Source organism: Bos taurus, chromosome 16 (assembly GCF_002263795.3).
Source record: "Bos taurus isolate L1 Dominette 01449 registration number 42190680 breed Hereford chromosome 16, ARS-UCD2.0, whole genome shotgun sequence".
Classification (NCBI taxonomy): Eukaryota; Metazoa; Chordata; class Mammalia; order Artiodactyla; family Bovidae; genus Bos; species Bos taurus.
The window spans coordinates 28,831,702-28,962,735 of NC_037343.1; the positions used below are offsets into that span (position 1 = coordinate 28,831,702).

The 131,034-nt window shown below is 49.7% G+C and overlaps 4 protein-coding genes and 2 long non-coding RNA genes across 12 annotated transcripts; 2 read left to right on the forward strand and 4 right to left on the reverse strand.

The window, feature by feature from the left end:
• The first annotated feature begins 1,718 nt into the window (after nucleotides 1-1,718).
• Nucleotides 1,719-39,260, forward strand: EPHX1 (epoxide hydrolase 1). 5 transcript variants are annotated; one of them, XM_005216831.5, is made up of 10 exons: nucleotides 1,926-18,337; nucleotides 19,129-19,272; nucleotides 21,115-21,302; nucleotides 23,636-23,816; nucleotides 30,004-30,231; nucleotides 30,735-30,864; nucleotides 31,388-31,593; nucleotides 34,011-34,119; nucleotides 38,028-38,144; nucleotides 38,759-39,260. In XM_005216831.5, the coding sequence occupies exons 3-10, from the start codon at nucleotides 21,120-21,122 to the stop codon at nucleotides 38,958-38,960; spliced, it is 1,356 nt and encodes a 451-aa protein (XP_005216888.1). In that variant the 5' UTR covers nucleotides 1,926-18,337; nucleotides 19,129-19,272; nucleotides 21,115-21,119; the 3' UTR covers nucleotides 38,961-39,260.
• A 529-nt stretch (nucleotides 39,261-39,789) lies between these two features.
• Nucleotides 39,790-75,812, reverse strand: TMEM63A (transmembrane protein 63A). Of its 2 annotated transcripts, XM_005216822.5 has the most exons (24): nucleotides 75,754-75,812; nucleotides 72,297-72,465; nucleotides 70,273-70,472; nucleotides 67,812-67,891; nucleotides 65,661-65,724; nucleotides 64,657-64,694; nucleotides 59,614-59,756; nucleotides 58,606-58,657; nucleotides 58,092-58,200; nucleotides 57,064-57,134; nucleotides 54,427-54,507; nucleotides 54,060-54,183; nucleotides 53,833-53,966; nucleotides 52,169-52,306; nucleotides 50,626-50,779; nucleotides 47,824-47,930; nucleotides 47,596-47,682; nucleotides 47,044-47,106; nucleotides 45,927-46,089; nucleotides 44,902-45,007; nucleotides 43,408-43,575; nucleotides 42,587-42,702; nucleotides 42,169-42,231; nucleotides 39,790-40,736 (listed from the first exon to the last, which is right to left on the reverse strand). In XM_005216822.5, exons 3-24 carry the CDS (start codon nucleotides 70,456-70,458, stop codon nucleotides 40,572-40,574), a joined length of 2,412 nt encoding a protein of 803 aa, XP_005216879.1. In that variant the 5' UTR covers nucleotides 70,459-70,472; nucleotides 72,297-72,465; nucleotides 75,754-75,812; the 3' UTR covers nucleotides 39,790-40,571.
• A 2,991-nt stretch (nucleotides 75,813-78,803) lies between these two features.
• LEFTY2 (left-right determination factor 2) lies at nucleotides 78,804-81,653 on the reverse strand. The gene is made up of 4 exons (NM_001206043.2): nucleotides 81,404-81,653; nucleotides 79,907-80,153; nucleotides 79,467-79,709; nucleotides 78,804-79,167 (listed from the first exon to the last, which is right to left on the reverse strand). Exons 1-4 carry the CDS (start codon nucleotides 81,651-81,653, stop codon nucleotides 78,804-78,806), a joined length of 1,104 nt encoding a protein of 367 aa, NP_001192972.2.
• Nucleotides 81,654-102,321: 20,668 nt separating this feature from the next.
• LOC112441822 (uncharacterized) lies at nucleotides 102,322-105,268 on the reverse strand. Its single transcript, XR_003029712.2, has 2 exons — nucleotides 105,157-105,268; nucleotides 102,322-102,643 (listed from the first exon to the last, which is right to left on the reverse strand). It is a non-coding gene; the product is annotated as an uncharacterized lncRNA (long non-coding RNA).
• A 17-nt stretch (nucleotides 105,269-105,285) lies between these two features.
• On the forward strand, nucleotides 105,286-114,000 carry LOC112441823 (uncharacterized). Of its 2 annotated transcripts, XR_009490831.1 has the most exons (4): nucleotides 105,286-105,462; nucleotides 105,838-105,882; nucleotides 113,156-113,344; nucleotides 113,620-114,000. It is a non-coding gene; the product is annotated as an uncharacterized lncRNA (long non-coding RNA). The 2 variants fall into 2 exon arrangements; XR_003029713.2 differs by lacking the exon at nucleotides 105,838-105,882 and having other exon boundaries at nucleotides 105,289-105,462.
• PYCR2 (pyrroline-5-carboxylate reductase 2) lies at nucleotides 113,711-117,674 on the reverse strand. The gene is made up of 7 exons (NM_001075181.1): nucleotides 117,516-117,674; nucleotides 117,165-117,235; nucleotides 115,926-116,105; nucleotides 115,610-115,831; nucleotides 115,313-115,405; nucleotides 114,963-115,126; nucleotides 113,711-114,396 (listed from the first exon to the last, which is right to left on the reverse strand). The coding sequence occupies exons 1-7, from the start codon at nucleotides 117,580-117,582 to the stop codon at nucleotides 114,231-114,233; spliced, it is 963 nt and encodes a 320-aa protein (NP_001068649.1). The 5' UTR covers nucleotides 117,583-117,674; the 3' UTR covers nucleotides 113,711-114,230.
• Between the last annotated feature and the right edge of the window lie 13,360 nt (nucleotides 117,675-131,034).

Here is a 131,034-nt window from a genome sequence, read left to right on the forward strand (position 1 = left end):
ATTTATAGTAAAGTTGTTGCAAGAATAGTACAAGGAACTCCCATAAACTCTCTACCCAGAGTTACTAATTGCTAATATTTCACTGCATTTGCTTTGTAATTCTCTCTCTCCATTTATATATATTATATATACATGTATACATATACATATACAAATATGAGATGTATATATAGTGTACAAAATGGAATGAACATTTCAGACATGACTCCTCAAATCCTTCAGTGTATATTTTCTAGGATCAAAGATAGTCACTCAGAAAAAAATTCACTCTCAAAATATTTAGCATTAATATAGTGGTATCATTTATAGACTTTCTTCAAATATCCCCAATCATTTCAATAATATTCTTCATAGAAACGGTTTCTAGTCCAGGATCTAGTCTAAAAGCATCATATGTGTTTTCATGACTCTTCAGTCTCCTTTCACCATGAACGTTTTTACCTGCCTTTCCTTGCCTTTCATGACCCTGACATTTTTGAAAAGTATAGGCCAGTTATTTTGCAGAATATTACTTAATTGGGTTTTTTTCCTGAGGTTTCCTCATGATTAGATTCATATTATGCATTTTTGGCATAAAAGATGTTGTTTCCTTCCAGTGACTCAGGAATTGATCTACAGTTTTCATCCAAAACTGTCCCCCCACACACATTATTTTTATTCTCCCTGATGTACCTGGAAACTCTCCAGACGTTTGTACAGAAGAACAGCCTTTGTTTTGACTTTTAAAAAGCACATAATTTATTCTAGAGATCACATTATACCCATTCTTTCAGTCCATAAACCTTTCCATAGCTTTGGACTGAAAGCTGAGATCTGAAATCTGACTGTCTAAATTTTGCCCTGCTGAGTTGGACTTAGTGCCTTATTTATTTACTGTATCTAGGTAGATTGTACTTTGAAATATCTAGCACTAGCTTAGATTTCATAGTCTCACGCTGGGTGAATGATCTAACCAAGGACGAGGGTATTAGGACACAGGAATGAGGAGTGGGGTTACAACCTCAGTGCAGTTTTTTTATACAAAAATGACAGTTTTACTGAGATATAATTCACATACTATAAAATCCATCCTTTTAAAGTGTACAATTCAGTAGTTTTAGTGTATTGACAGAGTTATGGTGATACAGTCATCACCAATATCTAATTTTAGGATGTTTTCATCATCACTGAGTTTGAAGGGTAACAAATTTGAGTCCCTTGGTAAAATGGCCAGAGGCAGAGCTTCTGTTTGAAAGATTTGGTGAGGGATGGAGGAATCTCACAGACTGCAAGTTTTGAAGGAGTACAGAGATGTCAGAGACTGCAGGGATGAGATCAGGCTTCACTAGGAAGGTGTGGGATTAAAGAACAGTAGGATTTCATATTTGGATGCAGGAGAGCATCCTTTCCAGGAATACTACATAAGCAAAGGTTTGGAGAGGAAACTGAGTTGAGTGTTTTTATTAGCCAGGAACGAGCTACTCTCCAAGCGTCGAGCTCCACTTTGTAGATCGCAGTCCTCACCATGAAGACCTCTTTGTGCGGGTTCAAATTTCACTCAGACCAGTGTTTCTCAGACTGTGTGTTGAAAGACAGGTTTGTTTGCTTTAAAATTTCCCAATCTGTCCTGGACACAACACACGTGTAAAATACAATAACAATGAACTGGTAAAAATATGAAACAAGTTACACAAGGCTGAAGCTTGAGTTTGTTGATTGATTGATTCAGTTGAGTTCCTAAGAACTTCGGCACCATTTCTGACCGCGGGCCGCACTTTGAGAGCCCTCTTCCAAAGCAGAGGCGGGCTTAGGAAGGTGCAGAGTCAACCGGGTGGCCCAGGTAACAGGGGCGGAGCGGGACTGAACCCCGGTGGCCCGGCCCGCCCGCTGAGGGGCCGAGCCCGGGCGGGGTCAGCGCAGGGTAGTCAGGGGACACGCGAATCGGGAGCAGAGGAACCCGGAGAGCCGGAGCCAGAGGGACGGCCAAGCCCAGGAGCCAGGGAACCGACGACCGTAAGCGCTCCGGGGCGTCGTGCGCAGTTTCCCCGGGCCCGGGCGCTCCCAGGGTGCAGGGGCACAACGCGATCCCGAGGGCTGGGGGACAATGGCGGCGGGCGCCGTACAGCCAGGGCTGCGGGGAGACTTTCACACAGGCCTCCGCCGCCGCCCCTGCCCCGCCGCCCGCAGCTGGATCCCGACCGAGGCCTCGCCGCGTGCGGTCCTCAGGCGCTCGGGATTCCGGGAGGAGGCCCGCACGCGCTCTGCCAACCGACTCGGGAGTTGGGGACGGGGGAGCGCAGAGGCGGCCCCCTTGCCTGGCTGTCCCGGGGAGTACAGCTTCCAGGGGGCGTCTGGCTCATGCAGTGAAACTGCACTTTTTTGTCACCAGAGTCCTAAACAGACCTCAAGTCTTTTGGCTGAGATGTCCTCTCTCACCATCTCTAACCGCGGTCCCACTTTTTCTCTCCCACTCCTGGCTCTAATCTCTGGAGAGAGGGCCAACCCCGCCCAGCTCAGCGCCCAGGAGAGGAAACTTGGGTCCGGGAAAAAGTTCACCATGCAGTAGGAGCCTAGGGATGTGACCAGCCTAGGGGCAGCAGAGACCCGATCCTCCTGCAAGCCTCCCTCTCCGGAGGGATGCTGGGGAACTTAGCCTATGGCCCCTCACCTGCCCGGCCCTTCTGAAGCTTTCGGGGTGCCGGCGCGGGCTCTGACGATGTTGTGACTCTGATTTTGATTTCTATTAAAGCGGCGCTCACACCCCGTTCACTCTCCTCTACTATATAAACTTCCGGCTCCACAAAGCCGGGGGATTTGGGCCCCTGACGCAGGGACGGGCAGACTGCCCTCTCTTAGCCCTGTCCCCGCCCCGCGAGCTCTGTACAGAGAATAGGGGTGAAAGGTAAGGGGGGACCTCTGCATTCGGCACCCTCAGCACCCAGTACATCGGATGTATGAGCTGTTGCGGGAAATTGTTGAGAACATTGAGATTTATGCCTGTTTTAGTGCCACTCTGCAGACTCCTCTGAATTTAGTGTTAAAAGTGTTAAAAGTTAACACTTGAAAGAAGTGGCCGAAGTCTGGAAAGTAACACTGTCTTCTGGTGTGGTGGTTGCGTCCTTCTGGGAGTAGGGGCTTGAGGACCTTGTGGTGGTCTTTCACTAGCCCTAGTAGGTCTGATTTAGCAAGAAACTCTGGGCTTCCCCAGTGGGTCAGGGGTAAAGAATCTGCCTGCAGTGCAGGGGACACAGGAGATGTATGTTGTATCCCTGGGTCGGAATATCCCCTGGAGAAGGGCATGGCAACTCCCTCTACTATTCTTGCCTGGAGAATTCCATGGATAGAGGAGCCTGGTGGGCTATAGTCCATAGGATCTCAAAGAGTTGAAACGATGGAAGTGACTTAGCACAGCACGGAGAGGGTTCAGCAGTTTCTCTTTCCCAAATGTCCGCACCTAGAAGGGCTTTGTGTTGGCTTCTTCATGTTTCCCGAGCAAATCCAGAGGACTGACCATGTGTGCAGGCTCTGCCCTGGGCACAGGGGCTCAGTAGGGAACATGTCTTCATAGAGTCTATAGTTTTGTTGGGGGAAAGATGGACAATATACAAAATAAATTTGTAAAATATAAAGTATGTTAGAAAGCCATGTGTGCCAGGGAGAAAAACAAAGCAGTGAAGAAAGAAGTGGGGGGTGGGGTGGGGGAAGGTGGAATGAGGGAGTGGCAGGTCGCTCTCTGGAGTGATGGCACACCAGGTCAAGCAAGTGCAAAAGCCCCATAACAGGCATGTGCCTGGCATGGGTGAACTTTATGTCTGTTTGCTGAGTGTGGGCCAAGCTGCCACCCGTGTCCTTTGGTGTGAGTAATCTACTGGATAAACTGAACTGGCCCAGCCTGAGAACAAGAGGCTCTCCCCCGTCCAGTTCCAAGAAAAAGAAAGTCTTCCATGGAAAATAACTGTTCAGCAAGGCAGCCAGGATGAACTTCAACACCATCTGCTCCAACCCACATGCTCCCTGTATGATCCCACCTGCCTCCCAGCTATGCCTTAAGCACCCTGGCTGGTACAGACTTACGGGAGTGGGAGGTCTGTGGGAAATGACGTATTAGGGTATCTTTGGGCCGAGGGACCCTTAGCGAAAGGGCATCGGATCATTGGAGGAAATGGAATGCCTCCCCTAGCCCCCTCCTGTGGTGTCATTGTTCGTGTCTGAGGTCTAAATCAGCACTAGCTGGAGGTCACAAGGAGCCCCCGTGTTATCACTGCACGGTGACCCACCCATGGACATAACCCAGTATGTCCAGACTTGGTCTTTGCTGACTTGAACCTTGACTTTGTTCCCAGCATTCTATCCTGGCCCAGACATGAGAAGGGAGGGGATGCCCAGGTTCTAGTTCTCTATCCTTGAGCTGAGATATTCAAAGATATGAGACACAACTGGGCTTAAAAAAACAAGGCAGGGCTCAGTATGTGCTGCTCACTGCTGCCGAAGAAAGAGCTCAGTGCAGACCCACTTGGGCTGGAGTGGGCAAAGAGCAAGCCTGTGGTGACTTGAGGGGCCTCTAGGATCCCATGCTCAAACCCCACCTCTGATCAAACCCTACATCCCATCATGAGTGATTCATTCCTTTGAGAGGTAATACAGTGATGTGGAAGAGAACTGGCTAGAAAGAAGATCCGGCTGGTGTCCCAACTCTGCCAGTTGGGTCCCCTCTGTGGACCTCATCCATGAAATGAGGTTGGACTTTATAATGTGCAAAGCTTACAGCTCTATTATGTGATGATTTTGTGCATAAGAATCCAAAGGGATCTTCAGAAAAGGAAATAGGTTAGTGGGGAATGGTCAGCTTTGAGGGGCTGGGGTGCACCTGCAGCCCATGCCAGGCCCACTGAGGGCAATGTGAAATGGAGTGAAGGGCCATGCCTTGGGTGTGGGCCCAGGACAAAACCCCAGGCAGAGGTTGAGGGCCAAGGGTTAAGGCAGAAGGATCACTTCCCAGCCCAGCTGGCCCCGTGGATTACCTGTGGGCTGCCTATGGGGGGCTCTTGGCCCGGACTCTAGGAGCAGAGGATCCAGGGGCTGTGTGGTCAGGTAGGGAGGTTGCAGCAGGGAGAAGGCACCCCAGAAGTTCACCCTAAAGGGAACTGAAACTTTGCCAAGGAGCCAGCCGCCTCCACCTCCCTCCCTGACGGGGGAGTGCTGGACACTGCCTTGTCAAGGGGACAGCTGTGCACTCCTGCCCTTCCTTGCACACTGTATTACTGAACAGGCGATTATACAAACCAAGTTCAAACTGAAACAGTCTCTTCTGCCATCAAGGGTATATAGCTGGCCCTCCGTAACCCTGGGTTTTGAGGCCATGGATGTGGAATCTGCCAAGACAGTGGGCTGACTGTATGCCACCATTTTATATAAGGGACCTGAGCATCCATGGATTTTGGTATTTGGAGGTCCTGGAACCCGTCCCCCATGGACACTGAAGAAAAACTATGTTTACATTCCTGAGGGAGGCTTATCCTTTGTCACCAGAGAGCAGCTATTTTCACTCTCTAAAGTCTAGCCTGAGAGCATATCTCCAGGCAGGCTCCAGGACCTGCAGGGGAGTCTTCCTGTCCACTGGACCCCATTGTCTGTGTCTTGACTTTGCCGCCAGATAGCGGACACTGTTGTCACAAGGAGCCAGTTGAGGGCACAGTCCAGCTACTACAAAGCCACGTCTGCTAAACTCTCCATCGCCCGACTGAAAGTGATTGCATTATGGGGGGAAAAAATACTCCTCTGTTTGGGGAGTTTAAGGACTTTCCGGAGGATTCCATAGCTAACCCACAAACGGAGACCATGGGGCTTGTCCCAAGTCAGGAGCAGGAGTTTTGGCTGCCTTTAACATTTGGGAAGATTCATAAACAGACTGCATTAAAATGCAGTTTTGGCACTTACAAGCTGGGTTAACTTGTGCAAACTATTTAACTTGTTGAAGCTTCATTTTTAAATCTCTTTAAAACAGAAAAACAAAACTATTAACATGCCTTACTTCTCGGGGTTATTGTAGAACATGAGATGTTGTGCTTAGAGTCTTCCCACCCCCATGGCCCAGTCCAGGGCTTCGTCCAGGGAGGTGGTGGCACCCAGACACATAGCGATATTCTGGAAGGGTTCTGAGCGCCCCTATCCCCTGTGGGCCCATCGGGCTGGCTCTAGCTGGGCTGTGGTCTGCAGTGTGAGCCTTGAGGGCAGTGGGAAGCTGATCAGGAGCAAACGGGAGGCCAGCTGCCTCGGGCTCAGAGACCCCTACTGTGCTCCTCACTGGCTGGGCCTGGGACTCCACCCTTCCCCGAGGACCACCACCTCGGGATGTCCACCAGCAGCTCAACCTGGGGCTTGGCTTTTCCTGCGGAATGAGTGACCTTGGCGATCCTGGGTGCAGCTTTCCGGTTGTATCACTCTTGTCGGGACTGGAGAGACTTGGACCTTTTGGAAAGTAAGAGAAGCACAGGTCCCAGCGCCACGCTCCATGATTAACACCATGCGTGCCAAGGGCTCAGGGAAGTCTGACTCTCTTACCAGCTTTTTGGGGGAGAATGGACGGCCTTTTCCGCTTTCCAGTTTTCTCCCTGTGAACCAAGTTGTCCCTGTGAGAAGGCAGGAGCAGGCAGCCTGGTTGCCAGCTGCAGGGAACAGCTGCCCTCACCCTGCCCCCTTCCCACAGGCAGGTCTCAGGGTCACGGTGATACTGTCAAGACGGAACATCTTAATTTCTTTGGTTGAACGCCATTTTTAGCTTTTGTATTTCTTTTTGCAACCTAGACACTTCCACAAGCAGACTGACCCCACCAAGACAGCAGCAACGCAGAATATTCCTCTAAACTCCAACCTGAGTCCTTAGGGCTGCAGTACGTGAGCACAGGGACGCCTTTCCGTGCATTTTAGACAAGGGAGCCAGCTCAGGTGACCGTGCTGTGGCCCAGCCTGCGGTGCTATCCTGTTACACACTATTGAGGAAGCACCCAGAGCCGGAGCACACTGCTGAGAAAAGCCACTCTGGGGATGGGAGGGAGGGGAGAGAGTGTGGTTAATGGTGGGAAGGAAATCCAACAGGTGTATTATATGGCCCACGCCTATTATCTCCTGAATAGGAGTATTTCTCTCCTCAAACAGAAAATGCCACGTATTGAAATGCCAGGAAGGTAATGCTTTTGCCTCATAGGCAATGAACTGTGTTCCACTTGGGTTTTTCCTTTGGTGATTTAGAACCAATGGACAACTTGACAGGTCTTATTTTAATTGGCAAACTTGAGATGGAAAGGGTTCAAATAAAACTCCCCGAGCGTGAGCATGTGCACCCTGTAGGGTAGAGAGAGGGTCTACTCCCCACTTGTGTTGCTTAACTAAAAGTCTGGGCTGAAGGTTGAGCGAGTGAGTTTGTGGCCACGCCTGCTCCAGGGGTGTTTAAAATCTGTGGAGGTCGCTGTCTCCTCCCTGGAGGTGCTCTGAGCCAGCCAGCTCACGGCATGGCCCCCCTTCACCGTTCCAGACTCTTCCTGTCAGATGCTGAGGCTGCCCCTTCCTTATCCCAGGCTGAATCCTCCTGCCAATGCAGGAGACGCAGCTTCAATCCCTGGTCCAGGAATATCCCCTGGAGAAGGAAATGGCAGCCCACTCTGGTATTCTTGCTGGGACAGTTCCAAGGACCGAAGAGCCGGGTGGTCTACAGTCCACGGGGTCGCAAAGAGTCGAACACAATTGAGCGATTAAACAACAACAACAACATATCCACCACTGCTCTTCCCTCTTACAAAGAAACCTCCTTAACTTCCCACCTTTGTTCAGGTAGCACTTCCTCAGAGAAGGTTCCCTCAGCTTCAGGCTAGGTCTGTCTCCCCCACCTTCGTGTTCCCAGGATCTAAAAACAAAAAGTGAATGCCCTTTTTGTTTTCAGTCAAAAATTCCCTCTGTGGCCACTTTACCTTTGTTCGCTCAGTAGGAGATGTACTTTATTCTGCCCACCTTGCAGACAGGGAGACTGAGGCATGGAGGAATGAAGTCACTGGCCTAAGGTTACCTGGCCTATGGCTGGCAAGTGGTAGAGCCAGGATTCAAAGCAGGCCGTTAGTACCTGACCACCAGCCGAGCTGGCACCCTACTCCACGATTTTCATCAGATCAGTGGTCACTAATTGTATTCTTCCTGTTATCTATTCAGGTGTGTGTATGCGTATATAGCTGGGGGCAGAGGGCAGGGTGACTCTCAAGGGCAGACAGGGATGTCTTCCTTCCCTCAGGACCCAGAACAGGGGCTGCCCCATCAGAAGGCTGCCCCCCACACTGTTTACACTTTTTTATGTCCCTTTGTTTTTGCCTACAAACTACTTTTTCCTTTCTCCCGGATTCCGGCTCCAGGCTGCTCTCCCAGTTTTGGCTCCAGGTCTTTCAGGGAGATAAACACAGCCCTCACCCTACTGCAGAAGATTCTAATCAGCCCAACCCAGATGACCTTACCCTTGGACACCATCCACCTGGGGCCTTGCCGGCCACTGGGGTTCAGGGAGAGGGCTGTGAGTGGAGAGGCTGGTCACGTGCTGGGCTGTGCAGAGTCGGGGAGGCGCCCGCACCCAGGGTTTTCCTCCACCTACCCTGGGCCTGAGTGCTCTCTGCCACATCGAGTGTCATGGTTGGGGAGCCCCAGGAGCCCCAGATGTGGCCGTCTGTTGGCCTGCGTTTGAGGAAGAACGTTCAAGGTTTGTGTTGGCAGGCCAGCCTGAAGTGGAGGGGAGGCTATCTGTTTTCCCCATTCTGCAGGCTGTGGCTACCCCCAGAGGAGCAGCAAGTCTGGGTAGGGCGGGGAGGGGCCAAGCCTGCCGAAGCACACAGATCCCCAGCCCCACCTTTCTCTGGCCCGGAGTCTGGGGGCCCACAGCGTACCCCTCTGCCACGCCATTGTTGGCCAGTGGCTGGCTTCTCCCAGAAGGAGCGTGAGGTTCTCATGTCTGAATCCCTATCAGGAAGACTTCGGATGACAGGGTGGACGGAGGAATTCCCAGATGGAGGCCAGAGCTGGGCCTTCTCCACAGGCTCAGGGCTGTGGCCACCTTCTCGGCCTCTTCTGGCCAAAGGGCAGGTACATGGTGAGCGCTGATTTGGAGTTAGCTGGTAGCTTTCTATACTTTAGGGAGCATTTTCCAATTGTGAGGTTCTCACCACCTGCCTGGGTTTGAGGAAGGAGAGTCTCCAGTTCAGGCTGTGCCCCTCCCCACTGTGTTCCCCACTGTGATCCTCAGGCTGATCCTCACCCTCTAGATCTCAATCTGGATTCCAGCTTGTGCTGCATCCAGCCTGGCATTTCTCACCATGTATGCTGCATAGAAGTTAATAAGCAGGGTGACAACATATAGCCTTGACATACTCCTTTCCCAATTTGGAACCAGTCCATTGTTCCATGTCCAGTTCTAACTGTTGCTTCTTGACCTGCATACAGGTTTCTCAGGAGGCAGATAAGGTGGTCTGGTAGGCCCATCTCTTTCAGAATTTTCCACAATTTGATATGATCCATACTGTCCAAAGCTTTAGCGTAGTCAATGAAGCAGAAGTAGATGTTTTTCTAGAATTCTCTTGCTTTTTCCATGATCCACTGGATGTTGGCAATTAGATCTCTGGTTCCTCTGCCTTTTCTAAACCCAGCTTGTACGTCTGGAAGCTCTTGGTTAATGTACTGTTGAAGCCTGAAAGCGAAAAGTCGCTCATTCTTGTCAACTCTTTTGAGACCCCATGGACTATATAGTCCATGGGATTCTCCAGGCCAGAATACTGGATTAGGTAGCCTTTCCCTTCTCCAGGTGATCTTCCCAACCTAGGGATCAAACCCAGGTCTCCTGCATTGCAGACAAATTCTTTACCAGCTGAGCCACCAGGGAAGCCCAGTTGAAGCCTAGCTTGAAAGATTTTGAGCATGACCTTGCTAGCATGTGAAACGAGTGCAATTGTGCAGTAGTTTGAACATTCTTCGGCATTGCCCTTCTTTGGGTTTGGAATGATAAGTGACCTTTTCCAGTTTTGTCCCCAGAGTAGCAGAAAGCTATTTAGGAGTTTTAACAGGGGCATGGTAGAGTCAGATTTGAGTTTCCGGAAGATCGCTCTGGCTGCAGAGCACTCTGGAGGAGGCAGAGCAGGGGTGAGTGGACCCAGCTGTAGTCCAGGGAGAGAGGGGCACCACCTGGGCACGCGGGCGGGCTGGCGGTGGTGAAGGTGGGTTTGTGATATAATTGGGAGGTGGAGCTTCCGGAACTCGCCTATAGATGGGATGTGGATGAAATGGAGGATGGGGGGTTTCAAGGCCATCGCCTGGGTTTTTGGCAGTTAGAAGTGGATACTTCCAGCTACAGGGAGAGGGAACCACAGAAGAAGACAAAGTTTCAGGAGACAAGTGCAACCTCAGATGCATTGGAGGAGGTTTTGAGACATTGGAGAACTGTCAAGTTGGCAGGTGGGTGCCTGAGTCTGTTGCCCAGGGTAGGTCTGGGTTAGAGATTCACGTGTGTGTCTTCTCTCCAGAGGAGGCAGTGGGAACTACATGCCCAGAAAGGACAGCCCCATTTGGACACCAGTTCTCCCACAGCCCAGTCAGATTTCTTTACCCCATTTCATGTTTGCCAGGCCCCCAGCTCTCAGATGCCCGTGGGTTTCCAGGTTTCCAGACTCACCTTTGTCTCAAGGGCTTCCTGGCCACTGGGAAGTCACACCAGCCAGTTTGTGCAGCTCTGGTGCTGTGAGGTGTCTGACTCACTCTTGGAGCAGGATCACAGGGAAGAGTCACTCTTGCGGTCTTCTATACTTTAGAAAATGTATGATTATTTTATTTGGGGGCAGATAGTTCATGTGTATGGTAAAAAAAGTTTTTCTAGACACACAGAAGTTTATTCAGTGCAAGTGTTTCCTCCTTGCCCGAGGCCACTGTCACCAGCGTCTGCGTGAATCTGGCAGTCTCCACATTTTACTGTGTGTGTCCTTTGGTCCACACCAATGTCACCCGGTAATCGTACACACTTTTTTGTACCCTACTTTTTTCACATAGCCATCATGGAGATCTTTTCGTATTAGCATATAGATTTACCTTCTGCACATATTCGCTGTATGAATGTCACAGAGTATTTCACGGTCCCGGAAGATGAATATTTATATTGTTTCGGTCTTCTGCTTTTACAAAAAAAAAAAAAAAAAGCTGTAGTGAATATTTTTGTACATATGGCATTTTACTTAAACATAAACTCAGTATTTTGGAGGCAGAAATTCCTAGAACTAGAATTGCTGAGTCAAAGGTCATTTGTATCTTACATCCTGATAGGTATTACAAAATTGCTTCTCACCGAGGTTTTTATTTAAAGAAGGGTCTGAATAGTTGGAGTCAAGTGGGATAATATCCTTTCCTGTTCTCAAGAATGATGGCCCCATTCTTGACAACACCTCTTCGAGGAGCCACCTACTGTGTTATGTCTATCTTTTGAGAACATACCTTTCTGTGACTGGGGCAGCAGGGACATGTTTTTTATCATGTTCTATAGCATGGAAATTGTATATAGCACTGAAAATTTTGAAAACTGAGCATTTGTTCCTAAGAGTGTGTGCCCTGGAGGACTTGATATATTTTCTTTTCCCCCTGACTTTCTCAATAAGTTAGGATTACTTTAGGCTTTATATAATAGAAAACTCAAAATAACAACAGCTCAAACAATATAGAAGTTTATTTTTCTGTTATACAAAGGAAGTTTGGGAGTAAGGAGTCCAGTGTTGGGCTGGTGGTTCCATGATGACTTCCGTCTTTCCCCATCATCTCTGATTTCCATCCTCAAGATCACTTCATGGTCCAAAATGGCTACCGGAGTCCAGCCATCGTGTCTGTGTCCCAGGGAGCGTGAAAAAGAAGGGGAAGGGCAGAATGTGCAGCTTTCCAGCTGAGTCAGAGCTCTCTACATAGTCTTCACACACATACAAGACCAGTGTACCCTCGCACAGGTTGTTCACTGGACAAGGAAACCATTCATATCATCGTCATCATGGATCTGTATTTTTATTTCCAAGTGCTTTCTAGCAGATGGCAGTGAGGTGTCCTGTAACAAAAGCAGTATATGGGGTTCATTTTCTGACAGTATTTTGAGGAATGGATGTCTTTCCCTAATTCACATGAAGGTTCTGTCTGGATCACAGATGGCTCTGCCTCGAACACACTTCCAGCTCTTTGTTAGCACCTAATCACCCTGTCATACTGAAAGCCAAGAAATGTAGTGTTTAGCCGGGCTTCTCTGACTAAAATAAAAATTTCAGTGCTGAGAAGGAAGAGGAAAACATAGCTGGCAGTCTGCCACAATATCTCAATCTGGGAGCATGTCTGCTGGAGCAGCCAAATCACTAAGGGCAACTGGGGTGGAATGCTGGGTTTGAATAATCTCCTGCCCTGGCCACCTTTTTCTCACACAACCATGAAAGACTCACCTCCCAAGTATATTTCCTTCCCTTGATCCCCTTGAGATCTAATTCACAGAAGGGTCCTCTGAATTGCAAACACGATTTCTAAGTTAAAACTCCTGAGTCAGCTTCATCATGATGAAGTAACAATTTATAAAAGAGATAAAATAGGGACTCCTTTCAGTTAATACAGGAAGAAGTTAAATGACTGCCCTCCAAAGCTTGTAATCAACTCTTACACTGAACATGGATGTAGATTATTGTGGATCTTTGCTTATACCATGCACTTTCTTACTTTCATGTCTTTGCACGTGCTCTCTCTCTGTTTTTACTTGTGGATTTTTAAATGCCCAATGAATTTATTTATTTATTTATCCTCACTGGATCTTAGTTGCAGTACGCAGGATCTTGAGTTGTGGTATGTGGGATTTAGTTCCCTGACCAGGGAATGAACCTGGGCCCCCTACATTAAAAATGCAGAGTCTTAGTCACTGGACCACCAGGGAAGTCCTTGTACCGCTCTCTTTTCTCCCTGGATGCATCTCTATTCCGCCATTATTTTCTGTCTGGTAAACTCCTATTCATCCCTAAAAACCCTACTCCATGAAGCCTTTGTGGCCGGCTTACCACTCTTAGCTTTGTATACTTCTCTTCCATCTGTGTAGACATTATTGTATCTATCATTCGAGGGATGTCATTTGCTCATTCGTTTGTCCTTCTAGGGCATGAACTTCAGCAGGCACAAGACTGTGTCTTGTTCCTTGTGCCTGCAAAGAAGCCAGCTCATCATCACAGGCAGTGTTTGCTAAACCGCCCTTTGATCCAAAAGCAAGTTTATACTTGCTTTTCCAAGGCACCAATCCAGCTCTCTTATTTTCTTCAAAAGAGCAAAATGACTTCTTGATACTTTATACATTCCAACTGCAAACAGAGTTTTCTTTTGAACTTTTAGCATCAATCTCATAGTGAACTTGTTTGTTTTAAAAGTGGTGTTTCTGCCCCAAGCATAACAGAAATACTTTACATTCAGTAAAATTCTTAGCTCGAGTTTCCTTTTAACAATGCTAAAGAGAACTAAGCACTGCTTTTACTTAATCTCCTATATTTAAAATTGTCCTTTGCAAGTCAAACCCAGAAAAACAAAAGAAAAGTGAAATAATAAATTGCTCTGTTTGTATCTTTTAGGGGTAAAGATCACTATATTGTGCAGTTGACTGTTTCAGCTTGAACTAATTCCTGATTTTTTTCCCAAGTTTCATAAGCACATGCTCAAACCTTCGATATAGAATTTGGAGACTTAAGTTGCATACAATCCCATTTCTTATCAGAGTAGTCAATTGTTGTTCAGATTTCCTTCTAAGTTCAATATCTTAGAAATAAATGACCACCATCTTCCAGTTATTGTGTCTTTAAAAATATCTGGCTGCTTTGCAACAAAAACTACCTTTTCCTTCTGAGGCCAACTAATCATTTTTTAAGGAAGGGTACCGTGGCTCCAAGGGGAAAAAATGTTTTCATTCTGAAAGGCTCCTCACTTGCCCAATTCTTTCAGCAAAGTATTTTGCCAGTATTCTGGAAAAGTGCATTACAAACAAAACAAAACAACAACCTAGTTAGATTAAATATATATTTGGAAGCTTTGGAGTAAATGAATTAACCTCCAATTTCAGATGCTAGCATAATAAAGCAGAGACTCTCGTTTCATGGTGTATTACTTCTGAATTTTTCATAGTGTCTCCTAAATATTGATGTTTTTATGTGGATAGAATATTTTCTACACCAGCAGGAGCTGACCACACAGATGAGATAAATATAGCTTTCCTTGGAAACAGGAAGCCTTAGTAAACAGAATTCTGCACCCTAATGTAACTTCTCAGAACAGAAAAGAATGGGGCCTATCCCCCAGAGACATCTATTGCAAAACACTAGTAGCCAAGATGTATATAACCTTGTACTTTCCTTAACCTTCAAGTTTGTCTTCGGTGAGAGGAGGCCAGTAGATGAACACGCCATGCACTCTCCTGCTCCCAGTCTCCTCATGCAAGTCTTTGGCAGGGTCCTAGGCCTGTCATCTAATAGGGATAGGGACAGTGGTCCTCTGGGGTCTCTTGAGGCATGAAAATTCCACATAGTGATAAGAGCACATATTTGTGGAGTACCTGCTTTGAGCCTGTGAAGTTGGCACGATCCTCATTTTACAGACGAGACCACAGACGCTCCCTGGTGACTCAGTTGGTAAAGAATCTACCTGTAATGCAGAAGACCACCTGCAATATATATGAGACCTGGGTTCGATCCCTGGATCGGGAAGATTCCTTGGAGAAGGAAACAGCAACCCCACCAGTATTCTTGCCTGGGAAATCCTTTGGACAGAGGAGCCTGGTGGGCTATAGTCCATGAGGTCCCAAAGTTGGACACGACTTTGCAACTAAACCACCACCCCAACCACAGACACTCAGGGCGGTTTGGTAAGTTGGCCAAAGCCCTTCAGTTGGTAAATGGCAGAGCTGGACTTTGAATTACTTAAACAAGGAAGCACGCCAGAAGATCCCTTATTGTAAACTCCAAAATGTTCCAGTTCTTAAAGGTAGTCCGGGTTGCTGTTGGAGGCAAGGGGGTTCCCATGGAATGAAGGTTCTGCAAGAAAGCCAGGCTGGCTCCTCACATGGGAACACCATAGTGGGCCACTGGGCCTCCCTAAACTCGCAAGGTGTTTGCATTTTCCTTGATGTTATGGTAGGACTGGGCGACACTTTGTTCCCAGGGACCCAGTGACTAGGTCTGCCCTCTAATGTCCCACCTTCTTCCAGGAATCAAGCTACCAGTGGCTGATTTCTGAGTCAGTAAGTCTTACTGAGTAAAGAAAGCTCGGGTTGGGGTGCCACAGTTGAGGGGTGGCATATAGGCTATGGGGAGGCCTGTGACCATGGCCACCCCAGACTCATTAGAGGGCATCCTGAGGGTGACTCCTCAGTGTACTGCTGAACTGCATCAATGAAGTTGCCCAAGTCTTGCTCTTCAAGCCTTTCTTTTCTAGACCTGTCTATACACTGCACTCACTGGAGAGTTTACCATATAATGCTTGAGTCCAAAGAAAAGCACCTTGCTAAAGTCTCTTATTATAGATCAGTTTTGCTTGTCTTTGTTCTCTATACAAACGGAGTCACATGGTGAGTTCTCTTTTGTGTCTGGCATCTTTGGCCCAGCGCTGCTTGTGGGACAGATCCATGTCACTGTGTGTAATGATAGATTATTTGTTCTCCTTGTAGGGTGTTCCATTGTATCAATAGACCATTAACTGCAGTGGGAGGACATTTGGATTATTTCTAGTTTTGGCTTATACACGTCAGATCTGGATCATGTGGCCATGAACATTCTAGGTTGTGATTTTTGTCAAGCACGTGAACACATGTGGACACATTTTGGTTGGATCTATGCTTAGGAGTGAATTGCTGAGTCATAGAGTTGGTATCTGCCCAGTTTTAGTAGATTCTGCTAAACAGTCTTCCAGAGTGACTGTATGAGTCTCTTGTTACATGTTTTTACAGTGATGAACAATTCTTCTTATTTATTTTTTTACATTTATTTATCTGGCTGCATCAGGTCTTAGTTGCAGCACTCAGGATCTTTTGTTGCTGTGCACCAATTCTCTAGTTGTGTGGTGTGGCTCCAGAACACATGGGCTCAGTAACTATGGCTTAGTTGCTCCGAGGCATGTAGGATCTTAGTTCCACAACCAAGGATTGAACCTTTGTTTCCTGCATTGCAAGATGGATTCTTAACCACTGGACCACCAGGGAATTCCCTCCTGTTACATTTTAATTCATCCTAGTTTCTCTCCTAGGACTGTTACCTCAATTCCAATTTTGATGGGACCCTCCACCTACCCTTCCATCTTAAAGGTCAATGTCTTATCTGTGTCCAGTCATCGGACTGAGGCCCACCAGCCAGAAGTGGGCCTGAAACCCCAAACCTCCCAGCTTCAAGTGTGTGTTTGCACTGACTTGGAGGGGACAGAAGAAAAAAAAGCTGGAGGCTAAGGGAAGATAGGAAAGATTCCTGCAAGGAAGGTGACTTGGTCGGTATGGCAGCATTGCCCCAGCTTCTTTCCAAGCTTTCTGAGGTCCCACTGCCCCCAAAGTTGCAGACTGTAAGAAGGAGAGGTTATGGAATTTCTCCCCACCAGGAAAAGAAAATTGGTAAAACATGAGAGTTTGGCTGCTGAGACTTTCACTGGCCTGGCTGGGGGGCGGCAGGGTCCTCTGGAGCTGTTACATTTAGTTCAAATTTCTGCTGGGATCTTGGGCTCTGTGGATGTGGAGTCATGGTTCCACCCTTCCCCATAACCAGGAGGGTACTTGGATCCAGCTTTCTGCATGGGACTAGTTTACCAGTCTGTGCACAGAGAGAGGCTCTGCGATGCTCACCTGTTACCTTCGAGATGATATTTTCTCTTTGCCTCTTGATTCTGTAGAAGGGTCACAGTCCTTCCTACCTTGGTCAGACCCAAGTGTTTATTCAGTAACTGTTGGGATTCCTGCATCTGCCAGAACTGGGCTCAGTGTTCACTGGGATACCTTGGGGAGCAAGACAGACGGCCAGCCTTCTTCGAGTTTATAATCCAGTCTAGAGCAGGGGTTCTCAAAGTGTGGTCCATGGACCATGAGCAGCAGCACTGCTTGGGAATTAGTTAGAAATGTAGATTCTCTGGCCATACCCGAGATCCCTTGAATTGTTCAACAAGCTCCTCAGATGATCCAACAAATACTGAAGTTGAATCACTGACACGTAGCGTGGGTTCTCTACTCTATTGAAGGCAATTTCTCCTCCAGGGAACCCTTGGCAGTATCTGGAGACATGTAATGTCATCCCACATTGGGGAGGAGGTGGTATTACTGGCTAGAGGCCAGGGATGCTGTTACAATGCACAGGCCTACTAAGAATTATCTGGTCCAAAATGTCAGTTGTGCCAAGGTTGAGAAACCTTGCCCTAGACCAGTTACAATAGATGGCAGGAGTACAGTGGTCCTTTTCTCCTGTTTTTTTCCCCCCAGATGTGTTGCTCCCTGGCTACGTGGCTTTGGGTGAGTTATGGCCACCCCTGGATTCAGTTTCCCCAGCTATGAAGGGAAGGGGTTGGACTCAGGTTGCTGAGTTCCTCTTCAGCTTGTCTGTTCAATTGCTCCAAACTAGCGACTGGCCGGCCCAGGGAAGTTGGAGTGATGCAGCCCTTCTCTTCCCCTGGAGGTGGAGGTTGGGGGATGGGATGGGAAGCTGTGTCACCTGCCTGGAGCCATCCCCTCCCCCAACCTAGGCTGCGACAGCCAGAGTGCAGTTGGCCTTGCATTTCCTGGTGAACAGTGCTTCTCCCCCTTGTGAGCGATGTTTCTTCAACCAGCCCCACCCCAAAGAGCCCGCTCTGGGGAGGAGAGCCATCAGCTGGCTCCACGCCATAGCCTGCTTTGTACAAGGAGCTGGGCAGGCAGAGTGGCGCCGTCTCTCCTGAGCCTCAGACTTCCACTTTCCTCATACTCTAAATAAAGCAGCAGCCCTGACTGGGGAGATCCGGAGGTCTGAGGGCAGCCGCAGCACTCCGAGACCCTCCACGCCCCTGGCAGTGAGCATCTGTCTAGGGTTTCACTCACTGGCCTGGGAGCGTGGGGGTGGAGTTAAACCTAAGGATGGAGGGGCTGAACTCTGATTGGTCGGACTCATAGGCCCCGCCTCTTCTCGGAGTTCGCGGACCAACCACCTCCTTCCTTATGGACCCGCAGCTCCAGTGCGCGGGGAAGGGGAAGGTCTTGTTTATTATTATTTAATTTTTTGGGAAAAAAATATTCTGACCTGAGAGAGGCCTCCCGTGCAGTCGTGGCTCGCCTGTACTCTGACTGGGACCCAAAGGGCAGGTATGAAGGCTTGAGGCTGGAAACAGATGCTGAGAGGAAATAAGATGGGGTGGGTAGGTCGGGGTGGCAGGAGAAACATACCCAGCGACAGACCGGGAATGAATGCTTTGGCTACAGATTCTAATCCTCGAAAGTGCGATGTGATTTGGGGCAAGTGCCTGGTTCTTACCTTAAGTGATAAAGAAAGTTCAGTGAAATTTGGCTCCTTAGTGGGTGGATTTTCACGGGCCATGGTTTATCACATCCCTTGAAAACCTACCAGCAGACAGTCAATGCCTGTTACACTGGGCTAACCTAGAGCGCCTTGCTTCATGTGCATTTAATACCTGCTAATAAATAAAGGGTAGTTAATAGGTGGCAAATTAACATACTGCAGTTAAAACTTGCTTTTTAATCTGAGATCAATAGCACTAAAGCACTGTCCTTGAACCAAGAACTAATATTCTTATTATCTTAATTAAGGTGCAAGAGAAAGGGCTTTAAACTTTCTCCTTGAATCTGTCACTTTGCCCTGGGCTGTGCCAGCATGGCCCATCATGGTGCCCCTTGTCCAGGTCCCCAGAGTTTAGATGCAGTGCTTGAATACTGATCATTTCAACACTCTAGCTCATGGTTCTGTTTGTTGTCGAAGTCCAGGGGAATTAAGTATCTGCACACATATCAGGTCTGCTGGGTTGGTAGCACCCAGCAATTGTTACAAGGTGGTAGAGGGTGAAGGTGGCACCTGCAGTCTCCTAACATGGAGCTGGGTGCAGTATTTCACAATTCTGTTTCCCTGGCTGCTTCCCAAGGAGCTGATCAAAGGGTGAGAACTCAGAATTCACATGGACAAGTGAAAGCCCTGGGATGATTCAACACAGAAAAGGGAAAGTAGGGCATTTATAACCCAGCGGAAAGTGACAACCGTGCTCTTGACCTCTCTGTGCTGAAGTCAGGTAAGGAAGGTGATGTGTATCATTCACTTGGGAGATTAAAGTCAGCTCCTCTTGTTCATCATGATTGCAGCTCCCTTGACAACATCCTGCAACATCTTATTTGCATCCACTGTATATGTTGATCGCACACTTATTGGCAAAATGCCTTTCTGTGCCAGACATTATGCTGGGCACTGTGGTCAGGGCAGGGACTAGGATAGACACAGTTTTTGTCTTCCCAGCTCCAGATTCTTACGTTGTGACCCACCCAACAGGTGAACCACATCTGTCTCTTCCTGCTGCCAAGGGAAGCTCTGCTCTCTGCCTTCCGTCTTTTCCCACACGCTCCCCAGCACCTCACAGTCCCTGCCTTCGAATACCACAAAGACTAGCAGCTGGCTCTTCTCAAAGGGGAGGGGTTTCCCTGGCAGAGACAAAGCATCTCTTTGTGGGAAGTGGGAGAAGCCTGTGCGTATTTTCTTGGCAGAGCAAACCGCAGGGCCTTGGCAAGCCCCCAGCAGTGGATAGAGGGCACACTGGGGTGGGTTTGCTAGCGGGATCCTCCCCTTGCCCCAGGTTTCCAGGGGAGAGTTGGGCTGGGCCTGGGAGGTGGCTCTGCAAAGGTCTCTGGCCTGAGGATGGCGCCCATATTCACACATTTCTCTGACTGTGAACCTTCAGGGGAAGGGGGGTTACTTCCTTGGAAACATGCAAAACAAATAGCTAGATAATAATGCCGAGCCATTGTCGGCCTGGTACTGGTTTGCAGGAACTAAGCTCTTCTTTCTTCCCCTTTTGCGAAAAAAGTAGGGGAGTCAGACAAATGATTAAAACATCTGAGTTTATGTGAAATGTAATAAGCAAGTCTGTAGACAGAAGGTAGATTAGTGGCTGCTTAGGGCCAGGGTGGTGTGGGGGACAAGTGCCAGTAATAGTTAAAGGGTACAGGGTTCCTTTTTGTAGTGATGAAAATGTTCTAGAATTGTGAATATGGTTGCACGTATCTGTGAATATACTGAAAACCACTAGATTACATGGTATGTGAATTAAATCTCAATAAAACTGTTGACAACCAGCTGAGATATATGGCCACATTTGGGCCACTGAACACTCCCCCCAACCCCAGATGCACGTAACCTCCCAGCTCTTCAGACCCGCCCCCGCCTTGCCCTGTATGTACACCCTGAGGAGAGGCCCCTCTCAGGGAGAGACAGCAAAGAGCAAGTGTGACTCCATCTCCTCTCCTGAGCCCACTGCTCAGAGACGTCCCTGCTCCTCCTGTGGGGGAGGGATGTCACAACAGTGGAGAGAAGCTTCTCAGAAGTGTCTGGAGGAAGAGACCCCCTCAGAGAACCATGAGGCCTCAGACATGCAGAGCCCACCACCCAAGGCTATGCAGAAGCCAACCCAGCTTCATCTTTTCTAAATCTGATAAATGAATTCCATAGCTTGGTAGGATTATGGTGATTTTTGTGGCTTTCTCTATTGTTTTCCAATTTTTCCATACTATGCTTATGTTGGCTTCCCTGGTGGCTCACCAGTAAAGAATCCGCCTGCCAGTGCAGGAGATGTAGGTTTGATCCCTGAGTCGGGACCCCTGGAGAAGGAAAAGGCAACCCTCTCCAGTATTCTTGTCTGGAAACTCCCATGGACAGAGGGGCCTGGTGGGCTGCAGTCCATGGGGTGGCAGGAATTGGACAGGACTCAGCAACTAAACAACAACAAATGTTGATGTTATTTTTCATGTCAAAAGTACACAAAATCGAGGATTGGGTGGGAAAGAAGTCAGGATTCTGGCGTTTCCAGCCAGAGGTCAAGGGCTATCTGGCGGACTCTGTTGTTGATGGGCTGTTACTTTTGCAGGAGTCATGTGGCTGGAAATACTCCTTGCCTCAGTGCTGGGCTTTGTCATCTACTGGTTCGTCTCCAAGGACAAGGAGGAGACTTTGCCCCTTGAAGATGGATGGTGGGGGCCTGGGGTGAGGCCCACAGCTGGGGAGGATAAGAGCATCCGCCCATTCAAGGTGGAAACATCAGATGAGGAGATCAATGTAAGGCACCTCTTTCCAGATGGCTGAGCAGAGGGGAGGGCGGGGAGGCCCCATCTGGGGTTGGGCCTCAGGCTGGGCCTGGCACCAAGGAGGGTCTTCCAAAGTGGTCCCTCTAGGGCTATTTTCTGCCTGCTTTTCTCCTACTGGACTCACCTACTCTGCCCACCCCATCCCTTCTGCTCCTTCCCCCTCCTCTGTCTCCATGTTCCTGGTTCCCAAGGCCCAGTAGTGCCTGCGCGAGGAAAGAAGTGCCAGCTGAATCCAGCTACCTGCATTAAGGGTCACAGAGAGCAGCTGTTTCTGCCTCCTCTGTGCCCCACCTGAAACCCTGGGGATGAGCTTGAAGGCAGAAGTGAGGCCCTTCTTGGAGCCTGGGTGGAGATCATGAGTGAAAACAAGGCTGTGGTGACATAAAATGCTGCAGAGCAGAGAACCTGGCCTGGGGCCAGCTGTGGCCAGGCACATGCTGTGTATTTAGACCCTCGTGATCACGTGCAGTGACTGCGGTCATGTAGAAACTGAAGCTCAGAGAGGCAAAGCCGTTAATGCACAGTGACCGAGATAATAAGCTGGCGGATTTAGACTCAGATCTGTCTAATGCCAAAGCCTGGGCCCCGTCCTCCGCACACGGCTGGAATCACCAAGGATAGGTGTGACCCTGGAGTAGGCTAAGCTGAGAGCCAGGCTTGAGCAGGACTGGGAGGGTGGGTGGGACCTGGGACATCCCTACCCATCATTTCTTCCATTCTGTGGGTATGGGAGCACCTTCTGTGTGCAGACCTAGTGCCAAGTACTTGGAAGAAGAGAGAGAGCCTTCTCTCAAAGAGCTTCTCGTCTAGCAGTTGAGAAGAGGAGCAGATAATGAAGAATCCCCTGCAGTGCAGGAGACCCGGGTTTGATCCCTGGGAAGATCCCCTGGAGAAGGAATGGCAACCCACTCCAGTATTCTTGCCTGGAGAAGTCCTTAGACAGAGGAGCCTGGTGGGCTACAGTCCATGGGGTCGCAAAGAGTTGGACATGACTAAGTGACTACCACACACATACTCACATATAGTGTATCACTTAACACTGTTATCAGAGTCGGCAAATCTATTCTGCTACCTTCTTTTTTTTAATTTAATTTTGATTTTACGTTGGAGTATAGTTGATTTACAATGCTGTATTAGTTTCAGGTGTACAGCAAAGTGAATCAATTATAAATATTACATATATCCATTCTTTTTCAGATTGGAACCCACCTGCCATGTGGGAGACCTGGGTTTGATGCCTGGGTTGGGAAGATCCCCTGGAGAATGGAAAGGCTACCCACTCCAGTATTTTGGCCTAGAAAATTCCATTGACTATATAGTCCATGGGGTTGCAAAGAGTCAGACACGACTGAGCAATTTTCACTTTCCCACACAGGTTATTACAGAGTATTGAGAAGAGTTCCCTCTGCTGTAGTATAGGTTATCTATTTTATGTATAATAGTCTGCCACCTGCTTTTGTACAGCTCCCATGCTAAGAATAGTTTTTACACCTTTAAATTGTTGGAAAAAATCAAAAGAAGAATACTTTGTAACATGAAAATTAACCTGGCATTCAAATTTCAGTGCCCATAAGTAAAGTTTTATTGGAACACAGTCACTCCCATCTGTCCATGTACCATCTATGACTTTTTCCATCCTACAAGAACAGAGTAGGTTAGCTGTGGCTCAGAAAACCTAAGCTGCTTATGATCTGGCCCTTTTGAAAAAAGTTGGCCCCCAAAAATAAAAAAGTTGGCCACCCTCTGCTGTCTATGTGCTGTGTGCTTAGTCGCTCAGTTGTGTCCAACTCTTTGTGACCCCACGGACTGTAGCTGACCAGGCTCCTCTGTCCACAGGATTTTCTAGGCAATAATCCTGGAGTGGGTTGCTATTTCTTCCTCCAGGAGATCTCCCCAACCCAGGGATCTCCTGTGTCTCCTGCATTAGCAGGCAGATTCTTTACCACTGAGCTACCTGGGAAGCCCCCCTTGCTGTATATAAGCCTTGATAAATTAAAAACACATTTTGTTCATACATTTAAAAACAAAAATGAGAAGTAACCTGAAGTTGAAAGTGAAAAACGTATGTTTGGGGAACAGCCACCATTGGGAAGCCAGGAGCTTTCTTCTGGGATAAACCTGACGACCCAGAGCACATGTCTAGAGGCCAGGAGCCTCCTCATCCCATCTGGTGAAATTTTGCTTTGCCTTTACTGTAGCATGGGGTCTGGTGGCTGCAGGGTTTTCTCTGTCTTCTGGAAACAAACTTTCTCTTGTGCTCTGCCCCACTCACCTTCTCTCCTTGGGGTCTCACATTTTCTCCAGGACTTACATCAGAGGATTGACAGGGTCCGTTTAACTCCACCTTTGGAGGACAGTCGTTTCCACTATGGTTTCAACTCCAACTATTTGAAGAAAATCATCTCCTACTGGAGGAATGAATTTGACTGGAGGAAGCAGGTGGAGATTCTCAACAAATACCCTCACTTCAAGACTAAGATTGAAGGTATGTTTCCAAAACACCAGCTGGAGGGGGATGTGTATGACAGAAACAACCTTCATAGACACTTAAATAACACTGGGACTTAAATAAAGCCCGGAGACCCAGAATTCGATTATTGGTCAGTGAGATGTATTTGGAAGGTATAACCCCACTCAGATGCAAAAATAATGCAAAATCCCAACAAGTCCAATGGTCTTTTGAGCTAAATGGGAAAACATACAAATAAATTAAAAACCAAAGAATTGTACAATCCAGTTCAATGATGGAACAATCTTTGGGAGGATGGAGATGAGACCTAGATCTGGGCATGGCCTCAGTCAACTCAGCCCCTCCTTGAGGCTTTGGAGTCTATGATATTGTGACTGTTCAAGGGTGCTCAAGCTGTCAGTCAAGGTTCGAATAAAAACTGTCCTGTCTCTGAAGCTTTAGACCTCCTGTCCCAACAGTATCATAGGTTGTCACCCAACTTCACCTGGAAGGAAAGCTATCTTCAAAATGTTCTTGGAAAGGTGAAAGTGAAAATGAAGTCACTCAGTCGTGTCTGACTCTTTGTGACCCCATGGACTGGAGTGGGTTCCCATTTTCCTTCTCCAGGGGATCTTCCCGACCCAGGGATCGAACCCAGGTCTCCTGCATTGCAGGCAGATGCTTTAACCTCTGAGCCACCAGGGAAGCCCAACCTAAGTTAATTTGGGATAATAGTTTCCATAGTGGAAAAGTATTTTTTTAGCCCAACACAGATTTAGAATCAGATATAGAAATGTTTAAGAAAATCAAACTCATGCTGTTAATTTGTACAAATTTATCTATTTGTTTTTAATTATAGTAAATATTCCCCTGGAATGGAAAATGGCAACCCACTCTGGTATTCTTGCCTGGAAAATCCCATGGACAGAGGAACCTGGCGGGCTATTGCCCCTAGGGTCACAAAGAGCCAGACTTGACTGAGCACACCCACATTGTAAAATACATATACCATAAAGCTGACCATTGAAAGCATAGAGTATACCTTGTTACCTGTAATGTCACAGTGGATTAAATACTTTTATATTGTTATCCAGCCAGCACCTCCATCTATCTTCAAAACTTTTTTTATTTTGCAAAAACGGAAACTGTGTCATTCAGCTCTAACTCCTGTTTCTCTCCGTCTCCCTGCTGCTGCTGCTGCTAAGTCGCTTCAGTCGTGTCTGACTCTTTGCAACCCCATAGACGGCAGCCCACCAGGCTCCCCCGTCCCTGGGATTCTCCAGGCAAGAACACTGGAGTGGGTTGCCATTTCCTTCTCCACCTAGCTTCTGGAAACTACCATTCTGCTTTCTGTCTCTGTAAACATAAATATGAATTCTGAATCTAAGGACCTTGTATGAGTAGAATCATACAATATGTATCCTTTTGACTGGCTTACTGCACTTAGCATGCTGTCCTCAAGGTTCATCCATATTGTAGCATGGGTCAGAATTTCCTAAGGCTGAATAATGGTACATTTTGAATAATGGCACATGTTGTCATCCGTCAATGGACACTTCGGTTGCTTCTGCTTTTAGCTATTGTGAAAAATATTGCTGTGATTATGAACGTACAAATATCTGTTTATGTTCCTGTTTTCTGTTCTTTGGGTATATACTCAGAAGTGAAGTTGCTGAGTCAACTAGTAATTCTATGCTTAATTTTAGAGGGAACTATAACACTGTTTTCCATAGCAGTTGTACCATATACGTTTATCTTAAAATATTCAGAGAAGTTAAATTTACCTTCCCAAGGGTGAAAAGGGTCGAAATTGCCCACGTTCCTAATTTTCCACCCAAGGAGTACGTATAAATTGAAAATTATAACCGTTTACACACATACTGTATGTGTGTGTGTGTGTGTGTCAGTGTGTCTCTTTTCCTGACTCCCTGGCCTGAAATTCGCCCAAGAGGACCTCCCTTCTCACTCTCTCTGCTGCCATCCTCCTCCCTCACGTTTAGGCCTTTTCAGGGTCCTTTCTGCTTCCGCACTGACCCCTGTGCTCCCCTGCTCATGGCTCAATCTGTGACCTCTCCTCGACGTTTTCTCCTCATCCCCACTAGCCTCCTTATTCGGCCTTCTTGTCCCCGCCACTTCCCTGTTCTGTGATGAGCTTCTGGCTCCAGGCCATGTCCTGGACGTCCTGCTGCAGATCAGTCTCTGTTCTCAGAGAGTCTGAGACATGCAGGGGTTTCAGGGGCTTCCCAGGTGGCGCTAGTGGTAAAGAATCCACCTGCCAATGCAGGAGGCATAAGAGACTTGGGTTTGATCCCTGGGTCAGGAAGATCCCCTGGAGGAGGGCACGGCAACCCACTCCAGTATTCTTGCCTGGAGAATCTCATGGACAGAGAAGCCTGACAGGCTACAGCCTATAGAGTTGCAAAGTCAGACATGAACAAAGCGACACACACACACACACACATACACACGCGTGCGCGCGCGCGCGGTGGCCTCTGGGGAGCCCAGCACCTCCCAGCGGGGGCAGGGAGTCGCCTGAGTCACAGGGAAGTGGAGGTTCAGGGCTGGAACCCAGCTCTCTGGTGTCCCAGCCTGTCCCCTCCTCCTTCACCTGTGGCCACTATTTCAGCACTGGCCCTTGGCTGTGACCAACCACTCCCCACTGCCCTCTCCCCTCACCAAGCCCGTGGATGCCCTCTGAGCCCAGTTTGTCTCCTCAATTCTGACCCATTAGCCTGGGCACAGAGATCCTATAGGCACCACAGATCCATAGGGCGACCAGGAGAGCATTTTCACCCTAAAGGGAAGGAGGACCCATAGGGCAAATTTTAACTTTTTTTTTTTTAGTTTTTAAGTTTTCAGTATTTAAAATTCAAAATGTACAGAAGGAGACAGAGTCTCCCTCTCGTCCCTCCCCAGGGACAGCATCTGCTTCTGTTAAATAACATGCTTCCAGGGATCTCCTGCGTATACGCTGCTATATAGAATGGACGTATATGTGTGTTTTTTCTAATTTTAAACTCAGATGATAATGTGATAGAATTTGAATCAAAAATAATCTCACACCACGCTGTGTGTTCCAAAGGAGTTAACATTAACTACTAAATTCAACTTTAGGAGTAAATTTAGCAGCATAGAAGGACACCCAGGATATATTGTTAAGTGGAAAAAAAAAATCAGGTTCCAAAATAGAATGTATGTAGGCTTCTATTTTTGTTAAAGGCAAGTTATGTTCTCTGTTTTTAAAAACATATGAAACTGTCACAGCTGAGGAGGAGCCTAAGGAGACTTGACAGCTAAATGTGACGTGGTGTCCTGGATAGGATCCTGGAAAAGGAAAAGGACACTGGGTAAAAACTAAGGCAATCTGAGTAATATTCCATTGTATGTGTGTATGTACCAGTATTAATTCAGTCTTTAAAAGGAAAGAAGTCTTATAAGATGTGATGACATGGACGAACCTCGAGGATATTACGAGAAGTGAAATAAGCCAATCACAGAAGGGGCAAAGGTTGCACGACTCCACTTATATGAGGTACCTAAAATTGTCACGCTCATAGAAGCAGAGAGTAGGATGGTGGCTGCCAAGGGCTGGGAGGTGGGGAACTATAGAGTTACTAATTACCGGGTATGAAGTTTCAGTTATCCAAGTCGAGTAAGTTCTAAGTATGGCGAAGAAAATGGCAACCCATGGACAGAGGAACCTGGCAGGCTACAGTCCGTGGGGTCTCAAAAGAGGTGGACACAACTCAGTGACTGGATACGCACACACAACACACACACACGTTCTGAGGAGCCACTGAGTGACACTGTACCTGTAGACAGCAGTACTGTGCACTGTGCAACACACTTAAAACTTTGTGGGGAAAAAGGCAAAAAAAAAAACCTTTGTGAAGACAATAGGTCTCGTGTTAAGTGTTCCTACCACCACTTAAAACTTAAAAAAAAAACCTAAGGAAAATCTGAATCCATAAAGTATGACTTTTAGTTATTAATGTATCAGTGCTGGTTCATGCATTATAATAAATGTACATCCTAACACGAGATGTTAATAGTAGGGAGACTGAGTATGGGTATCTGGGAACCTCCAGTACTAGCTCCCTGTTTTTCTATACATCTAAAATTGTCCCCAAATAGAAGTAAGGCTTGTGATTTTTGTCTATTTCATTCTTCTCAAGTTCAAGAAGTAAACTTGAGGTGCTCAACTTGAAATTACTGGAAAAGTGACTTCTTGATACAGATTTGCTCTGGAGGCAGCTTTGTCCATTTTTGTTTCAGAGTGAAGTCTGCTTATTGCATGTGCTTTTTGAATGCTTAAATCAAGAGGTATTTCTAAATAGTTCTTTTAGGAAATGATTGCTTCAGCTTTGGGGGAAGATAGCATGAAAGAAACCTGTGGTTTCTCTCAATAGTCTGACAGTTTTGAAATGTATGTTTGCATTAAACAATGTAGGCTGATAGTATTGGATTAGGATGAGGCTAATTTCTGGTGAAATCTTTGCTTCTTCCTTTTTGTTTTCTACACTCCAGTCTTCACTGTGTGTTTTTCTGGCTGCTGCAGATTCTGTTTGAAATGAGGCAGGTCATAAAAATAAAATAAAATAAAATAAAATTGTCCCCAAATAAAAAAAATTATTTTAAAAAGTTGGACGGGTAACACAGTGTTCTCTTAAGATCATGAGATTATATGTGATTCCTCCCCCACCCCGCTTTTGATTTATCTTTGTTTTCTGTTTCCTACAGAAAGCATGTATTATTTGTATAGTGAATAAACCACAGACCTTCCTGTCATAGTGAATAAACCACAGACCTTGCTGTCAATGCCAGCCCTCGTGGTGGAGGTGTAACAGCCTCCCTGGCCGTATTTGCTATGAACGCCCACTTGCTTGGGAAGAGAGACTGTTCTCAAAGTGACTCCAGCAGGGAGGGGGGCCTGGAATCCATTCATCCATCTTTGGCTAGGGTGCTGTTTCAATGCCCAGCACTCTACCTTAAAATAATTTTCTCCACTTTAAAAAAAAGTTAGGCATATGTCCATCGTAGAAAAATTTTAAAGTTCATACAACCACAAAAAAGACTATAATTTGCTTGAAATTCTATTGCTCAGAAAGGACTACTTTTTACATTTTTGTAGTTTATCTTTTCAGACTTTAAAATTCCTATACACACCATATAGATATATGCATACATGTAACTATTTACAGAAATGGGGTCATTCAATGGATCTGGCTTCATAGTTTGCTTTTACCACTTAGCAACATATACAGGTCTGATTTCCATATTCAGTGCACATGGACGCTGTCATTTTAGATGACTATCGGGCTTCCCTGGTGGCTCAGAGGGTAAAGCGTCTGCCTACAGTGTGGGAGACCTGGGTTCGATTCCTGGGTCGGGAAGATCCCCTGGAGAAGGAAATGGCAACCCACTCCAGTACTCTTGCCTGGAAAATCCCATGGTCTGAGAAGCCTGGGAGGCTACAGTCCATGGGGTCACAAAGAGTCGGACATGACTGAGCGACTTCACGTCATAATGTCATTGTATTACAGTGACTCTGCTGTATTACGGTGTACTGTGTGATCATAGCTCAGTCATGTCTGACTCTCTGCAACCCACCAGGCTCCTCTGTCCATGGGATTTTTCCAGGCAAGAGTACTGGAGTAGGGTGCCCTTTCCTCCTCCAGGGGATCTTCCCAACCTGTGTCTCTTGCATCTCCTGTGTTGGCAGGCAGATTCTTTACCACTAGCGTCACCTGGGAAGTCCCTTACTGTGTACTGTTAAACTATAATTTGTTTCATTCTCTACTGCTGGATATATAAGGCTACCTGCACCCCACACACAATTTGTAAATTATTAAACAATGAATACGTTGAGCATTGGCACGAGCCAGGGCCGGTTTTGGGCTCTGGGAATACAGCAGTTTGAGAGCAGCCTGGCCCGGCCTCACAGACAGCTCACGTTCTCACCTGCAGGGACGCAGCAGTCTGCTGCTTGCAGGTGGCTATGAAGGCCGAGTAAGTCGCCAGGGGGGTCTGGAGCTCAGTGTAAGCGCTCAACCAGCGCCGCTGGTGGTGACTGTGGCCAGTACCATGGGGCACCCGGAGTGGCAGCACCATGGTCCTGCTTAGGCGGGCGCAAAGCCTGACTGGCTACCCCGAGAGCGGTGATGGCAGCCTCCCCCACCACAGGGCCCTCTCCCCTAGCCCTGACTGTGTTCTGTCCCCCCAGGGCTGGACATCCACTTCATCCACGTGAAGCCCCCCAACCTCCCCTCCGGCCAAACCCCAAAGCCCTTGCTGATGGTGCACGGCTGGCCTGGCTCCTTCTACGAGTTTTATAAGATCATCCCGTTCCTGACTGACCCCAAGAACCACGGCCTGAGTGATGAGCATGTTTTTGAAGTCATCTGTCCATCCATTCCTGGCTACAGCTTCTCGGAGGCATCCTCCAAGAAGGGTATGGGGCTGCTGCGGGCCAGGCATCTGCCCCAGGGTGGGGAGCCGGCTTCCTTCAGAGCCTGAGGGAGCTGGGGGAGGGGAGCGTCTGAGACCTGAGGAAAGAGAAGCAATGGGGATGATTTGATTGCCAAAGGGCCAGTGTGTCTTCTCAGGATTTGAGGGGCATGGTGGGCCAGGGACCAGGCAGAGTCATGACTGTCCAGAGTGGGCTCAGGGCCTAGATTCTCGTGTCCTTGGGAGCTGCCCCCTCTGGGCGGGTCCGTGTCTGGACTCCGTGTTATTCCGGGCCAGCAAGGCTGACTAAGCGCTGCACGCAGTGTGGACCCACGGACCCTCAGCAGGGCTGGCTTCACCATCTCCTGCACCAAGGCTAGCACCAGGAGCACTTCCTCTGGGCACTGGGCACCCCACCCTTGGGCCCCAGGATTCCTTCTCACCCACTCTGAGCTGCGGAACCAAAGGCGTGACCTCCCATGATTCTTCTCTCCCCTTAACAACCAGGCTTCAACTCAGTGGCCACTGCCAGGATCTTTTATAAGCTGATGCTGCGGCTGGGCTTCCAGAAATTCTATATTCAAGGCGGGGACTGGGGGGCCCTGATCTGCACCAACATGGCCCAGCTGGTGCCCAGGTGAGGGTGGCTGTCAGGCGTTGTGTGTATGTGTGCAGGTGTGTGTGCACAGCCCGTGCGAGGTGAATGCATAGGGAGGAAGGTTGGGCATAGTGTCTGAGGCTTGGCACAGCGGCCACGCGCGCAGGATGTTTGTGGGCCCAGGGGAGATAAGGGAGGGTCCCCATCACTCAGCTTTGCCTGGGGAAGTTCGACACGAATCTTCCCTCCCTTTGGTGTCACAGAGGACTGGTGACTCTGGGCCAGTTGCTCAGGCCTGGAGAGCCAGCTAGAGGAGGGGGATGGTCAGGGAGTAGACCTTTCTGATGGACCAAGTCCTGGGAGAGAGCTGACCAGAACTTTGTAGAACCTGTATTTTCTCCCCAGCCTGCTCCCTCACCTCTTGTGGTCACCCAAGGGGGCAGATGTTGATGGGGGCTGGCCCTGTGCTCCCCAGCTCTGTGGTCTCTTCCTCCTCCATCTCCCTCCCCACTTCCCCATCCTGGATGGCACCCAGGCTCACCTGACCCTTCTCTGCCCCCAGCCACATCAAGGGCCTGCACTTGAACATGGCTTTGATTTTAAGAAATTTCTACACCCTGACCCTTCCTCTGGGACGGTGTTTCGGGGGGCTTTTCGGTTATACCGAGAGAGACATGGAGCTGATATACCCCTTTAAGAAGATCTTCTTCAGCTTACTGAGGGAGAGCGGCTACTTGCACATCCAGAGCACCAAGCCGGACACCGTGGGTGAGTGCGCAGGCGCAAGGCACCTGGCTCAGCTGTGGGGGATGGGGGTGAGGTTACATCCAATCCATTCAGCAAGGCTCCCAACCAGCGGGGGAAGCCTCACCTATGCTGGGAACACTGCTCATGGGGTGAAAACCTCTTGTGAGGGACTCAGCTCTGTCCACTCTTACGCTGCCTGGCCAAATTCCCAAACAGCTCCACTGAGCAGAATCAGTGTTCCTAGTGACTTTGACCTCCAGTCCCTCCACCCATGAGTCCTACAGGGAGAAGCATAGAGATGGACCGAGGAGCAGGTAAGGCAAAGCCTAGTGTTTATCAGTTCTGGGACTGTGGAAAGAAGGGGGTTCCCCAGGGCTGGAGGAGCTCCCCAGTTCAGTGAGGGAAGACAGCATGGATGGAGCTACTGCCATCAGGGCCCTGTTAAGGGATAATATTTTTTTTAAGGTATCAATCATATAGCTATACTAATTTTGAGGGGCATACTATGTATCTTTGTCAATAAAGTAATTTCCAAATTCTGAAAAAAAAAACATTTTTAAAGATAAAATCATAAAAATAAAAAATGAACACATGTCAAAATTTTATTTAACTCATTAACTAAAAGCAACTAGTAAAATGTAAAATAAAACAGTTCAAAGGCATTTAGGAACACTAAATTTGTTAATAAATACAAAACTTGTCAAAATCTACAGGGTAATAATCAAGTAAATCTCCACTGGACTTTTTTTTTTTAATTATTCAGGTTTATTGAGATATAATTGACATATAGCACTGTATACATTTAGGGTGTACAGCATAATGATTTGACTTACATCTTCTGTAAAATGATTGCCACAATAAGTTAATATCCAACATCTCATATAGATTAAAAAACAAAAATTTTTTTAACCTTGTGAAGAGAATCTGTAGGATCTACTCTCTGGACAAAATTCATTTGCTTCTCTATGAACTAGACTCACTTGCATTACTATTAGTTTTCAACAATTTGCAGACCTGTAAAATATCTGTAAGACAAGGGAAGAAAGGCCCCCTTTACAATCATATGATATCAGAAGGGTCCACTAGAACCTCCTTGAACCCCACTCAGAGGACACCCAGGAGTTGTTTTGCCCGTGGTCTTTTAGAGTTTCCATGACAGTCCATACTCACACCTTGGGCAGCTCACGGTAATAAGAACAGTGTTTTATAGAACCAGTTTTCTCCCTCTTATTATAAAAGTAACCCATGTTCAATGTCAAAAAATCAAAAGATGCAAAAAAGCACAAAACAGAAAAGACAATCACCTATAACCTCTTGTTCCCTACCTCTCCTCTCCCAGGCCTTCAGAAGAACTGGCTAACATTTTGATTGATGAATTTTCACAAATGGAATCTGTCCATACAACCAGCATTCATTTAAGTAACAGAGCGTGACCCACCAGCCCAAAAGCTCCCTGCACCCTCTTCTGGGTACTTCCCCCCACGCCCAGGGCAGCCACCCTCCTGACCTGACAGATAGATTGCTTTTGCTGGTTTTTATACTTTATATGCATTGGAATCCTCCAATAGGTGCTCTTTTGAGTCTGGCTTCTTTAGCTGAATATTTTTCTTGTGAGATCCATCCATGCCTTTTTAAAAAAGGATTTCTTTTTTAAAAAACAGTTTTATTTATTTTTGGCTGTGCTGGGTCCTCGTTGCTCTGCGGACTTGTCTCTAGTTGTGGCCAGCGGGGGCTACTCTCTAGTTGCGGCGTGCAGGCTCGTGCCGGTGGCTTCTCTTATTACAGCGCACCGGCTCTAGGACCTGCGGGCTTCAGGAGCTGTGGCCCGTGGGCTCCAGAGTTGCAGCTTCCAGGCTCTAGAGCACAGGCTCAGTAGTTGTGGCGCGCAGGCCTAGCTGCTCCTTGGCATCTGGGATTTTCTTGGACCAAGGATGGAACCCGTGTCTCCTGCATCGGCAGGCGGATTCTTCACCATTCAGGGAAGCCCCCATCCATCCCATTTTTAATGCTTGCTTTATCGTTGGGCCTATGAGTGGATCGATATTTATTTAAAACTGATTCCCTATTTTGGGCTTTTAGGTGGTTTCTAATTTTTCTCTAATCACAGAATAGAAACAAAAAGAAAAAAACACTTTTTAAAAACAGCATTTATATATATTTCTTATTTGGATCCTACAAAACCTGGAGTTGTAGCCTCTTTGGTTTGAAGGAAGCTGCCCATATAGCATATGGATGTCAATGAAGTAGTGGGCGAGGTGTTATCCCTTTTTGTCAGATAAGGATTCCAAGGCCCAGTGTTAAGGAAGTGAGGTGCAGGAGCACCCCAGAGTCAGGGCAGAGCTGTGCTCTGACACAGGCTTCCTGTTCACACTGCTGTTCTGTGGGGCCAGCTCCCTGGTCCCAGGCCTGAGTTGCTCCCTTGCTTCTTCCCACACCAGGCTGTGCTCTGAATGACTCTCCCGTGGGACTGGCTGCCTATATTCTAGAGAAGTTTTCTACCTGGACCAATTCGGAATTCCGAGACTTGGAGGATGGAGGCCTAGAGAGGTAAGACCCCATCCACCCCTGCCTGCTGTTGGCTCACCTTCCTCACCCACCTCCCTTCTCACCGATTTCATCTCTGGTTGCTCTGAATGGGATGGTCAGCAAGTTCCATCTGTTGTCGGATGTCCCACAGATCCTCAGCCTGTGACCAACCCAGCCCCAATATTTGGATGAGGAAGCTGAGGCCCAGATAGGTCTAGCCACGCAGTGGAGATATAAAAAATAGGATGCAGGGCTCAAGACGGTTCCGTTTGCTAAACAGCCTCCTTCTGGGATCAAGGAGTCCAGAGGGGCAGCAGGAGCCTCTTTGTCACTAAGACATGAGAGCAGCCCATGGACTGTCCCTCCTGAATCCTGGAAGCGCCTGACATCATGGCTGTATGCCTGCCTCATTTTTGGAAGCTGGTCCTACAGGGTGGCTACAGAAAGTGTGGGGAGGCCGTCCTGTCTCCTGGAACCTTAAAGGCTGCAGCCTGTACGGCACATGATTCCCAGGTCCCTGGCCTGATTCGAGCTTCCTCAAGGTTGGCCCTGACCCACCTGCTCCAGGGCCCAGCCATTTTTTCACTCCTTCAGAGACACTCAGAGCACCAGTGTCTAATATGTGAGAAGGAGTGTATGGATCTGGCCCAGAAGTAGGGACTTGGTCTAAGCCATGTCCAGCACCTAAAACAGCACTGAGCACGTACCAAGTGAAGTGAAGTGAAAGTCACCCAGTTGTGTCCAACTCTTTGAGACCCCGTGGGCTGTAGCCTCCCAGGCTCCTCTGTCCATGGAATTTTCCAGGCAAGAATACTAGAGTGGGTTGCCATTTCTTTCTCCAGGGGGCTCTTGCCGACCCAGGGATCGAACCCGGGTCTCCTGCATTGCAGGCAGGTTCTTTACCATTTCAGCCACCAGCTGGTAAAGGTGGGCATATAGTAGATGCTCCACAAATAGTTGTCTGATGAACTCTGAAGATACATGCAAAGGACTGTTGGGTGCAGAGAAAGGGGGATTTGCTTTGTTTAAGAGACAGGGAGGGGAAATGACTGGGAGAATCTGTTTGACCTGGGCCTTAAAGGATGAATAGGAGTTTGCCAGGTGGAAAGGGTGGAAGAAGGGAGTATAGGCAAAGAGAAAAGCAGAAGCAGAGGTTGGACTGATTAAAATGCATGGTGTACTTGGAAGGGGTAATTTGTCCCCAGGTTGGAGCAAATACAATGGGGCCAGACCTACAGATGGGTCCTCGAAGAGCCTCTCTTGGGATCTGTTTCCCCAGTCCCACACTGGGCAGCACCCAAGGGTTTATTGGATGCCACTAAGAGCACCTTGGCAAGGGGTCTGGCCCTGCTCCTTGCGCACGAATACCTGGAACCAGGTATGAGGCCAACCAGACCACCCGGAGGCTGCCCGCTGTAGCTTCTGCCCACCTGCATGCCTGGAGAACCAAAGCTTTGAGTAGCAGACAGACGTGATCAGATCTGTGTTCTAGAAAGATCTCTAGCTGCAGGAGGGTAGAAATGGTTGCTGTGGTAGTTTTCAAGCTGTGCTTGGAGCTGCAGGGGAGGTGAAAGCGCTTGGCCAACTCGCTAAAAGACAGTTCCCAAATGTAAGTGCCTCTTGTAACTGTTCAGCTTTCACTGACTGGTTTTAATTTTGTTATCAAAACTGCGTTTTGAAAATGTTCATTTTATCTCTATCCCTGCTCCATGCTGCCGTGGCTAGAGATCTAGCATTTCAGAGATGAGGGACTGAGGGCTAAGGGAAATATGACCCCTGAATACGAAGGTGTCTTATGAAGATGTTCTTTATCTCTGAGAAGCCTCTTTTCTTACAGTATTTTCATATTTAACATTAATACCTTCTTCTGTCCCCCTCCTGTGCCCCTCAGATTCTCCTTTCTCTGCTCCTGTCTCAGGCTGTAGTAGTTGGGAGCAGGGCAGAGGTGAATTGAACATTCCTTAGAGTGCAGTTCTGAGAATAAAAATATGACTGACCAACTGTATCTAAATGGCTGAAGCAAACAAGTACATTTAGCCAACTGACCTTTGACCATTTTTGGCAAATTGGCTTCTGCCGAATCAACTCAGCTCATTGCCTGGAGCTGAGGATCCTTGCAGGCGGAGCAGCAAATGTTCTTTAGTCCAGACATTGAGGATGGGGTGGATATGCAGGAGCAAAGGCAGTGGGCTTGGAAGGGATGACTGAGGCTGAGCTGGTTTCTGTCACGGACAGGCTGAGTGGGAGATGCTGGCAGGATGCCCGGGCAGGGGTGTCCACTTGGTAGCTGGGCTCACAGTTCTGAAGCTTTAGGTGAGGGGTCAAATTGGAGCAGTTCTTCCCACTGTGTTCTCAGTGAGTTAGTAGTTGGAGTCACGGGGCGGATCTCAAGACAGAGCACAGCACAGCAGCGTCCAGGGGTACTGAGAGGAGCCTTAGTGGCTCCAGAAGAGAGAGTCTGGGAGGACAGACCTAGGGAGAAGACCCTCCCCACGAGGCCTGGGCAGCAAGGATAATTCGGTGTGCAGAGTGAGGAGGTGTGGGAGAGAGAGCAGAGCAGGGCAGGGAGGGAGGGAAGGCCTGGGGACAATATGGGAGGTGACTGAAGAGGCAGATGGAGGTATTTAGGACTCAGGACAAGGGAGCAAGAGCTCCCCCTGAGCCCCGAATCAGGAATCAACCAGGGAACGGCCTGGGGCGGGGGGTGGGGAGGGGAGGGACGGCTGCTCCATGAACTTAGACTTCCTCACAGAGGAAGGTGGGTGGGCGGGAGGCTGTGGGTGGGCACACGGCTGTCGGGACCCTCTGAGGACGTGGCAACTGAGGTTGGTGAGCACGGCTGTCAGGAGTGCTGGAGTCCCCTTGGGTCTGTGGGCTGTAGGGGGGCTCAAGGTGGCAGAGGGTCCCCAGGATGAAGGCCCTGAAGGGGTGAGTGCGTGTCAGGGAAGCTAGAGGGGCTGTGGGGTGGTGGGCAGTTATTCCAGGAGACAAGGACGGAGGCTGGCGAGTGGAAGCTGAGTTGGGGAGAGCAGTGAGGAAATGGAGGCCCAGGAGGCACCGCCCATGGGTGGCAGCCGCTGATGTGGGCAGAGGGGGAGGTCACGGAGAGTTCTGGGCTCTGGACTCAGGCTGGGCTGAGAGTGCCCCGCACCGACTGGACAGGGCAAGGGCCCAAGGGGCGGGCGGGCTGGAGAGGGTGTGGAGCTTTCCAGAGTCCACAGGCCACATGCTCCAACAACAGGTACCAAATGATTATTTCCTCCTGGAGTGTGGGGCCCTGCAGTCTGGGTGGGCTTCACCTGCTCAGCAGTTCCTAGGCTGGAGAAGCAAAGGGGTATCCTGTGCTGAGCATGTGGAGGAGGGTCTCTGCAGGGCCCACGGCTCCTTCCTGGGGTGACACAGGTTTGGCAGGAGGTAAGCTGGGGTCAGGTGAATACAAATGCCCCAGCAGCTGCTGACCCTGCCTGCTTCTCCTGGTGCCAGGGTCCCAAAGGCTGCCTGGAGACCAGGTTCTGCTCAGGACCGGTCAGGGGTGGGCCTGCACCAAGGGGTGGGCTGAGCAGAGGCTGCAGCACCCTCCCCACAGACCACCCAGCAGTGACCAGCCAAGCTCCTGGTTCAGTTGACCACACCTGCTTCTTCCCATCCGGCCTGAACCTTTGCAGGCAGGTCAGGGAGGGGGTTGGCTGACACCACCCAGGATGACAGCCTGCCTTGTACGTGCTCATCATTCTACATTACCTGTCTTCATGGTAACTGGTGACCTTGGACCAGGCCTGCCTGTAGCACAGGGAGAAATAAGATCACTGAGCGGGCAGTGAGGCCCAAGGAGGGTTGCCAGGTGGGCACAGCACCTGACACATAGCTTGAAAGTGGCACCTCTCAGGCGCACCTGGCCCTGAGCATGGCCTTCCGGTCTGCTTTCCCAGGAAGTTCTCCCTGGACGACCTGCTGACGGGCATCATGCTCTACTGGACAACAGGCACCATCACCTCCTCCCAGCGCTTCTACAAGGAGAACCTGGGGCAAGTCAATAAGCATGAGATGTAAGTCCAGCTGAGCCCAGAAAAGGGCTTCTGGGGAGGATGCCTGTGAGACAGAGAGAGGGAGGTGGCCCGCTTGGACTCAAAGGACATTTGATATGGAAAAGTGCAGCCAAGCCTTGGGTGCACACCAGGTGTGTAGAATAGGACACAATTTAAAGGAGGTCAGGGGTGCTGGGCCTCTCTTTAGAATTAGCTCACAGAAGCTAATGAAGAGAGACAGCAGCTCCCTTTGCTGCCAGGCCTGGTCCCCAAACATCCCCAGGGGCTCCCCCAGGGCCAAGGCTAGCCTTAGGTGGCACAATGGTTCTGGAACTTCCCTGGACCCCTTGCCAGATCTCATAGGGAGACCCTCAGGCAGCAGCAAAGGGAAAAGGGAGCAAAGGTGGGAGTTGGAGACTGTTCCCACCTCGGCCACACTTTCCAGCTGGGGCAGCCCTTCCAGAAAAGAGGGCCCTTATGGGGTTGGAGCTGAGGTGGGTGCTTAAAACCTAGGTCTGTCCTTTTATGGATCCATGTGGCTGAGCGAATTTGACCTCCCCCCCAGCTCCCTGAACCCCGGTTGTGCGGGAGAGCCAGCCCGGCCTGCCCCTCAATGAAATATCCGTCTCTTCCAGGTTGAAGGTGTATGTGCCCACGGGCTTTGCTGCCTTCCCCTGTGAGCTGATGCACTTGCCAGAAAAGTGGGTGAAGACCAAGTACCCGAATCTCATCTCTTATTCCTACATGCCCCGTGGGGGCCACTTTGCTGCCTTTGAGGAGCCAGAGCTGCTTGCCCAGGACATCCGCAAGTTCGTGGGGCTGCAGGAGCGGCAGTGACCCCGGCAGGGCCTGTCACCTCCCCAGCAGCCCCTGCCCTAGCACAGCAGGCTCCCTCCTGACACCCGCCCTTTCACAGAGAAGTCCCTGGTCTCGCAGCCCAGCTCCCAGTAGCAGTGGGGCTGGCGGGGAGCCCACTCCCCATCTCTGGTCCTCTATGGGGAGAGATGCCCCTTTCCCCAGGAATGTGTTTGCTGCCGTCCCCTGCCCGTGCTGGGACCCCAGGCTCACCCTTCCACGCGAACGCCCCACGCACTTGCTAAGCAACATGGCTTTGATGATAAATGATTTTTCTTCTAAGAGTGGCTGGAACAAGTGACTTGCTGAGCCCCGATCCCACGTAGGGTGCCCCTTCCTGCTGAGCTGGCAAGCCTGCGGGCTGTGTTGGGACGGTGTCCCATTCCATTCTTGGGGGCACCAAGAGGCCACTCTGCCCATCTGGGTCCCCGCCAGGGGCAGCTCAGAGCAGAGGCAGCGAGGCCAAGTGACTACTGGGGACCCTCACTGCCTGCTTCAGCGATTGGAGGCAGCCTCCCAGCTCTGCCCACCCACACCCATCATGCAGGCTTGTGCCTCGGGCGCCCCCTGGAGGCAGTTGGGAGGCGGCTTCTCCAGCAAGTGCCCAAAGAAGCATTGCAGCCATGGGGTCTGGTTGGGAGAGAAAAGGCAAGAGGCTGAGCCCCTCCTTCTGTGGCTATAGTTCTCGCTTGGCTTCAAGGAGGCCCTGAGCACTCTTCCTTCTGGAGGGAACAGACAGATGGAATCGAGGGCTTCAGATGGAGCCCCATGCACTGGATGGGAAGAGGCAGGGAAGGCTGGATCTCTGCAGTCTGGCTGAGTGGGCACTTTATTAGTGGTCTTCATGGTCCCTGCCGTGCAGGTGACCCCGACCCAGCCACCATGTCACTGGCAACATGAAAGAAAAAAAAAAAACCCTGGTGGGGATATGGAGAAGCCTGCTGCAGCCTGGCGCTGGCCCACAACCCCTCCTGCTTCCTGCAACTGACTCCCAGGGTGGGGCAGGGGTGGGAAGGGTCCGGTACCCGTGAGGGGAAGGTGGGATGGACCTGGACCACCATCAGGAACCCATCTCAGGCCTGTGGCTGCTGCAGCCTCTTTGGTTATCGGTGGTATGTGTGTGTGCCTGGAGAGGGGTGGGCAGTGTCTGGATGCTCAGAGGGAGAAGGTCTTCCACACGGTGCAGCCCCCTCTTCCTTGATTCTGTCACCATGCTCATGGGTTGGAGGGACACAGTTTCAACACATGATCCTGCTAAAAATCACCAGGGCCATCATCCCAGCCACAGAGCTGGGCACTTGTGCAGGAGGAGGGGGACCTGGAAAGAAATAGAGCCTCAGGCGAGCAAGTGAGAGTCCAGGGCTGCACCTGTGCACAAAAGAACCCCACCTGATGGCGGTCCCGCCCTCCCTGCTCAGCCAAGGGCCAGAGCCCCTTTCTGCTTTCTTCTCTTTAGAGTGGCTGTGCTTAAAACAGGTGGAAAGAAGTCCTGAACTTGGTTGAGCTCGAGGACCAGCCGCCTCTCCACCTGTCTCTTCACCTCCTGACTCCCCAGGGCCCCGAGCCTGGACGAGCCCTGCAGTTCCCCAGCCCTCAGTCCCCCTGGTCAGCGGCTGCCACACGGTCCTCCGGGCTCTGTGCCAGACACTGCCCCGCAACAGTCCCGCTGATGTTGTTGATGGCGCCGTAGGTCTGCTGCTGCGGAGACAGGGCTGTTTTCTCTGAGGACGAGCTGTTCAGAATCCGGGGCACGTAGGGCTGCCAGCAAATGGGGGTGTTAGTGCTTGGGAGGGCTGGGCACGAGATTCCAGACCCCATTCTCCCCCTACTGTCCCAACTCCCTCCAGCAGGAAGACACAACAGAATTCTCATAAAGGACACATAAAGAAACAACATCAGCTTAGGACATGAAGACCTAAAAGATAGCAACTGGCACATTCTCCCAGTAGCCAGAGCAGATCAGAAAGCACAGCCACGTAGTTCTCATGGTGCTAGAGAAGAAAGCACACCTCTTTTTCAGAGGAGACAAAATATCCTCAACTCTAGAGGAACTTTTTATAGGAATCAGGTCTATCAACACAGGACAGGTTTAGAATGCTGTCAGTGGGACTTCTGAGGAGCTGAGCGAATCTGTGCAGGCTGTGCTTCCTCTCAATCCCAGACTCCGGCTGCCAACCCCAAACCAGGCTGAGAATGAGGCGTTTATATCCGCCACCTGCCGTCTCTGGCAGGCACACTCAGAGTTGTGCCTCTGGGCGATGAATCTTCCTGAAACCTCCAGGGCTGGTCCAAGGACAGACACTGATAAGAGTGCCTGACACGTGGGAGGGAGCCAGCGGAAAGCACACTGCTACTGACCCAGATCGGCACTGTCCCAGCCCTGTCGGTCAGTCCCAGCCCGATCTGCCAGGCCGGTGGTCACAGCTCTGGGAGCCTGGGGCTCCATTCTCCTTTCCCAAGCCCACCACAGGAGGAGGACCCTGGAAGCAGAAGCAGGGAGAACCAGGAAGGAAAGGAGTCCTGGTATCTTTCTAACTCGGTGTCCTCCTCCAAAGCAGGTGCCATGCTCATCTACTGAATTCAGAGAGGAGTTAGTGTGACACCCTCTTAACGCCTCGTGAAGCACCTCACACAGGCAGGTGCTGATGAAATGCTCTGATAAACCTTCATCAAACCACAGGGCCTTGAGAAATGGCTTCAGTAAAGATCGAAACTCATCAAGCATTAAACATGCAGAGAAGGAAAGAGATGAGGGGTGGGAGGGAGGCTCAAGAGGGAGGGGGTATAAGTATACTTATAGCTGATGCACACTGTTGTCCAGCAGAAACTAACCCAACATTGTAAAGTAATGATCCTCCAACTGAAAAAACAACAGCAGCAGCAGCAACAAAAACTCACCAAGCATGAAATATGCAGAGAAGGAAAGTGAGCAGGGAACTGAAACCAAGGGGGATCGGTATGTATCGTGGTAAAACTAATTATCTTCTGGGTGATGGATGTGGCTTCACACATGCAAGAGAAAACATCCGGAGGGACCAGGGATTCCTTCTCAAATGACATTAATTCAGAAACCCTCCTGCCACATGATCAGGGGACTTCTGTCTTAAGAGAGAAGATCAAAGCGTGTTTGCAAGGCCCATCTGGCTGGGCCTGTGCAGGTGCTCCGAGCTCAGGTAAGAAACACACTTACTGTGAACGGTGGAGGTACGTGGGCCCCCGCCTCATTGCCTTTGTCACTCGCCGATTCTTCTGTCTGCAGATAACAGCAAAAACTTGCAATGATAAACATAACTGATCTTTCTGAACTAACACCCTCTAAACAAACAGACTATTAACACCCAGAATAATAGTACCAGCTGGCACAAAGCTACCAGCAGCAGCCCAAGAGAGGATGGGGTGGTGGGGGGAAGGCAGCGTACGGAGCAGGGAAGGGGAGGGCGGGGAAGCTACACATCACAGCCAACTACCCACGCCTTCCCTGTGGATAAATAAAATCTGGAGAGGGCTGCTGATCTGTTGATATGGGAAGGCGTATCCTTCCCATAGGAGGGCTGGAGGATGAACCCAACCATCTTCTGCCAGACTCTGGCGGGGCAGGGGCCCTTTACCTTGTAGTTGAGAGGGCTGAGGTGCTTGAAGCATCCAAAGCAGGTATATGCCAAGCAGACCAGGATGGTGAGCAGCAGCACCAGGAAGGTGAACAGGGTGAGGGGAGCCTTCAGACCTGGGGACAGAGGATGCCAGCCTTGATGGAGGGAGGTCACACCTGCTGCACAAACTGTTGTGTGGCTTCTCCCTCAGGCCACAAATAAAAGAGAAGACATCATTCCCTCCCCCTTCCCACCATCTCCAGCAGCTGGGACGCTGTCTTCACCCCCAGGGGCACACAGAGTGACGCACTGAATAGCTGTCGTTATCCCGGGTCAATTTTGGACACTGGGGCACTGAGTCAATGGCAAGAGGCCAACCTCCTTGCTGGGTTGGTTCCCTCCAGTCTCCAGTGCCCTGGGCAGAGTCAGGCATCTCTTCTGCATTTTCCTTTTTCCCAAGAGTAGCAGTTTTCCCTGCTGCCTGCCCCTACCTCCTCCACACTGTGCCATGTGAGGACCTGGGCCCATCCACACCCTAAAAGAATCACGCGGACAAACTTCCCTCTCTCCTCTGGTCCAGTCCCTTCATCTTCCCTGAAGGCTATCTGGGGCAATGGACCTGGCCTTCCCCAGCTTACAGCTGACCTCAGGAGCTTGGAAACAGGTTGTCAGTGCTGCACCCAATCAGCCCTCACCCTGGGGTACCACCTTCTGATTGGACACCGAGTTGATGCTCTTAAAGCAGTGAGAGATTTGACTGGCTGGTGTTGATGTGGGAATGGGAGGTTGGGGGTGGCCTCCTGCCCTCCACCCCTGCCCTAGTTGGCAGGGCTGCTTACCCAGGCGCAGGAAGGAGAAGAAGTAGAGCCAGAAGAGGCACAGGATGGGAGCGGCCAGGGCCTGGTTCACAGCCGCGAAGTGGATCCTCTTCTCCAGCTTGGCCGGGAGGTAGGCGAAGTAGAGGTTGTGCCGGTCCACCATGTGCTTGAGCAGGATGTAGATGAGGCCTGCAGAGCCAGGGCTGTGAGCTGGACCTCGGCTGGGACCAGGGGCTGCTCTGCCCCCTGCCTCCTGGAGGCATGTTTTGTGCCAGAGCTGGAGCCAAGGCAGCTGCTGGGCTCCATGTGTACCTGCATCTCCTGGCTCTCGCTCTCCCCAACCCCGCTCTCCCCTTCTCTCCTCTCTTCTTCCCCTTTCCTAGCCTCTTTCTGACCCCAGGGAGTAGAGGTTTCTGTGTATCCTCTTGGATCACTGCAGTTCTAGGACCATTTTGGGGAAAGAGGAGATTTTACACCCAGATGCCTGGCCTCAACTTCCTCCCACACTGAGCACCCCCCAGCAGGCTGAGCCCCTCCCCTTGCCCCTCAGTGCTCCCACTCTCCTCTCCTTTCCCACCCAAGCTGACCCCCTGCACCGTCCCTGTCAACAGAGGCCCAAGGGTCTAAACCCAGGGATAGCACAGAAGGTACGCAGGTGCAGCCTTTTCTATTATGTCAGGTTCTTAAAAAAAAAAAAAAAAATTTGTTGTTGCTTTGAAAGAGTAACACTACTGTAGATCTTTAAAACAGTACAAGAGATTATATAGAGAAAATGAAAACTTCCTCCTAAACCTCAGCCAACAGTCTCCCAGATGTTCTCTTTCCTTCCAGAGTCTTCCATTTGTTGCCAGCTCCTAAGGATGTATTTTATTTGCAAGACCTTGGCCTTTTAAGTCAAGGAGACCTTGGCCTTCAAAGTCCTAAGTTCAAATCCTGCCTCCACTCCTCACTAACACAGCGTTAAGTGCTTCATCTGTGAAAAGGGGACAGAAACAAGACCTGCTTTGAAGGATTGTAAGAGAGTGAAGTGGAGAAGGAAATGGCAACCCACTCCAGTGTTCTTGCCTGGAGAATCCCAGGGACGGGGGAGCCTGGTGGGCTGTTGTCTCTGGGGTCGCACAGAGTCGGACACGACTGAAGCAACTTAGCAGCAGTAGCAGCAGCAAGAGAGTGAAGTGTGGTAATCCACATGGAGGGCGACAGTGGCGGCCACAGCGACAAACTCAAGGGCCTCCCCCAGTGCTGCTGGCTGAGAACCAGCTGAGAATGAAGCACTCGGCCAGCAGAGGCCATCAGACCGGAGGAGGACTCAGAGAGGTCTCAGTTTGGAAGGCCAGTGGTGGCAATCCACGAGAAGTGAAATTAAATTTGGTGTGGCTGTGGCTATGAGCCACAGCTTGTGGTTCTCGGGGTTACAAGAGGCCCTCTGTCTGGGGCGCTCCATGACGTCCTGGTGCTGGCTGTCCTGGGGAACCCTGCGGAACCAGCCACCCACCTACCCTGGGGCCCACTCACCAAACGGCACAATGATGGGGCAGGTGATGCTGTAGGCCATGATGACGGTGAAGACGCACAGCATCCACGCGTACATGGCTCCAAACTCGTACTCGAAGGCCTGGTTCTGGGAGCGCGAGATGGTGAGGAACTTAGGGCTTTGGTCCACTCCAGCCCACCTCCGTGCTCTCTGAGGTGGTCGAGGAGAACACGTCGGGGAGGACTTTGGAAATGGGAGACTCACAGTGACCCCCACCTCTCAAGCAAGGCCCTTTCTGCCCCTCCACAAGCCTCCTCCAGCTTCACTTAGCTCACATCCAGACCTCTCGAGGCATGATGACTCATGTTTTCATAGTGTTTTCCTTGTTCTAATCGTGTCTACCCAACGGGCCTGTGAGCCTCTAAAGGACAGAGGGGATACGTCTGACTGTAGAACGATCCTCCGCAGACTCGGGCGTCAGACCCAAGGTCAGCTCCGCCCCTTCGAGCCGTGGGTCTCAGCCAAGCATTTGACCTCCCTGTGGCTCAGTCTGTGCGTCTGCAAGGCGGGCTCCAGTAGGGCCCATCTCACGGGGGCTCTGAAGATTTCAGTGACAGGATTCAGGGCCTCTCTGCTCATGGTTCCCACAACAGCAAAGGAGAGTAAAAGAGAACCCCACACACCCAATTTAGAATCTTGAAACAAATGCCATCAGTCCCAAATGCCTTTGACCTCTCGGGCTATCTAACAATTTATGCAAATAGAGGGCTATGGGAAAGGAATGTATGGATCTTAGTTGTGTGAGAGTGTGTGTGTGTGTGTGTGTGTGTGAGATCAGGCCAGTTAAAATGCAAAAATCCCCACTCTCTCCTCTGCCCAAGACAGAGTGGATAGAGGACGATGTAGCCAGGCCACCTTCACACAGGTGCCTCACACCTCCATTCCCCGCAGTGGGGCCCTGGGCCGAACTAGGAGGCCCTGAGCATGGTGCCTGGCACTCCGCTAGGTAAACGTGGTTGGTGGGGAGGCTCTAGGACGAAGGCAGCACCCACGTCCACCCTTGTACCTGCTTGACGTTCTTGCGGTCGGCCGCGGTCTTGGCCATGACCATGCGGAAGGTGTAGAGAATGAGGCCGGGCAGCCGCAGGAGCTCCATGCCGTTGCCGATGAAGGCCGAGGCGATGACGTAGTTCACAAAGAAGGCGCCCTGGTCGGGCAGGAAGACGCACCTGGGGAGCCGCCGGGTATGTGAGCTGAGCACCCAGGGAGGGAGAGGAGCCCGCAGCTGGGCAGAGGAGGGACTGAGAACTAACCATGGATTTGGCCATCTGGCTATCACTGTCAACCTAGACCTGAGCTAGTTGGGTTCAGTGTGTCTGTGGCTGCCAGCTCCCAAGTCCTCAGGTTACCCAGCGAGAACTTAAGAAAATTCGCTCTCTCCTTTCAGATAGGCACGCGCAGGCCTCCCTGTGAACACTCCCTTAGAAAAGTTTATCTTGAACCTTAGGGTCTACATCAGGACCTACAGTGTAGTACCAGAGGGCTGGGCTGTATCCCAGCTCTGTCTCTTAACTGGCTGGGTAGCTTTGGGCAAGTTCTTCAACACCTCTGGGCCTCAGTCTCCTCATCCGTAAAATGGAAATAGTCATCATTTCTGCCTCATAGCTTGTTGTGAAGATTCGATGAGAAACAGAAGAAAGCATTTAGCAGAGCATCTTCTTAAATAACAGGTATTGTTATTAAAAGGGTGTGGTATAAGCTGAAAATACTAACAAGGACACACATTTAGAAATTAATTTAACTCCACTCTCATAGCAAAAATAACCCGGGGCCAGACAGTTATTCTGGTTGCAGTGTTAATCACTATTTCCCTTTCCCTTCCCTGGCACCCCTGAGACCTAGCAGTTCCCTCTCCCCAAGCGGTTCTGTTTTCAGTAAGTTTCAAAGGATGAAGGAGACTGTCACTAATTGAGTTTTAACCTAAAAGATTAACCACATTTCTGCACACGTGGCACAAAGTGGGTCAGTTCCCAGGGTGCAGCCCAGCCAGGAAGCTGGAGGGGTGAAGCGGAGGCTACAGGCGCTGAAGCACAGACTTCCCTCCCCCTCTGTCGTCCGAGGCCCAGCCCCAGGGGACATTCATCCCGGATCTAGAGCCAGAACTCAATGTGGCCGATACTTACTCCAACCTGATAGAGGCCTCTGAGGATGTTTTATCAAAGAGCCACCGGAAGAAAAAATCCAAACTGAAAGAAAAATAAATCCTGTAAGAATTTATTTCCAATACTCCATGTGATCATACCTATATTTTCTTTCTTTTTTTTTGCTTTCTGCTTTTTTTGATTGTTGTTTGTTTTGTAAAAGGCCTAATCTCAAGATCTACATTGGTTTTCTACATTGCATGTACACTGGTTACTTATTTCAACATAACTTATCAGGGCCTGCTTTCACAAAAGCTTCCTTCCTCAGAATAACCAAAGCCACAATTAGACTCGCTCCCTAAGTGGAAGGTCCATGATAAGTTTCATTTTTAAGCATTTTTGTTTTCAAGGCAGAAAGAACCTATCTCTGAAAGTATCAGTGGGCCGGCACAACGGCACTCCAAGGGGGTATGACAGGTTTAAATGTTGTTAACAATTTGGATCCACTTCCAAACCATTTGCATTTTCTTGGAGACAGCGTTCTCTGGATGTGACCTTGGTTCTGAACTTAGAGCAGGAGGTGGTAATGTGTACCTGGTGAGGCCAAGGGAGGGCAGGATCAGCACCATGAAGATCAAGAATATGTAGACCTTGGTCATCATGATCCAGTTCTCTCCTGACCTGCAGGAAGTCAGACGTGAGCCCTCGAAGTCCCTCAGATGCCCCAGGTATTCCCAGGAAGGCCCCTGCTGTGTGCCCATCACGCTGGTAGGCTGCAGGGCCAGAGACCCCTCCCTCAGGGGTGAGTCTCAGAAAACTCACTTGGTCCAGTGAGATTCCAGCAGTGTAGAGTAGTAGACGATGGTGGGGAGCAGGGCAGAGAAGGACCACAGGAGGAGGGTTGGGAAGAACTGGCTGATGACGGGGTTCTAGAAAACAGTCCATAGCAGAGAGAGCTGTGAGCCTGGGCGATCTGGGTCGTGACCTGTTGGCACGGCGACTCAGTGAACTCGGGGGTTTTGGTCATATTTGTCCCCTAGAACCAATGCTGTACCTGGTACAGAGTAGATATTCCATAATGCTGGCTGAATAGATGGTAACAGCACCTGACATTTGCACAGCTCTTTTTTTTTTTTTTGGCCATGCCACACAGCATGTGGGATCTTAGTTCCCTGACCAGGGATTGAACCCACGCCCCTACAGTGAAAGCGCCAAGTCTTAACCACTGGATCTCCAGGCAAGTCCCTGTGCAGCGCTTTAGAGGGACGAAAGCAACTTCACATACAACTGAACTCCACTCATCTTCCTGGCCAGATAGAGAAGCTCTTCTGTTCCCTATAAAAAGCCAACAGCAGACACCACAGGAAGATGTAGTACTGATGGCCAGGGCCCCTCTCCAGCCTCCGGCCCACTCAGCTCCCACTGGCCCACTCTCAGCTCCCCAGAACTGTGCCATGTTAGTTCCCAATCCGGGCTCTGCCTGTTGTACTTGTTATTGCAGTTTCATGATTTGATTAACTTATTACCTTCTTTGAAAAAATGAGCCTTGTAACAATAGAAGTTTTCTTTGAAAACTAGGTTGGACACTTTGGAAAGACTTGATAAAGGTGAATTTCTGAAAAATGCTGTTGAATTTGACCGTAAATTAACTGGAAAAGAGCAAGGGAAATGAAATCTAGGATTCTGTACTTTTTGCAAGTATCTTTAAGATCTTGCTTTACTGTAAGAAACTAAAAGTAGAATCACAAACAATGAAATAAGGGTATGTTCTCTGTAAAATGGACAAAAGGGAATTCTAATCAGCAGATCCTTCCTCAAAAGAATAGGCCTTGATGGTACACTGTTGTTGTTAAGTTATTAAGTCATGTGCAACTCTTTTGGGACCCCATGGACTATAGCCCATTAGGTTCCTCTGTCCATGGTATTTCCCAGGCAAGAATATTAGAGTGGGTTGCCATTTCCTCCTCCAGGGGATCTTCCCAACTGAGGGATCGAACCTGCATCTCCTGCATTAGTAGGCAGATTCCTTACCACTGAGCCACCTGGGAAGCCCAACCACACAGTCAGTTCAGTCACTAAGTCATTTCCAACTCTTTGTGACCCCATGGACTGCAGCACATCCGGCTTCCCTGTCTATCACCAACTTCCAGAGCTTGCTCAAACTCATGTCCATTGAGTCAGTGATGCTATCCAACCACCTCATTCTCTGTCATCCCCTTCTCCTGCCCTCAATCTTTCCCAGCATCAGGGTCTTTTCTAATGAGTCAGTTCTTCAGCTTCAGCTTCAGCATCAGTCCTTCCAATGAAAATTCAGGACTGATTTCCTTTAGGACTGACTGGTCTGATCTCCTTGCTGTCCAAGGAATTCTCAAGAGTCTCCTCGAACACCACAGTTCAAAAAGCATCAATTCTTCAATGACATGCTGAAAATCTCAACAAAACTTATGCATTTTTAAAATTATCTATTGAGCCATTTATCACAACAGCCCCATGAGTATAACACGGCAGAGTGTTATAGAGAAAAACCAGTCTTTAGAGGAAAAAGCAAGGCTCAGAATTCATCAGCTAGGGAATGGCAGAGTTAGGACCAGGCCCTCAGGCCCTCTGTCCACTGTGTGTTTTCCAGGGTATGATTAACCAAATGCCAAGTGGAACTGAAAAAAACAAGACTGAGGATGATATTTCAGCAAAGCCAATTATGGGAAACCAAGTAGATGCCATTTTAGGGAGTGTTTAGTTGTTATCAATTCATGTAAGATTTTTTAAAAAATCATTCATTAGCTATCTAGAGTAAATAACTTTACAACAAGATTACCAGAAACTGAAATTTAAAAAAAAAACAACAATAATAATTGATTCATGATCCTGCTACCCCAGAGAGCAAAAGACGTTTTTTCATTCTTTGCTAGCCACTCCCCATAGCAGCACACTTCACTGGCACATTACTGTGACCACTGCTGAGAGATAATTTTATATGCTGATCTTATCATAAGCCCCCTATGTCTGCCACAAAGTCTATGTAATTTTTTAATGAAAGCTTAGTGGTCTATCAGACTGAATACACCTCATTCAACTCAAATCTCCCCTACTGTTGAGCATTTAGATTGATTCCATTAGAGTTGTATCTATATCTTTATAGTAACACATACACACATACATGGACTTCCCTGGTGGCTCAGAGGGTAAAGCGTCTGCCTGCAATGCGGGAGACCCGGGTTTGATCCCTGGGTTGGGATGATCCCTGGAGAAGGAAATGGCAACCCACTCCAGTATTCTTGCCTGGAGAATCCCATGGATGGAGGAGCCTGGTAGGCTACAGTCCACAGGGTCGCAGAGAGTCAGACACAACTGAGCGGCTTCACTATACACATTCATATACATGCATGCACACACACACATATATATGCACGTAACATTACTATAAACACATTGTAATAAATGCTGCCATATATGTCCAGGGCTTAAAAACATAGACATGAGTCGAGTGGTTCAGTTTGAAACTAAACTCCGGTTTAGTTTGACCCCCACCCTGCCACCCCAGCCCTTGGCCTCATCCCTCCACCTCCCACTCCACCCTCTTATCGCCAGCCCCGCCAGGAGGGGTCTTGCAGAACGGTCACTCACATTCAGTGCATGGATGGGTTTGGTGACATTGAACTTGTCCATGGTGGACAGGATGATGGAGGGTGTGGTCAGGAAAAATAGCACCACGAAGAGGATGAAGTTGATGCCCAGCCATTGGAACCACCAGCGGAAGCCCTGAATGGAGAGGTTCTTCCTGCAGAGAGGAGGACACGGGCCCTGGAGGCTTATCTCTCAGGCTCTGGTCACCTAAGACACCAACAGTGCACTTGGCTAAGGTGGGTCAGAAGGTCAGGTTCAGGCAAGGCAAGCGACTAGACCGAGGGCTCCAGCTGAGGGCTCATTCTGACCTCAGGAGCACAGGTAAGTGTCCTGCACTGACCTTCAGCTCCAAGAAGGTCAACCTTGGGGTCCCTGTGAGCTCAATGGGGAGACAAGTTATTTGTTGCTAACATGGCTCCTCAGCTAGAGTCTGGGGCCAGAACCTACCTGAAGAGACACCAGGAGCCTCCAAGCAGACCAAACAAGGCTCCACGTGGCATTTCTCAGACACACTAGAGACACATGACCCCCGAGGGGCCCATGAGCTGGGGTGTGAGGAGGAGGGAGGCAGGGGACAAAGGCAAAAGGCCCAGCTGGGAACTCCCTGGCTTCTTGCCCCCACCAAGAGCAGAGTGATAACCAGTCCCAAGTTTAGAAAGGTCAGCAAACCAAAGAGCAGAGCCGCCAGGGGCTGACAAAGCCGGCAGAGGCGAGGGCCCAAAGCTCACTCTGGACAAGGAACTGAGGCCAGGCTGGACGGTGAGCCGAGCTGAGGCCTCTGCCGGGCCATCCTTGCCCTGGGCATCATGCTTCAGGCTCCCGCGGACACAGCTCAGGTCACCAGCTTGTGCCCCAGGCCAGAGGCAGCTGGCACTAAATGCAAGCCTGCCCTGTCTGATACAGCAGCCTCAAGTCACAGGTGGCTGCTGAGTGCTGATATGTGGCTGGTCTGGACAGAGATGGGCCAGAAATGCCAAATACATGCTGGATTTCAAAGACCACAACATAGGAAAAGGAGACTGTAAAACTTTTCAATTTTTAAAAATTGATTACATGTTGACCTGATAACATTATATATATAGAGAGAGAATTCTTATGAGAGTTAATTTTAATATTTTTTTTAGACCTGTTCTTTATTTTTAATTTTTGGGTTTTTGTGGCCACACCACATGGCTTGCAGGCTCTCAGTTCCCCGACAAGGGACTGAAGCCAGGCCACGGTAGTGAAAGCCTGGAATCCTAACCATTAGGCCAGCAGAGAACTCCTCGGTTTCTTTTACTTTTTTAAATGTGGCTAAAAGGAAACTTAAAATTACACACACAGCTCCTATTATAACCCTACTGGACACTGCTGATGCCAGGGAGAAACATTGGAGTGAAGCCCTGGATGTAGACAGGCCCCCCCATGATGCCCCTTACCCGCAGCCCAGAGGCGTGCAGGAGAGTGTGTGTCTCCCTGAGTCAAACCTGTGCTTCCAGGTGACTCGGGCTGCCCCACAGGACACCCTGGCCTCTTTCTCACCCCTTCCTGGCTGTGGGCTCACCAGCAGATGTCCTCGGGGTAAGCAGCGAAGGTGACCGACCACCTGGAGATGCGGAGCTCTCTGCCGTGGGACGAAGGCTGTGGCTCACCTTTGCACTGAAGGCCCTGACACTTGCAGGCGTTGAAGTCCTTCAGGACGCTGCCAGGAAATGCAGAAATGGCCAGGGTCTACACCCCTCAGGGTACCATATACACATGTGGCAAATAGGACCGTGTGAGAGTGGAAGCCCCATGGCGCAGGACTTCTACTTTATCATTGCTGCTGCTGCTAAGTCACTTCAGTCGTGTCTGACTCTGTGTGACCCCATATTCAGCAGCCCACCAGGCTCTCCCGTCCCTGGGATTCTCCAGGCAAGAACACTGGAGTGGGTTGCCATTTCCTTCTCCAATGCATGAAAGTGAAAAGTGAAAGAGAAGTCTCTCAGTCGTGCCTGACTCTTAGCGACCCCATGGACTGCAGCCGACCAGGCTCCTCCGTCTATGGGATTTGCCAGGCAAGAGTACTGGAGTGGGGTGCTACTTTATCATTAGCTTATTATAATTAACGCTATGAAAGAGATGCCATTCTTAGCACACTATGAGCAGAACTTTGTTCAGTCCTGAGAACAAGCCTGCCAGTCAGGGATTACCGTTACTATTTTACAGATGAAGAAATGCAGGCTCTCAGAGTGAGGTTTGCATCCCAGCTGTCTGACAAAAGCTCCTGTACTGTTCCCGTCACCCCAACACAGGGGGCTCCTCCTTGCATGCTGCCCCCCTGCTACACGCTGCCTGTTAAGCTGGGCTCTGGTTGCATCCCCCTGCCGGGGCCACGGCCTCACCTTTTCACTCCCCCACCTCCCCGCAGACTCCCTAGCAGCATTAGACTGCATTACTTATGACCCCAAGATACCCCTCCCTAGGACTCCCACATCCACCTTCACCACTCTTTCCCCCCTTAGTCTCCCACAAAGAACCCACCAGCCCCCCATTCCCATCTCAGAACACCCTTCCCCTTCTCACTGGCCTTCCCCCGACCCCGCCTCACTTCAGGATCTGCGGGGCACATCCAGGGGGTCTGTTCCCAGGGTTCATGAAGCCCAAGGCAGGGAAGGCAGGCAGTGGGGCATTTGCTGGGTCACCTCCCTTCCGCCTCCCCCTCCTGCCCTCATCCCCTGCTGCCCCCAGCACAAGGTGACATGGAGATCCCAGGCATGAGAGTGCTTTAGGAGCTAGAGCCAAGGTGAAAACCCACTCCCCTGGGCGAGGCTCCTATCAGCAGTGAGCATTCCGCCTCCAGTGGTGCCTCTGTAGGGAGATGGGAAGGACACACATGGAAGGAGAATCTGATTCCAGAGTGGGTATATGAAGGAGGGTGTGTACATCCCACCTGGGAAAATGCTGGGCCACAGAGGCAAGAGGATCCCTGGGCAGCTGGTGAGAGCCCGGCAGTAGGGTAAGGCTATGACAACCAGCTGCAATCACCCAAGCCCAGTCGCCACACAGACACAGGCTGGGCTCACCGAGGGAGTGAGTGGAGTGGGTGGCTGCCCCCCACGCCAGCCACAGCCAGAGAAGGAGATGCAGATGCCACAAACAAACCCCAGAGATGGCGGTCCAGCAGGACCATCTCAACCCAAGAGGAACAGCAAGTTGTCTGGAGGCACAGAACACACCCACACTCACTAGGTGGCCATGGACTTCTCCTGGAAGGTGACAAAGGCCATTCCCAGGGGCTGGTCCTGGACCCTGCATTCCTCCTCTGTGATCCTCTCCATCAGCCCGTCCTTCATGCGCGTGTAGTAGGAGATGGCGTCCTCCTATCAGAGGACACAACCCCTTGTGATGACGCGGCCTTGTGCGGGTGTCAGGGGGCCCAGCACCCATGCCCCCGGTGGGGTGTGGGCCCTCACCCACTCACAACCCCGCACTTCACAGCAGCAGAACTGGCCACAAGGCTTGGGGTTGATGAAGGTGCGCTGGCCTGTCTTCACCTGCAGGTTTGTGTAGTAGGTCAGGCTCTTCTCAGTCTTTTTTCTGTAGTGGGAGGGACAAACGTCAGACTGGCAATCCTGTGGTGTGACTCACAGCCTGCACCCGTCATCACCCACTGGTCACCACCAGCTTTCTAAGCAAGAAAAGGGCAGAGCCACCCTCCTCCCATCCTCGCTGGGGAAGCCGAGGCCAGCAAGGAAGGAAGGTGGGCATCTCAGAGGGAAGGGGTCAGAAAGCTGCAGGCCAGCTTTGCCCATGCCCACCACCCTGCCAGGCCTCCCTTACCTCTCCTTGCACAGGTAAATCAGCTTGGCCACATCGTAGCACAGCTGGACCTCCACCACTTCACACGTGGGATACGCGTCCCTGTGCCCCGGAAGCAAAAGAAGACCACTGGGAAAGAGAACCCCTGGCAGGGGAGACCCCAAAGACTCCAAGGCTGGCAGAGCAATTACATTTTCATTTCTGCACCAGTGGAGACCTCTTTCCTCTTTGTCTTTTACCAAAGGGGGAAATTTTGAAGTATAATACAAAGAGGTCCTTTTTAATAACAAGAAAGTAACTGCCTGACACTGACAAGTTTACATCTACTTGGCTTTAAATCAGCACTTCTTTTGGAGAAAAAAATAACAGTATCCATTACCTCCTCTACCCACTCAAGGGAATAAATTTGTTGTTTGCTCCAGGTCATTATCTACCTTAGACCATCACTGTAATCCTATTCAGTTTGTGACCCTTTTGAAAAATCACAGGTCTAATGAAAGCAAAGGACCCTCAGCCCAGTAAATGCATTCACAGATCATAGTAAAATACTGCATGTATACTTATTCTTGGCTGGGCAGTGTAAGAACATTAATTTATCTGATCCTTACCATGACCTGTGAGGTTTCTGTGCCCACTTTACAGATGAAGAAAACAAATGCTAGAGAGGTAAAATGACTTGTGATCAAGATCACACGGCGAGTGCATGTCTGAGCCAGGAAGGGAACCCAGGTGGCCAGGTCCAGGACCCACACCTGAACCCACCATATGATGCTCCCTCACCATACGCACATAATCATATGTATAACTCCTGGGCATTCCTGAACCAGGTAAATGCCTATCTACTTCATGCCAGGCACCAGGTACTGGGTGTGGAGCCTGGAAAAGTGTACATCTTAGTGAGAGACAGACAGCCTGAAATTGTCACAATTTCAGGTCCCAATAGGAGGTTTGAAGAAGAGAACAACATCCTTGCTACAAGGCTGATTCACACATCAATCCCCATGGATTGCAGCAGTGTTCACTAGAAGGGCTTCCTAAAATAGGAGAAAGTGTGATTCAGTGTTCATAATGGGAATGCAAAGACTTTTCTTTTTCTAAGAAATACATTAAGTGGAGCTACTGTTTCCAAAGGGCTTCCCTGGTGGCTCAGTGGTAAAGAACCTGACTGCTGATGTAGGACACGTGAGTTAGATCCCTAGGTTGAGAAGATCCCCCCGAGGAGGAAATGGCAACTCACTCCAGTATTCTTGCCTGGGAAATCCCACGGACAGAGGAGCCTGGCAGGCTACAGTCCGTGGGTCACAAAGAGTCGGACACAGCTGGGCACGTACACATGCACTGTTTCCAGATGTTGCCTAACAGGACACTTGGGAGAGCTGTTTCAAGGAATCAAGGAAAATGATTCCAGTATCCGGTGTTTACACACAGAAAAATATTTCTAAAATGCTTTGAGTTTCTGAAAGAGAGGTTAGTCAATAAATTTTAAACATTTCATTTTACAATTCTGTTTATACTAGTAATTTGAGGCCTGGCATGCTGTGGTTCATGGGGTCGCAAAGAGTCGGACACGACTGAGCGACTGAACTTGAACTTGAATAATTTGTTTAGAAAGTGTTCTTCATAAATAAGGCAAAGCTAAGCCATGCTGTTGCTTAGTTGCTTCAGTTGTGTTCTGTGTGACACAATGGACTGTAGCCTGTCAGGCTCCTCTGTCCATGGAATTCTCCAGAATACTGGAGTGGCAAGAATACTGGAGTGGGTTGCCATGCCCTCCTCCTGGGGATCTTCCTAGCCAAGGGATCTTCCCAAACCAGGGATCAAACCTGGGTCTCCTGCATTGCAGGCAGATTCTTTACCACTGAGCCACCAGGGAAGCCCAAGCTAAGCCACAGCCAACCCTTAACCCAAACTACAAATTATTGACTGCTGATGAGGGAGGAACAGAGACTGAAACCTCAGCTCCCTGGCTGGGGTTCCAGCCCTCCAGCCCAGGATCCTGGGAGTCTCTGGCCTGCTCCCCCCGTACCACCCCCTTTCCTGATGTGCCATATGATGCTCTGCATTCATGGCACTGTACACACATAATTTCCTTCTCACAGGAAAGCCCTTTCTCCAGCCTCCCCCTGCAGGATCCCTGTGCAGGTGCTCAGAGGAGGCTGCTGGGAAAGGAGGTGCTGCTCTGAGGACAGAGCTCTGGACACAGAGTGCTCACTCAGGAAACACACACTGATCAGAAGAATGGACCATGAAATGCAGGCCCAGGTCCCTCCCCTCCGAGACCACTCTTTCTCAGGTATCTCTTCTTCTGCAAAGTTGACACGGAGAAGCCCAGGGTGAATCCTTTTTTTTTTTGGTGGGGAGGGAGGGTTTCCTGTGAATCCTTTTCTTTCCCCACTAGCTCTCGAGATGTTTCTCTGTTCCCACATGCTGGCCTGTACTCTGGCTACTGCAGTCACGTGGCTTTTGGCAGAGGACGCAACACCCCAGCCCAGGCCCTTGCAGCCCCAGCAGAGCCTGCCCACAGTAGTATCCAAGGCTCTGTGGCTGGGCCAGGCCCTCTGGGGGTCTCTGTGGGTGCCCAAGCTCATCTAAGGTGCCCGTCCCACCAGGAGGGTGGCCGTACTCCCCTTCCCTCCCAGCGGAAGTGGCCCTGCTCACCGGAAGTGGCTCTCCACCGTCTCCTTCTTGGCATGTCTGGGGAGTCCCGTGACAAACAGGGTCCTCCTCACCTGCCAGAGAAACACCCAAGCGAGAAAAGTCACCAGGGCAAGCCAGTCTGCAGAAGGACACCCTATTCAAGCTGTTCACCCTGTTTTCCTCCCCAAGGAAAACACTGGGGGCTCAGGGGCTTAGAGGCTCATCTTCCAAGCCTGACAGAGCCTTGAAGTCTGTTATTTACATAGCATCTTTTCTAAGCAATCAAAAATACACTTCCAGGGGATTCCCTGGCAGTACAGCGGTTAGGGCTCTGTGTTTCCACTGCAGGGGCATGAGTTCAATCCCTGGTTAAGGAACTAAGACCCCACATGTCACACAGTGGCACAGCCAAGAAAAAAATACATTTCCAAAGCAATTTCTATGAGCCTCCTTTGCATGACAAGAGACTGAGAAAGAACCCAGAGAGGGGAGGTGACTCAAAAGAGGTCACACAGCAGATCAGAGTCAGACCCAAGAACCAACTCATTGGAAAAGACCCTGATGCTTGGAAAGACTGAGGGTAGAAGAAGGGGCCAACAGAGGATGAGATGGTTGGATGGCAACATCAACTCAGTGGACATGAGCTTAAGCAAACTCCGGGAGATGGTGAAGGACAGGGAAGCCTGGTATGCTGTAGTCTGCAGTTCATGGGGTCACAAAGAGTCAGACATGACTGAGTGACTCAGTAACAAGAGAAACCTCCCCTACCCCCGTCAAGTTGTGGGCTGCAGAGAGAGAAGGAGCTGCTGTCAAGTCAAACTTCTTGGAAGTTACTTAGAATCAGTAACTACAAGCCCAAACCCCACAAATCTAAAGGCTAGTTGGCAAAACGGCGGGTAATAGCCAAATCCTAAAACAATCTAGCAAACAAAAAAAGTTCTAAATGCCAATTTTGAGCACACACATGGAAGTCTGAGGCCCCCTTGCACTCCTTTCTGGCTCCCACCTGAGACCTTCCCCAGCACATGCCCAGACCACCCCCTACTCACCAGGCTCTCCTCCTTGTACTTGATGGACTGGGTGTGGTGTCGCATGAAGACCACGGTGAGGATGAGGTAAAGGATAGCAAAGACGGTGTGCAGCCAGAGGAGGTTGTTGCTGTGGGGAGAAGGGAACAGCACCTGCCATCAAGGCTGGGCCCCCAGGCAGGGGCTGGAGGGCAGGGGCTGGGCTTGGTTACCTTCATGGCCCTGAGCTGAAGGCCAAAGGCTTCATCAAAACAGATTCCTCCGACAGACGTGGCATGGCCAGTGCCCCTTTATAGAGGGCACTGTGCTGACAAATGCACCCCAGCCCCACGTGACACCCCCAGGTCTCCTAAGATCCACTGCAAAACAGCAGCAGCCCGGGGCGTGTCCACGCCCATAGCCCAGTGACAGGTGCTAGCGGCAAAGAAGCTTTGGGATGCTAACCCTCTCGCTTTGGCATATCCTGGGCTCCAGAGTCCACCCTCTCCTCGGTCTCACCCATCAGCACCCTCATGCCTGGCCACCTTGTACTCACTCAGTCTGCAGGTTTGCGATTGTTGTCCTCCCAAAGCTGTAAGGGTCTTTGTCTGCAGAGAAGCACAGATACTCAGGGTCACACTAGAGACGTGCGGGGGGTAAGGGGAGCAGCCTTGGTTTGTGGAGCTCTGAGGAGGGGAAGGATATGATATCCAAACCAGTCCGAGGATGGTGACGCTTGTCCAGTCTCCAGAGCTACACCACCCAAGGCCTTTGTTTTACTCCAATATGCTCCTGACAACTTCTTCTCAACCTACCTGAAGTCAAAATTTGACTTCATCTTGCTTTGATATTCTTGTGGCATCCCTTTGGAAATCTAGAAACATCCTAAGCTGTTCCCAAAACCAAATCTGGGAATCACTGGGTATAAGAAGTGGATTAATGGGACTTCCCTGGTGGTTCAGTGGTTAGGAATCCACCTTCCAATGCATGGGGTACAGATTTGATCCCTTGTCCGGGAATTATTAATAAGATCCCTCATGCCTCACAACCAAAAAAACCCCGAAACATAAAGCAGAAGAAATACTATAACAAATTCAATAAAGATTTTTTTTTAAATGGTCCACATCAAAAACCCTTAAAAAAAAAAAAAAGAAGTAGATTTACGATGGTGTTTTGGATGTTGGATTCCTACGGGTACTTGGAAATAGAATTTCACACTCGGATTTTTACTGAGCATCACAACCATCTTCCAGATCCACTAACTGTGGCCACCTGATTTGGGTGGCGACAGGAAGCTATAAAACACACTCTGAAAGCTCCGATCTTGCAAATCTTGAGGTCTTTCTCCTACTTAGATATTAGCGTCCCCAACTCTTGGTCCAGGTTTGGGGTGGATTCTCCACCAGATCTTTAATCAAATGGGCCAGTTCAGAAAGTCACCCTGAGACCTTCTCACATCTGAGTTCAGCAGGAATGCCAGGGCTCTGACCCAGCTCCATGAGCCCTTTCCCCAGGGCTGATGCCTTGCCTGGGGCCCAACGCAGCCAAGACGAGGAGTCCTTACCCAGCAAGTCCCCTGAGAGGTTGACGGGCAGGATGACGCACAGTGACAAGCAGCTGACCACCACCAGCAGGAAGATGATGTGTCTCTGGAAGGACAGGTAGTGAATGGCGTCCTCCCCACACCACTCCAGGATCTGGTCGTCGCTGGCCAAGACACACACAGAATCCTAATGAGCAGTGGTACCGGGCCAGGCCCCTGAGGCCTCTCGCAGATTATCTCATTTAAAACTCATGACTGTTCAGGTCGGTCCCAATCTGACTACCATATTACATGTGAGGAAACAGGAACAGAAAAATCACATTAACGTCTACAGTCTGGGACGTCCCTGGTGGTCCAGTGGCTAAGACTCCATGCTCCCGATGTGCGGGGCCCGGGTTTGATCCCTGGTCAGGGAACTAGATCCTACGTGCCACAGCTAAGGCCTAGCACAGTCAAATAAACAATAAACATTAAAAAAAAAAATAAACCTTTTACAATCACCCAGCCTGTAACAGCAGAGCTACGACGTGAACTCCAGAGCCTGCCTCTCAGCCTCCACCCTATTCTCCTGGATGAAAGAACCTGCCATCACTCAACTTACTGTCTCTAGAAACATCTGTGCCTACATCTGTATGGGGGTGAGGCGTGTAAGTACAATTATCCCCTCTGCATCCATGAACAAGCAGAGCCACTGACAAGAGGGCTGCTGGGAATCTTCTGAGCAAAGCTGTGTGTGTCAGGCTCACAGCCCCACCCTTCCTCCCGTCTCCCTCAGACAAACTAGGAGAGAGAGGTGAGGTCACTGCTTTAAACACTGCAAGGCTCTGTCCACCCGACCAGCCTTGCTTCCTCCCTGTGTCCCTGCTGTGGCCCCAGAGGTGGGTGGGGGGCAACTTGCTCCACCCCTTCCCACCCTCAGTGCTATATCTGGAGGCTCTGAGTCATCTGGGCACTCAGAAAACTAAAATTCTGGTTTCTGACAGCCAGACTTTCCTGCTACGGAGGGAGAAGGCATGGGGGGTATCTCTTGTTTCTGACATGAAGGTACCCTGAGGGTCTTGGTCTCAGAAGTCCAGGAAAGCACCGCACTGGGAAGAAAGAACTCCAGGAGGGACTAACCTGGTGCTCCAGAGGTTAACAATCTGCCTTCCGATGCAGGGGACTGTGAGTGAGATCCCTGGTAGGGGAATGAAGATCCCACAGGCTGTGGAACAACTAAGCCCACACGCTACAACTAGAGAAGCCCATACACTGAAACAAGAGAAGCCTGGGTGCCACGGGAAGATCCAGTGCAGCCAAAAGAAAAGAAAGAAAGAGCTCAAGTAAGAAAGGGCTACAGCAAATTGCCAACATCCGTTGGATCATAGAAAAAGCAAGAGAGTTCCAGAAAAACATCTATTCTGCTTTATTGACTACACCAAAGCCTTTGACTGAGTGGATCACAACAAACTGTGGAAAATTCTTCAAGAGTTGGGAATACCAGACCACCTTACCTGTCTCCTAAGAAACCTACATGCAAGTCAAGAAGCCATAGTTAGAACTGGACACGGAACAACAGACTGGTTCCAAATTGGGAAAGGAGTGCGTCAAGGCTGTATATTGTCACACTGCTTATTTAACTTATAGGCAAAGTATACCATGCAAAATGCCAGGCTGGATGAAGCACAAGCTAGAATCAAGATTGCTGGGAGAAATATCAATAACCTCAGATATGTAGATGACACCACCCTTATGCAGAAAGCAAAGAGGAACTAAAGAGCCTCTTGATGAAAGTGAAAGAGGAGAGTGAAAAAACTGGCTTAAAACGAAGATCATGGCATCTGGTCCCAACACTTCATAGCAAATAGATGGTGAAACAATGGAAACAGTGACAGACTTTATTTTCTTGGGCTACAAAATCACTGCAGATGGTAACTGCAGCCATGAAATTAAAAGACACTTATCCTTGGCAGAAAAGCTATAAATAACCTAGACAGCATATTCGGAGAAGGCAATGGCACCCCACTCCAGTACTCTTGCCTGGAAAGTCCCATGGACAGAGGAGCCTGATAGGCTGCAGTCCATGGGGTCACTAAGAGTCAGACACAACTGAGCGACTTCACTTTATCTTTTCACCTTCATGCATTGGAGAAGGAAATGGCAACCCACTCCAGTGTTCTTGCCTGGAGAATCCCAGGGATGGGGGAGCCTGGTGGGCTGCCGTCTATGGGGTCTCACAGAGTCGGACACAATTGAAGTGACTTAGCACCAGCAGCAGCAGCAGCAGTAACAGACAGCATATTAAAAAGCAGAGACATTACTTTGCCAACAAAAGTCCATCTAGTCAAAGCTATGGTTTTTCCAGTAGTGATGCATGGATGTGAGAGTTGGACCATAAAGAAACCTGAGTGCCGAAGAATTGATGCTTTTGAACTGTGGTGTGGGAGAAGACTCTTGAGAGTCCCTTGGACTGCAAAGAGATCAAACCAGGCAATCTTAGAGGAAATCAGTCCTGAATATTCATTGGAAGGACTGATGCTAAAACTGAAGCTCCAATACTTTGACCACCTGATGCAAAGAACTGACTCATTAGAAAAGACCCTGATGCTGGGAAAGATTGAAGGTAGGAGGAGAAGGGGACAACAGAGGATGAGATGGCTGGATGGCATCATCAACTCGATGGACATGAATTTGAGCAAGCTCTGGAGATGGTGATGGACAGGGAAGTCTGACGTGCTGCAGTCCATGGGTTCACAAAGAGTTAGACATGACTGAGCAATTGAACTGAACTGAACAGCATAAAAAGGCAGGTCTGAAAGGTGTGGTGAATGGTATGGCGAGTGGGCTCTTCAGCTACACAGACAGACCACAGTTGAATCCAGATAAGCTGCCTCCAGAGAGGGTCACGGGAACCACAGGAGGCTAGGACCTAAAGTGGAGAGGCTGCTGCCTGCTGGCTATCTGGCCACTCAGCAGGCATACAAGGGGCAGTGAGGATCAAGGCCTGATGCCTACCTCGCACTGGGTGGGGATGCTTGCTAAGATCCCTCCTTTTTACTGCATAGGTGGAGGAAAAACGCTGCAACTGATTACACTGTGTTCACTTCTAAATAAACTACCAAAATGCATATACTTTGCCATAACATGTGCTTACTCAACAAATACTTGGCCACCTGATTGGAAGAACCGACTCACTGGAAAAGACCTGAGGCTGGGAAAGACTGGGAGCAGGAGGAGATGGGGGTGACAGAGGACGAGATGGGTGGATGGTATCATTGACTCAATGGACATGAGTTTGAGCAACCTCCAAAAGATAATAAAGGACAGGGAAGCCTGGTGTGCTGCAGTCCATGGGATCAGAGTCAGACACAACTTAGCAACTGAACAACAAATAGCATTAATATGACAAAGCAGAATACACAGCTGTACAGGTTACAGCCCCACTCAGTGAGAGGCGAGGTCTACGCTGGAAGGGGACATGGAAAGATGGAAACCATAGGTGTGGACTACAGGGAAAACTGTAAGCAGTGTTTTCTAGTCACCATGAAGATAATGAGTCAAGATTTCTGTTCTGCCCCACCCGATCCAGGCGGAGAGTTGGGGGCCACAGTCCAGGGTGGGGATCGCCTGAGCCCCAGCCAGCAGTGATATGGAGAGTGGCGGAGCAGGAGAAAACGCACCACGTAGGTACCTTTCAGAGGTAGGGCTAGGGGTGACTAAAACTTCTTCTTGCTGATTCTTTTCTGTCTGTGATAGACTTACTACACAGTGTGTGACAACTTCCAATGCAAAGAAGAAACACTGACATGATTTCATAACGGGCAGGGATGGGAGAGGCTAGCAAATCCACCCTTCCTGACCTCAGTCCTCTCCTCCCCGCCAGAAACCTCTCCTCCTGCTTCCTCTGGCTTCAGAACAGATTTCTCTGCTTTATTCTGCACAGACTGCCTCCTGCCATTTCCCCTGAGAACAACCCTCAGCAACCTCGGCTCTTTATAACATGGTCTCACACATATGAATGCACCTGAATTAGGCAGAGCAGCTGTTGCGCTCAGTCTTTTTTTGGGTGTGCGAGGCCAGGGAGAGTACAAATGCTTTACAATGTTGTGTTTCTCAGCTTAGTTGAGAAAACTGAAGGCCAGACATAAGGGTGCCAGAGAGAAGGATTTACCCAATATCCTGGAACTACCACATTTCATCAGTTCTAAGAAAACCTTTTCATATTTCAACATCTCTGAAATGGGGTGGGATCATAGCTGATCACAGCATAATAGAAAGCATTTTCTCATTCTCGGTGCTGTATAAAATAGTGTGCATCTTACAACACTGACCTCTCAGATGGGATAGAACACACCACAGGCAGGAGAGCCGAGTCCCGTATCATGACTCTGCCAATCACATGCTATGCAACTAACTGGGCCCCAAGCACCTCTTTCTCTCCAAGGGGTCCAAGTTTTGAAAAACAGCAAACTTTTAACCAAATGAGCTGAATATATTAAACAATCATTATTTCTCCATTGTTCACCAATTCAAAGACATATGATGCTGCCTAGAAGAACTTCCATGCAAATATATCAGTGATAAATGGTAAGCAGACAGAATTACTGCCTAAAGCAAAAAATTAGCTTTAATTAGCTTGCATAGAGGCTGCCTGGGCCACTTTAATTCTCTGCCCCCACATACTGCTTTGGGCCTGAAAAGTATCTAAGAGACTCCGGCTCAGGCAATGGCACCCCACTCCAGTACTCTTGCCTGGAAAGTCCCATGGACGGAGGAGCCTGGTGGGCTACAGTCCATGAGGTCGCTAGGAGTCAGATACAACTTAGTGAGTTCACTTTTACTTTTCACTTTCATGCTTTGGAGAAGGAAATGGCAACCCACTCCAGTGTTCTTGCCTGGAGAATCCCAGGGACAGGGAAGCCTGGTGGGCTGCCGTCTCTGGGGTCGCACAGAGTCAGACACAACTGAAGCGACTTAGCAGCAGCAGCAGCAGGATCAGCACCTTGGGTCTCTCCTCCTGATTGGCCAAACACCCAAACAAACCCACCCAAACAAGACATCCCCAGCCACCTGCGCTGTACTCACTGCAGGCGGAAGATTGCAGTCAGCCAGGAGCACAATCCCTGGAAATGGAGAACAGGGGTTAGCTTCCAATAATCTCTGTTTTTCGGAGGCAGATATAATCATCAGCTTTGACACTAAACAACCATCTAACTTCCTGTTTTCTATAAAAGTAAACAAACAAACAACAAATTGCTTCTGTCCCCAATTCAGCAAGCAACGCTGTTGTTCAAATACGACAGAGTCTGCGTGCTCCCAGTCCTTTGTAACGTGCGTCCTGGGCCTGAAAATCTTGGGAAAACCTCTCAAGTTTTGACAATTTGTGGAATTATACAGGCTTCTGGGTCAAATGGTGAAATTCAAATCGAGAGCTGATGAAAGTTCAGCGTCGCTCTGAAGAAGTTGATGAGGGCTTCTGTTCTTTTCAAAATGACTCAATGAGATGCAAGACAAAGCCAAGGAAACAAGCCTGCTTAACTGGACAGTTCCCTGGAGCGGGGTTTAGAGAGGGACAGGGTGTTGTGGGTTTTATTGTCCAACACGTCTCTTAAACTTAGCTCACCTTAAAGTTGGACTGTCACCCAGCTGGGAAAGACAATTATTTGCTCGTCATTCATTCGCCAGTTACTTAGGACCTACTGGGTGTCAGGAGATGGGGAACAGAGCTGGATAAGACTTGGTTCCTGCCTGCAGCTGACTCATAAACCAGCAGGCAAGTTAATAATTAACTGTCACACAAAGTCATAAATGTGATAACACAGACAAGTGCTGTAGCCTTGTGCCTGAGAATCAGTCAAGTGTCCTGATCCTGGGTCACTCAGCCGCCATCTGTGCCATAGTAATCCTCAAGTTCAGGTGCCTCTGTCAAAGCAGAGAAGCGCTGTCACCAGATTTGCCACTCAAGGTCAAGCGTGCGAAGTTAGCAGCTCACTGGGAGTACAACTGCCCTCTCCCTGCCAGTTCCTTCCTGCCCATCCATGCAAAGTCCTGCCTCCCAGCCACACCACACCAGCCCCTTAAATACCAACCATCTCGCTTTCAAAGTCCTGCTGCCCTGAAGAGGAAGACGACAGTCTCCGGAATCTGGACTCACTGGAAACACAAAAGGGGAAAATGACAGATTGTTATTTAAAAAATTTTTAAACTTGTGTCTAGTATCTTGTTCCCTCTTGGAGCTCAGGACCAAAGCTACTAGCCTTCATAAAAATATAGGCAAAGACACTGACCACTGCAAGGAATGATGAGACATGAAACTCTGCTACGTGGGATGAAGAACAGGGGGCCAGGGTGTCAATGGACCATCCTGTGTTTCACCCCCTTGAACCTCAGCCCTGTGACTGATATACGTAAAGTGACATCAAAACGTTGCCTGTTTACAATATATTTCCCAACATAGCAACTAAAACTTGGAATAAATACTATCTTATTAAATCTAAGACAGCTCTGATTGTAAATGGCACAATTATTTTTTGAACCACTACGAAGGGAAGGATGCTGTCAGTTAAATTATGATCACCATTGATAACAGGTTGCACCTAATCTCATAGATGAGAAAATGTCCAAAGCGTGTATTTTGGACTTGACAAATTGGGGCATTTTACTTTGTTAATTTGGGCACATCCTTTCTTCTGAGTAACCCATAAAAGCTACCTCAAATACCGATTTGAGGTATTTGCAACATGCTAAGTTTTGTTTCTCTCTGTTTTCCTGCTCCCAGCTTTACTAACCCATTCTAATGGCACAAGCCCTGGTAAAACTCAGTCAAAGCCCTTCCGGAGAACTGCCTTATACAACCTTCACGGTAACCCTCCAGGCAAGAAAGGGCCAGAGGAAACAATCCAACGAGCTCAAGTTCAGGGTCCCGACCAAGATGACACAGCCACGGAGGTGGGGGTGTCTCCTGATTTCCAAGTGCCCTATTCTGCTGTAGTACTCAGTAATACTGATGGCTCAGGTGGTCAAGAATCTGCCTGCAATGCAGAAGACCCAGGTTCAGTCCCTGGATCGGGAAGATCCCCTGGAGAAGGGAATGGCAACCCACTCCAGTATTCTTGCCTGGAGAATCCCATGGACAGAGAAGCCTGGTGGACTATATAGTCCGTGGGACTGCAGAGTCGGACACAACCAAGCAACCAAGCACACATGCATGCATGCACTCAGTCCTCCTAAGGGTGAATGTGCCAAAAATGTACCAGCTGTTTCAAAAGTTCCCCTAAATGGCCCAAGGCTCACCAGCTGAAGCAAGAGGCCCCAGAGCCTAACCCTCGGGCTTCTGCAAAACCAGAGTGGAGACTGTGGGGAAAGAAGGGACATCAATAGACAACCCCCATTGACCCTCCTGCACAGACCACATTTCAACACAGGAGCCACCTGTGGAGCAAGAGTGGGGGCCTGCCTGGGGAACCCCTGGGGAGGCCAAGGACAGGGAGCCCGGGCCTGTCCTTGTTTCCCCACTCACTTCCTATTTCGGCATCTGACACAAAATCCTGGGGTGAGGGGGAGCAGCTGGAGCTGGAAATTCTAGTTGTGCAGACCTAGAACTCTTTCTCCGCCCTGAGGTGACATGCGCAGAGAGCCAGCAGAGCCCAGGGTGGAGGTAGAAGGGCCTGAGTTCCGGCCAAGGCAGTCTGTGCTCTGACACAGACCCTCTGAAGCTGGTGGATTCGGGCCACGGGCGGACCCTGCCCTGGGGACGGGAGCAGCTCGCCTGCAGCCCTGCTGCCCTTCCCAACCCGGTTCTCCTCATGCCCAGCCCCAAACTAATTAATCTCAAAGAAGATACACTTGGAAATGTTCAAGGCAAGGAAGAAAGCAGCCATCCTTCTTTGATGATGAAAGCCTTAAGTATCTGAAGCAACTAGATTCCTTCTGTAGTCTGAAGCAGAAGGTTCATGGCCAAGGCCAGCCCTAAGCCCCAAGGGAGAGCTGGGCGTGTGGGCCCTGGTTTTCTCTCCACCACAAAGAAGGTACCGAGGCTAACCTCACGGGTCTGTGGTAAAGAGCAGAGACAACAGTTTCTGGTACAGGCCTGGCAGACATACTAATGACCGCCATCTAACACTGGCATCACATGTGGGCTATGCCTGGTGGGCTTCACAAGCCCCTCCCAGCCTCTCATGCTCTCTCTCCCCATCCCCCCACCTACACATAAACACACTTGAAATAATGAATCTTTTTACCTGTTTCCTTCTGACACCAGGGCAATGCGGCCATAATCCCAGAATTTTCTTCTTATGATGGAAAATGCTGCTATTAAAAACTAAAAGTAGAAAAGAAACCAAGTAAAATCTTATTGAATGGCTTCTAATTAGAAGAGACAGCTGTCTTCGGGGCAAAGACCACCCGCCTAGACTCAAGAGGGCTAGAGGACCAGAGAAGGCGCTGAGCTGCCCGAGGCCACACAGCTCAAGAGCTCAACGTTGCGTTCACCCTCTTCACCAGCTCCCGTCCCCATCAATGCTGACGCTGAGCTTGCCCTGGCGGCCTCCCAGTCAAGCTCCCAGGGCCTATCCTTTGCTCTCAAGCCAGCACTAACAGCCACAGCCTTCCTCAGCCCTGGTCTGCCTGCAAGGGCCCCTGAGCAGGAAGGCCCTAACAGCACCCCTGGGGACCAGCTCCCGCCTTCACATCAGGTTGCATTTTTAATCACAGAACCACAATAGCAGAGCCCCTAACCCACAGGCTGAGCTGGAAGTGGTCAGATATTTACCTTGAGTTTGGTTCTCCAGGAGCCAAGCCCTGGGGACGCCTGGCACAGAGCATGTGGGGGCAACGCCCACCAAAGGCCCAGTGCTAGCTGGCTTGGCTTCCACAAGCCGGGGCCATCCGCAGCCCTGCATGCCCAATGGCAATGGAAGGGGCTGGACTCAAGTCTAACCCTGTTTATGCTCTAAAAACCATGGATTCTAGACTCTCTCCTCCCTTCCTTTGCAGGTCCTCTGCCCTACTCCTGCCTCTCTCCCCACCCTGGACAGGCTCCCTCCCTTCAAAATCCAGGGAGGTAGAAAGACACATTTTAATCAGCATATCCCTGAGTGCCCTGGTCAGGGACTCGGTTTTTAAATGTGGGTTTTGGGCTCCAGAGTGGCTAAGTTCCAGCTGAATTTTCTCAAGGTGAAGGTGGAAGTTGGTGATACAGTTTCAAGGGCAGGTGAGTCTTGTCATCAGAAAAATATGAAAGCCGCTCAATGAGCACCAGCCCTCTGCCCTGGCTGCTGCCTTGGCTCAAGTGGTGTGGGTGTTTCCCATGCCTTGATGTCTTTCAGGCTCCTCTGGCTCCAATCCCCAAATCTCCTGCAATAAAAATCTACCCTACTAGCACACTCCAATGGAGAGTGACTCTCTCTTCTCATCAAACCCTGTTCAAGACAGACCCACCCCAGCCTGTGTCTCCTGACTTCTCTCCTTGGCCCCGACTCTCCCCTCCCTGAAGACGCTGGATAACAGCTCCAGAACCACCCTCCTCCATTAACCCCACACTGAAATCCATCACCACACTCCTGCCTACTCCCCCCCGCCCAACCACGCCTGGTAGAGAGGACTGTTCTCAACCTATGAATGGGTTTTGGCCCCAAGAGGTAGGTTACTTGACACTTAAAGAGCCCTTTATGGTAAAGCAACATGAGTAGCACACAGGTTTCCATATTTGCCAATAGAAGATTAACAATGTAGCAAAACTCTAATGCAACAATTTAGACCTCAATCCTAAGGAGGAAAATGGAAAACTCCCTTCCTCTCTTCCTATGAACATTTTTCCTGCAAGTAAACTTGGGTTGGATAGCCGCCTCCTTTAGGGCATGGGGCCCCCAAGTGACTTAGCATGCACCTTAGGCTACCCTATCTCCCCTCTCCCAGGTGCCTCTGGTCCAAAGCAGTCCAAGGGGTCCACTCCCTCTGCCCCTTCTTACCTCGGTTACCCAGATGGTTTCCACTACATGTGAGGAGAAGGTGACAAAAGGGACCAACCATCCCTTGGACACTTTTGAAAAGAAGGTGCCCTAGCACCCCAGTAAATCACACCTAGCAAGTCTGAGCCAGTCTAGGGGGGAAGACAGCATATTTCAAATTGGGTGATGGTGGTGGGGGTCTGTGGGAACAAGCAGGTCTGAATGAACAAAAGTCCACTATGAGGAGCTAATAAGGCGTACTCCCCTTCCCCCAGTTCTCTCCTTTTCTCCACATCTGATTCTCTAAAGGCCCAAGGACCCCAGTGGGGAACAAGGGTGACATCTATAAATTGGGAATTGCAGCTGCTGTAATTCTCATCCACACTCTCCAGTCACATCTCTCATCCCAGCAGAGTGACCCTTCCTAAGGGCCTTAGACACATGACGGGCTGACAGCGTGGTAACAATGATAATAAACAAAAGAGCAGTAACGTACATTCTTTACATGCTTCACCTTATTTAACCTTCTCCAAGAATCTCCGAGATAAGAACTATTACCTCCCTTTCACAGAACAAAAACCTGAGGCCCCAATAAACTATGTAATATGCCCAGGGTTACAGAGCTGGGAAGCAGAAGAACTGGGACTTAAACCCAGGGATGTCTGGCTCCTCACCTGAGTTTCCCAGAAAGCCCTGTGGTGGGGGAGGGGGTTAGTGTTAAACAAATAACTGACATGATCCCCGGGGGTCTCACCAGGAAGCAGGTGACATCTATGAACAGGACAGTGGGGATGCCCCCGAAGGTGACCCCCTGGAGCACGGTGCTGTTTTTGGCCGAGTTGTAGCAGTAGGAGTCATTGGGCTGGTCCCCGATGCCCAGCCGCTCGGGGATGGCCACTGCTCTGGACTGCCACAGCTCCAGGAAAGGGGACTCGGTCATCACGCTGATCCTCCCTGGAGAAGGAGACCCAACAGAGAGTCAGGGCACCAACTCTCCCGTGGTTTCTGCAGCCAGCGCAGACAGAGCCAAGGGCGGGTGTCTCCACCAGGGGCTGCTGGGGCACAGGGATCCAGTAGAGGCAAACACCAGCCCTGAGTGCCCGGCAGAGTCTACAGAGAATAGCTCCATTGTGGATGCAGCCCAAGGGTCAGATGGATGGGGCAGATGGCTCATCCAGGACACAGCTGGCTGCCTCCCCAAGGGCAGGGATGAATAGGAGGAAAGGGAAGGACAGAAGCCTGCCTAAGGGGTGCCAAGTTCCTCCAGCCTCAGGGATGACTGTCAGGAAGTCATTCCTGCGGGGTAAGGGGTGGGAGTGGCCCTGGGAGGCCTGGAGTGCGGGCAGGGGACAGGATGGGGCAGAGGAATCAACAGAAGAGGAAGAGTGTCCAAATGCAACAACTGCTGATTGTCTGGCCCATAGACAAGAGCTCAAGAGATGTCAGGCTGGGAACTCAGAGATAGGCCCACACCATATACTTGGAAACTGAGGCTCAGGGCCTTAAGAGTTCCATTAAGATTAAAGAGCTGGTCAGGGCAGAGTCAAGTCTCAGACCCAGCCTTCTGGGTCTCAGATGCCAGTTCTCTTTCTGCTCTGCCACATTCCCTCTGCAGCTGACTACCCACACCTGTTCGGTGAGAGATTAAAAAGCAAAGAAGGAGACTTCCCTGGTGGCCCAGTAGATAAGAATCAGCCTTGCAATGGAGGGGATGTGAGCTCCATCCCTGGTCAGGAAACTAAGATCCCACATGCCCTGGGGCCCGTGCACCACACCCAGAGAATCCGTGTGCTGATGAAGATTCCACATGATGCAACTAAGACCCAATGCAGCCAAATAAATATATTTTAAAAAGAGAGAAAGATTTAAAAAAAAAAAAAAAAAGGCAGGGAAAGAGCAGCAGAGAGGAGGAGACAGAGAAGGCAAAGGGGGAGGACGTGGACTAGGGGGAGGAGGACGGGCCCCAAGCCTCCTCAGGGACCCCTGAGTCACCCACTGTGCATCCCTGGAGCACTCCCTGGGCTCTGCCCTCTCATTCCTACACTCCTGGCCTTTCTGGAAGGTCCAGCATTTCCAAAGCAAATATTGTTCCAGGCTGGTTGTTGACCTTTCCTTTCAGAGACGCCTGGTAACCGCAGGTGAAACTAATGGAAATCTCCAAACTCCGAAGGCCAGCCCCCTGCATCCTCCCCAGCGGGCATGCTTTCACACTGTCTGCAGCTGAAGAGCCTGGAAAAATGCTCAGCATCCCTTTCTCTCAAGGTCCCATCTCCTTAAATCTAGTTAGACTAGATTCCCAGGGGACTTTGGCTAAGTCTGTCTTCCTACCTGTTAGAGGGACAAAAATCTGGGAGACAAGAAACGGTATAGAGAACAGACAGATATTTGGACTATGCGGTAATACAGTCTGGGTGTGTGTTGGGGAGCCAGTGACTGCCAATTCTGGCCGCTGGGACGGCTCTTTTGGGACAATCTCATGCACATAGGACAGGAGGTGTAGGAGGCAAGGGGGAGGCAGTAGGTCCGGGGGCATGGGAGGACTCCCCGAGAGGCCAAGTCATTCTGTCAGCCCTATTAGAGACTCGGCAGTGGCTGGAGGGTGTGATGGCAGAGCCATGAAGTTGCTGGCTCTGCGCAGAGTCACAAAAGCTGCCTCTGGGAAACAGATGGTCTTAGTTTCTCTCCTTTAAACCCCACCCAGTGGCACCGCCCCAATGCAACACCCAGCCTGACGCTGGCTGGCGAAGGCCTGCCCCTCCTTCCCGTCCCCACACTTACCAGACACTGGGGAAGGAAATGTGGATGTGTCCCCTGGAGAGGGCCTCAGTTGGCGCTGGCAAAGGCAGCGGTGGCCCTGGCTGCCTCCCAAGCTGCCTCGGGTCCACTGCTCATTTCCTGCTGGGCTTTTCTGATGGAGGTCATAGGGCACCAGCCTTTGCAGACTTCCCTGAAGGAACACAGGAGACAACCAGAGTCACGTGGGAGCTGTTCTTTACCCATGCCGGGGTTCCGGTGTGAAACCCTCCAGCACACTTCCCCTGCACTCACACTTGCCCGGTGTCTCGGAACTCAAACACTCATCCAGAGCCTACAGTTCTTCCCAACGGGCTCCCTCCTGTCCTGGCTCTCTCTCCAGGCACCTAGTGCTATGAAGGGGCCACCCTCCTCTGTGCACCCTGTTCCTCTCCTCTCTCCTCCCCAGCATCACCTGAAACTCCAGCCTTTCCCCTCTTGTCCGAGGGCTCAAGGCCCTGGTGAGCCCAGGGCACTGGGACTCCTCCCACAGCAGCACTGGGAGCTGTAGGCTCTGGGAAGACGGAGTCCAGGACCTCACACAGGCCCAAGGGTAGCTGGGAAGGCTTCTCCAGGTCCCCCAAAGACTAGAATCAGGAAAAAAAAAAAAGCAACAGAACCAACAAGGAAGGCCTGAACAGTGAAGTGGGGGAAAAAAAATCCCCATAAAATGGTCACAGAGGGAGTATTGTCAAGAGCAAGAGGCGCTGCTGTGGTGGAGGGTAGGGGGGCGCCTCACCAATTCTGCTTTGTGTGGAGCTTTGAGAGAGCAGAGGCCTAATGGGAGGCAGGGACCTAGGCTCCTCCCCATCTTTTCCGCCCCTGTCACGCCTCTAAGTCAAACAGGCTCCCCCGGGTAGTTTAACAAGGTTTGATAAGAAGGACTCAGTGAGGTCAGCCAGCCAGCTGACCTTCAGAGGTGGCCTGTCCCCTCTGCGCCCTCCAGGTGCAGGCATAGCTTTGGGGGCCCACAGTGTCTCTCAGACCTTTCTGCTTAGTTGAGGTCTGTCTCCGCCTGTTACAAGTCTGCAAGACTGTGGAACCATCACAGTCCCTCCAAGGCCAGCCGCCTGCATCCTCCCCAGCGGGCATGCTGAGAGGGCAGCTGGCAACATATCGGCCACAGGGCAGCCCCCCCAGGCTCAGGAGGAGCTGGAGGGGCAGAGAAGGAGATTCAGCTGGTGGCAACTGGGAGAGAGCTGGCTTAGTGGCTGAAAGACTGACAGCACTGGGCAGGGGCCAAACCAGCAATTAGGCTCTGTGGCCATGGGTGCCCTGCCTGGTCATGTTCAGTCATCCCATATTTGTCAGATACATATTGTAAATGCCTGGTCTTATCCATCCCTTCTTTAGGGAGCTCTCTGCTCATCATCTCATTCAGGAAAGCCAAGATATACTGCTGAGGCCCTGGGGTCAGGTGAGCAGCAGGTGAGCAGCAGGTGACTCAGGACTCAACTCAAAGTTCAACCCACGTACACCCCAGAGTCTGGTTGTGGTGGGGGGACAGAGGGCTCAATGCAATGGCCATTCCCCAAACTGCCAAAGAAGTCAGCCACCCATGTTAACCCCTTGCCCATCCAAGCTGGCAGCTGCTGGCCCCTGTAGCACACCAGAAGATCTCTGTGCCTCCCTGCCATAAACAGGAGCAGAAAGTGTGAGCATCATCAGCTCTTTCAAACTCAGGGTATTTTTATCATCACCAAATCTTCTGATTTTGTTACTACGATGGCAGGACGACAAACAGTTCCAGGTCCTCTGCCATAAGAGAAGACTCTGATGTTCTAGATGGCAGGTTGCAAACTTCTCCTTAAAGCCCCACCAAACAGCGTCCAGGAACGTGGACAACCATTCACCTCCACAGACAGCAGCAGTGGAGCACTAGCGAAATGGCCCAGAGTCCCGCTGCAGTGGACTGAAGCCCTGAGCAGGCTCTGAAGTGAGGCTCCCAGCACCACGTGGCTTCACCACTCCGTGCCTTGGCTTCCTTCTCCGTAAAATGGAGACAATGAAGTTCTTCCTGCAGGGTGAGTGGGAGGCAATGCCCATAAAGCATTGAACCCTCATGGGCACCCCAAATCTGCTTTTATTTTAAGTCACCTCTCCAGACCATGGGAAACATGATAGCAAAACCCCATCTGACATTTTTCCTGTTAGAGCACAATGAACACCCAAGGGAGATCTTTGCCCATAAACTAAACAAACAAGAGGTGAAGTAAAGTGAAAGTTGCTTAGTTGAGTCTGACTCTTTGTGACCCCATGGACTATACACTGCCAGGCTCCTCTGTCCATGGGAGTCTCTAGACCAGAATACTGGAGTGGGTAGCCATTCCCTTCTCCAGGGGATCTTCCAACCCAGGGATCGAACCCAGGTCTCCCACATTACAGGTGGGTTCTTTACCATCTGAGCTACCAGGGAAGCCCAGACAAGAGGTGTGTGAAGGCAGAAAGAAGCCTCTCCTTCTGTATACTCCACCTCAAGATAGCAGCAGGCTCAGGACTCTCTGACAGGTGTCAGAGGAGGGAAGTAGAAAGGCAAGCATGGAGGAGAGGGAAATACGGGTTGTTTCTCCAATAAGAGATGACCTAGAGTCTTTCCTCATCCCCAGCAAGACTCCACAACTCTGCTTGAGTCAGGGCCCAAGAAGTCCTCAGGATGCCCCCACACACAGCCTCTTTGTACACACTAGGCCTGGACTGGTGAGCACAATCCACTGGCTTAACCTCAAACCTTCCACACTCTTGGGGCTGGATACAGTCACACAACTTCAGCGCAGAAGGAAGCAAAGGGGGAAAGGGTGTCATTTTGTATACCCCTGTGGTCTCCTGTTTTTCAGAACACCGACTGAGCTGAAAGAGAGGCCACCCCAGAGTCTCAGGTAGCCAGGCTTATCAGGTATTGGAACCTCTACGTTTTTGGTTTCTTAGCAGAGCTCTCCTCTTCCCCTTATCCTCCAAAACCCCTAGCTTCCCTCCTCAGGACTCCAAAGAGTGGTTTCTACCTTCCCAGGGGCAGGGGACTCAGATGCTCAGCCCCTACCCAGGCCCGCCTCGCATATCTCGCTTAGAGAAAAAAGAGCCCCTGGCTGAGATCCCCGGGCTAGGCTGGGAGGTCGATTCCAGCTGACAAATACCCAGAGAGAGGGTGGGAAGAGAAAGGGATTAGCCTTAAAAGCGAAAAGTTGGAGCCTTGGATTGGGAAGTTGCGTAAAGCCATCAGGCGCGACGCTGGAAGCGGAGCGCGAGGTCTGCGCAGCCCGGGGACAGACACTCTCCTCCCAGGCACTCGGTCACCCCTGTTCCGGACTTGGGACTGCGGAGGCACGAGGGCCTCACCCCGGAACCAGACACTAGACGTGGCACCCTGGCGTAGACCCCGGGTTCTGCCCGTCTCGGGGAAAGGAAGAAGGCATCATTCCCCCTCTCAACGCCCCTTCCCCTTTACCTGCGGCGGCGGCGGCGGCGCAGCGACCCGGGCAGACCATAAGTTGTCTGGCTCCACCTGGTTGGGCGGGGCTGCGTCCTGACCACTTAAAAGTTATAAAGTGAAACTCCCCGCTCTCCTGCACATGCGCAGAGCCGCGTCCACGGCTTGCCCAATTTGCAGCTACGCCCGAGTGGGTGTCAGCTCTGCAGCCGCCTCCCACCCCCGGCGCCGTGCGCCCCTCGGCGATCCTCCGTCCAGGCCAGACCGCGGGGCCACTCAGCTCCTCCCTGAAGTCTTCAGGTCCCGGCCCGGCCAGCTCGTGTCCTGGGACCGAGGAGAGTGCCTCCAGGGCTGACTCCTCTCCCCGGCCCCCCGGCGCGTCCCCTTTCCCCGACAGACACCTTGGGGAGCCCCGGGCCTAGTACAGGGTGGTCACATCCGTGGAACGCGGGGGCAGCGCATCGGCGAAAGTTCTTGATTTTTCTGTAGTGCACTGAATTTCCTAGACCAGCTCTTAGGCCCGCCTGTATCGGGGCTGGGTAGGGGGGAATAGGGAAATCGGGCGGGCTCAGCCCGCACCTCGGCTCCACGTAGTCCGTCGTCACCTGGTTCCCAGTGCGGAAGACTACGGCTCCGCTATCGTTCTGAATAGCCTGACAGTGAAAGCCCTGGGGCCGGAGGGGCCGCGGGGACCGGGGGGTTCCTACGTTTGGCCCCAAATAGAAGTCGCAGTGTTTTCGGCGGTGCCCTGGAGCCAAAGCCGGAACTGCCAATACCGGGCCGCCAGGGTCACCGTTCTAGCCCAGCTCGCTGAGCTCTGGGTCCCAGAGAGTTCCGTATGAGCAGCAGTCCCCGCAGCTGGACTGTAAGCTCCTCGAGGGCACCGGGGTGTGCTCTGGGCAACACACAGGTCGGTGTTCAATGAGGACCGCGCCCCCAGTGAAACCAAAGAGCACAGCCCCCCGGCTGCAGCAATCTGCCCTCCTCCGCAGGCCTCTGTTTCCGCAGGGGGTTGGACCAAAGCTTTCTCTCAGGTCCCTTCCAGCACTAAAAATCTGTGAATCCTGAACAGCTCCGCACTCTGTACCTGCACAGCTTTGCAGGGCTCTGACCTCTCTTCCATTTCTGGGCTTTCATCTTTTGTTGTCATGGTAAATGTATTCACCTTATCTCTCTCCCCAGCCAGCCTGGGGATCTCTGGAGGGAGCCTGGCGGGGGGTGTCTTCTGCTTCTCTAGCAGTGCTTTTCTGACCCATCTGCTGGCTTCCTCCTTCTCCCCAACCCCCAGTCACTAGTTATTTCCAGAGTTTGCCCTTGACCTCTGTGCTCAGCACAGCCCGTGTCCTGCCCGTAAGCGCCTGGCCATGTCTCCTCCTGCGGTTCCCTCCAGCGGCCAAGGAACCACAGCTGACCTCCAGCAGGTGCCTGTGTGTGGCCCCTGGCGCCTCAGACGGACTCTGTCCACTCTCTTCCCCGCATATCCTCCACCTTGTGTCTTTATTCTTCCCCTTCCTCAATGATTGCAGCCACCCCTGGCCTGCGCTGTGGGGTCCAGGGAAGTGTAAGGTTCTAACCCCAGTGATTACATTGATGGAGACACTGACAAAAAGAAAAGTTAGGATCCTTGATTTCAGAGAGGGAAGGGATTTCTAAACTGACTTTCAGTAGGTTGTTTCAACAGAGAAGGGGATGGCACCCCACTCCAGTACTCTTGCCTGGAAAATCCCATGGATGAGGAGCCTGGTAGGCTGCAGACCATGGGGTCCCTAGAGTTGGACATGACTGAGCGACTTCACTTTCACTTTTTGCTTTCATGCATTGGAGAAGGAAATGGCAGCCCACTCCAGTGTTCTTGCCTGGAGAATCCCAGGGATGGGGGAGCCTGGTGGGCTGCCGTTTATGGGGTCGCACAGAGTCGGACACGACTGAAGTGACTTAGCAGCAGCAGCAGCAGGTTATTTCAAAATCAAGAGAAGGTTAGACAGATCAACATGTGAGGTGAGATAACCATAGCCCCACTATGTGTCAGGCAGCATGTGGAGTGCTTATAAAAACACTACTTCCTTAAATTTCCAGTAGAAGTACAGAGAAGTCAAGGATTGTTCCTATCTGATAGAGAAGAAAATGGAAATATGGAGGATGTAGAATTTACAGTTAATTTTAGCTGTAAAGATAAGCAAGGAATCCAAGACAACCATGCCCCAGGCCTGAACCCTATATCAAACTCAGTTTAAAGCCAGTGTAATCTTGGCATTCTAAAATCTTACATCAACATTTTGTCATTTGCTCCCTTTATCTACCCTCAAATCTAAAGGAGTGATTCACATTCCTGTAGATGATGATTTTGATCACAGATTTTAAAAAATTTTGTATCAACTAGAATGGAAATAAAGCCCACTCCCTGTGCCAAGAAAAATAAAAATACCAACAGCAATGACAAAAAAATGTTCTGCCTCAATCTTAAGAGGACAGGCACATTAGAATCAATGCATTCCAATCCTAGCATCCTGTATCACTTAACTGAGACCTTGAACAAGTCTTTTAAAGTCTTTTCCTTAATTTTCTAATCTGGTTGACCTAATTCCTATAGAACTTTCTGTTCTCTCACAATTTGCAGGGTTCTGGATAAAACAGAATAAAATGTATTTTATTTGTTTCTTGCAGAATACCCTTATTATTTGAGTTAGAAATGCACAACCTCTACTTACTACAGATTTTTAAGCCCAGAGCAGCAAGTGTATCTCCCAGCCATACCACGGAGCTCAGCCCAGGTCCAATAAGAGGACAAGGAAACAATGACAAATTGGGGTTTCTCTTCTTAGGTTACAAAATCTACACAGGTAAGTGCTTAGGATACAGTGCAGTGAAAAAATGTCGAAGAGAGAAGATTGGGCAGGGGCTCCCAGTGTCCAGGGAGTCTTGTTCCTGAGAAACAAAAATCAGAAGGCGAGCTGACTGGTCAGAACTCAGTACGAAGCACAAAACACATGCCATCCCCATTGCTTCTGGCGCCCGGAACAGTTTCAACACACACACAAGCCAAGTCCTTCGATGACTATACCCCACACCTACGGCTCCAGCTTCCTTGGCACAAGCACCCCGTCCCAGGCACAGCTGCACGTCTGCACCCTCATGTTGGGCAGGCTGACCACCTGGGGCTGGAGTTGGCCTCCCTCCTGGATGCTGACAATCATGGGCAGCGAGGTCGCCTCCGAGGCGATGCACTGTCGAGGCCCCAGAAAAGGCCACTTGAAGGTCAGGGACTCTGGGGGCTGCTGGCAGGTGCCCACACACTCATAGGCCAGGAAGCCTGGGGGCTCCAGGACCCAGTTCTCAGCCCACTTCATCCCCTGCAGGTCAATGTACATCTCCTGGCGGCAGCAGCGGGTGCCCTCGGTCACCGGTGCTTTAGGATCACAGTTTCCCTGAGCTCTGTGGGGAGCAAAGAGAGGCAGAGTCAGAGGTCAGCTGAGAGGGCAGGGGTCATGGGGCCCAGGGTGAGACCTAGTGGGACACCTGGAAAGATTTATGATCCATCTCTCATTATGTTCAAAATGTTGGATATTTGTGATAAGGATGGATAACTAGAAATAACCCCCAAAATCATAATTAGAGCTGACATTACTCCCAAGAGTGGAAGGAGATATTTTATATATTCATTCATTCCCACAGCACCCTGTAAAGTTGCCCGTTTCAAAATAGGTTCATCCGCAGTGACCCACAGCACCTACCCATAGTCCCTGAGGTCCAGGGTGTGCAGCTCCAGCTGGGGCTCCCCCTGCCAGCCGCTCGACGGCCCCTGGGGGGCGAAGCGGACCAGCCTGTGGGCGCTGGAGGCCAGCGGGCCCAGGTGCTCCCGCTGCACCAGCACCTGCAGGAGCAGCGGCTGCCGGGGGCTGCGCAGCTGCTGCCAGAAGTTCACCGCCTCGGTAACGTCCAGGGCCTTCCAGCCGCTCTCGTGGATGGTCACCAGCCTGCGACACCGCACGGAGGGAGACACAGGCCCGCGCTCAGGCGTGGGGACTGGGACTGCCCGGGGTGGCCCCGGGGGCGGCACCTCTCCCACCCGCTCCCGGGTGTCCCCGCCGGGACCGAGCCGCCCCTCCTCCCGCCCCGGGCCCAGCCCTCCTTCCCTCCCCCCAGCCCCACACCGCAGCCGCGACCTCCGCACCTGGAGTCGATGAGGGCGGTGCGGTTGGAGCCGTCGTCGCGGACGTGCAGCCACTGGACGGTGACCCGGGCGCGGTCGCTGCGCGGGAAGAGGCGCTCGTGTCTGCGGAGCGCGGCCCTGGGGACCGGCTCCTGGAAGAGGCGCAGCACGGCCTGCACCAGCTCGCTGCGGGGCGGCAGCCGCTGCTCCATGTCGAACACCAGCAAATGCGAGGACGCCTCGGATGTCAGGAACCTGCCGACCACCTCTGGGGACGGGAGCGGAGTCAGCGGAGCCCCTCCGAGCACCAGGCGAGCTCTGAGGATGCAGGGCTCAGGGAGAGCGAACAGGGTTTCCCCAGGAATCCCCAGGGAGAGTTTGGAGGCTGGGAAACTGATGGGCCAGGCCAGAAACAGAGCACCTCCACTCCTAGAAAAACTGTTAGAGTCAAGCAGGCTCTCCAAAACCATCATCTGGGGTTGGGGCTTGTTTACTAGTGGTGACCCCCCTCACCACTAGTGAGGGGAGGGGCAGCTTTGGGATACTGGGCAAGGGCTGGGACTCTGAGTGAAGACTGCAGACCTGCAGGCTTCTTTAGGCAAAGGGGCAGGAGTGGGAATGGAGGGTGGAAGGCCAAGGACCAGCCAGTGAAAATCTACAGTCACCAGCTGAAATCGGCTTTTCCTAAGAGGCAGAGAAAGAGCTCTGAATTTACTTTCATTTCCCTGCCTGGTGAGGGGACTCTTGCTGGTGAAAAGGAACAGGGGCAATTTTTGTGGAATTACCGAGCCCTGAGGGAAATGGTGAGGTCAGGCACAACACCCTCTTCAGAGGCCCCAGCAATCCGTCCCCAGCACCTGAGGCTCCAGGTTGGCAGCGCGATCGCTTTATCAGCCAGCCCCATGGCTGCCAGCAGTCACCCCTGATGAGGTGTCCAGCAACGGTCTCCTCGTCTCCCCAGGCGCCTGGCCTGGTCTGTCTGTGGGTGTCCCCAGCCCTGGGGAGGTGAGAGGCTGCCATAGGACTCAGACCTGGTACCTTCCATCTCATAGAATACCCACAACTCTGGGAAGTAGTCAAAGCTAATTTAATCTCATTTCAAGAAACACAAGAGTTGTTGGGAGACTTGTCCAAAAACAAATACCAGAGGTGATAACTGAATGCAGAGGTCCTTTCTCTCTAAGGCAACACTCTGCGGAAGCCAGCCTCTTTGTCCCCTAGCACAAAGGCACCTTGACCATCTGTCTTCTCTAATCTCTCTTCTTTCCACTTTGCTTCCTGTCCCATGATTCCCTGTTCTTGCCTTGGCTTTGTCAGCCAGTCCAGCCGGCCCAGCTCCTCCTGGCCCTGAGAGGCAGGGTCCTCAGTGCAGACAGAGACCAGGAGCCCAGACCTGTCATCCTCACAGGCCATGGTACCCCCTCACCGCCCTGTGGACCCTGCACCCTGACAGCTACCACCACCACCATCACCACCACCACCACAAGGACCAGGCTGCAGCAGGAGGGCGGGCCTCACCTCGGAAGTTCTGGCTGAACCTCTTCCCCCGGGAGCGCGCCCCGTGGCCGCGCTGCAGCAGGGCCACATACTGGGCCCTCACATGGGCGGGGATGACCAGCCCCTCCACGGTGGCCTTGTCCACGATCGGGACCTCGCTGAGGTGCAGCTGCTGCAGCAGGCTGTCCAGGATCCGCTCCTCGGTCAGGGCCGCCCCGGGGCCGGCCAGGGGCAGCACCCAGAGGGCCCAGCAGAGCCACAGGGGCTGCATGGCACTGCTGGGGAGAAGGAAGGGCAGAGTGGACGTGTCCCCGGATGAGGCTCCAGGAGGGTCCCAGCAGCGGGGTGTGCTGAGAGCCAGGCTGGGCCAGCTTTATAGCAGCCCTGGGCTGGGCCAGGGTGGTGGGAGGGGGGAGAGGCTGGGAGGAAGGGAGGTCACACCCCTCAGACCTCCTGGGAGCTCAGCATCCAGACAGGTCCCTGAGCCCAAGGAGGGGGGCTGTCTAGACCGTGGACAGATGGTATTATTGTGGTCAGGTGCCTCTACCTTGGCTGGGATTGCTGGACCAGTTAAATTAAAAAGCTTGTTCCCTGATGAAGAGGCAAGGATCTCTAAGTGCTCTCTTCCCTGTCCTTCAGTCACAGAGCAAACTCCGGTCCCTGGTGTGGACTTAGAGTCCTGATTCTTGCTACAGCTCCTCTGTGTGCACACCAACACCTTGGATCTCTGGCTAAGGACCAATTCTGCCTACAAGGATGAGCATCTGAGCCTGGTGCTCAAAGGACTCCTAGGGACTGTTGAGCTTCTGGGCTGTCCACAATTGGAAAACCCAATGTTTTTCCCAGTGCTTAATGGGGAAGGGGCGACCTTCCTAGACAAGGGAGCCTGGGGTAATTTAGTACCAATGGGATTTTGCCCAATAAGGAACCTCATCCTCTCGTTTTCCCTGGCTGTTCACAGATTCAGAGATTGGAGTTGAAAAAAACATCCAGCCCGTTCCCTCCACCAATTTTTGAGCTAAGAAAACAAAGGCTCAGAGAGGCAACAATATCCCTGGCTCACAACAGTTAATGATGGATGCCTGCCTAAAGTCAAGTCTGATTCCTAGCCCACAGCTCTTTCCACAACCTCCAGCTGTTTCCAGCCAGAGTCCTTGTTCAATCCTCTGAAGCAGCCAAGTGGACTCAGCCCAGGTGACCGGGGGACTCTATGTGGGTAGGGGGCATGTCCTTCAATTTCCTGAGGCTTCACCAAATGAATGTGGATTTGCATGGTAGAGGAGTTTTAGTGGGGAATTAAAACAATTGGGCAATCAGCCAGGGGTAGGGCTGCCAGATAAAATACAGAACACAATTTGGGACATACTTTAGCACATCATTTGTTGTTTATCTGAAATTCAAATTTCACCTTTCACCAGGAGTCCCATATTTTTAATTGCTAAATCTGGCAACCCTAGCCAGAGGCCAAAGAGAAAAAGCCAGTGTGGATTGGGAAACTTCTGACAATGGGCTGATTAGCCGTCAGGCGGGGAGGGCAGCCCCCACCCTTTGTCATGCAGAAGAAGCCAGGCTTCCCCTACTTCCACTCTCACCTGTGTCTGGCCCAACACCCTGCCAGGTCATGTTGGCTGGAGATGCTTTAGTGGCCCCAGAGGTAGATCTTCTGTCTGGAAGGAGGAAAGAGGCCAAGGGAATAGAGAGTTTGGGCTTTCCTGGTGGCTCAGATGGTGGTAAAGAATCTGTTTGCAACGTGGAAGACCCAGGTTTGATCTCTGGGTCAGGAAGGGTCAGGAAGATTCCCTGGAGGAGGGCATACTCCATTATTCTTGCGTGGAGATTTCCATGCACAGAGGAACCTAGCGGGCTACAGTCCATGGAGCCGCAAGAGTTGGTCACAACTGAGCAACTAACACTTTCACTTTCACCCCGATGAAGGACCAGTTTGGACCTCGCCTAGAGCTGAGGGTAGCACGGAGGGCAATGGGCTGGCCGTCTTGAGGTGGGGGCCACAGACCCGGCCCCCAGAGAGTCTGGAAAGATGGATGCAGGGACTGAGGCAGGAGGGCAGGTAAGGAGGGCCAGGTGCCCACGACCACACTCCTATCTCTTACAGGCTGGTTTTGACCCCAGCCAGAGTCCAGACTGCCCGCTGAAGGCTGTGAGAAAATGTGAGGTCAGAGGTCATCCTGCAGACTCCGTGGATGGGGACAAACTGGACCAGAGCCTAGGCTTGGAACCAAACGGAACTGTAAGGTCAGTGAAGACTGGAGTCCGACCGTGGGTTCACTTCTGGATTAGAGCCTAGCATCTGAGGGGGAAGGGACTCCTATCTCCTTCCTGATGAGGGAGGCACTGCTGTGGTGCTCCAGAAACACCCCGAGCCCCAGCCCCAGATGCCCTGGGCTGCCCTAATCCTGCACCCATCAGCCTACCCACCCAAGACCTGGGGGCCCATGTGGCTCCTTGGGGTCTCCAGACATGACCCTGGGTGGGCAATGGGCCCTCCTTGTCCTCCAAAGCAACTTGGCCTCGGTGTCAGCTGGGCCAGCACTTCCTCCTAGGCTAAGGAGGGGTGGGGACAGGGAAGGACTAAGAACCCAGGTTTTGGTTCATCCAGACCTTCCAGGCGAGGGTGGGTCCAAGTTCAGTCCTTGCTGTGCCACTGATCAACTGTGTGGCCTTAGGTGGGTTTTCTACCCACTTCAAGATAAGTCTCCCTCTAAAACACGGGGATAATATACTTTTCTTATTCCAGCTGCACCACACAGCTTGTGGGATCTTAGTTCCCTGACCAGGGATTGAGCCCAGACCCTTGACAGAGAAAGTGCCAAGTCCTAACTACTGGACCTCTAGGGAATTCCCAATACTGAAATATGCTTTTTTTTTTTTTTGACAAAATACGTGTCAGTATTAATGGAGAGGTCATCAGAGTGCCTTGCACAGCACTGCCCTACACACACACACACACACGCACACACACACACAATAGGTGTTCAATAAATGGTAAGGATATTTCAACTGATACTAACTTACAATGTTAAACTTTTTAAAATTTAAAGTTAATGTTTCTGCATTATTATATAGTTAATACACATAGTACAAAAGTCAAAAGATCAAAGGTGTTTGTGAAAAATGTCAGCCTCTGTGACTTTGCTGCTCGTCTCCCACTTCACCTCCCCAGAGACAGTCTGCTTACCAAGAAACTCAGATATTTTTCCCACCACATGAATCTTACTAATCTTTCATTGTGACCCATATCCCATTTTCAAATTATAATTTTATTAGAATTCTTATAATTAAATACCACTCTATAATTAAAAATAATAATTTTTAATTATTTGTTTTTTGGTCCTGCTGGGTCTTCATTGCTGCACACGGGCTTCCTCTAGTTGCGGTGAGCTGGGGACTATTCTGCAGTCGCAGCACGCAGGCTTATCACTGTGGTGGCTTCTCTCATTGCGGACCACGGGCTCCAGGTGAGTGGGCTTCAGCAGTTGTGCCGCACGGGCTTTATTGATCCACCGCATGTGGAATCCTCCCGGACCAGGGATCAAACCCGCGTCCCCTGCCTTGGTAGGCAGATTCTTAACCACTAGACCACCAGGGAAGTCCTCTATTTTGCAAGTGAAGTGAAAGTCGCTTAGTTGTGTCCGACTCTGCGACCCCTTGGACTATACAGTCCATGGAATTCTCTAGGCCAGAATACTGGAGTGGGTAGGCTTTCCCTTCTCCAGGGGATCTTCCCAACCCAGGGATCAAACCCAGGTCTCCCACAATGCAGGCAGATTCTTTACCAGCTGAGCCACAAAGTAAGCCTATTTTTTAAAGGGTACAGTAAAAAGTCTCTTCTATTCTGGGCACACACCGCTGCCCCCGTCATCTCCCTATCCACTCCCCCCCCCCCCATCCACCAGTGTTGTTAGCTCAGTTGATTCAAAGGGGCTTACTGTTCTGACACACTTGCTTCTGTGAAACCGGAAAGTATCTCAGTCCCTGTCAGTCAGGGGCGGTTGGGACAGTTTTGTGTGACCACCTTCTGAGGAAGGTTGTCTCAGGCTGCTGCTCTGGCTACTATAACAAAATGTTGTGTGGGGGGAGGGGAAGGGGAAGGAGGGAGGGGATCGGCAAAAATGTGTTTCTTCACAGTCTGGAGGCTGGAAGTCCAAGATCAAGGTGCCAGCAAGTTTGGTTTCTTCCGAGGCCTTGCTCCTTGGCTTGCAGATGGCAGCCTTCTCTCTGTGTGCTCACATGGTCTTCCTCTGTGCCTACACATCCCTGGTGTCTCTCCGTGTGTCCAAGGACACCAGTCAGATTGAGTTAGAGCCCACCCTAGGGGCCTCATTTAGTGTAATCATCCCTTTAAAGGACGGGTTTACTGACAGCTTTGCACAGTCTCTCTATGCTTCTTCCACGCACGCATTGTTTTTTGTTTGGTTTGGTTTGGCTTTTTTTTTTTTTTTTTTTGACCATACTGCATGACCTAGAGAACTTCCCTGACCAGAGATCAGAGATCAAACATGTGCCTGCTGCAGTGGAAGCATGGAGTTTTAGCCACTGGCCCAAAAGGAAGTCCGAGTGTATCGTTTTACATAAAGTAATCATTCTCCTGTCTCCTTTACCCCTCTTTAAAAAATTATATACATGAGTTATTCTTTTTAAAAAGTATTTATTTCACTGTGCTGGGTCTTAGTTGCTGCACTCAGAATTTTTTAGTTGCAGAGTCTTAGCCACTAGACTACCAGAGAGGTCTCTATACATGAGATATTGAAGGTTAACTTTAGGAAACAGAATTTTCAGTGAGACCATGACCAAACCTGAGGAGGAACTAATACAGCCTGTGATTGATACAATAACCATTGGGATGATGAGTCTTCTAATCTTTGGAGCCAAGAGAGAGTTGCTGCACAGGTAGGAAGGACAACTGTCTCCTGTTAGGGAGAAACATACAGTCATGTTCTTGTGGTCAGGCAGTTCCAATGTGTAGAAGGGAGGACACAGAAGCTGAGTTATAAGGAGTGGACTGTGTGAGTCATCGATCTATCGCCTCAGCGCTGGGTGCATCCCTCAATAGATGCTCTTTGATGAACAAAGGAATTTTGCTAAGAAGTTCTTTGAGGACTTCCCTGGTGGTCCAGTGGTTAAGATCCCACCCTTCTGATGCAGGTGGCGCAGGTTTGATCTCTGGTCAGGGAACCAAGATCCCACAAGCCATTTGGAGCAGCCAAAATAAAAAAAGAAGTTCCTTGAAAGGGAGGGTGATATTAAGCTTACCTGAGAAAGGACATTGAGTTGCAGGGAGGGGTTTGTCCTTCAGGAAGAAGAGGCTTTCCTGCAATTGCTGGTGCAGGCCAAGGTCAGTGGTGTGGGAGTCCACCCTGGGGGAACTGTTTCTCAGCCACAGGTCCAGAACAAGGCCCATCTGTAGCCTCATAGCTTTGGCCTGGCAACCGCCTTTCCACAGCCCTTTCACCAGAAGCCAACGGTAGAGGCCTGGAGGAAGGGTGTCCAGGCGTAGGACCCAGGCCTTCGCTGAGTGACGTGCTGTACCCTGACCCACAGGGTGGTGGGTGGACACTCCCTCCCGCCGGGAGGCTTTCGGGGAGGGGGCTGGCCCTGGGGGAGGGGGTGTATTCAGAGGGAAGGGAGAGCAGCACGGGGTGACTGGACAGCAGGGGCAGGAGGAAGGGCGACTTCCCAGCCCACAGAGCCTCGTTCGGCCCTTTTGTCTCCTGGATGAGAGCTTTACTTAGCTCACCAACAGGAAGAGGAAGTGGGGGCAGGTGGGGGGAGTTGTCAGACCACCTATGTCCCCATATTCAAAGCCCATGAGAGTCCCAGGGAGGCTACAATCCCCGAGCCATCCCACCAACACTGCCCTGCGAGCTCCAGATGTTGCAGGAAATGGGACCACTTCCAGGGCCTGAGTGTGGGTTCTTGTCTAACACTCAGAAAGGAATCGTCTGAGGAGCCACACGTGCTAACAAAGCAACAGAAGGGGCACCCGGGCGGAGAGCAGTTAGGGTAAGGGAACCCAGGAGAACAGCTCTGCCACAGTCTGTTCGAAGTCTCAGGTTCTGTGGTGATGGGATCAGTTTCCAGGTTGTCTTTGGCCAGTCTTTCTGACCCAGAGTCCTGCCTGGTGGTGCACGCTTTGCTCAGCCAAGATGGATGCCAGCGAGAGGATTCTGGAAGACTGTCAGACACGTGGTGTCTCCTTTTGACCTTTCCCGAACTCTTCTGGTTGGTGGTGGCATGTTAGTTCCATGTTCCTTACTGGGGCCTCCTGTCATAAAATAACTCACGCAGATGGTTACTGTGGTGCCTGGCCAGGGTGGGTGGCTTCCTCCCCTAACACAGGGAGCACTGTCTCCTGCCCGAGTGAGTGCGCCCGCCCCAGACTCCTCCACCACCCATGCTGCCAAGCCCATGGGCCTCTGGCAGAGGAGATGTGGCCTCCACAGGCTCCCCCAGGCCCTGGGTTGGGGTCTCCCAGGGTACAGGGAGCTGCCAGAGCCGTTGAGGTTCTTGCCATGAGCTGAGACCACCAGCTGCCTAGTGTCCCTTCTCTATGCCATCTGAGAGGGCAAGGGCATCTACACCAGACTAAGCAAATGGGGCTCAGAGGAGACGCAGTTGCATGGTGAGCCGGCCACCCGTTTTCCAGGGCCAGGTCTTGGCTGGGACAGGCTGGGCAGCTGGAGGGGACGGGGTGGCTGTGCCACCCAGATCAAATCCAGGCCCAGATCAAAGCGACAGCATCTCCCTCACTGCGTACGGCTGCTCCCACTGCAGGGAGCAGTCCTGCCATTTCCCTCCAGCATTAAAGGTGTACCCAAGAGTTCATCTTTTCCTTCCTTTGTGGTGGGCCTTACTTGGGGGGGTCTCACTCTGTCCAGGACAAGAGTGCAGAAGACCTGGGAGGCTCTGGAATCGGTTACGTGTGCAGAGCAGCCATGTTTACCTGCACAGAGAAGCCTCTAGACAGAGATCCGAGCAGGCTTGGTTTTGTTTGGTTCTGTATATTTGTTTTGTTCCTCTTAACGGCTTAAGGCTCCATCTGTCAGTGAACATTTTTTGTTGGAGCAAACACCTGGAGAGTTTATGGTGAGGGCAACTTCCCCGCATCCCCGCCTGTGGTCGGCCACACCACACACTAGGCAGGCTTTGTCTGGGGGACAAAAGCGGGTCTGCTGATGGTGAGCTATCGCCTGTCTTTCTCTGTCAACAGCAGCAAACTCCCCTCTAACTCCTCCTCACCTCGCACCCCTGCCCAGCAGTAGAGCCCAAACATGCCTCTCCATTATAAAGACAAGACTTTTCTGGGGACTTCCCTGGTGGTGCAGTGGTAAGACCCCAGTGCAGGGGGTGTGGGTTTGATCCCTGGTTGGGGAACGAAGATCCCACATGTCATATGGTATGGCCAAAAGGAAAAGAAAAATTAAGGGAAAAAAAAAAAAAAAGACAAGAGTTTCCTGGATTCCGAAAAGCACAGTTGTAATTGTAACACAAGTTGTTTTCTTCCTCACTCTCTCCCTTTCTTTTCTTTTTTCTTTTTCCCCCTGAAAGCGTTGTTATCAGTATTAGTCTCTTATTTGCCCCCCCCACAACCCAAATAAAAATGTCCAGAAAGAAAAACACCCACATAAACTATCCTCAAATCTTGCCCTGCAGAAGGAACTTCTAGAAGCGGTTTGTCTCCATACTTTCCTCTTCCTGCCTCCCTGTCTTCTATTAATTAAGAAGTGTTTACCTGGAGAAGGAAATGGCAACCCACTCTAGTATTCTTGCCTGGAAAAGTCCATGGACAGAGGAGCCTGGTGGACAGCAGTCTATGGGGTTACATGACTGAGCATGAGTGCATGAGGGTGGAGGGAGATGGGTTGGTAGCAATAAACTGATAGAACGAAAAAAAAGAAATGTTTACTGATGACTCTGCCCCTTCTCTGTATCCTGGGGACAGCTAAGGAGACAAAAGGGCAGTGGATTCAAGAGGAAGCTTGAGTTCAGTGCCAGAAAGTTGGGGGTGGGGGCAGCCCAAGGGTTCCCTAAATGCTGTGTTTTGGGTGGTTCCACACCCTCGCCCCACCAGGTCTGGGATCTCCCTTTGCTTCAGTCCCCTCACACCCTGGGAGGAAGACGTTGTTGACACTGAACACCAAAGGCTCAGAGCAGTTAAGACCCTGGTCCAAGGCCGTAGATTGCTAATGAGAGCACTGAGGGGAGCCAGTCCTGGCCAGTGACCTTGGACAAGTTCATCACCTTGCCTGCACCTTGGTTTCTTTATCTGTGAGATAGGAACACTAATAATAGGTATTGCACAAGCTCATGGTGAGCGTCCAGTGAAGTATGGCTCAGAGTAAACAGTCAAGACCAGCAATTATTGTCTGGTTACAGAGGTGTCCTTCCTGGCCCTCCTTGCAGAAGTCGGGCCCCTCTCTGCCTCACCCAACTGACCACAGACAGCTGTCAGAGGGGAGCGCCGTGATTCTCCTGAGGTCTCACAGCCAGGGAGTGGCTCAGTGAACACTGAAGCCAGGACCACCCTCAGCTGGAAGGTGTGGATGAAACTGAACGTGGGTCCTTAGTTCCCCCCCAACCCCCACTTTAGCTCTGGGAGCCCCAGAGAAGGGCCAGCCCTGTGATGCCAAGGCCAAGCTGTATTGGAGGACAGGGAGGGCCCATAGGCTGACATTTTTCACAAACGCCTTTGTATCTTTTGACGTTTGTATTAACTATAAAATAATGCAGAGACATTGTTAACTTAAAACATTTCCACAAACGCCTTTGTATCTTTTGACTTAGTGTATTAACTATAAAATAATGCAGAGACATTGTTAACTTAAAATTTTAAAAAGTTAAACATTGTAAGTAAGTATCAGTTGAGAGACCCCTACCATTTACTGAGCACCTAGTATGTGTGTGTGTGTGTGTGTGTGTGTGTGTGTGTGTGTGTGCGCGCGCATGCGTAGAGGGGGCTGCTGTGCAAGGCACTCTGATGACCTCTCCATTAACACTGACATGTTTTTGTCCAAAAAAAAAAAGCATATTTCAGTATTGGGAATTCCCTGGAGGCCCAGTAGTTAGGACTTGGCACTTTCACTGCCGAGGGTCTGGGCTCAATCCCTGGTCAGGAAACTAAGATCCCACAAGCTGTGCAGAGCAGCTGGAATAAGAAAAGTACATTATCCCCATGTTGTAGAGGGAGACATATTGAAGTGGGTAGAAAACCCACCTAAGGCCACACAGTTGATGAGTGGCACAGCGAGGATTGAACCCAGGACCCACCCTCGCCTGGAAGGTCTGGATGAACCGAAACCTGGGTTTTTAGTCCTTTTCTGTCCCCACCCTCCTTAGCCCAGGGAACCCCTGGGAAGTGCTGGCCCAGCTGACACTGAGGCCAAGTTGCTTTGGAGGACAAGGAGGCCTCACTGCCCACCCAGGGGCATGTCTGGAGACCCCCAAGGAGCCACATGGGCCCCCAGGTCTGGAATCAGTAGGCTGATGGGTGCAGGATTGGGGCAGCCAGGGCACCTGGGCCTAGGGATGTCTCTGGGTCACACAGAGTGTGTCTGTACCAGGCTGGGAACCCCTCCTGGAGCCCCCCGAGATGCTGGGCTCTAATCTAGGAGGGAACCCACTCCTTGGCTCCAGCCTTCACTAAGCTGAGTCCTCTTTGGTTCTGAGTCCAGGTCCAGCTCAGTCCCATTGACCAAGTCCCTGAGATGACCTCTGACCCTCATGTCTTCTTACCAGGCCTCAGCTAGCAGCTTGGATTCTGGTTGGGGGTCAGATCCTGGCCTCTAGAGACAGGAGGGTGAGCATGGCTCCCACCACCCATCTCCTCTTCAGTGTCCTCAACCTCAGGCCCTCAGTCAGGGGTACTGAGTGTTTCCCCATCCTCACCACTCGCTCTCACCTCCTGTCCTCCAGGACAGCAGATCCAACTTTACTACCTTTTGGTTTTTTTTTTTAAAGAGATTGTTTTAGTGTGGACCATTTTTAAACTCTTTATTGGATTTGTTAAAGTATTGCTTCCGTTTTATGTTTTGGTTTTTTGGCCATGATGCATGCTCCCTGACTAAGGGTCGAACTCCCCCCACCCCGCCCCCGCCCCCACAACACACACAAACACACACACACACACACACACACACACTGGAAGGGAGAGTCTTAACCACTGGACCACCAGGGAAGTCCCCTCTGGGCCTTTCAGGACAAATCCAATCGCAGAAGGCCAGACTCTCCCCAGATCCTCAGCCGGAAGCCAGGCTCCTTCCTCTGCATGACAAAGATTACCCCTGAGGGCTAACAGCCCATTGTAAGAAGCCTCCCAATCCACACTGGCTTTCTTCTGGCTGATTGCCCAATTATTTTATTTCCCCAGCAAAACTCTTGAACCCGTGTGGAATCCACATTCAGGAAAGGGGCCTGTGTTTGCAGAGGGATAACAGGTCTGGGGGATTTGCCCAGCGTCTGCCCCTACTGATCCCCTTGCCAGGTCCGCACCCAATCAGTCCCCTGTGTTAATGGCGTCTCATCATCTCTCTGACCCCAGGCCAGAAGGGCCCCGGGGGCTGACCTGCTGTTGCAAACAGCCTGAGGTCATGGAAAGAACCTGCTGCTCTTTCCTCCTAAGTGATGTGGTCCAGCTTCCTGGCTTCCCTGGCTATCCAATCACTGATGGCTCTAGGCTCACGCTTCGCTGAGTGCCAGAACCATATACCCAGCTACCCTTCCACCCCTACCTATTCCCATCTCAGTAAATGGCTCCACCATACACCCAGCTAGACCTCCAGACCGAGGGGTCATTCTTTTTTTTTCTTTTTTAACAAATGACTTTTATTTACTTTAAAAAAGATTTATTTTTTACTGCACAGGGTCTTTGTTGGTGCTCAGGGGCTTTCTCCAGTTGCGGCAAGCAGGGGCCAGTCTTTATTGTGGTGCTCAGTCTTCTCACTGCGGTGACTTCTCTTGTTGACGACCACAGGCTCTAGGCATGCGGGCTTCAGTAGTTTCGGCTCGCAGGCTCTAGAGGGCTGGCTCAGTAGTTGTGGCCCACAGACCTAGTTGCTCGGCGGCATGTGGGATCTTCCTGTACCAGGAATTGAATCCACATCCCCTGCATTGGCAGGCAGATTCTTAGCCACTGGACCACCAGGGAAGACCCTAAGGGTCATTCTTGATTCCTATCCCACATCCTTCAGAGTCAGTTCCCAGGAAGCCCCACTGGTCTCACCTGCAAAGTCAATCTTGTTTGTGACCTTCCATCACTTACCTGGGCAACTGCCACTGCCCTCTCCCTGCTCCTGTTCCCCACCCCCATGCTGCTGCTGCTGCTACTGCTAAGTCACTTCAGTCGTGTCCGACTCTGTGCGACCCCAAAGATGGCCTCCCACCAGGCTCCCCCGTCCCTGGGATTCTCCAGGCAAGAACAATGGAGTGGGTTGCCGTTTCCTTCTCCAAAGCATGAAAGTGAAAAGTAAAACTGAAGTCGCTCAGTCGTGTCCGACTCTTAGTGACCTCATGGACTGCAGCCCACCAGGCTCCTCCGTCAGTCAATAGTAATCCTAGGCAAGGTTTAATCACATGAACTCTATCCATTAAAACCCTACATGTGTGTGTGCTCAGTTGCTTCAGTCATGTCCAACTCTTTGGGACCCTATGGACTGCAACCCATCAGGCTCCTCTGTCCGTGGGATACAAAAATTAACTATTTTATTTTATTTTTGATTGTGCTGCATGGCTCACAGGATCTTAGTTCCCCACCCAGGGATTGAACCCATGCCCCCTGCATTGGAAGCACAGAGTGTTAACCACCAGCCTGCCAGGAAATTCCCAAAATCCTCCAAAAATTAACTCAAAATGGATCATAGGCCTAAAAATAAACCCCCAAACGATAAAACTCCTAGAAGATAACATAAAAGAAAATCCCGATGAACTTGAATTTGGCAATGATGTTTTGGACACAGTACCAAAGGCCAGATCCATAAAAGAAAGAATTGATCAGCTGGACTTTATTAAAATTGAAAACTTTGGCTCTGCAAAGGACCCTGTCAAGAGAACACCACAAGCTGCACAGTTTGGGTGAAAACATGTGCAAAAGAAACATCTAATAAAAGACTGTTATGCCAACTATACAAAGATCCCTTGAAACTCAATAATAAGAAAATGAACAACTTAAATTTAAAAATAGGCAAATGATTCAAACAGACACCTCACCAAAGAAGATAAACAGACGGCAAATAAGTATGTGAGAAGGTGCTCAGCATAATTTGTCATCACACACAGAGTCATCAGAGAAGTGCAAATTAAATAAAAATCAAGTACCACAACTCACCTATTAGAAGGGCTAAGATCTTGAACATCAAATACTAGGGAACATGTGGAGCAACAGGAATTCTTCAATGTTGGTGGGAATGCAAAATGGTACAGCCACTTTAGGAAATACTTTGGCGGTTTCTTTCAATAATAAACATACTTGTGCCATATGATCCAGCATTTGTGCTCCTTGGTATTTACCCAGAGAAGGTGAAAACTTGTGTCCACACAAAAGCTTGTACGTGGATGTTACAGCAGCTTTATTTATAATTGCCAAAACTTGGAAGCAACCAAGATGCCCATCAATAGGTACATGAATAAAATATGGTGCCTCCAGACAATGGAACATTATTCAGCGCTAGAAAGAAATGAGCTATGAAGTCATGAAAAGACATGAAAGAAACCTAAATGCATATTACCAAATGAAAGAAGCCACTCTGAAAAAGCTACATACTATATGATTTTACTATATGACATTCTGGGAAAGGCAAGACTATGGGGATAATATAAAGATCAGGGGTTGGTGGAGGGAGATGAGGGGAGAGCACAGAGGATTTCTAGGGCAGTGAAATTACTCGGTATGATACTGTAATGTCAGATATGTGTCATTCCACATTTGTCTAAACCCATTGAGTATAGACCAACAGCGGACCCTAATGTGAACTTCAGGTGTTTATGATGTGTAAGTGTAGGTTCATCAGTGTAACAAATGTACCCCCCTGGTGTGGGATGTTGATAAAAAGGGAGGCTGTGCATGTGGGGGGTCAGGGAGGTATAAGGGAATTCTATGTTTTCCAATCAATTTTTGCTCTGAACCTAATACTAAAGTCTATTTCAAAAAACAAACAAGCAAACCCGCTTTGAATAAAATTAAAATTTCTTGCCATGTCATTAGAATAGAGACTGACTGGAGCCAGCTTCACCTTCCCACCTCAGGTCCCACCACTGATCAGGTGCTCCCTAAGGTCCAGCCACGCGGGGCCGTCTTACTGTCCCCAAACATGCCGTGCTGGGTTCCACCTCAGGACCTTTGCACTAGCTGTTCCTTCTGCCTGCAAGGCTCTGCGTGCGGACCTCTGCAAGGTTAGCTATCATTCAGGACTTAGATCAGATGGCACCTCCTCAGAAGGCCCCTCTCTTAGATATTCATAGATATCTGTACAACCCTCCTTGTCTCTTCCAGCCACTATCTCTTATCGCCCTGGCTTATTTCCTTCTTGGCACTTAGTACTATCTACAGTTACTTTCTTCCTCCATTTGCTTAACTCTTTATTGACTGTTTCCGAGTTAGAATGTAGATTCTAGGAGCTCAGTGACTTTGTCTACCATTTACTGCTGCGTGCCTGTTCTGAGAACAATGTCCAGCCCTCCTACTGGGTGCTCCAATACTTATTGGATGAATGAGTTAATTTAATTTAATTTAATTTTGTTGTTGTTGTTGTTAATTTTAAAAAATAGGAGTTTTAGGGACTTCCCTGGTGCACTCATCTCACACGCTAGTAAAGTAATGCTCAAAATTCTCCAAGCCAGGCTTCAGCAATACGTGAACTGTGAACTTCCTGATGTTCAAGCTGGTTTTAGAAAAGGCAGAGGAACCAGAGATCAAATTGCCAACATCTGCTGGATCATGGAAAAAGCAAAAGAGTTCCAGAAAAACATCTATTTCTGCTTTATTGACTATGCCAAAGCCTTTGACTGTGTGGATCACAATAAACTGTGGAAAATTCTGAAAGAGATGGGAATACCAGACCACCTGACCTGCCTCTTGAGAAATCTGTATGCAGGTCAGGAAGCAACAGTTAGAACTGGACATGGAGCAATGGACTGGTTCCAAATAGGAAAAGGAGTACGTCGGGCTGTATATTATCACCCTGCTTATTTAACTTCTATGCAGAGTACATCATGAGAAATGCTGGACTGGAAGAAGCACAAGCTGGAATCAAGATTGCCGGGAGAAATATCAATAACCTCAGATATGCAGATGACACCACCCTTATGGCAAAAAGTGAAGAGGAACTCAAAAGCCTCTTGATGAAAGTGAAAGTGGAGAGTGAAAAAGTTGGCTTAAAGCTCAGCATTCAGAAAACGAAGATCATGGCATCTGGTCCCACCACTTCATGGGAAATAGATGGGGAAACAGTGGAAACAGTGTCAGACTTTATTTTGGGGGGCTCCAAAATCACTACAGATGGTGACTGCAGCCATGAAATTAAAAGACGCTTACTCCTTAGAAGGAAAGTTATGACCAACCTAGATAGCATATTCAAAAGCAGAGACATTACTTTGCCAACAAAGGTTCGTCTAGTCAAGGCTATGGTTTTTCCTGTGGTCATGTATGGATGTGAGAGTTGGACTGTGAAGGCTGAGCGCCGAAGAATTGATGCCTTTGAACTGTGGTGTTGGAGAAGACTCCTGAGATTCCCTTGGACTGCAAGGAGATCCAACCAGTCCATTCTGAAGGAGATCAGCCCTGGGATTTCTTTGGAAGGAATGATGCTAAAGCTGAAACTCCAGTACTTTGGCCACCTCATGCGAAGAGTTGACTCATTGGAGAAGACTCTGATGCTGGGAGGGATTGGGGGCAGGAGGAGAAGGGGACGGCAGAGTATGAGATGGCTGGATGGCATCACTGACTCGATGGACGTGAGTCTGGGTGAACTCCAGGAGTTGGTGATGGACAGGGAGGCCTGGCGTGCTGCGATTCATGGGGTCGAAAAGAGTCAGACATGACTGAGCGACTGAACTAAACTGAACTGAACTGGTGGTCGAGTAGTTAAGATTCTGTGCTTCTAACACAGGGGGCACAGGTTCGATCCCTGGTCAGGAAACTAAGATTCCACATGCCACACCATGAAGTCAAAAAAACATTGGGGAGCTTAGCCATGCAAGTTTCTCTGGACCTCAGTTTCTTTGTAAAATGAGGGAGATAAACCAGAATTTTCTTCCAGCTCCAAAACACCAGAAGAGAAAACAAGGGTGGACTGGGCTTCTCCCTGGACAAATGGCCACCAGTGTAAAATGCTGCCAGACTCCTGCCAATGCTGGTCTCCCCAGGACCAGGAAGGGCTGACCGTTTCCCAGCTATGGGCCTCTGCCCAGAGGCCCTCTGAGCGCCAGGCCCATGCCCACGGGCAGGACTGTTCCTCGGGCAGCAAGCCCAGGTGCTGACAGGGAAGTTTTCACACCTGTCTGAGCTCAGCTCCAGCGAGGAACGGGGCACCGGCTCCACACAGCAGACCCAGCTGGTTCTACGCTGCAGGGCTGACCCGGCCCTTGCAGGATGTGTCTGGTGAGGAGGTGGACCTGAGTGCTCCTCGAGAAAATAAGCTCTTAATCTAAGTGTTTGGTCTCCCTGGGCCAGAAGGGCTCTGGCCACCCCGGACCCCCCTGCCCCTCTCCAAGGCATCTCCTGATAGGCAGGTACCCAGTGCCTCTTATGGGGGCCTCGCTTGGTGAGGGAGACAGCATCAGGGGCTTGGCCTCCCTCAGCCCCAGGGCAGCAGGTGCTACAGTCTGGGAGCGCCTAGGGCCCAGGATGGTGGTGGGCTGGGGACAGGGCCTGGCGTGCAGTGCAGCCCAGGGACACCCTGGGGCAGGAGTCTGGAGACCTGGCTTTGACCCAACTCTGTCTCCAGCCCATAACAAGACGCCTCTGCACTCTGGGCCTGACAGACAGATCTGCTGGAATTTCAAAGCTAAGTATCTGTTGGGCTTCCCTGGTGGCTCAGTGGTAAAGAATCCGCCTCCCCTGAGGACAGACTTGGGGGCAGGTGGATTCTTCATTATGAGTTGGTGAAAGAGTCGGGTCAAAGCCAGGTCTCCACCCAACTGGGGAAGGAGAGAGCGAGACGAATTCAGAGAGTAGCAAGGAGACATGTACACTGTGCGTGCTAAGTCGCTTCCGTCATGTCTGTGACCCGATGGACTGTGGCCCACCAGAATCCTCATGCGATTCTCCAGGCAAGAATACTGGAGTGGGTTGCTGTGTCCTTCTCCATGGGATCTTTCCAACCCAGGGATCAAACTCATGTCTCTGGCATCTCCTGATTGGCAGGCGAGTTGTTGTTGTTGTTGTTTTTTTCTTTTAACCACTAACACCACTTGGGAAGCCCAAAATATGCATTACCATATGTAAAACAGATAGCCAGTGGGAATTTGATGTATGACTCACAGGGCTCAAGTCGGTGCTCCATGAGAACCTAGAGGGGTGGGAAGGGGTGTGTGTGTGTATGTGTGTTAGTTGTTCAGTCATGTCTGACTCTTTGGGACCCCATGGACTATAGCCTGCCAGGCCCCTCTGTTCATATGACTTACCTGGCAAGAATTCTGGAGTGGGTTGCCATTTCCTTCTCAGGGGATCTTCTCCGCCCAGGGATCAAATCTGTGTCTCCTGCAAGTTTCCTGCATTTCAGGTGGATTCTTTACCATCTGAACCACTGGGTGGGGTGGCCGGGGGGATATATGTATATTTATGGCTGATTCATGTTGTTGTATGACAGAAACCAATACAAAATTGTAAAGCAATTATCCTCCAATTAAAAATAAATAAATTTTTTAAAGAAAATAGCTGTAACTCACAATGTTAACAGGTTAATTAAATGATTTAAAGGTTAATAAAGAAGCTATTCATAGTTCCAAAAAAAAAAAAAGAATCCATCTGCTAATGCAGGCAACAAGGGCTCGATCCCTGCTCCAGGAAGGTCCCACATGCCGTGGAGCAACTCAGCCCAGGTGCCACAACCACTGAGCCTATGCTCTAGAGCCCAAGAGCCACGAGTACTGAAGCCTGAGTGCCCTGCAGCCTGTGCTGCACAAGAGAAGGCACTGCAGTGAGAAAGCTGTGCACTGCAACTGGAGAGTAGCCCTACTCTCCACAGGTAGCGACAAGCCTGCACAGCAACGAAGACCTAGCACAACCAAAGAGAAAGAAAGAAAATTTGCTTAAAAAATCAGTATCTGTTCCCAGCTTTTAAAGCAAGAAACCCGCAGTTGGCACAGGGAAAGGAGGAGGGTCGAGCTCCAATGGGGAGCTTTGAGAGGAGGGTCCCTCCCACCCTGAGGCAAGGCCCCGTCCTTCTGCGCTGCCCGGGACCCAACGGCACGGACCATGCAGTGGGGCTGGGGGGCTCCATTCACTGAGGCAGGGGAGGAATAAGACCACGCAGGTGGGGAATGTAGGGGAAGAGAGTGGACTGAGTCCATTTGAGACGTCAGGGGGAAGCCCAGAGGCCACAACCAGTCACCTGCTGGAGGTCAGGTGTGGGTTCCTTGGCCATAGGCAGGAGCAGCAGGAGAAGAGAGTGGCCAGGGGCTTGCTTGGAAGGACGCAGGGCCAAGGGCAAGCTCTGGGAAATAACTAGTGGCTGAGGGTGTGGGAGAAGGAGGAAGCCAGCAAACGGGTCAGAAAAGCACTGGTAGAGAAGCAGGAGACACCCCCACCGCCACCCCTAACTCCAGAGAGCCACGGGCTTGTGGAGAGGGAGGTAAGGAGAAGGCATTCGTGCTGCTGTGCTCAGTCACTCAGTTGTGTCTGACTCTGGGACCCCATGGACTATGCCAGGCTCCTCTGTCCCTGGGATTTCCCAGGCAAGAATGCTGGAGCGACAATAAAAGGTGAAGGCCCAGAACCGGAGGAGAGGTCAGAGCCCCGCAAAGCTGTGCAGGTACAGCACGAAGGGCTGTTCAGCTTTTACAGGTTTTAATGCAGGAAGGGACCTGAGAGGAAGCTTTGGTCCATCTCCTCACTTCATGGGCTCCCAGGTGATGCTAGAAAGAACCCACCTGCCAATGCAGGAGACATAAGAGACGTGGGTTCGATCCCTGGGTCAGCAAGATCCCCCGGAGGAGGCCATGGCAACCCACTCCAGTATTCTTGCCCAGAGAATCCCTTGGACAGAGAAAAGTGACTGGCTATAGTCCATAGGGTCGCACAGAGTTCGACACGACTGAAGCGACTTGGGACACACGCATGCACCTCACTTCACAGATGGGGAAACCAGGGCCTGAGAAGGCGGATGTCCCCAGCCTGGTCACAGGATCCCCGCTATCCCCAAGCTCCAGGCCCCAGTGAGCCCCTCCCTCACCCCATGTTCTGTGCAGTGGGCCCCAAAGGCTTTCCTTCAGGAGAACAAAAATCAAATTAAACAGAACACTATGTCTGGCTCAGCCTGGGAGGCTCTGTTGCCTCGGCTCTGTAATTAAGAATGAAATAGGGGGACTCTTTACCCCCACTCTCGGTGTCTATGCTGAGAGCTTTGTACTTTCCTCCTCTTTAATAAATCCTATTTACTTGCTACCATGAAGAAAAAAAAGAATGAAATAACATGTGACACGAGGCAGGAGCTGGTCCCCAGGCCGGCCAGGGGACCAGCCTCTCATTTCTCACATGGAGCTTTGACTCCACCCAGGACCTCCCGAGGGATGGAGGCCGTGCAGGTGGTTGGAGGTTCACCTCAAATCAAGGCACCAGATGGGAGCACCCCCAGTGCCTGTGTGTGAGTCAACGTTGACAAAGGTTGGCCTGGGAGCTGGTTTTGCGGCTTGAATGCAAACCAAGGGAGCCTGCAAGGGGGAGTGGACTCAGCACAGGCCTGTGCTGTGTGATCTTGGGCAGCCCAGGACCCACTCTGGACAATGAGCGGTTAGATCTGTATAATCTTCACGTCCCTCCAGAGACTGCTTCTCAACCATGGCTGTCTCCTTCAGATCGTAATCATCCCAGATGTGCCTCTATTTTATTTCCACTCCATTGTACTGTTTCCCCTAAGAAGATCCTGAGATGTGTTAGTTCAGTGTCAGCAGCAGTTGAGTAAAACAAAAGCACCATCGGGGTATGCATGTGTGTGTGAGTGTGTGCATGGGTGTGCAATCCCCTTCCTGACCACAGCCTGACCAAGGGCAGGACCTCAGACTCTGTAATTTCACTACTGCCATAGAGCAGCTTGTGGTTCCAGGAAAACGTGTTCTTTTTTTGTTTTTTCCGTGTTTTAGTGGGAAAACTGGTTGCTCCCGCCAGGTGGCCCTGAGGTCCCCAGAATGTGTTCAATAAGAGGTCCCTCGGGCTCCACATGGGAGCAGTTAGAGGTAGATTCCAGACATGGACAGGACGGGGAAAGAAAAGAAACCAAACTGGCCCCTTTGGAAGTGGCTCACACACCATCTCTGGGCTGGGCTGGTGTTCCAGGTCCTGTGGTCAGTGGCTCAGTGGCTCGGTGATGCTCAGACCACCTCTGCCCCAGGCTTGGGCTCGGCCTGAGGTGGACTATGCGCTGATGGGGGTGGACACACCTGGCGAGAGCCTGCTTCCCTGTGCCCTGGCTCTGCAGCTGTCATGCCACCAGGGGGGTGGTCAGAGCAGCAGGAACCCCTTCCCACAGCTCTGGGGAGTGGCCTTCACCCCCTCTAATGAAGACACCATAGCCCCTGCTGGTGATGACCAGAAGTGCCTCCATGACTGCACTGACCTTTGTCTGAAGCAGGTCTGACTGATGCTTTAGCAGCTGGAGGTGGCCGCTCCAGCCACTTTCTCCTCTTGAGCACTCTCCCATTTCCCAGAGTTCTGCGTTCAGGCACATAGCCCCCATCACCCTGGTCCCCTCTCCCTGGATTACGTGGAGCCTCCCATCATTTGCCAGCTTCAGGGCTTCTGCTTAATCCTTGTCCTACGAGCTGCCACTGCACTGCCAGAACACCCTCTCCGGCCTCCCAGGCTCTCTGGTCCTTCTCCCCTCAGCCCTTGAATCTCCACAACCCCCACACTCTGCTTGTGGTGGGCTGAGCCCTCACTCCCAGCGCCTCAGAATGTGACTATGCTTGGAGACAGGTCCTTTGAACAGGGGATTATTCTGAAATGAAGCCATTAACATGGCCCCAATCCAACCCGATGGGTGTCGTTATAAGAAGGGAAAGTATTGGGTTGGTCAAAAAGTTCCTTTGGTTTTAAAGTAAAAATAAAAGACACATTTTTCATTTTTCACCAAGAACTTTATTGAACAACTATTCACCATTATGTTCCACCTACCTTCTGCCATTTTTCAGGCAACTTCATAATTCCATCTTCTTAAAACATTTTATCTTTCTGAGCAAACAACTGTCCCAAGTGCCTTTTAAAGTATTCCAGGGAATTGACATTTTTTTCTATTAAGAGAATTTTGTAAAGATCAAAATAAATGGAAATCTGAAGGTGCAGTGTATGGTGAGTACGGCAGATGAATCAGAACTTTCCAGATAAGCTGTAACAGATTTTGCCTGATCATCAAAGAACGTGAGGTCTTGCGTTATCCTGATGGGAGATCATGCTTTTTCTGTTGACTAATTTCTTTCTGTTAAATGCTGCTTTCAGTTGGCCTAATTGGGAGCAGTACTTGTTGGAAGTAATCATTTGGTTTTCTAGAAGGAGCTCATAATAGAGGGCTCCCTTGGCAATGCCACCATATACACAACATCATCTTCTCTGGATGAAGACTGGTCTTTGGTATGGTTGGTGGTGATTCATTTTGCTTGCCCCATGATCTCTTACAGTCCACATTGTTATACAGTATCCACTTTTTCATCACCCATCACAATTTGTTTTAAAAATGGAATATTTTCACTGCATTTAAGTAGAGATTCACACACAGAAATACGGTCAAGAAGGTTTATTTCGCTTATGTGGAACCCAGACATCAAAGTGATTAACATAACCAAGCTGGTGCAACTGATTTTCAGTGCTTGATTTGGATATTTTGAGTACATCAGCTATCTCCTGCATCACATAACATTGTTGTTCTTGATGTTTCAATTGCATCGCTATAAACTTTAACTGGTCTACCTGTGGCGCATCCTCCAGCAAGAAAGCTCTAGTACGAAATTTCACAAACCCCTTTTGACATTCAATCAGTCACAGGACCTTCTTCATACGCTGCACAAATCTTTTTTTGCATTTCAGTTGTATTTTTACCTTTCCTGAAATAAAAAAGCATAATATGCTGAAAATGTTGCTTTTTTCTTCCATCTTCAATATTAAAATGGCTACACAAAAACTCCGGAGAAGGCAATGGCAATCCACTCCAGTACTCTTGCCTGGAAAATCCCATGGACGGAGGAGCCTGGTAGGCTGCAGACCATGAGGTCGCTAAGAGTCGGACATGACTGAGCGACTTCACTTTCCCTTTTCACTTTCATGCATTGGAGAAGGAAATGGCAACCCACTTCAGTGTTCTTGCCTGGAGAATCCCAGGGACGGGGGAGCCTGGTGGGCTGCCGTCTATGGGGTCGCACAGAGTCGGACATGACTGAAGCAACTTGCTGCTGCTGCTGCTGCTGCTGCTAAGTCGCTTCAGTCGTGTCCGACTCTGTGCGACCCCATGGACGGCAGCCCACCAGGCTCCTCCGTCCAAAGGATTAGCAGCAGTCAATTTTTTTGACTCATCAATTTTTTTTTTTTAATGCATGCTGGTAGGACAACTGTCACAATACAATGTTACAAAATTGTTTCAAAAGAAGTTAAAGACAACCAAGTGCTACTAGGGGCTTCCCAGCTGGCGCTAGTGGTAAAGAACCCGTTTGCCAATACAGTTTGCCAATAGACATAAGAGTCGCAGGTTCGATCCCTGGGTCAGGAAGATTCCCCCTGGAGAAGGGCATGGCAACCCACCCAGTGTTCTTGCCCGTAGAATCCCATGGACAGAGAGCCTGGCGGGCTATAGTCCATGGTGTCGCAAAGAGTTGGACACGACTGAAGCGACTTGGCATGCACACAAGCGCTATTACAGCCATCTCACAAGAAAAGAATGAACGAATATTTTAGCCACCATAGGACACAGATGCAGAGAAGGCCCTGTGAGGACACAGCAAGAAGGCAAATGTCTACCTGCCTAGGAAGAAACAGACCTTGCTGACACCGCAAATTGGAGCTTCCAGCCTCCAAAATTATGAGACAATGAACACCTTTTGCTTAAGCCATCCAGTCTGCAGTGGTTAGTTAGAGTGGCCCTAGCAAGCTAATATTTTGCTTTTCTCACACAGATGCCCACAAAGCTCCAACTCTGTTTAGCTCTAATGTATGGCACTGGGTTGCAAATCCACATCTGGTTCTAGAAGCTTCTTCTGAGGTTGCTCTTCAGAGGTCTCCACCTCACCCTTGCCTCACCCCAAGTGGAACTCCTGACAGCAGAGAGGGGTGAACACAGGCTCTGGCCTCTACTGCAGCCCTAGGGCAAACAGGTGAGCCTCGATTTCCTCCTTGTAAAAGTGGGGATCAGAATGCCCACTCAACAGAGGTGCATGCAACGATCTGGGAAGAATTGTGTAAAGGCCTAGCCCTGAGTTTGACCCTTACTTGGGACTCAACAAATGGCAGCTGTTGTTTTTATTATTTCTCTTAAACCTGACCCAGTTTTTCCCAGGTCGGTTCCTAGAGCCACCAAGCCGGGAGTCTTGGAGGGGCCTCCACACCCTCTCCCGCCACGTGCCTCCCCCACTCCTGGAGCTGACCTGTGTTTGCTTCATTAGCTCAACAATCCTTATCCAGCACCTACTAAACAACAGCCATTATGCTCTCCTCATTGAACAGGCAGCCTGGAGGAAGCCTGTGGGCGGGAAGGAGCTTCAGCTTATCTGCACCTTCATTAAACAAATTGATTTTTAAACAATCAGCTACTGGAGAATGGGGTGTGTTGAGGGAAGTGAGGGAGGGATCCTTAAGCCGGTGGATCACCCTCTTCAGCTGGTCTCTCATCTTCTCCCCAGATAGCGGCAAGACTCAAGTTACAGTTCCCGGAGGCTTCCAGAATTTCCTTTCTTCAGCAAACATAGACCTGATCCCTTCCTGCTTAAAATCTCCCTGGCTGCTGCTGCTTTCAGTGGGCCCGCGTCTACACAGAGCAGTGCGTAGACGGTCTCCCGCCTATCGTCCAGTCCTGCACCCTTCACACTTGCCAAGTGAGAGTCGCTGGGCCTCTGTCCACCTCCAGACCTGGACACAGGCAGTGCTTGTCCCCCGGTGTCACTCCTTAGTCCACTTTTGCTTGTAGCCACCTCTGTCTGGAGAACTCCTGTTATCCTTCAAGAACCATCGCCAACATCCCTTCCTTCATCAGATTTCCAAACACCTCTCTGCTCCCAGGGTGCCTCACTGCCCCCATCAGAGCATTTATCACCTTGTAATCTGGAGTTTGCAGTGACTTATTTGTGTCTATTTCCCTGCTAGATCAGGAACCCCATCAGGGCAGGAAGAGACCAGGTCTGATAACATTTGCTGCTCCGGGGCTGGGCACACAGTGGTGCCCCTGGTGAGCAGACTGAATGAAGGAATGGCAGAAAGAAGCAGGTGGTTCGAACTAAGCCAGGTGCCTCGTGCGCCTCCTCCCACTGAATCCTCACACAGCTGAGGAGGCACAGGGTAACAGGAGAGCCAGCCACCCTCTCTGCCCTGCGTGGCTTGGGATACTGACACCAAACCACAGAGCGTGCCGTACCTGAACAATTTGCGTTTTCTGGGTCCACAATGAGCTCTACATGAACATACATTGACTGGTCATCACGCAGGTATTCTTCTCTGGTCTTCATCTTTTTTCTGGTCTATCTCCATGGATACCTAGGAATGTTGGCTGTGACCACAGTCAGCTCAATTCAACAACTGTTTCTCAAGTCCTGGGCAGTGGCTCCCACACTGCTGAGGCTTGGAATCGCTGACTCTGAGGTTTTAAGTTGGAGATGAGGATCTGCCACATTTACGGAAGTGGAAAAGACAAGGAGAAGCCATTTCCAGTGGCGGAGATAGGGTGAGCACAGTGAGGGGCATATGGGGAAGGATAGGTCTGGGGCCCAGATTTTCGAGAGTCAAGGGTAACAAGATTGGAAATGAAAATGCTAGTTTCCTCTACATTTCCCTTAGTTTACAAAAAGGCAGGTGACAGGCTGGTTTGAGAACCAGGTCTGGAGCCAGTGGTGCCCAGGGAACAGGGACCATGCGCACACTTGGGCCTGAGCTCCACCAGGCCCTGGCTCTGGATCTGTCCTGCTTAATTTCCCTGAGTTTCAGATTCCTGCATGATTGTAGTAAAAATAACAGCAAACTCCAGTCATTAGCTCTCACCTCCTGCCAGACACCAAGCCCAGCCCTTTATCTCATCTAATCCTCATCTCAACCCTCCCAGGTGGGGACTGTTATCATCCTTATGCAGCAGATAGGAGCCTGGAAGGTAAGTAACTTGCCCAAGGCCACAGGACCACCGAATAATCTGACTCTCAAAGCCACTTTTTTCTCCCTAGTTTTATTGAGATATAATTGACATAGAGCACTGCGTAAGTTTAAGGTGAACAATATAATGATTTGACTTACATACATCATGAAATAGGCTTCCCAGGTGGCACAGTGGTAAAGAATCCACCTGCCGATGCAGGAGATGCAAGAAATGCTGATTCAATCCCTAGGCCAAGATGATCCCCTGAAGCAGGAAACAGCAACCTGCCTCAGTATTATCGCCTGAAAAAAATTCCATGGACAGAGGAGCCTGGCAGTTTACAGCCCATGGGGTCTCAAAGAGTTGGACACGACTGAGCGACTGAGCGCAGCACACATCATGAAATAGGCTTAGTGAACACCCATCATCTCATAAGATATTAAAGAAATAGGGAAACATTTTTCCCTTGTGATGATAACTCTTAGGACTCTCTTAACTTCCATTTATAATGGTACAGCAGTGTTAATTACCTTCATCATGTTGTACACTACATCCCGTTGTTCAGTCGCTAAGTCGTTTCCGACTCTTCGTGACCCCATGAACCGCAGCATGCTAAGCTTCCCTGTTCTTCACCATCTCCCAGAGTTTGCTCAAACTCATGTCCATTGAGTCAGTGATACTATCCAACCGTCTCATCCTCTGTCATCTCCTTCTTCTCTTGCCCTCAATTTTCTCCAGCATTATGGTATTTTCCAATGAGTTGGCTTCTTACATCAGGCGGCCAAGTACTTATTTATTCAAGGCTTCTTCTTGAACAAGACTGTTGTGTATGGTGTGTATTGACTGAGATGACCTCTGAGAAGCCTGCATCCTGGGGCCCTTGAGAAAGTGCCTGGGACGCCCAGGGGAGGAACCCAGGTGTGGGCATCCAGGTTTCTCGCTTTTCCCACCAGGGAAGATGATGCTGAGGGGAAGAGGGCTAAGGCTGCCCAGCAGAAGATGCAGGTGCTTCCCTCCGTACCAATACTAAGCTGCTTTGTTACGTGAATACATGCAATCATATACTGCAGCCAGCACGCAACGCACCAAGCTGAATCCGTGCCTATGACCGGTTTTTCCCCAGGGCACAGGCGCTCTGGCTTTTACAGCAGGAATCACACAGCCTGGGTGCTCAGCGGCTGGCGTCTGGCGCCCTCTAGTGGCGCTGGGAGCCTTTCCTAGGCAGCTGAGCGGTCGGAATGGGTCTGGGCAGCCAGGACAAGCTTCCTCCTGGGCCTACCTTGTAAAGGGTATCTTTAGGAGCCACCTACCTACTGTTGCTGAGAACCCGTCTGTGAAATGAGTGGGGGAAAACTGGAAAGAGGACTTGAAATCCAATAGCTGCAATTCTGGCCTCGGATCCTCCCCGTTGCCTTAGCTCTTCCTGTTTGAGATGGGGGTGCCCATAACCTCCCCACCGCCTCTCAAGATCCTGTGAGAATCCTATTGGACATGATGGGTGACAGCACCTTGCCAGCTCAATAGCACCACTAACAAGCAAAGTAGTGTGTTCATAAGTGAAGTACGAACAGAGTGGGGTCCAGGATGCTAAGGACCTGTGAAGGGCTGGGAGCAGGGGAAGGAGATGGGGCAGAAGAGCCAGGGGGACGGGAGGCATCTGCAGGAGAGGAGGTGGTGTGTGAACAGGGGGGTATGGCGGGGCTTCCTGGGGACAGGCCCACGTTTGTTGGGCAAGGGGAGCCTTCTGGGGGAGAGGTGGGCAATGGCTTTGGAAAAGGAAGCCATAAATAATTAATTGCTCATTTCCTTTCTCTTAATTCAAAATGACAAATTAGTTTCCATACTAAAATGAAAAATTAAAATGTTTACTTCTCTGAGAGGGTCTCCCAATGGCTTGGTACCCTCAAAACAAGATCTTCATCCCCAGTGAAGGCTGTAATGAGGCCAGTCCTGACCCTGCTGTGTTCTGGGTTCCTTTCCCAGGCACCTGCCAGGGACCCCTACACTTTATCCCCTGCCTGCATCCCTACCCAGGCTAGTTTTCTGGTCATTCCTTGTGTTCCGGCAGGAAGACCCCTCATCTAGGTCAGTCAGTGAGGGCAGCCGTGCTCGGCTGAGGCAGGACAGTTCAGTGTTTCAGAAAAAGGATCTTGGTTTCTAGCATCCAGGCTTTTCCCTTCATTGGCTTTGTTCATACCAGCTCTAAACCTCAGTGTTACCATAAATAAGATGGGGAAATAGTAACTACATCATAATTATTCATTTAAAGATTAAATGAGATCACTTGTATTGCACATATAATAGAGTGCCTGGTACTTAGGAAGAAAATATGTTAGTTTATTAAGGAAGTTTCTGTTTTAGGTTATAAATAAAATGCTGCTTGACAAGAAATGTTGACCAGGCTTCCCTTCTCAGGAAAGGGGAAACCTTGCCTTGTGGGGTTGCAGAAAGGGGCAAGGTGGGAGGGAGAGGAGGACGTTGGGGGTGAGAGGTGGGGGGCGGGACACAGACCTCCATGTCAGGGCAATGCTGTCATCTGCCAAGGTGCCACCGGGCTGTGCTCTGACTCAGGCTTCACTAAGGCTTTACCTGAAGCAGAGACCACCCTGGGAGAAGCGCAGACCATTAGTGTTATTTTTCCATTTTAATGGATAATAATCAATTGAAATCAAAGCAGATGAATGACTTGCATGAGGTCATCTGGCCAGTGAAGATTAGAACCCAGACCTTTGATTCAGGGTGACTGGAAACTGAGAGGTGCAGAGGTTTCTCAGCATCTCCAGGTCACCGCTACTGACATACCTCGATTGATAAGAAAAGTCTCTGATGTCTCATCAAAAGTATTACTGCTGCAGCCCACCGAGTGCATTTCTGGTTTTATTTTCAAGGAAGAGAGCATTTATCCATGTAGAAAGTGTGTTAGTCTCTCAGTCGTGCCCAACCGACTCTTTGCGACCCCGTGGACTGTAGCCTGCCAGGCTCCTCTGTCCATGGAGTTCTCCAGCAAGAATACTGGAGTGGGTTGCCATTCCCTTCTCCAGGCAATCTTCCTGACCCAGGGATCAAACAAATGTCACTTGCGTCTTCTGTATTGCAGGAGGACTCTTTACTGTCTAAGCCACCAGGGAAGTCCTATTGAAAACTGTTAGGAAATTGATTTCCATTCCTGTCCCTTTTTACTTAAACATTCCTGAGGTGCTTCCCTCTTACCTAAAGGACTCCAAAGCCATATGAAATGGCTGATACCTTTGAGGTGTCCTCATGCTGAAAAAGCTCTCAGGTAGCCCTGGGGGAGGGACAGGGTGCACTAACTGAGGTGGCCTCAAGACAGAGTGGCGAGGATAGAAATTCACTGTGTCCCTCACATCGCAGCCAATCAGGCATGAGAGGAGCATCTCACACGTGCTCAGTAAACACTCACTGATTGAATAAGAGGAAGTGGTAGCCCAACAAACAGTGGATTACCAGATCCAGAGACAGGCTGTGAGCTGCATGGGGCTTTCACCTCAGTAAACCAGATGCCTCAGGAGGCACAGCAAGAAATAGCCCAAACTGACATTAAAAAAAAAAAAAAAATATATATATATATATATATATATTATTGAAGTATAGTTGACATACAGTGTTTTAGGTGCACAGCAAGGTGATTCAGTTATACATACACATGTATATTATTTTAAAAATTATTTTCCATTGTAAGTTATTAAAAGATATTGACTATGTTCCCTATGCTATACAGCCGAAACTGACATTTAAGCAGGAGAGATTTCGTTCATTCATTATGACTGCAGGCATTCATTCAGCTGCGTTTACTGAATGTCAAGCTCTAGGACCAGGAGGGATGGTCTACAGCCCAGCCCGTCCCCGACCGCTGGAAGCACCCAAACTGGTGGGGGAACCAGACAGGAAAACAGATGATTATTACGCGACGGACGTGGTGTCATTAGAGAGGAGTCAGTGGTTTCACAGGAGCCTAGAGCCAGGCTCCAGCCCATCCTGAGGGCTCGAGACCCAGAAGGTGGGCTGAGGTGGAAGAAAGAGACTGATGCCCAGAAGACCCATCTGTCTACCTTTGCCAAGGAGGACATGCTCATGCCCAGAGTGTTCCTGGATGCAGTTCAAGACGAGAGTGGGGCACTCCGGTAGTGCCAGCCCTGACTGACCACCTCAAGGAGATGTGTCATGCTAGAGCACTGCACAGCCGGGGCAGCCTGGCAGCCCCTGAAGGTTTGCAGGATGTATTTGGTGACTAGGTGACACCTTCATACGATTCCTAAATCAGTACAGTACAGAAAGGATTATAATGAGATATCTTACTCCCGCACCTGCCCCCATCTGCTTCCTTCCCTGTGTCCCCCAGTACCCCGCTTCTTGGTGTCTGTGTAGCCTTTGAGGGTTTCCTCACCCAATTTTGTATCCCCACTTTCATTTTTAAAATTTATTTATCTATTTGGCTGTACGAGTCTTAGTTGCAGAATGCAAACTCTTAGTTATGGTACATGGGATCTAATTCCCTGAACAGGGATCAAATCCAGCCTCCTGCATTGGGAGCTCAGAGGCTTAGCCACTGGACCACCAGCAAAGTTCCCTCCCCATCTCTTACGTAAAGGTAGCACACCATCCACTCTGGCTTAGACCTTGCATTTTATTTTCAGAACACTCCTGATCTCACATTGACACGATATCCATTCTGCCTACGTTCTGGTTTATTGGTGAAAGCAAGCACAAGTTAAGGCTTTAAGAACTTAGATACAGAGGAAGGCCTGTCTACACCACGGGAACGCTGAGGGAAGAGGCCAGGCAGGCTCTCCTGTGTGCCTGCCCAGAGAGTTGCTTAGTAACTGACGGTCACATGGGAACAAGGATGAAGGAGGGTATGTTTGTGTCCCACAAACGGCCTGCTGGTGGGGATTGGTGAAAACATTTTTCAGTCTTTCAACCATGGAGATCCTGTCTGCTTATCGTAAGCAACAATCTAAAGCAAAATAAAGAAAGAAATTAAGCAAGAAAGTAACCTCAATCCCACTTCCCCAAAGTAACTATTGCTAACATCTGGGCCAGAGGTTCATGCCCCCATTTCACAGGAGAGCAAAACTGAGGCAATGGATGCAGGAGTGCTGGGGGTTGGTGTCCTGAGAGAAGCCAGTTATGAAATGGGGTTGCACCTGCTCTAGGCCCGGCTGCTCCCATAGTTGGGGGAACAGGGAGGGCTTGGTGCGGGGAGAGGGTTGGTTGGCCCCTTCCTCACTCTTTACCTGTCTCCGTGCTGCCTCTTCCTCTGCCTTCTCATGTTTTCCACTTCTCCTTCCTGTGTCCACACCTGTCCTCGGCCCTTGTGCAATTCAGAACAAGAACTGAGTCTCACTGACTAGGGCACACCCCGGCCTCGCAGGGCACTCGGCACAGAGGGCGTTCAGCACGCTTCTTGAAAGGCTGCGCTGACCTCCAACACCAGCTCTTGCTCCTGAAAGGTTTGCAGGGGGCATCTGGGTGTTCTCCTGGTGGCTCAGGCCACACGCTCCGGACCTTCTGGCCAGGGTGTCCACTGGGAGCTGCCGGCCCCTGGCTCTGCCTGCCTGCGTCTCCGGCCCCTGGACAGTCAGCCCTGTAAGAAGGCGGGCAACTGAGGTGGCAGGCCTGAGGCCCTGTGGAAAGGTGACTGGAACTGTTTCCCTAGAGAGGCCCTCTTTACTCATGCCCTGGAGGACTGGGGCCACAGACATCCTGAGTGAAACCTAGTCCTGACCGTACATACCTGGTCAAAGATCAGAAGAAAAGGGCAGGGGGTTCCTGAGCAGGTGAGGACTCACCTGAGCCAGGTGGACTCATACCAGGCATGACTGGGGCCTGGCGGTTAGGAGGTCCTCAGTAAATGTATGTTGGTGGATTTAGGCCTGGGAGGGGGGTGACCCTGCAGGGGGTGGAGGAGATGAGGGGACAGTATCCTGTCACCTAAGACAGCTTGTCAGCAGGCTTGGTGCAGAAAGGACAGAATTTGGTATCAGACATGGATTTGAGTCCTGGTACCACTTCCTAGCTAATTAAACTAGGGAAACATATTTCCTTTTTTTAAAGCTTTATGAAGTATAACTTACATACCATAAAATTCATCACTTTAAGTGTACAATTTGACAACAATGTACAGGTCTTTGCAACCATCTCCATAATCTGATTTTGCCTGCATTCTTAGTTGGTTCAGTTGTGTCTGACCCTTTGCGATCCCATGGACTGTGGCCCTCCAGGCTCCTCTGTCCATGGGACTTCCCAGGCAAGAATACTAGAGTGGGTTGCCATGCTCTCCTCCAGGGGATCTTTCCCACCCAGGGATTGAACCTGTGTCTCCTGCATTGGCAGGTGGATTCTTTACCACTGAGCCACCTGGGAAGGCCTGTAGCATATGTATTTCTCATTTATTATTGAATAATACCCATTGTGTGTATTACAGTTTATCCTTTCATCGGTTTTTCAACATTTGGGTTATTTTCAATTCTTGGCTGTTTTGAGTAATGCTGCCATAATATCCATGTGTAAGTTTTTGTGTGGATATATTTTCTTCTCTCAGATTGATACCTACAAGTGGAATTGCCTGGCCACTCTGTTTAACTTTTTGAGAATCTACCAAACTGTCTTCCAAAGTTGCTTCACCATTTTACATCCCCACCAGATACACAAGAGTTCTAACTTCTCCATATCCTTGACAACATTTGTCATTATCCTTTTTAATGAAGCGCCACACTAGTGGGTGTGAAGTGTTCTCTCACTGGGCTTTGATTGAAAATGGTAACCCACTCCAGTATGCTTGTTTATGGACAGAGGAGTATGGTGGGCTACAGTCCATGGGGTCACAGAGTTGAGCATGACTGAGCAATTAACACTTGACTTTCATAACTAATGGGGTTGAGCATCTCTTCACGCACTTATTTGCCATCTGTAAATCTTCCTTGGTGAGATGTCTATTAACATCTTTAGGGGCCACTTATTTAACCTCTTACTCTTAAAAAAGTCTAGCACCTAAAGCCATGAAACTTTATGTAGAGGGTTTGCAAAGGGGCTGCTGTATAATGAGGCGCTTAAAGATGAGTTTTCAGTATTGTTGTACTTGTCACTTTGGCCCCATGGGCTCACGGGTTTGGAGTTGGAGCCCAGCTGCCCTCCCTCTTCACTGGAGGGTGAAGGACGAGCTCCACCAGCACCAGGGTCCACATGTTCTAGATGTTTCTACTGAGCCATTCCACACGGTCTCATTTCATACTCACCAGAACCTTTTGAAGGATGACCTCTGTATTTACAGGGATGAAATCCTGTGGTCAGAGATACTCAGTAACTTCTCCGTGGTCACCTAGTTAAAACTGGTGGAAATTAAGACGTGAACTCAGAGCTGCTGCTGAAGCCAAAGCCACAGGCAGGTGCTGCTGGGGAAGAGCACCAGGCATACAGCCTGCACAGGGAAACCACAGGACTGACCAGCAACTCAACTGGGGTAAGTCGCTCATCTCCTCTAGCCTCAGTATCTTCTATAAAGTGAGGAAAAGAATAGTTCCTCCCTCGGAGGGCACTTGTCTGGATCTGATGCAGTGCTTGGCCCACTGCAAGGCAGGCAGCTTCCTCCTGTCTGGGATGCTGCCCACTCCCCGCCCCCCCAGAGTGGGGATGAGCATTGGCCCACCTGACCCTGGGGCTGGGCTGGAGCAGAGTGTCATTCAGCTGTCAGGGCCTGGCCCCTTATTTCTTCTCATCCCTACTTCCTGCCTATAGATAGTGCCCTCCTGCTGAAGCCAGGAACACCTGGCAAGGAACTCAAGTTCTCTAAGATGATGATTTGAGATTACGCATAAGAAAAGCAAGGTAATAAAAAATAAAACTTTATTAAAGCAGCCAAACTTAGCAACATTGAATAACACATTTTCAATGGTATACCTGTGAAGCAAGAGTTAAATATAACACAGTCTAAGATGTGCATTTCTGATTGTGATAATTCTAAGTCACTCACTTCTTTTCCTTTTACCAATTCAAAAAGTCCTTGTCATGTTTCGTACACCTTGACTCAGCAACAAACTGACCCTGCTGTGGGCTCCAGTGGGAGGACCCCAGTTGAAGGGGTCATCCACTGAAGGTCACCAGGCCTGCCTACGCAGCTGGGCCTCTGAATGGAGTCCCAGCCGCCCTCTCCTGCAACTGTGTGAGGTCTGCAGGGCTGCATCTGGTTTCCAGCCACCCCTTCAGAGCATCTTCTAACATGAGACAGGAGGGGAAACCAGCGCTGCTGGGTCTAACAGACGGAAGGAGGTTTATCATGAGGACCTGAAGCTGATTGAGCCCCCGCAGCCGAGGGCTCTGGACACAGGGGAGAGCAGACCCAGGCTGCCTTAGTCCTTCTTGCCTCCTGGGACTGGGCTTCTCGTGAGGAGCTTCCCTGAGCTGGTTGGGGTCAGTGTGGTCACTGTGGGGGATTCCAGCTTCACTCTGTCCAGGAGGGTCTTCTTGAGGGCAGCTGGGGAGATCTTCTCTTGGTCAGCCATGGACTGCAGCTCTCTGCAGGCAAAACCCCAAGAGGTTGAAGGAGCTAGAGCTAGATACACAAGGTCTCCCCATCCACTTAACCCCAACCCTTGTTGACTTGATACCACCCGAACTTAGAACCCCAAACCAAACACTCCCCGAAACTTCTCAGAAGTGCTATTTAACTAAGTATGGCTTACTACACGGATGCAGAGCTTCAAGTGGTATCTGTGATCAGCTAGGGAGAGAGAGAGTGGGGAAAAAAAAAAAATCACAGAATTGGGGGTCAAAGACTTGAAGTCTAATCCTACCTCCATCACTTACTAGCTGTTTGACTTTGGGAAAGCTGTTATCTCTAAACCTCAACTTCCTCATCTGGAAATCAAAGTTAAACCTCAGTTATCAGAACTGTGTAAGAATTACATGAAGTAAGGCCTGCAAACCCTTAAGCTAACAGAGTCTAATAAGTGGGTTATTAACAGAGCACAGACTCCGGCACTGCTAATGGGACCACAGAAGGCAGATCGTGTAAGACACTGACAGCCCACATGGGGCTGGCTCCAAGTGGAGGGCCTGGGTGGAAAAGGAGAGCAACCCACCGTGTTCGGATACAGGAGGCCTCAACCGCATTGATGAGCAGGGAGCGGAAGCCCCCGCTCTCTAGGAAGTGCAGGGCGTGGATGGTGGCCCCCCCAGGGGAGCACACGTTGTCCTTGAGCTGGCCGGGATGCTGTTCTGAGTCCAGCAGCATCTTGGCAGCTCCCTAGGGCAGGAAGGGCCATTAGAGGAGAAAATTGCAGGTGCCCCTTGGGATGAGCTTCTCCAAACACATTCCTCCCCAATCCCTACCCCAGCTTCCCCACCAAGCCCTGCCCTGGCTCAGAGAGCCCTAAGAATCCCATCCCATCCCCACACCGGGGTCCAGAACACGCAGGGAGAAGATACTAACCAGCAAGGCCTGGGCCCCCAGTCGGACGGCCAGGCGCCGTGGCAGGCCCATCTTCACCCCACCGTCAGCCAATGCGTCCAGGGCCATGAACGCCTGTGAAGACACTCACTGAGCCCCGGGGCTGCAGGTACTCAGGGGCACACACTAGGGTCTTTTCCTGACAACTAGCTCCAAGGGTCAACCTCCTCCACCAGACAGCCTCGCCCAAGAGGTGGGCGACACCCCCAGCCCAGGCTTGCCTGCCAGCCCAGCTTGCATCCCAGGGTCCCCAGAGGGCTGAGTATATGAGGGCCTCACATAGGCAGGCCCGCTGCCGCTGAGCCCTGTGACGGCATCGATCAGGTCCTCCTCCACCTCCGTGCAGAAGCCCACGCTGCTCATGAGCTGCTCCAGGAGCTGCCCGTCCTCCACCAAGGCGTGGGTGCCTGTGGCATACACTGTTGCACCCTCCCGCACCAACACAGGTGTGTTGGTCATGCAGCGGATCACTTTGGGTGCCGGCTGGAACGCCATCAGCTTCTGGGGTGAAGGCAGAGGGCCGAGTGAACTGCCAGTCCCACCAGCACCCACCCCCTCCTCCCACCAACAGGGGCGCCGGGGCTGAGATGGACACCTTTTCCACAGAGCTGATGGTGACGCCAGCCGCACAGGACACCACGATGTGCCTGGCCTGGACGTCGGCACCGATCTCGTCCAGGATAAAGGGGATGATGTGTGGCTTCACGGCCAGGAACAGGACGTCACTGTGCCTGACCGTCTCCTTGTTGCTCCGGGTCAGGTTCACACCCATCTTCTGCAGGAGGAGACCACCAGGCTCACACTCTGTGGCAGCCTCATGAGCCCTGGTCCTCTCAAGGAGCAGCTGAACCCCTCCAAGCTCACGTGGCCAAGGGCAGCCTGGAATTCCCTGCCCTGTTCCCCTCAGAGTTAGCCCCTACCCCCATTGCCTCGAAGTTTTCCAGTGTTGCTACTGGGCAAGTGAGTGCTGGACATGGACAAGCTTCCCATGGCAAACAGGAAATCGCTGTCCCCCATCCCCACCAGTTCTCTGGCACCCAAGGCACCCCTCTGCCAGGTGAGATGTCTCCATGGTTGAAAAATGGCACAGGTAAAGGGAAAGGTGAAATGCTGGTGCCCAATGGTCAGAAGCAGGGCTCTATCCCAAGCCTGGACACTTGTTCATCAGGGTGCCTGGTCTCTGTGTGGTCCAGGGGTGGAATGGAGGACACCCCTCTAAGACTTCACACTAAGAAACAAGGCCGTCCGGTGATGACAGTCCCGGCCATCCCAGGCCCAGACACTGCCTGTTACCTGCCGCCTGCCTCGTTAGCCATCCTCTCCCACACTGCTCAGGTTCTGGGTGAAGACTTGGGATATTCTTTGTTTAGAAAGAGGGAAAACTAACTTGCCAGGTTCTTTCCCAACATGCTCATTTACGCCTCAGAATAGCTCAGCAAAGTGACTACTGTGGGCTTCATTTTATAAATGCGGAAACTGAGGCTCAGAGCACCTAAGTACCTTAACTGCTTAAGCTAAGTACCTCAGCTAAGTACCTTAACTGAGCTAGTGGATGAAGCAAAGTGAGTATTTTATTGGGTACCTACTATGTGCTAGGTGCTTTTCACACATCAAAATCTCAACTAACCTTGTGTCTGGATTGGAACCCAAGTCGACCAACCCAGTCGTGCCTGGCTGCTCGCACAACCCTGAGCTCCCCAGGAAAGATGCAGGATAGTGATGCTCCTGGTGGGAAGGTCAGCGCCGGGCACGGAACAGCACAGGGGTTCAGCTCATCAGGCCACCCTTCTCCTGGGTCTCCACCCCCTTCCCCAAACCCTCATGCCCCACCTACCCTGAGAGCGGACACCGTGGGCAGGTCCATTTCCGGGGAGCTGGCTATTATTTTGTGAGCCGACAGGATGCCTACAGAAGACAGGGTTTTTCAACTGGGGATCATGGCCCACCCGGTTCCCATGTTTTCCCTGGGAGAGCAGAGTCAAAACCCACGCCACTCCGACCGTTATGGAGACGGTCGCTGGTGACCCCCTACCCCTTAATCCCTTATTAGGGATTTAGGAATCCTTAATTCCCTAGCAGACGCAAGTTCCCCTTTCTTCATTCCCTCACGTTCGTGCGGCGGAGGGCGGTCACAAGCTAAGCTGTGGACCTTCCGCGCACCCGCCTCCCGCCTTCAGGCGCTTACCTGCGGCCGTGAAGCCCCGCGCCAAGGCGCAGGCCAGCTGGCCGGCGCCGATGAAACCCACGCTCATGGTTATCCGGGCTCCGCGTCTGCCCGGCCGCCGCAGGAGTCCGCTCAGAGGGGCCCTGAGAGAAACGTGGAGAACCGAGAGCGTAGTCGGCCCGGCGACGAGGAGCCAGATCCCGCGAAACGCTCGCAGCTTCCGGCGTCTATTCCACAACCCCGCCTCTCTCACGCTCACCTACGACGCCACAGGGTTCCAAACGGCCCCGCCCTGCCAGGGGGACCAATCCACGGCCGGGACGGGGACGTGTGCACGCCTTCTGACACAGGATTAGTGGGCGGAAGCTCCGTCCCAGCGCGCGAAGCCCGGATCTAAGCGTCGCGGACGCCCCCGCCCTGGGTGTCCCCGGAGCCCCGCCCCCACCTCAGGGCGGAGATTGCCGTTGGCACCCGTGCACGGCCCTAGGCTGAGGCCGGCGGCGAGGTCTGGCTTATATTATTTCTGGCGCTGTCCGTCAGCCGCCTTTCGAAAGCTAGAGAAACTCTCCAGGTTGCTGATTTGAGGGGACGAATGTGACGCTCCCGGTGAGGCTTTAGACTGGAGCTTGGAGGCCCGTGGGCTACAAACCAGGCTTCTCGGTGCACCCGGGGATTATCTACGTTGGAGCTGGGAGTTCCCCTGCTACCGCCCGCACCGTCTCGGCACGCGCGGGGAGGCGGTGGAGAAGCCCTGGTTATTGACTTGAACTTACGTGAGTCTGAGTGAACTCCGGGAGTTGGTGATGGATAGGGAGACCTGGCGTGCTGCGATTCATGGGGTCGCAAAGAGTCGGACACGACTGAGCGACTGATCTGATCCGACATGGTTTACGCGATTGGTCTTTCTTAACTAGGATTGCAAACAGAACCAGTTCCTCTGTTTAGGAAATGATGGGCTCCTTCAGTTCAGTCGCTCAGTCATGTCCGACTCTTTGCGACCCCATGAATTGCAGCACGCCAGGCCTCCCTGTCCATCACCAACTCCAGGAGTTCACTCAAGCTCACGTCCATCGAGTCGGTGATGCCATCCAGCCATCTCATCTTCTGTCGTCCCCTTCTCCTCCTGCCCCCGCCTCCCAGCATCAGGGTCTTTTCCAGTGAGTCAACTTTTCGCATGAGGTGGCCAAAGTACTGGAGTTTCAGCTTTAGCATCATTCCTTCTAATGAACACCCAGGACTGATCTCCTTTAGAATGGACTGGTTGGATCTCCTTACAGGCCAAGGGACTCTCAAGAGTCTTCTCCAACACCACAGTTCAAAAGCTCAGCTTTCTTCACAATCCAACTCTCACATCCATACATGACTACTGGAAAAACCATAGCCTTGACTAGACGAACCTTTGTTGGCAAAGTAATGTCTCTGCTTTTTAATATGCTGTCTAGGTTGGTCATAACTTTCCTTCTAAGGCTCCTTAGGACCTGACTAAGGTATCCCCCCGACCATGCTACTTGCTTTCAAAAGCTTCACAAATGTGATGTTTACTTTTTCATCACTAGTAAATTTAAGAGAAGTGATGATTTTGAACTGTGGTGTTGGAGAAGACTCTTGAGAGTCCCTTGGACGGCAAGGAAATCCAGCCAGTCCATCCTAAAGGATATCGGTCCTGAATATTCATTGGAAGGACTGATGCTGAAGCTGAAATTCTAATACTTTGGCCACCTGATGCGTAGAACTGCCTCATTGGTAACTTTCTCTGATTAGCAAATAATACATGCATATTGAGAAAAAGTTGGAAAATACAAAAAAATAAAAGTAAGAAGTCAAAATCACCCATAGTCATACTTCCTAAGGATCGTTTCTTGCAGGCATATTTGGTACATTTCCTTACACATTATTTTCTGTGCATACAGACCTTTTCCATCATTGGAAATAAATGATACACATATGGTTTTGAAATTTCTCTGCTAGATATACAATAAATATTTTCCAAAGTTACTAGAAAGTTATTTAAAATAAGATTTTGGTGACTACTTAGTAGTCCATTGTACAGATGCTCAGTCACTCAGATTTTATTTTCTTATGATGACCTTGCTGACTAAAGATCCATTTTGTTTGTGCAGTGGCCCCTGTTGTGGCTCTCATGACCATTATGTTTGATGCCTATGAATTTCCTTTGGAAGCAAGTGTTTATAACAACAAGTAACAAGTGAAAGTCACTCAGTTGTGTCCAACTCTTTGCGACTCCATGGACCATACAGTCCATGGAATTCTCCAGGCCAGAATACTGGAGTGGGTAGCTGTTCCCTTCTCCAGGGGATCGTCCCAACCCAGGGATCAAACCCAGGTCTCCCACGTTGCGGACAGATTCTTTTACCAGCTGAGCCACCAGGGAAGCCCTGGGCACAAGTGTTGAATAGATGAGATAGGATGGGATGGAATGGGACAGAACGGGACAGGACTTCCTCACCACCCAGCCACTTAGGACACACCCTCAGGAATGGTCAGAGGCTGATGCTTCTATTCAACCACAGACATACACTCTCCTTATCTGGTACCTGTCTTCTTGGGTGCCTACTCTATCCCTTTACTCCATCTGAAGGGACAGAGAAGCCCAGAAAGAAAGTGGGGAGTTTGCTAAGATTCCAAGATTGCCCACCTCACCTCTCCTCTGATCCTCTCATCCACCAGTCAGATGGGTTCAGCTGTTCCTGCCCTTCCTCCCTTCTCACCCCCCACAGTCCCGCCCCCTTGTTCCCCTTTAGCTGTCCCAGGAAAGTGGGCCATGCTTCATTTCTTCAGTCTCAAGGCCTTCCTGGTCTGTCTCTGGATAGTAGGTTCATTTGTCCTCATGTTAGGGGAAACACACTGATTGAAACTGCCCACCCTGGCCAGGCACCATAGTAACTATTTGCATGAGTTGTTTTATGACAGGAAGTCCTGGTAAGGAACAGGGAACTAATAAGCCACCACCAACCGGAAGAGTTCAGGAAAGATCAAAAGGAGACACCACATGTCCAACCACCTCCCAGAATTCTTCTCTCTGGCATCCATCTTGGCTGAACAAGGTGTGCACCACCAAGAAGGACTCTGAGTCAGAATGATTGGCTAAAGACAACCTGGAAACTATCCCATCACCATAAAACCCAAGATTGTGAGCCATGTGGCAGAGCAGTTCTCCTGGGTTCCCTTACCCTACTGCTCTCCACCCGGGTGCCCTTTCCCAATAAAATCTCTTGCTTTGTCAGCACATGTGTCTCCTCGGACAATTCATTTCCAAGTGTTAGACAAGAGCCCAGTTTTGGGCCCTGGAAGGGGTCCCCCTTCCTGCAACAAATGGCAACTCTGGCGGGACTCTTCTCTGCGACTGATACCCTGACCACTCGGGGTACTCAGGAGCCAGCTTGCCTGCCAATGGCTGCAAATGGGACCCAGTGGCTGCAAATGGGACCCTTTTGTCCCTGGTCTCCTCCTGATGTGGACAACTGGCCAGAGTGCCCTGACCAGTAAGGAACAAGAGACTTTATTGACTTCTTTCCCCTGCCCTCTCTCTTTCCTTTCCTTACCCCTTCTTATCGTTCCACTTTTTTCTAGTCCGCTGGTCCTGGATGCAGGAATCTGGTGGAAGGGCCTCAGCCTGAGCTGAGGATTGGCGACTGATCACCTCCACTTGGTAGAGAACTCGAATTCTGGTTCTGTTCTGGGCAGATTTCTGGTAGGGCCGAGTTCCAGTCCTCCCTTCTCTGGAGGCCCAGGGTAAAGTCCCATAACGCCTGGGTATCTACAGGTGGCAGGAGACGTCTGTAAGGCCACCCCTTTCACCCTCCTCTCCCACCTCCTCCCTCTTCTTTCAACCTGGCTTCCTTTCCTCCCTTTGAAATGTTTGAAGACCTGAGATATGTTCCTTTACTCTGTTAGTACTTGGATCTAAAGTTCTGTGTCTTTATAGGAGGTTTTCTGAGAGACTGTATTCTTGTATTTAAGGGAGGGTCTGAAGAGGACTGCCAGGTCTATATGTGTGTTTTAACTCTGTGTTCTGTGTTGTGATTTTTGATGGCCATTTTGCTTTGTCTGGCCACCATTTGGTTTAGACCTGCCGCCATTTTGATTTTCTTTCCCTGTGCCTTGAGACCAGGGCTCTGGCTCTGTTCTTAGGAACACTTATCTAGACCATCTCTAATCCCTGAGACTGAGGAAAAATGGGAAACAGCCTTTAAAAGTTTTATTTATTCCAACTGTTTTTTATAAACTAGTAAATTTTATATTGTAATATCTAATTCATGACTAAGCTTAGAAAATGAAGCTAGATCTTGCGTTGTGTCTGTCTAAATATGTCTTGGTATGTCTTTGTCTCTGGATAATATTTTTGAGGTTAATTTGTAAATGAGCTCTATTTAATTGGCTTAAAGAAAAGTAAGTGCTTACAAATCAAATAATTAAATAATAAATTCCAAGTTCATGTGAACTGGGAAATATTCAGTATTAAATACCTGATATTAATGTTTGTTTGTTGACCTATCTAATTATAAACATGTCTTAGAGTAATTAACATTAAGTAGAATATTCTCATCGTACCTAGGCTTAATATAAGTTAAATATTATCATATCTGTTACAAGTTTGTCAACAAGGAAACTACCTTGAGTGAAGAAACTTCTTAAAAAAATGTAAATGAGATATGAGCTTTTGGATAAACTCTATTAAGAATAATTATTCTTTAGAAATATCTGTCTAAAATAGTCTCTCCAGATGGATGTAACTTGAATTTCTAAGGGTTGTGCTAAACAAAGTGTTGGAAGTCTGTTGCAGAGTTAGGGTATTTCCAAATAAAATAAGATTTTGAAACATTTACTACTAAACGCTAATTTCCTTTTACAGAGAAACAAAGAGATTTGGGACTATAAATGAATAATGTTTGGTGCCATCCTAAAATGTTCTAAGAAAGCAGGAGTTTTAGAAATTATCACTGGTATTTATGCTCACCAATCTATAAAATGCTAATATAAAAGTTAGTTCTTGGTTGCTAAAGAAAAGTAGGAAATGTGTTTTCAGTAAAAAAAAAAAGTGTGAAAAAATACTAAAAAGAGTTATGCATGATCAGGATTTTCTAGAATTGGATTACAATTAGTTAGATAAATGGATTTTGTTAGGAATGACACAGCCATAAGTGAAGGAGGAAACAGACAGAGCTGGACTCCATCTTAGGCCAGGCTGCGAACGTTAGGCTACACATATGGTCACCCTCCCAATGGACTCTGAACTTTGTGCCTGGTGTCTACAGAAGCGGCATACCAATGGGAAACCAGACCCCCCGGATAAAAGAGCCTCAGGACTTGTACTTGGACTCTCCTTTGCCTAAAAGAATATGCTAATTATCTCTGTAACAGAACAAAGTTGTAAATTTCATTATGTTTATCGGGATATGACCACAGTCCTCTTGATAAATGCCCACTGTTTATCTAGTCTTGTGACACGTGAATCATGGGTTAACTTTCATCGTATCTCTCTTTTACCTTGTCCAGACTAGTTTCAAGGAATGTGGGGAGGTGGATTTAAGCAAGTACACTTAGGGTATATAAAGTGAAAAAAAAAGTAAAGTGAAGTCGCTCAGTCGTGTCCGGACTCTTTGCGACCCTATGGACTGTAGCCTACCAGGCTCTTCCATCCATGGGATTTTCCAGGCAAGAATACTGGAGTGGGTTGCCATTTCCTTCTCCATAGGGTATATAAGGTTTTCACAAAAACCTGGCTAAGAGGATACTCTGCCTTGGGCCCACCGGTGTAATAAACTGAACTCCAGTATCTGCATTGTTCTTCTGAGTGAGTTTTGTTTCCCAGAACGCATGGCTACAACATAAGAAAACTGGTTAGAGCCAACTAGGTCCAAGATGGCAGAGCTGACTTTCACAAGACCTTGAGCCTTGGTATTTATGCCCATTGTGACATATCAACAAGCTAAATGATACACCCATCAACGTTGACTAAATCTGACCAAATGTTCTAAACCCTTTTAATTGATCTTTTCAATAAAACTCCCTAAATCGAATTCTTTTGAAATTCTTTTGACCTCTAGCTAACTTTGGGATGCTCCAGAGGGCCCCTGAAACATCCCAAAGAGAGATATTAAACTGTGTTTATTTGGTTGGTTAAATTGCATGGAAAAGATTATCAAATGAGTAATAAATCCCCTTATGTTATAATGTATGATAAAATCACTAATACAGATATCCTAGAAATTATATGGAGTTCTTAACATTCTGATATGTCCTGGTATTATAATGGAAAACCTGATGACTTCACAAAAGTTAACAAAGGACTGAATGAACCAGCGAATATGTTTATAACTTTTATGGTTTCTATCTGAAAAATTACAGGTTTGAATCTTGTGTTTTCCAGGAGTAGGGAAAACCTTCCTCTCAAACTAATTATGGCAATAATTTGGTAAAATTATACGTTATAAACAAAACAGTTATATTTTCTCTCTGACTCCTCCAGAGATTTGAAACTCTTAGGTTTCCACTAAGTTTATCAAATGAGTTAGGAAGGTTATCTCACTAACAGGTACAAAAACCTCAAGGAATTTTTGAGACCTTAAAAAGGGAAGAATTCACCTAGATTTGTTAGGCAAAATCTGTGATAAGCCTTTGGTGTGAGTTTCCTAGCCCTGTTTTGTTTTAAAAGTTCAGTCTGAGACTATAAATGTTTAAGCAAAATAAAAAGTCTATGATCAATATGGTTATATAAATCATCAGACCAAAATTAGTGAAAACAGACCTATTTTGCAAACAAGCTGGCCTTAATTTGGTTATATTTGATAAAAATGAGGGTAATTTTAGGGAGAAAAAATTTTTTTCAGTAAATGTTAAATCCAAGTTTGTTAATGGAGATCTGCATGTAGAAGACTCATTTCTTGGATAGTTCTTTGCTGTTATGTGATGTTAATGTAAAATTTAATTGAATTCTTAAAGAACACCCTAAGTTTGTTTCTGAAGCTTATCTCAGTAATCTATCTTTGGATGAAGATCAGATGCCTCATGACCTGCAACCAGGACTGGAAAAAGACATAATTTAAAGGACTGTCTCCAACCTGGATGGAAGGACTTTTTTAATCAGGTACTCTTAACTAGCTCAGGCACAATGAAACTGAAGGGAAATTAACTCTTAGATTAATTCCCACTTCCAAAGGCCCCTACACTGGATTGGTCTATAGAGAAGATAGTTGACCTGATCTCACCTTAAAATGATGCTCAAACAGGAGAAACTACACTACACCAGGATGAAAAGACGACGACATCAGAGGTAGACAGCTTGCCCAAGATGCTGGACCTGATTCATATGATCATTTATAATGTTTTCTTGACTTCTTAGACCTTTGCATATAAATCAAATGCTTTTCTATCATTGGCCTGATCCTATGCTAATTTTAGAAATCAATCCACTTGTTGGGTTTGTGGCCAATTACCTGTGTCTAGTTCTGGGTTACCTTGGTAAATTTCTCTACTACAAGACTCTAACTGGTTGGCCTGAGAAAATTTACTTAAAAAAAAATTATAGTCATATCCAGGTCACTGTGATATTACTAGATGGGATCCCCTCACCAGGCCAATTAATAATGCCTGCTCTGACTCTGGCCTTAAATTTGAGCTTTCTTCTATTACTCAAGCTCAAGCAGAGCAACAAGCAAAGTTTCAGCAAAGGAGGAAAAGGCTCCCACAATTATAGGATGGATTTATATACATAACACCAGGCTATGGTAATTTATGTTTAAGTCTCCTCTGTGTTGGAAACAATTAAATCATACTAAGGATAATCAGTCTAGTAACACTAGAAAACTGGGCTATGTGCCTTATAGATGGTACCAATATATAATTTTCCTGGAAGATAAAGATTCTACAGAGTAGACTAAGTCAGATGACCTGAGATATATTCAGATCAGATCAGATCAGATCAGTCGCTCAGTCGTGTCCGACTCTGCGACCCCATGAATCACAGCATGCCAGGCCTCCCTGTCCATCACCAACTCCTGGAGTTCACTCAGACTCAAGTCCATAGAGTCAGTGATGCCATCCAGCCATCTCATCCTCTGTCGTCCCCTTCTCCTCTTGCCCCCAGTCCCTCCCAGCATCAGGGTCTTTTCCAATGAGTCAACTCTTCACATGAAGTGGCCAAAGTACTGGAGTTTCAGCTTTAGCATCATTCCTTCCAAAGAAATCCCAGGACTGATCTCCTTCAGAATGGACTGGTTGGATCTCCTTGCAGTCCAAGGGACTCTCAAGAGTCTTCTCCAACACCACAGTTCAAAAGCATCAATTCTTCGGTGCTCAGCCTTCTTCACGGTCCAATTCTTACATCCATACATGACCACAGGAAAAACCATAGCCTTGACTAGACGAACCTTTGTTGGCAAAGTAATGTCTCTGCTTTTTAATATGCTATCTAGGTTGGTCATAACTTTCCTTCCAAGGAGTAAGCATCTTTTAATTTCATGGCTGCAGTTACCATCTGTAGTGATTTTGGAGCCCAGAAAAATAAAGTCTGACACTGTTTCCACTGTTTCCCCATCTATTTCCCATGAAGTGATGGGACCAGATGCCATGATCTTTGTTTTCTGAATGTTGAGCTTTAAGCCAACTTTTTCACTCTCCACTTTCACTTTCATCAAGAGGCTTTTTAGTTCCTCTTCACTTTCTGCCATAAGGGTGGTGTCATCTGCATATCTGAGGTTATTGATATTTCTCCTGGCAATCTTGATTCCAGCTTGTGTTTCTTCCAGTCCAGCGTTTCTCATGATGTACTCTGTATATAAGTTAAATAAACAGGGTGACAATATACAGCCTTGACGAACTCCTTTTCCTATTTGGAACCAGTCTGTTGTTCCATGTCCAGTTCTAACTGTTGCTTCCTGACCTGCATACAGATTTCTCAAGAGGCAGATCAGGTGGTCTGGTATTCCCATCTCTTTCAGAATTTTCCACAGTTTATTGTGATCCACACAGTCAAAGGCTTTGGCATAGTCAATAAAGCAGAAATAGATGCTTTTTTGGAACTCTCTTGCTTTTTCCATGATCCAGCGGATGTTGGCAATTTGATCTCTGGTTCCTCTGCCTTTTCTAAAACCAGCTTGAACATCAGGAAGTTCACGGTTCACATATTGCTGAAGCCTGGCTTGGAGAATTTTGAGCATTACTTTAGTAGCGTGTGAGATGAGTGCAATTGTGCGGTAGTTTGAGCATTCTTTGGCATTGCCTTTCTTTGGGATTGGAATGAAAACTGACCTTTTCCAGGCCTGTGGCCACTGCTGAGTTTTCCAAATTTGCTGGCATATTTAGTGCAGCACTTTCACAGCATCATCTTTCAGGATTTGGAAGAGCTCAACTGGAATTCCATCACCTCCACTAGCTTTGTTCGTAGTGATGCTTTCTAAGGCCCACTTGACTTCACATACCAGGATGTCTGGATCTAGGTCAGTGATCACACCATCGGGGCTATATTTAATGGAAGCTCTTAACTTAAATCTTACTTGTGACTTTGCTAATACTGCTGGCTATGTTATTTGTATTTCACCTGTTTTACACAATTGCTGTTTATTACACTCCCAAATGTGTGACTGAGGCCTCTGATAGAATAATATATATTTGCATATGAGGTCAATGATGGTAACAGTGTAACTCTAGATATGGGAAGAGGCGATGAGAGGGAATATTTTCCTGGACTTAGAGGGTAGTAAGACAGGTGGTCCAGAGAATTTTGGATACTGTTTTATGGCCTAGTCCAGTAACAGCACATTGAGTGGCCTATCAACAAAATCTTTGCCAAACCCGAGAATGGACATTCTCAGCACCATGGGATAAAATGGTCATGAAATGCCCCCTTAAAATCATGGTCAAGTTTATAAGCAAAAAGGGGCTCTGCCAACTGAAAACTGACACTTGCCATCTGTGTCTACAAAGATTAAATCATGGCCACTGCAACTGCTGACTTTCAAAGCCCCTGAAAGGAGTTCAGGATGAAAATCAGGAATGAGGCACTCTGCTTTTTATGAGTTCCAATTCTTGCATCTTCTCATACCTAGAGAAACACTGACGTCATTAATGATGACATCTGCTTTGGCTATTAAGGAAAATTTTTACAATTAAAAGTCAAAATAGAGTAGCTATGGTTCAGACATCCTGGGAAATAACTAGGTGACCCTATGGGTATAATTTCAGATTAGACATATTGCTAAACACTTGAATTTTCTGAGTCGTGTCAGGCTTAGATGCCACCATTCTCAAAACAATGTCTGCTGGAAGCTAGTAACTGCAACCTTACTTTTTATAAAACCAGGCAACTGGCTACCCGGCTACAAGTCTCCTCGAAGTGCCAGGTCCAGACTAGGTTTCCGGTCTATTCTTCTAAAAAGAAATGAGATTTATTTTGACTATTAAAATTCCAGTTATCCCTCCTCCAGCTACTTCTAACTGGGTCTGTTACAACAAAATGGCAGACCAAGGGATTGAGATTTTAATCATACAAGGCTCAGATCTAGGACTTGGAACTCAGGAATACTTCCAATTCAGTGTCTATTCTCCAAGCTGAGGCCGTCCTATGCCCCATTTTGACAGGAAGTTATCACAGTCATAGTTGCCCAGTTCCCTAAATTAAAACTGAGTAGAATTCTGTGGGGCTCTGGAGTACAGATCTGTTCTGTGTTCTCCATTTCTTGTCTGTAGAATGTAGGCTTCATTCAGCCTCCTTGACCTTCCCTGAGTTCCAAAGGGTGGATTCAAACAAGCTAATCAGGGAAGGGAGGGGATACAGAAACAGGAGAAACATTCAAAGGTTGGTACAGCCTTGAGACAGGGTCCTGGTTCCTACTCAAAGAAATATGCGTAACAATGTCTTTGAGTTCTTCTACAGAACTGGAGCACCCACCCAGGTGGAGGATGGTAACTTCAGACTGAAGACAAGATTCCTGGAGCACAGCTCTGTTGGTTCACCAGCAACCAATCAAAAAAAAAAAAAAGTCACAAACCCTGTAGCCCTCACCCCAAATGTTGCCTCCTGTTTCTGGGGACCAGAGATGACCATCCTGTTAGGTCTTCTGTTTGGCCCCTGTCTATTTGATCTCTGAGAGGAGCCAACACTTTCAAACTAAAGTGCTGTTATTACAAGGGTGAATGCTGGTTTCAGTCAAGGAAAAAAAAATACCTTGACTTAGATTAGGTAGAGAGAGACTTCTGCTCTGCTAGGCAGGCCTATGCCCATGCACAGCAGGAAGAACTTACAGAATTCCACCCCAATTCCCAAGAAGTATCTTGAGTATGAAGTCTCTCAGGGGGGAGTTGTTAGGGGAAGCACACTGATTGAAACCATCCACCTTGGCCAGGCACCATAGTAACTATTTGCATGAGTTGTTTTACGACAGGAAGTCTTGGAAGGAACAGGGAACTAATAAGCCACCACCAACCGGAAGAGTTCGGGAAAGGTCAAAAGGAGACACCACATGTCTGACCACCTCCCAGAATCCTTCTCTCTGGCATCCATCTTGGCTGAACAAGGTGTGCACCACCAAGAAGGACTCTGAGTCAGAATGATTGGCTAAAGACAACCCAGAAACTAATCGCATCACCGTAAAAACCGAGACCTCGAGCCACGTGGCAGAGCAGTTCTCCTGGGTTCCCTTATCCTACTGCTCTCCACCCAGGTGCCCTTTCCCAATAAAATCTCTTGCTTTATCAGCACATGTGTCTCCTCGGACAATTTATTTCTGAGTTTTAGACAAGAGCCCAGTTTCAGGCCCTGGAAGGGGTCCCCCTTCCTGCAACACTAAGAATGCAGATGATCCAGAGAATGAATCCTTGAATTGCTCCCAGCAAGTCAAATGGCAGGTGCTCTTGATCCCTAATCCTCCCTGATTTAGGAACTTCCGGGGAGGCACCTTTTGCATACATTTTGCTTCTCCTTTACCAATAATCCATGGTTATTGTAGAAAAATTAGAAATTAGATCAAGTGGAAAAATGAACATTGCCTTTAATCCCATCACCTAAGGAGAACCAGTGTGGCTCTTTTGGAATGTGATTCTACACCTTTTTTTTCCCTATGCATTAAGGCACATCTTAACCTTAATTTTTAAAACAGGTATGAACTCATGCTGTATGTAAACAGGTCAGGTTGTGTATGAACAGGAGATGCAAAAACCAAAATAATTCTGTTTTAGGATTGTGGGATTATTTGCGGTTTTCAATTCATTCAAAATTATCTTTTAATGTTGTTACTTCATCTTTTCAGTGGGGAAAAAGTTGTAATTACAGGTCACTTCTAATGGGATTTGGCTTAATGTCTGTATTAGTTTTTTGTTTTTTTTTTTATTGCTGCCATAACAATTTATCACAATTAGTGGCCTAAAGCAAAGCAAATTTGTTATCTCACATCCTGTGGGTCAGAGATCTGAGTGGACCAAGCTGGTTTCTGTGCTCCAGTCGCACAGGCCAAATCAAGGTGTCAACTTATCTGGGTTCCTATCTGGAAGCTCTGTGGGGAGAATCGGCATTGAGTCTCGTTTAGGTTGTTGGAAGAATTTGGTTCCATGTAGCTGTAGGACTAAAGTCCCTTTTCCTTGCTGACTGTCAGCTGGGAGTCATTTTCACCTTCTGAAAGTTACTCGCATTCCCTGGCTCATGGAGCTTTTCATCTTGAAACCCACAATGGAAGATCAAGTCCTTCTGAAGCTTTGAATCTCTTGACCTCCGGTTCTGCCTCCAGCTGGAGAGCTCTCTGCTTTCATTCTGAATAATCCAAGATAATCTCCCTATTTTAAGATCTGTAGCCTTAATTACATTTGCCATGGCCCTGTGCCATGTAAAAGGACATAGTCACAGGTTCTAAGGATTGGGAGGCATGGACATATTTGGAGAGAATATTCTGTCTGTCTCCCTGTGCTGATGAGCACATCCTAATGTGTTGAAATGGAACCAATCTCCTCGATGTTTTTTAGCTCATGTGGAATGATGTGAGCAGGCCCATCCTTGCTATTGATTGCATGTGACTGTCTGAGAGTCCACAGTCCTTTTGGAGTCGCAGATACATCACTGGGTAACTGGGAGAATTCTTTGGATGGTTTTGATATGCTTCTTGTAGAGACAATGAGTGTATGACCTGGTACTCACAACAGGCCAAGTGGCAGTTCTTCATTCTGTTGTCTTAGGAAGGTAATATAGCCACTTACAAGTCAGAGACAAATCTTCTCTCCCTACCTCCAACAATAGGCTTGCCATGTCCTCAAATCCTGGCTGTTTTTTTTCCCTCTGCTATTCAGATGCTATTAATTAGCTTTGTACATCAACATAGAAAAGCCATGAACTTCAGTAAGTCAGACCTAAGGAAACCCCACTGAGCAGAGAAAGTAAGCATGGTAGAATTGCCAGATGTGCATGTTAATTAATTCCTGTGTCATCAGCAGAGCATGCTTACTGGGGCATGTTGAATCTCTGCTCCATAGACTTGCATTGCCTCAGTCTTGATTTCTTCATCAGAAAAAATGGGAATAATAATACCTACCTCAA

Bases quoted from the DNA above. Each gene is read 5' to 3' on its own strand.
- EPHX1 (XM_005216833.5), top strand. From the start codon at position 21,120: ATGTGGCTGGAAATACTCCTTGCCTCAGTGCTGGGCTTTGTCATCTAC. The intron at 23,817-30,003 runs GTATGTTTCCAA...CTGTCCCCCCAG, and splicing joins CTTCAAGACTAAGATTGAAG to GGCTGGACATCCACTTCATC. The intron at 30,865-31,387 runs GTGAGGGTGGCT...CTCTGCCCCCAG, and splicing joins ATGGCCCAGCTGGTGCCCAG to CCACATCAAGGGCCTGCACT.
- TMEM63A (XM_005216822.5), bottom strand. From the start codon at position 70,458: ATGACCGAGTCCCCTTTCCTGGAGCTGTGGCAGTCCAGAGCAGTGGCC. The intron at 65,725-67,811 runs GTAAAAAGATTC...TTGTGTTTCCAG, and splicing joins CTGGTGTCAGAAGGAAACAG to TGAGTCCAGATTCCGGAGAC. The intron at 42,703-43,407 runs GTAAGCAGCCCT...CTCTGTCCCCAG, and splicing joins CTTCTCCTTCCTGCGCCTGG to GTCTGAAGGCTCCCCTCACC.
- LEFTY2 (NM_001206043.2), bottom strand. From the start codon at position 81,653: ATGCAGCCCCTGTGGCTCTGCTGGGCCCTCTGGGTGCTGCCCCTGGCC. The intron at 80,154-81,403 runs GTGAGGCCCGCC...TCCCGTCCCCAG, and splicing joins GTTCAGCCAGAACTTCCGAG to AGGTGGTCGGCAGGTTCCTG. The intron at 79,168-79,466 runs GTAGGTGCTGTG...TGCTCCCCACAG, and splicing joins CTGGACCTCAGGGACTATGG to AGCTCAGGGAAACTGTGATC.
- PYCR2 (NM_001075181.1), bottom strand. From the start codon at position 117,582: ATGAGCGTGGGTTTCATCGGCGCCGGCCAGCTGGCCTGCGCCTTGGCG. The intron at 117,236-117,515 runs GTAAGCGCCTGA...TGTCTTCTGTAG, and splicing joins GCGGGGCTTCACGGCCGCAG to GCATCCTGTCGGCTCACAAA. The intron at 116,106-117,164 runs GTAGGTGGGGCA...CTCCTCCTGCAG, and splicing joins CCACGGTGTCCGCTCTCAGG to AAGATGGGTGTGAACCTGAC.